At 48.0% G+C, this 121,896-nt stretch overlaps 2 protein-coding genes across 3 annotated transcripts; both read right to left on the bottom strand.

Moving 5' to 3' along the window:
• Positions 1 to 772: 772 nt before the first annotated feature.
• On the bottom strand, positions 773 to 15,627 carry NEIL2 (nei like DNA glycosylase 2). Its single transcript, XM_067745335.1, has 5 exons — positions 15,470 to 15,627; positions 13,486 to 13,625; positions 7,918 to 8,252; positions 3,525 to 3,724; positions 773 to 1,822 (listed from the first exon to the last, which is right to left on the bottom strand). The coding sequence occupies exons 2-5, from the start codon at positions 13,621 to 13,623 to the stop codon at positions 1,461 to 1,463; spliced, it is 1,035 nt and encodes a 344-aa protein (XP_067601436.1). The 5' UTR covers positions 13,624 to 13,625; positions 15,470 to 15,627; the 3' UTR covers positions 773 to 1,460.
• Positions 15,628 to 23,914: 8,287 nt separating this feature from the next.
• On the bottom strand, positions 23,915 to 73,400 carry GATA4 (GATA binding protein 4). 2 transcript variants are annotated; one of them, XM_067745327.1, is made up of 6 exons: positions 72,785 to 73,400; positions 37,369 to 37,538; positions 36,219 to 36,344; positions 28,411 to 28,498; positions 26,717 to 26,844; positions 23,915 to 25,639 (listed from the first exon to the last, which is right to left on the bottom strand). In XM_067745327.1, the coding sequence occupies exons 1-6, from the start codon at positions 73,398 to 73,400 to the stop codon at positions 25,457 to 25,459; spliced, it is 1,311 nt and encodes a 436-aa protein (XP_067601428.1). In that variant the 3' UTR covers positions 23,915 to 25,456. The 2 variants fall into 2 exon arrangements, with proteins under 2 accessions (XP_067601428.1, XP_067601429.1); XM_067745328.1 differs by having other exon boundaries at positions 37,369 to 37,535.
• Between the last annotated feature and the right edge of the window lie 48,496 nt (positions 73,401 to 121,896).

The raw sequence follows: 121,896 nt of genomic DNA, 5'->3' as shown, positions 1-121,896 counted from the left end.
CCCCTGTGACCTCCATCCTTCTCATGCCGCATGATCGCCTTGTTAACCTTCTCGAACCGACCCTCAGCTGTGAGGAAAGCTCCCAAATCCATACCTGCAAGCCTGCACTTGTGGGGAGCCAGGCCCATTTCCTGGGTGTGTTGTCCCCCCACTTAGGTGCAGGTGCCTCAAGCTCAGCACACAGGGTCTGACTGTCTCCTCACGGAACCTGCTCAGCTCCCGTGACTGTCTCAGTGGCGAGGTGGGGGCAGCTTCCTCCAGCTCTCAGCCCCCTCCCTCCCTCGTTTTCACATCCAGCCAGCTGACGCGTAAGAGCCCATCACCGTGGTGACCCTCCCATCTCTTCTTCTTTCCACACCCACGGCTGTTTCTAGTTGTGTTGCTGCTTTTCTCAGCAACTGCAACAGCATTTCCCCTTTTCTACCAATCGCAGTGGGTGCCCACCCGCATGCAGGCTGTGATGCCTGTCCAGCCCACCCCCCTCTTGTACTCCAGACCCTGACAGATGTTGACTTACGGGAAATGGCCTGTCTGGGTACCATCTTGGCCCTGAGCTAATGCCTGCCATAAGGTGGCTTTCCCCGCTGTGGACAACTCCTAGTGACTTAAGACAGACAAGTATAAGGGTGCATGTTCACCTTTCTCCCTGCCTTGCTCCTTCTAAATGGATCCATCCGACCAACCCAACAAGTCCTAAACAGCATCTTCACAAAGAGCTCAGTTATGTACAGTGAAAGAACCTTTACTGCCAAATAAAGGTGACAACACAAAGTAACAAAGAGCTTTATTTTCATGTCCTGGTTTCTTCTAGGTTTTGCTAACGACCTGGATTCCTGCACTGTTGAGCATGTCAACTGTCACAAACACGTCACCTTGGGGAGGAAACAAGTCGCTTTTTTCTAAAGCCCATGGACACACCGGGAAGGGGGCCAGCTCCCTGGTCCCCCCGTTTCCCCTCCTTCTCCTGGCATCTCTGTCCCATGGGAAGGGTCCAGGCAGGAGGCTGAACCTGAGCAACACTCTCCTGTTACTCCCTCCCTCATCCCTGGATCCCTCTTGGGGAACCAAGAAGGATAATTCCCTTTTCCTGGTTCTCAAATGGAGGGACTTAACACCAGCCAATGTTTCAAAACCAAAACCAAACCAAACCAAACCAAACCCCTGCAAAGCGATGCTGGCTCAGCTGTCTTCCACTGGCTCTCATTTTCGCCGCCCCACTGTCACTCCGGGAGGTTTCCCCTTAACTGCCATCGCGATTTGCCTCATCTGTCAACAGTGGTGGGATTAGATAGGAAGAATTAACTAGAACTAGAAAAGAACAAAATCGGACCCTGTGGAAACTGCCTCAGCCTGAACTCCGGTGAGATGAACACCAACAGCACTGGCATCCCGACCCCACTCCCCCAATTCCTGTCCCCAGTCCCAAACCTGCCCACCACTGCTGTGGCGACACTCAGACATCACGGTCCCTCAAGGGCAAGGCTCTGCGTAGAAGGGGCCCGAGCACCCGAGGAGGGCGGCACCTGCTCTGGCTCGTCCAGCGACAACCTGGGCTGGCACTGGGGGCACCACCACGTGAGCCTCTGGAAGCCCCCTGGAGGTCCCAGTGCCTCCTTCACAACCTGGTGCCCAGCAGGGCACCACTCCTTCTGGTAGATCTGCGTGTGCTGCTGTCTGCCCTGGAACTTGCCCCGCAGCCAGCCTGCACTGAAGGCCACCACGTGGTCCACCAGGGCCTCGAGGCGCGGAAGACCCAGGAGTGAGCCGGGAGAAAGCGGGTGGATCCCAGCTCTGAACAGGACCTCGTTCTTAATGATGTTCCCTGGAAGGAGGCAGGGAGGGGACAAGGGAAGGAAAAAGGACACATCCATAAGGAAAGCTGGCCACATAATTAACAAAACAGAGTGCAGCTGATACGATGGCAGCGGAGAGCATCTCAGGAAGATCCAGTGTGGCCGAGAAGCTCTCGGGCAAGCCTCACACTGAATCATCCGGCCCGTCTGCGAAGTAGTTGCTAACACTTACCCTTTAGGTTGTTGTGAAGACAAAATGACATAAAACTCACGCGTGGCCCATGTTACAGCAAAGAGATTAACAAAATGGGCTCCGGACCTGAGTGCCTGGCTGTGAATCCCGGCCCAACCAGATCCCGGCTACCTGACCCTGGTGAATTCCCTGCCTTCTTGAGGCTTCCGTTTCCTGGTCTGTAAAGCGGGGGTAGGTTCCCCGGTTTTCGTGGGCAGTAAATGAGAATTCTCACACACACATACAAATGCTGAGCACTGTGCTGGTACGTAGAGAGGAATCAATAAATACTAGCTGTTATTATTATTTAAAATGTCAAGCATGATGCCTGAAATATAGAAAGTGTTTAGGAGGTACTATTATATTATTTTCCTACTCCTGCCTCATTTGCTGTGAAGTCAACCTCGACCTCTCCTTCCTGAATCAGTAAGTTTCTTCAAAATGTCCCAACAGTGCACTTTCTTTAACCTCTACTAGGCATTTATCATAGTCTATCTTTAGCTCCAGGGGGCTGAGTCCATGCTTGCTGGGTCACTAAACAACCCTCTCCTTCAGGAGAGAAGGTGAGCTCGGTGGAGGCCAGGCGTTTGGCATGTGTGGAGCAGATGGACAGGTGAAAAGGCTGCTCTTTCCAAGAGCTTCACAGTCACACAAAATTTCTCTCTAAAATTCGCCAGCAGACTACCTGCTTCATATCTCAGCTGTGCCCTTAGAGCAATGTGTCTTTTGCTTTAGTTTCTTCATCTGAATGAAGGGAAAACTAGTAAGTGGCCATCTTGAGGAAGAGCAGTAAGGATGAACCCACGTACCTAGCACAGTGGAGTCACCTGAAAAATGTCGGGTGTTCTGATTATCGTTTGTAACAACAGCCGGTTACACAGCATTTCTCTTGCTAATTTACCCCAAAGGCTGCTCCTGGAAGCCTGTGCTCCTCTGGGTGCAGGGTCTGCGTTTGTTCTACTATACTTCAATTAAAAAATAAATTAGGGCTTCCCTGGTGGCGCAGTGGTTGAGAGTCCACCTGCTGATGCAGGGGACGTGGGTTCGTGCCCCGGTCTGGGAAGATCCCACATGCCGTGGAGCAGCTAGACCTGTGAGCCATGGCCGCTGAGCCTGCATGTCCGGAGCCTGTGCTCCACAATGGGAGAGGCCACAGCAGTGAGAGGCCCGTGTACCGCAAAAAACAAACAAAAAAAAAATAAATAAATAAATTAAAAAAAAAAAAAGGATGGAGGGGATGTGATCCCTGCCCTCTAGAAGGTCATGCTCCAATGTGGCTATCAGGCAGACTACGACTGATAATATAATTAGGGTAGGAGAGAAGTTAGAAATGGCCTGATCTACTCCCTCATTTTAAAAACGAGGGACGTGGAGCTAAGGAGCCCAGGTGATCGTCCAGCATCACTGACACCAGTGGCGGGTGCCAGTTTCCTGCCTCCTGGACGAGGGACTTTTTCATTAGGTCGGTCAGCAGGACCACCCTCTGCCATCAGCCATACCTAAGCCTGAGAAGTATCTCTGGTCCAACAGCGTATAGCAGACGGGCTGCTCCCGGCCCAGAGCTTCCAGGGCCTGTCCTCGATGGAACTTTTCCGACAAGATGTCAGAGGTGGGTCTGACCACCGGGCAAGAGGAGCTCCACACCATCCGACAGTTATAGAAGGCCAAGAAGCCGCCCCCGCCGAAGTGCAGGACCAGCCTGGGAAGAGAGGAGAGGTCACAGTGCACAGGGCTGTGACAGCAGCATCAGGTCACACGTGCACACACAGCTCCCACTCCGCTCAGGATAATCTGGGGAAGCTAAGGTCCCAGAGGAGAAAAGGGATGGCTCTGCCAGAATTGTTAAACTCTCACGGCCAAATGGAGTAATTAAAAGAAAATGTCTACTCTCCCCTTTTTTCTGATAATAACAATACGTGTTGGCAGAAGACAACTTGGGACGTACAGAAAAGTCTCAAGTCCAGGAGGTGTGGCTATGGCACAAAGCAGGGCTTGTTAAGGAAGGAGGACAGAGAAACTGATGCCAGGTAGGCACCTCTCCCAGTCCCGGGCAAGATCTACCAAGAAAGACACATACACACACCGCCCCCACCAGGGACACAGGAGAAACCTCATGAACCCTGATAAGCAATAACGGGCTACTCTGTGAGGGGAGAGACTCGGGCTGCAGCTGGACTCCAAGACTCACGTATCTGACCTGGGTGGTATCTTATGTGAAAGTAAAGGGACAGCTTGAGAGGAACAGGACTCAGAAAAACACCTACGCATAGTACCTGCGGTAATTACTCAAGGAAAAGTACATCCCAACAGAAATTAAATCAGCAAGGATCTCAAGAGGAGGGGAGATGGAAAGGATGGATGGAAAGATTAGCACTGGACTCTGTCACGTCTACTGTGAGATCCGAGTGGCCTGCAATCATAACAGTGCACCTGTAATCCAAGTGTGAGGAAAGGATTCTCTGAACAAAAAGACACCTATATTAGTGTGTTTTTAATATTAATTAATTTAATTATACATAACTAACAGTGTAGTTAATTAACAATACGGAACTAAAATTCTAAACTATCTCAGCAGACACAAGAGATGGGGTAGAAATGGCAGGAAAGTACAGAAGTAGAAATATTTTAAAGGTCTCATCTCAGATGGAGGGGGGAAAGAGAGTGAGCAAAATACCATTGTTAATAATAGGGAAGAGATTATTAATTTAATACTATTAAAAATTTGATAGTTATTAACTCAGGGAAAAAAACAGATATCATTTAAAGATAATATTATTACCAAAAGAATAAAGATGAATAGCAGTACTTCCAAATTAACAGAGGTTTAAAAAAAAAAGGAAGAAAAGAGACTTCCCTGGTGGCGCAGTGGTTAAGAATCCGCCTGCCAACGCAGGGGACACAGGTCCGAGCCCTGGTCCGGGAAGATCCCACATGCCGCGGAGCAACTAAGCCCATGCGCCACAACTACTGAGCCTGTGCTCTAGAGCCCATGAGCCACAACAAGAGAAGGCACCACAATGAGAAGCCCACGCATCGCAACAAAGAGTAGTAGCCCCCGCTCACTGCAACTAGAGAAAGCCCGCACACAGTAACAAAGACCCAATGCAGCCAAAAATAAAATTAATTTTTAAAAAAAGGAAGAAATGTGATAAATCCAACAGAAAAAAGAAAACAAGGGACAATAAAACTACAAATGAAAGAAAATCCAAATAGCACAGTTACCCCATTTCAAAACAAGGAGTTTGCATCTGAGTTTAAAGAGATACAAAAGCCTGCTATTTACTGTTTATAGCAAGCATACCTAAAATAAGTGAAAAAACAGACCTACAACTAAGTGGAAAAAAGACCAGGGGGTGAGCCAACCAAACATGGAGTGGCACTGTTAACATCAAAGAGAAGCAGAATTAGGGCTAAAGGCAGAGACAGGGTCCAGGATTGTTTAATAATGAAGCTGCAAAGAACCTTTGAGAGTCAGGGACCCTGATGCCTGGGACCAAGGGCAGCAAAACACAGAAACAAAAACGAAAGACAAGGAGAAACTCTATAAAACCACAACTAGCCTGGGGGACTTCAATGATCCTCTTCCCAAGTTTTGCATATTAAACAAAAAAAAATAAGCAAAGGGCTTCCCTGGTGGCGCAGTGGTTGAGAGTCCGCCTGCCGATGCAGTGGACACGGGTTCGTGCCCCGGTCCGGGAAGATCCCACATGCCGCGGAGCGGCTGGGTCCGTGAGCCATGGCCGCTGAGCCTGCGCGTCCGGAGCCTGTGCTCCGCAACAGGAGAGGCCACAACAGTGAGAGGACCGCGTACCGCAAAAAACAAAAACAGAGAAAAGCTGAGCTATCAAAACAATAACCTGTTCTTAACATTTACAGAATGTTTTTCTTTTTTTGTTTGTTTGGTTTTTGTCAGAATGTTTTACTTTTAATGAACATTCTATCTTCATTTATGTACACAAAACGTAAGCAAAGATCAATTATGTGTTTGGCTGCAAATCTTGATGCCAAAAGTAGAAAATTTACAGGCTGCCACCCTGATCGTAATCCAATAAAAAAAATTAAAACAAAAAAACCCCAAAAAAGATGACCACAAACACTCAAAGATTTGAAAAATTAGGAAATAATCTTCCATGTGGTTAGTATACAAAACTATTAATTATTTGAAAGACCCACAAAGTAGATAAAACTCAGGCAAGCCTAATAAAGAAAAAAAGGGGGTAGGGCAGGCAAAGCAAAATATGCAACATGGAAGGAGTTATAACGTGACAGGAAGAGATTCAAAAATAAGTGAATGACATGAGTTCACTGTGTGGCAATAAATCTGAAGGCCTGCAGGACCAGCCTTGTTAGTGGAAGAGCGTTCCAATCGCCCCGGCTGGTGACCGGGTCCGGAATCAGCCAACGAGGCCAGCTTCGGGGCCATGAGAGGTTTCCTGGGGGTTTCGGGGAAAGCTCTCCTTGCTCATCTGAACTTTAGAAATGACCCTCTCTCCTCTCTTCCTCTTTTCTTGTGTGGATATAAGGCCTGGAACTGCAGGAGTCTCCTGCTGCTGGTCTAAGGACAAAAGCAACATGTGGCAAAGTGCAAAGTCAGGAGAATCACAAGAATGTGAAGCCAGAGGCTTGGACCTGCGTCAACGCCACAGCCCGCACTCCCTCTGAGCTTCTAACGTGGTTGACCCCTGAACAACTTGGGGGTTGGGACACTGACCCTCTGAATAGTTGAAAATCCGCGCACGTAACTTGCAGCCGGCCTCTGTATCCACGGTTCCGTACCCACGGATTCAACCAACCTCAGAGTGAGTCATGCAGCAATGTAATATTACTATTGAAAAAATCCCCGTGTAAGTGGCCCCGTGCGGTTCAAACCTGTGTTGTTCAAGGGTCAACTGTCTGTGAGTCAAAAGAATCTCACCATTCAAGCCAGTCTGAGGTTTTCTTTTTTTCTCTCTCTCTCTCTTTGTTTTTGGCCTCACCATGCGGCTTGCGGGATCTTAGCTCCCCGACCCGGGATCAAACCCAGGCCCTCGGCAGTGGAAGCGCCAAGTCCTAACCATTGGACGGCCAGGGAACTCCCGATCTGAGTTATTTTTATTGTCCCAAGCATCTTACTGGCCTTACATAATACCATAAACAAAGACTGTAGTTCTGGACATGAAAAAATATATAATTATGAAACTAGAAAAGTATTTTGATTTGGAGATAGAAGGAGCCTTTTTTAGCAAGAGGATAAAACTTAAGAGCTATCAAGGAAAATACTGACCACTCACTACCTACAAACTAAAAATCCTGAATGCCTAAAGGCACAAACACCATCAAAGGACACAGACAGGCTGGAAACACTAGCACCACACATCACAGAGGTTAACACACAAGGTCCGAAAGCCCCTACAAGTTGATAAAAAGTACACAAAAAACTCAGTGCTACCAATAAGAACGTTCATTCTCTCTGACCAGCAATGATTCCTCTGGGAATCTACACTAAGGAAAGAATCCTGAACATGGATAGAGTTTTCTGCACCGATATTCTCCTCAACATGAACAGACTGAAAACTGGGGCAATTCTGTCCCTAAATTCAGAGAGCACTAGTCAAGCCATAAAATGTTGTTCAGAGGCCTCCCAGCCTCAAGGGCTGTGCTTGTTGGGAAAGTACTCCCCGCTCTCTAAGCTGCCAGGTGGTCCCCATCCCTCTCTGGGTGCAGACCACAGTCGACCTGCCATCTCAGTGGGCAGAGGAGTGGGTTCTCTCTCCTAGGCGGCAGGCTGCTGGAGACCACCCAGCTTGCCCGCAGAGCCCGGCCCAGGCCCGCACAGCGGAGCCCTGGCGAACCCCACAGACCCCGCACAGCTGCCGACAGTCACAGCCCACGGCCTGCTCAACCACGCCTTACCTTGGAACAGGGTCCCTCCAGTCACCCCTCTTGTTTGCTTTCTTCGCTCTGGAGAACTCGTTCCCCCAAACGCTGCCAAACAAGCCAAAGCTGACCTGCAGCCACCTCTCGGCACCTCCTGCAGGGGTGTCTCCCCACAAACACCGCAGACCATCACCTCCACTGGGGACAGCATCGTCTCCTCCTGGGAACCGGGAGGACTGCTCAGAGACTTCCTGGTGGTGCCCGGCCTCTTCCTTCCACTCTTTTTGTAGAGGCTCTGACAGTGGGTTGTTGCCAGGGGACACGATTTCTTCATCTGGATCAAATCTAAGGAATAATTTCTTTCCATGGACCTAGAAAAAGATGAACATGATCTAAGGCTCTGCTATAGACTTATCTGTGTCCTCCCAAAATTCATGTGTTGAAATCAACCCCCAGTGTGATGGTGTCTGGAGGTGGGGCCTCCAGGAGGTGATTAGGTCATGAGGATAGAGCCCTCCTGAATGGGATTAGTGCCCTTATAAAAGAGACTTCAGTGGGCTCCCTCAACCCTTCTTCCACATGAGGACACAGCAAAACGATGGCTGTCTACAAACCAGGAAGTGGGTCCTCACCAGACACTGAATCTGCTGGCACCCTGACCTTGGACTTTCCATGCTCCAGACTGTGAGAAATAAATTTCTGTTGTTAATAAGCCACCTGGTGTGAGGTATTCTGTTACTGCAGTCAAAACAGACTGAGTCTTACCCAGAACGGGGAAGACTGGAAGAGGTGTATACAGACATTTATCCTAACGCAAATGTCTCCCCTCTTGCCTCTTCCATGAAACTTTCCCAACTTGAATATTTGGGACTTGCCTTTTCCTTTTTGCTCCAGCCACGTGGGCACTTAGTACATGGTTTTCAAAGTGATTAGAAGCAAGTGGAAGAATCAGATCAGCAATGAAATAGATGCACGCTAGATGCAGGGCCACCCTAGAATACCTGAGGGGAAATACTCCCAATTTTTTCATGAATTAGCTAATAAGTAAATACTTATTGTCATTCCTGTATTCAATTCATAATACTTTTTCTTTGTTAGAAATAATCAGCATACCTACACACACACACCACACGCAAATTGACAGCAGCTGAAGACGACCCACTGTAAAATTCTGCAGCCCTCACCGTCCCCCCGAAATTGGATTTCATAGAAGGAATGGCCACACGAGACCTCACAATCAAAAATGACGATCAACACGATTGCAGTAGAAGAAAATGAAAACAGAAAATGTGTGTAAAAGAATGTTCCAGCTGCTGAGTATCCTATTTTCATATTGCTAGTCCTGGCAGGTAATGTGTACATGGCCCGATTCCAGGATAAGCGTGTTCTGCAAGACCCGAAATTCAGGCAGTCTTTCCAAGAACTAAACACCAAACATCTGGCATTCATAATGGAACTGCCTGTGATATTTTGACCCCCAAAGGTACGTACTTAAAGATCACAGTTCTGATGAGATCTCCAATTTGTCAATTAGTATAAAAGTTAACCACTGGAGCAGTCTTTTGAAGGCCTCTCCCCCAAAGAGGGCATTATCTTTCTAAACAATTCCAGAATAGCTTAGCTGCAAATCTGAGCACAGTTGTTTGCTGCCACACATCAGAAATGGCTTAACTGAGCTCACATAAAAACCTGGGCAAGGAATTAAGCAGGCATGAGAGAATCTGCTCCAGGCAACACTTTCTCGGTGCAACTCACCCACGCTGGAATAAGGCTGATGAAAATATGTCAGATGACCCTCAAGGTCAAAACATTTACCAGGTCAAAAGGCCTAGGTCAGGAGACCCTTGCACCCTTCCCAACAATGGCAATTTCCGCCGTCCCTCTTTTAAATTCCTCTGACACTATGGATAGTTCAGTTCTAACTGCTAACTGGGTTTATACAACGTGCCAGACAGTGTGCTAGGTGCTGAGGGTCACACAGAGGAGTGAGCCTCTGCTCCTTCCCTCAGGGAATTCAGGATTTAAAAGGAATGAAGTTCTGACACAGGTTGTAACAGGGATGAACCTACGAAACATTATGCTCAGTGAGAGAAGCCAGTCACACATGGCATGATTCCAAGTATGTGAAATACCCCCCCAAAAGGCAAATCTGTAGGATAGAAAAGAGAGTAAAATGGTCGCTTAGGGCTGGGGGTGGAGAGTTGGGGTGAAAGGGAAAGGACTAATGGGCACAAGGCTTCTTTTGGGGGTGACGAAATGTTCTGAAGTTGATGATGGTGATGGTTGCACAACTCTGTGTCAAGAAACTGAATTGTACACTTGAAATGGGTGAACTGGATGTGATGTGAATTACACCTCAACAAAGCTGTACATATTTTTTAATTGGAGGACTGATATGAAGTCTAAGTATACAGTGGGATTTGATCTCCAGATGTCCCACCCACCCAGACTAGGATGGGACAGAAACATTAACAGGCGGAAAGGACTCAGTATTTACCTCCCACCCCTAATGCTTTCTTAGGCAGCTCTGGAGTGTGTGCTCTGCAAAATGAGAGGCTAAAACAAAAGAGAAGATGATATGGGACCAAGTGTGGAGAAACTGCTGGCTGCCTCCCAATATCCCTCTCTCCCCTTCTCCCTACCAACAAATTTACTGATTTACAGGAACATCAACATACTCAGCTAAAAACCTACGTCTCCCAGCCTCCCTTGCAGATGGGGAAGCCAGTGAGATTGTGCAGCAATGGTCAAATGTGGTTTCCGGGAAATCTCTTTAAAATGGATGAACCAGTTTCCAGCTCTCTCCTGCCTTTTCTTCCTGCCTGGAATGTGGATGTAATGGCTGGAATTCCAGCTGCCATGTTATTATCATCATCATCATGAGGATGAGGGCTAGACCCCAGGGAGAGAAGAGCAGGAGCTTGGGCCCCAGTGATCTTGCATCACTCCTACACCACCCTGGACCGCCTCCTCTGGACTTCCCATTATGGGAAGGGGGAAAAAACCTCCTGACTTGTATAAGCCACTCTTCTGAGTCTGTTATGAGCAATTATACATAATTCCTGACACAGAAACTGGAGAGCTCATAAGGAAGGACAGTGAAGGGCCATGCCAGATATACAGCCAGCACAGAGTGGAGCCAATTTTCCTCTGCCTCACGAGCCCACCCTGCTCATTCCACCTCCATGTTTGAATCTGTAACTGATTCTCAAACCTGAAATGCCCTTTCTTCTCCTTTTGACCCACTTAAGTCCTCCATCCTTTAAGGTCCAACTCAAGTCCCATCTCCATCATGAAGGCTTTTTCTCCAGGCCACAGGACCTCTTCTATGTCGAGGCCCCCAGCTGGGCCTTAATCACACACTCCCTTCCTCCATTCATTGTTACCTAACAGCTTCCCATTTAGGGACACAGGTCTAAACTTCCAAATTCAACTCTCAGATCCTGAGAATAGGACCCACGGACAGAGAAACAGAAAGGGAGCCCACTGATGGGGACCCAAATGCCAGGCAGCTCCCCAAGGCCACCTCCCTTAGGCTTCTGGGCTCCCAACACTGACCCCTGCCTTGGTTTACTGGGAAACCAGTGCCCAGATCCATCTCAAGGCTCCCTTGCCTCACATTCTTCTGTCCACTCAGCTATTGAGTAAATATTTTCTGCAAGCCAGCTCTGTGAGGGCAGGTGCTAAGATCCCGGCCACTGGGACCCAGAGGCAAAGGGACATTAATCCTGTCCTGCAAACTCTGCAGGACAGTCTGGACAAAGAGTCCAGGTGCTCTCACGGGAACAGCACAAACCTGGAGGTCAGGGGGCCTGTGCTCCAGTCTCTGTCCCTTGCTAGCTATGTCGGCTTGGGCTAACCGCTCCCCCTCCCTGAGCCCCACCTCCAAATGCAGAAAACACACATGAAGGTGTAGCAGACCTCTTCCAGACCACTTCCAGTTCTAACCAAGAATGGTTTTATAGCCTGTGTGTGTGTGTGTGTGTGTGTGTGTGTGTGTGTGTGTGTGAGTGAGAAGGGCAAGGTGGAAGACAGAGAACTAGTATTTACTGAGCACCTATTATGTGCCAGGTGTGTGTGTGTGTGTGTGTGTGTGTGTGTGTGTGTGTGTGTGTGAGAAGGGCAAGGTGGAAGACAGAGAACTAGTATTTACTGGCCACCTATTATGTGCCAGATGTGTGTGTGTGTGTGTGTGTGTGTGTCTGTGTGTGAGAGAAGGGCAAGGTGGAAGACAGAGAACTAGTATTTACTGACCACCTATTATGTGCCAGGTGTGTGTGTGTGTGTGTGTGTGTGTCTGTGTGTGAGAGAAGGGCAAGGTGGAAGACAGAGACTAGTATTTACTGAGCACCTATTATGTGCCAGGCATAAAGTCGGCTTAATTCAACAATTTTAACTGGTAGGTGTTTATCCCCATTTTACAACTCTAGCAGACACTAGAGCTAAGAAGTTATGTAACTTGCTTAGAAACACACAGCTAAGAAGCAGCAGAAATCCTTGGTTTTTCTACCGCCAATTACCAAATGCCTCCTAAGTGCCGAGCACTCAGTTAGGTGCCAGGAATACAATATTGCGCCCTGTTTACTTGTCTCCTCCACTCAACAGGCAGGACAAATTCAGCAGTGAGCATCCAACAAGAGGTACAGGGTGCCCGGGAAGCACAGCAGAGTCTCTTCTCCAACTCAGAGCAGGCAGGGCAGGCTTCTCAGAGGACGTGATGGCAAGGCTGAATCCAGAAGGAGACTAGGAATTACCATGGTAACATGAAGGGACAGGAATGGGGGTGGAGCTGGGAGAAAAAGGGAGACCTGCCCGCACAGGGGAGCAGCACGTCACCATGAAGGACTGTGAGAGGAGCTCTAGATAGTTCAAAATGATTGGAGAGAGATCTGGGGCAGGGTGAACTGCAGGCCAGAGAGGGAGGCATGAGTCAGACCACAAAGAGCTCTGCAAGCCCCTTAGGGCAGGGGTCCCCTACCGCCGGTACCGGCCGGGCCGCAGCCTGTTAGGAACCGGGCCGCACAGCAGAAGGGGAGTGGCGGGCAGAAGAGCGAGCGAAGCTTCATCTGCAGCTCCCCGTCGCTCACATTACCACCTGAAGCATCCCCCCCCCCCACCGCCCCCGCCATCCGTGGAAAAACTGTCTTCCACGAAACTGGTTCCTGGTGGCAAAAAGGTTGGGGACTGCTGCCTTAGGGAATTCTGACTCATGCTCAGAGCAAAGATGAGTCAGGCTGAAACCCAGATCAGAAGGCTATGCTCTTTCCTCACCTCCTTGCTGGCCCCATAGAATTAAACACGGTTTCCAAACAAGGTGCACATCAGTCTGTCCGAGTCATCACCACCACTCCAGACGCTGAATGTGAATACCCAGCTCATGCGCGTGTATTTTTTATAGTTCCACAGGCTACTGTGCTGCTCATCCGAGGCTGAGAAATGTCAGAAGGGGAGCTGCGTGGGGTCCCAGCGTGGTCGCCTCAGGCTCCAGGAAGTGACAGCATGAAAAGTCTTGAGATAAATTTAGGGGCGGTACAGGGTGTGCTGATGGAGTCGGCCTGCTGGGGTGGGCTGTGGAACGAGCCCATCAGAAGATGACGAACTCACCTGGGTGTCCTGCAGCCACAGGGACTGGAAGCCCACAGGGTTCAGCTTCTTACTGCTGCCCCCTGTCTTGACCACCTGCTGCCCCACGAAGGGGGAGACCAGATGGTGAAACTTCCTCACAGACGGCCCCTCCGGCATCCCTGCAGGCAGAAATGTGGAAAAGAGGCCACTGACTTAGCTGGTTTCTCTAGCATTTCTGATGGGTGCCAAGCTCCACACAGCCGTTTTTTGGGGGGTTTTTTGCCATCAACTTTAAGAGCATATACGGCCAAAAAGGGAATGTGCTGGGAAGCGGGGGTCGGATCAAAGAGAAAGCCCCGGTGCGGCAGGCTGTGAGCCAGCTTCCTGAGGACCGTTGCCCCATCCCAGCCCCTCTCGCCTTTCTTCAGGCAGCACCAACAGTGTGCCAGGCATCACACCACAAGCGCCCTCCGCTTTGATCCTGTGGCAGCCTGGACGGGAGCCCACCCTTGTTACTTGTTTCCTGGACTGTGGTCCTAACTCATCTCCAGGCTTTCTCTGTCCTCCTTCTGCCTCCCCAAACCAATCATTCCAGCCCACTGCTGCTGCTTTATCTCCCCTCTTTCAGAGGAGAGATGGTCGAGGTAGAGAAGGCTATAAGGGACACAGACACAGACGCAGATCCAGCCCTGCCAGGATCACCCTGCTAGTAGCAGCACTGCGTATGTGACAACAATGCAGGGCTCAGAATCATGACAGGTGCAGACACAGGGTCATGTCAGGTCAGATCAGGGAGACGCCACATCCGGCTTACCAAGAGAAGATTATCCCTGGTAACTGAGAAACAGCTGGGGCTCCATTTTAACCGTGATGTAGGATGACCTGTGACCCCCACCTCTTCCTGCCCAAATCATCCAAGTTCACTGCGAGCTTGTATGGGAGCCATTCATATGTTTGGGCCTGAGCGCTCGGCACCCCAGCTTCTAAGACACAGAAGGCATTCCCCCCACCCTTACCCTACTTATCTACCTGTTTCCTCACCTGCACAAGACTGCAAGTTATGATGAAAACCCAAAGAACTAAGCAGTTTCCTGGCACAGTGGTAGCTACTGCATTTCAGTAATTTTAAATAATATTTAAAAATCTCTGAAATGGCGGTGCCTCTCACAGTCCATGCTTTCTCAGAGTTTAATTAGCAGCACGTTCCATAATATGTATTTTTAATTTGATGGTGCTTTAAACTCACTAAAATGTAGTACAATTGCCCCTAATCAGACCTTCAAGTCACTCGAGAGGCTCTCCTGACAAAACTGCGGGGCTGCAGGAAGACCGGCCACAGTGCAGCCGACCTGATCCTCTACCAGCTCTGCGCCCTGGTCTCTCCAACCGTGGAAGCTTCTGGAAAAGCTCCCCTCTGAAATGCCTCTGATGCTTAAAATCTTCCGACACAAGGGCATGTTTCTTTCTCGGTTTTATTTATGGAGATGGAAAGCTGGGCAGCGAGCTGCCTCTACCACAGCCTTAAAAGATAAGAAGCCGAAGGGACACAGGTCCCGAGGGGACACCCCGCGCACCCTCGTTAACCGAGGGTTAACGGCGTAAGGGGCTGGCTAGCGGACCACACTGACAGAGGAGAGGGCGTCACCGCCGCCCCCGGGAGAGTCTAAAATGCCTGCTTTGCCCAGCGCCTTCTCGGGGTGATGCGGGGGAGAAGCGGGCGCAGAGACGGGACTGACGGTCACTGCAGGAGCCTCGGTCGCGGGCGGGGGAATGTTAAAAAGTGGTAAACAGCCAAAAAAGAAAGAAAAATTCAACCCGGGCTGCGGGTTTCCATGAGGGACGCTTCTAAAAGGTTCGGTAACAGTTTTCACGCCGGTAACAAGGTGACGAGGGTAAAGCTGGGGAAAGCCCTGCATTTCCGACGGGGGAGGTGGACCCGCTACAGCCAAGGACGCGCCGCTCCGCCCCCTCCCCACCCGCGCACGTCCCGCGACGCCGCAGCGGGACTCGTGGCGGGACTTACCGGCTCCCCGCCCGCAGACGCCGGGACCCCAGCGCCTGCGAGGCCCGCAGACCGCCTCCGCGCGGGCCGTGGAACACCCGGCGCCCGCTGTGCGCGCGGGTTCCTCCCGGGGTGCGCGCTTGACTCTGTCGTAAGCGGGCGGGGGAAGCAGACCTCTGACTGGAGGTGGGGAGTGGGTAGAGCGAGGCTCCTCCCTCGAGGGGGTGGGGTAGCTCGGGGCTCCGCCCCCCAGTGAGCGTAGGAGGCGGGGCTCGCCCTGCGTGGGTGGGGTTCGGGATTTCGTTGTCCAAACAGGTGCGGGGCTCTGTCCTGGGAGGCGGGAGTGGGGGGCGGGTCTCGCCCTTGGGAGAGCTGGTGAGGGTGCGGAGCTCCTCCCCTAAGGAGGTCGCTGGACGCTGGGCCAATGCCGAGTGTCGCGGCTTAAGGGTGGAGAGAGAGTGAGTCTGAGCAGATGCGGGGGAAGAAGCAAACCGCGTTTGGAACGTTTATTGTCTTACGAAGGTAGAGAAAATTAAGTTGCTGAATAGGAGAACTTTAGGTGGTCAGGCAAAGGCAAGCCTTTGGTTTTGCTGGGCCTCCGAGCCCGGCGAGGTAATTGTGAAAAGGAAACAGGTTGTCAAGAAATCTCATGAAGTTTTTAAAGGGTGGGATTTTTTTTTTTTACTTTATATGATTTGAATATTATTATTTGAATTTTTACCATAAGCAAATTTTGCTTTAAAGGTAATATTAAATTTTTCCAGACAATACAAAAGATAAAATAGTAGACTATTTTAAAATAAGAATGTTCCATTGTTGTTAATTCTCCAAAGAGGATGGGGAGCCAGCACTTTCCAAGAAGTCAGCAGGGAAGTTTGGGGAAACTGATCCGGATGGCAGGCACCAGGGACCATAGCTGAGAGGGCCCTGGGGAGGTCTTGGCCAGCACAGGGAGACAGGCCCAGCCCCTCCCCAGGTTGTGTCCTGCTGATCCAGCCGGAGCAGTACGGGTGGCCCTTCTACTGAACCGGCTAGGGCAGGAAGTGAGGAGAGGAAGGCTGGAAGGTCTGTGTGCTGAGGGTGCTCAGCACAGAGGAGCCCTGGAGGGGGGATGAGGTTTGAGGGGATGGTGTTTCCATCCCCCCCGGGCCTTCTGGTCTCCCTCTTTCTGTACCTGGCGTCTTCTGGGAACAACATACCCACCACAGGATGCCACCTGCTATAGGATCAAGCACACCCTAACAGTAGCTTCTGGAGCCCCTAACTCCCCATTCTGTAGACTCTGGCTGAGCTGGGAAGGAAGCCAGAGACACAGTCCTTGCCTCACCTCTTGGACTGAATGCCTGGTGCCTAAGAGAGCTCTTCTGAGGCCGAAGGGTTGTAGAGTTGAGCAACCACGTGGTTCACAGCTTACCTCTGTCATTTACAGCATAGCTGTTGTTTGCTGAGCACATGCACTGTTCTAAGCTCCTTACATATATTGCCTCAATAGTAGTTATGGGGAGACAAGCAAGTCACAGTACCTCTGAATCTATTCAGCATGAAGTGGGATAGCTATTTCATGGTGTTATTATGGAAATATCACAAAGCAAGGTTTGTAGCAGGGCCCAAGATTTTGCCTTTTTCCCACAAGCTCACGGATGCTGCTGCTGCTGCTGGAGGTCCAGGGACACAAGGTGGAGCAGCGAGGACTCAGCAGCACGGTGGTTGGCAGTTGGTGGGCACTTAGTAAATATTCTTTGAATGAATGGCTAAATGAGGTCTTAGATACGAAACTCATAAACTGTAAAGTGCGGTGCAAATGTATGCAATCACCATTCTAAGACAATAGAGCTGGGGAATCTGCCTGGAGAAGGGCAAGCTTCCAGAAGTGCAACTACAGGATAGCAGTGAAGAACACTGTTGCTGCCTCAGACTACCTGAGTCCAAATCCCACCTCTCAGTGCGCAGAGCTGGGCGAGTAATTTAACCTTTCCATACCTTAGTTTCTTCGTCTGTAAAATGCAGTGAAATGCCTACCTCACTGGCTATGGTGGGATTTACTGAGATGATTCACCTAAATCTCTTAGCACTTAGCCTGACATGTAGCGATAGATCAATATGTTCTTAGTTATTATTAGTTGCGTCCTGGACGGGGACGGGGGGCCACCTCAAAGCCCACAGGAGCCTGGGCCTCAGCACAATGGGGGTCAGCACCCAGTTTTCTAAGGGCCATGGAGCCAATTTCTCCCTCTCCCTTTGTGCCGGTGACATCTTAAACAGGATTAAAGTTACAATGACCATGAAAATCGATTAAAGCAAGAAAGGATGTGATGGAGAAAAGCAGTAGGATGTGGTGAGGAATCAGACTGCCAATGAATGAGCTTGGGGTCCTGAACCACATGGAGGATGTTTCATGTGTCTCTAGGAACACCTGGGGAGCCTGGAGAGCTGAGAATGAGGCTCCCGGGTCCATTCCAGTTGTCCCTCTTTTTTGGATGTGTTACTGTGGACGGTGAGCCCTATTTTCCAGTGGTTCTAGGGCCTTCTTTCATCATGTCTAAATTGGAGAATTCGGAACCAAGGATTCTCCCCAACTTCTAGAAAGACGTTGAAAGACTTCAGCTTGGAGTGGGACCCCAGGTTGTGTGGGGTTTTCAGCTTTTAGGTTTCCACTCTTTGGGAGAGGCAGGGGGGCGGTGTAAAAACTCAGATTCTGCAGTCAGGTTTGAATCCTGGTTCTGCATGTACTAGTTCTGTGGCCTAAGGGAGCTACTTAAAATCCATGGGCTGTATCTCCTTCGTGTGCAAAACGTGGTTGTGAGGATACAGGAAAGTTTTAATGGATGTATAAGGCTACTTACTAGCGCAGCTGATTTGCAGGAGTGCTCGGTAAGTGGCAGGTACTTTTTTTAGCACAGTTTCCGGGGTGGTCTCAGATTGAATGTTTGAAAATCAGGCTGTTGCATTGTGGAGGCCACAAGGAAGAGAACGCCGGCGCCCCCAAATGGTGAGCGCATTAACTGCAAGGGAGGTATCTTTATGCCAGTCTCGGCCTCCTTAGTGAGGGTAGGTGCTCAGTAAGTGCCCCTCTTCCTCATACCGGCTCTGTGGCCTTGGGCAATTTCCCTCGACGATGGTGGGACAAGAGGGTTTGGACCCGATGATCTCTGAAACCCCTCATGATCTGTAAATGAGTCAGGCATGGCCTCCCAATCCAGGCATCCTTTTTCCTAGTGGGGTTATTTCCCTTCAATTCGACTTGCTCTGGTCAGCTGAGGAAGGAAACCTCAGCAATACTACCCCCAGTCCTTAGCAGCTCGTGTCCTGTAACCCCCCCTGTACTCCCACAGACTCCAGGCCCAAACCCTCCTGTAAGGAAGGGGCTACCAGGAATTCCTCAGCCCTGTCCCTGTGCAAACTGCTAGATTTTAGGCTGCAGGACCTCCAGGGGGGCCTAGGGCCTTGACAACTGCCCTGGGACTGTCCCACTGCTTTACTTCATAGCTAAATGGCAAGGTTTGCTCTGGGTCCCAAGTACCAGGACACCCTGGTCAGATGGAGCTGACCTGGTCAGTTCGACCACCACAGCCTTGCAGCCCTGGACTAAACTGGAGCCTGAGTGTAGGTGTTCTTAACCTGGGGAATATGGAGAAGTTTCCAGAGTTCATAGAACCCCTGAAATTGTGAATGGTGTATGTGTACCACTCATATATGTGTACCTTTCTAGGAAAGTGGTCATGGATTTTGTTACATTTTCAGAGAGGTCTGGGACTCCAAAAATTTAAAAAAAAAAAAACATTGCCCCAAATTGCAGAAAAGACTTTCTTCAAGCATTCTCCAAGCAGGACCCTGTTCCGGTCCCATAACCTGCAGCGCCTCTCAAACCTCATCAACGCAGCTGGGTAGTGAGGTCATTTGATGGACGTAAGAAAACACAGCACAGCTACAGCATGGCATGCTGTCCCCATCAGTGTGACAGTGGTGAAAGACCTGAAAATGTTTCCCATCGATCTGCTTCCTCCACTGAAATCAGCTTTCAGTGCCTACAGTCCTTTCTTCAATAGCTCTTCATGATGGCAAATTTCTATTCTTTGAAGGGGGCGTTTAGGATCAGGACAGGTGACAAAAATTGGTCAAGTGATGTAATTCTATTTGGGACCCCCAAATTCTGTTTGTGGCTGAGAAGCAATAAGCTTGGTTCTTTTAGGCTGATCTGAGCAGGTCTGGAGAGCCTCTAAAGGGAGTTCCAACCTGTGTTTTCACCGTGGCTGAAACAGTGGAATTAGTAGTTTCCAAGGCAGCAACTTTGAGAAGCAATGCTCATTTGGATGAAAAGCTTCTGAAACATTTTTAAACCTCATTACTTGGGTCAGAGTAAAGGTACTATTTTCCGCTTGGAGAACATCCATCCGGAGTCTCCAGAGGGAGTATTTTCAAATCTTGGGGCCCTGAGATTTCATCTGTACCAACAAGAGTATGTAAGACTCAGAGAGATGAGCCACTTTGCTCAACTTGTGGTTTCAGAGCTGCTGGTCCAAAGTCCTGGATGCTGTATCAGTGTGACCCCAGGGATGAATTTCTTCATGTCTTTTCCTGACCATCCTCACAGCATGACACCAACCAGCATGGGACTTGTGCTCCCTGCGTGATACCAGATATGGCAAGGATAATTTCGGATTATTTCTGCTCTCACAACTGCTTAGAGCTTAAAGAGAACTTAAAGATTCCCTCCTCCAAAACATTTGCAGATGAAGCTGCTGAGGTGAAGAGCAGTTTGGTGAAATGCCCAGAGTCACACAGCTAGACACTGGCCAAACCTGGGCTAGAATTCTGAAACCTCAGAATCCCGTGTCTAGTGGTGGGCTCCTCCCTTACTTTTCTTTTCTTTTTTTTTTTTTGGTCGTGCCACACAGCTTGTGGGATCTTAGCTCCCCGACCAGGGATTGAACCCGCGTCCTTGGCAGTGAAAGTGTGGAGTCCTAACCACTGGACCGCCAGGGAAGTCCCTCCCTTACTTTTCAAGGAAGCAGAAGCACAGGGGGAAATGGGTACAGAATCTGTTCCAGGAAGTGATTGTATGGTAGTGTTCCCCTCCGAGAGCCCCCGGGACCCAGAGATTCACCCAATAGGACCCCATGAGCCATTTTCAAATAGTCAAAAAAGCCCCAAGGTAACCAGCTATCCGATAGCCATACCAAGAGTGCAGAGCAACCTAAATCGAGCATCTCTGCCTAAGACGGGAATTCAATCAGCTTAGTGTTACGGACTATCTGGTAGTACTTGTCAGCAGAGATGAGCAGTTATGCTTTCTGTTCTTTAAAAAACTGAAGTGTAATTTATATGCAGTTTGGGTTTTGATCTATAAAAAGTGAGAAAAGCCCAAGTAATTATGTAGACAAAATAATTTCAAAACGTAGGGTGGGGTAAAGGGGGAACTTTGGCTATGGTAAGGCTGGAGGCCACATTAAGGAAACCTGCAAGGATGTTAAGGGGTGGGGGGACAGGAAGACTTCCTGAAAGTGTGTCCAGCCCATACCACTCCAGAGAAGTCTGGGGGATTCTCTGACTAAGTACAAAGCGATGGCTTTACACTGTAAAGCACATTAGCTGGTATCACTCATTGCTTTGTTCAGCAGAGTCCTGGTCAAAGGTCTGTTTAGGATTCTGTTATTTCAGTCTTACCTCTTTTGTTTCCCAGCCCAGCCCCAAAGTCTTAAGAGAATCAAGAACCCTAGAAATAACGGATCTTTTCAATTTTTTATTTTCATGAGTTCTAAAGGAAAAGGACAGAGGAGGAATGATAGAGCTAAATGTTTCACATGTCTAATTACAACCCAATTCATCTGAGTAAATCTATCTTAAAGAAGCAGTGGCACAAGAGACTACAATATCTTGGTTGTAACAGGGGTCTACTGGTAGTGTTCACTAGTATCATTTACTAGTAGTGAACTTCATCTGAATTAAGTCCTGCAATCAGAGATTCACTGATTTGGAACTTCCAGACTGCCCAGTGATTTGAACTTCAAGTACATCTGGTTAAAAACCTATGCAGTCACATGTTTATTTCTCAGGTGAAGCAAGGCCACCACAGCTGTAGGACAGAAGGCAGTCACCGCAGAGCAGGGAGGGGATGGAGTGTGTGCGTGACGGGGTGTGGGGATCTCACGTATCACCCTTCACTCAAGAGAAGCTCCCTCTTTGGGTCTGTCTGAAAACCCCCTCGCACAGGGCCTGCCACCGCTGCTAAGCTGGGGCTCAAGAGTACCACCCGGTACCTTGCAGGCTTTTCCTGGTTCCACTGCTCCTGTTAGCCCAGAGCACGGCTGTGTATGATTGCCTCTTTCTGTAAAACTAAACCCACAATCCCCCAGGCTTCAACCAGTGATCTAGTCATGCACAGACCTAAAGAAAACTGGACTTTGAGAAACTAGGTCTGTTTTAATGCCATTCTTGCTTGGATTATTTAGTTCTCCTTGTTATTGAAGTCTTTTTGCAAATGTTACAGCTGCAGCTATTGGAGGGAAGATAAAAATTGCACAGGAGCCAGGGTGAAGTAGAGCAGCAGTGCTCCCAGGAGGCTAAGGAACTGAACGGAAAGCAACAGTGTCCAGGGCAGGGAGCCCTCAGGAGCATGGATTCCACTTCCCAGGCTAAACCTGGAAGCTTAGAGGCTGGTCCTTGGTTCTGGGAAGATACATATCTGTGTTGGTAAGGATGGTGGCGTGTTTGTGTTCCAGCTTCAAGCAAGGCAAGGATGCAATCTGAAGAGTAGTTTCCAATGTCAGAAAATGATTTAAAAAACTGAAAACCCGTCACCTCCACTCCAAAAGCAGCTTTCCAAGTGGCTGTTTCTCATGCGCTAGTATCCAAGTCAGTAAGTTCTGCGGGCTCGGAAAGGGGGGCACATCAAATAAACTCCAGCCCAGCTCCCTCTGATGCATGTTCAGTGAATATAAACTTATTTTCACTACTGTCAACCCAAGCCAAACATAATCATGGCTAAATCTGCTACTACTCACCCCCTAAAGGCATCCAAAAGTCAAATATTAAGGATTAATGCTCTCGACTGTTAAAATGATTTGACTTGTGCTTCAGAATCTTTGTCGTAGTGAGAGGTGAGCCCGAAAGGGAATGTGAGGGATGTCTGAGCCCGAACACATGCCACTGGCTGCTGCACTCACCGTATTAGGCCAGACATTTCTTGTTGCTGGCCCCCTACCCCCCCCACCTCCAGCCACTTCCCAACCATCTGGGAATTGCATCCTTTTGAGTATCCTGATTGGTAGCAACTTGACTTACTCTGAGGATGCATCGATTTGGGAAAGCAACCAAGTGTGGTGAGCAAGGAGGCTGAATCAAGCTGGATTTCACCATCTGGAGTGAAGCATAAGTTATGATTATATAAGGAGTGAGGTCAATCTTCTGGTAGTGTGTGTGTGTGTGTGTGTGTGTGTGTGTGTGTGTGTATTTCTGAAAACCATTCCTGAAGGGAAGTGGCAAAAATGTTCTCAGCAAAGACTTCATCATCAGAAAACACGTCCTCCCCAAGGCCAACATAAATCCTGGTAGGTTTTATTTTTGGTTTTGAATCTCTTGTTATTCTTTGCTAGAGTTACCGGTTACTCATCCCTTTGGATGGTAGCTGTGTTTAGTAGCTTTGGCTATTTCTCAGCCAATTAAAAAGCTTTTCCGATTTTACATAGAAGAATGGTTGTTAAGAGTTTTTTTTTTCCCTTACCTGCTCAAAAATAACAAGGGTGTTGTGAAAGGTCAAAGGCCGCCAGTTGCCCACTGGGTTTGGCATAAGCCAGCTGAGCGGCAGGAAGCTACTGCCAACAATTCTCAGTGGGGGTGGATTTGCCTGTCCGGGTTCCGTTCCCCAGGGCTTAGGGCCGCTCCCCTCAACCCTACCTCACTTTTAAGATGAAGCAATTAAGCAATTCTGTAGACTAAGAAAGTGAAGACAAAATGGACAAAGGAGAAATTTTCACCTTCTGTGCCACTGGCGTGGAGCACCACTGACCTCCTCCAGGGGCTTGTTTGGATCAAACCAGAAAGTAGGAGATGACAGAGCACGTCTAGTGCATGTCTCAAACCAGGAGGGCTGGAGAGACCACTGCCCTGCAGCTCTGCCTCATGCTCCAGCCACTGGTGTACCCGAGGGGAGGTCTAAAAATGCCCCCTTCGTTGGGAGGCAACTTCTGGGCCACAGGATATTTAGTTAAGGGCTGGTCCAACCCTCTCCTAGGAAAGCAAGCCTAGAGGTTACCTGTCAAGGTCACAAGCTAGTCCTTGTCACTAGCCCCCGACACACACAGAGGAAGCCTCGGCCAACTGCCGAAAGGAATGAAGGGAGAAGCGATTCAGACGCAGCCTGTGAGCGGATCAGCAAAGGGGCCTCAGTGGCTCAGGGCTGCCTTGCAAAGGGCAGCAGCGAACCTCCCAGCAAAGACCTCAGAGGGAGGAGGAGAAGGGGAAGAGGAATACAGATAAATTTATTAGTTAAATACTGATTTTACAGCCATTTCACCTTAAGACAACGTTAGCAGGTTTGTGGATTAAGGAAGGTATATGAAGGCGGCTTTCTTAGAAGAAAGCGATGTAAATGATTAAAACAGAACCTGGGTTTAAAGATACTCTCTGCTACCGCCAGGAGGATTTGGGCTGGGGGCTGGGTGTTTGGAGCACAGAGGAAGGCCAGTCAGCTACATTCTGTTGGCAGCCAGGACACGGAAGGAAGCGTCTTCGTGAGCCCAGGGCCACGGGCAGCGACAGCAACGTGGAGAGGCGGCCGATTCCCAGCCCGTGAGAGTGGGAGGGCACCCCGCCCCCGGCCGCCCGCCCGGTGTCTTCTCATCACTCGTCGTCTTTCTTCCATGAGTTGTGTAGTGTTGGTTTGAAATTATGTTGAGAAGCCCCTAGCATTCGGCCTCCTGGACAAAAGACTGCTGCTGGAGAAAGGACGTGGGTGCAGGAGCTGCGCCCCTCGGATGCCCTCGGTTGTCAGTCCCGGCAACAGACGCGTCTCCGCGGAACCACGGCGCATGCGCAAATTCCAGGCTGACAACCCCGCCCCGCGCAGCGCAGCTCCAGGCCCGGCGATGGTGTCCACTAGACATCCTCTCCAGAAAGATCTCAAGTCTTGGATGAATGCTAGTCAAACTTGCTTCAGCACCAGAACCGTTTTTGTTCTTACTCAGGACCCCCCTGAGCGTGATGGGGTGGAAGAAGGATTTGGGGACGTGTTCAGGCTGCGGGCAGAGCTGAATCACCGAGAGCAGTGGAGGGGCGCTTATTTTCAGAGGCCTCGGGGATGAAGAGAAGGAGCGATTTTAGCCGCGGAAGGAACTTGCGTGGGAGGCAAAGTTGCCAGATTGCGAGTTTGCCGAAGCCACTCTGCGGTGGGAGAAGCGGCCCCTCCTCCATCTCCCCACGGAGCATCCGGTAACACTGGCCCTACCCCGTGTTTCTGGAGTCAAGATTCGGTATGAGGGATGCAGGTGTGCCGAGCCGGAAGGGGAGTGTTGGGCGAGGGCAGGACCCGCCGAGGGGCCAAGGCGTCCAAACACACGTCCATCAGATACCCTGATTCAGGCTGGAGCAGGGGCCCCGGCACCCTGCCCTCGGATCCCCCGTGCCGGGAACACCGTGCAAAAACCACCATTTCGGGCCACAGCGGTGGAAAGACAAGGGAGAAGGACATCTCGTCTCTTGTCAGGGGTGGTGAGGCAGAAAATGAGAAAGAGTCTGCAACTCCGTGGAAGGGGCTTAAGTGTGATCTGGCGAAGGGTGGGGGCTCTTCCAGATCAGAGTCTGCGCTCTCTCCAGTCCCCCACCTGCAAAGCTATCCAATAAAATCCAGCGCCCGCTCCCCTAACCAAATCATTGACTTCAAGTTTCTTCCCAGTTGTTGTCTGGAGTCATTCCCAGACAGAGCAGGCCGGCCCCCGGGAGCCCAGAGCCTCATCTCTGCTGTCCTCCGAGTCCCAAGTCCATGAAGGAATCCAAGGAGGGAAGGAGGTGACATTATGCAGTGATTATGTCCCCGTGACTGTCAGCCAAGGCCAGGCTGTTCCAAGGGTCCTGCTTGGAGCTGGCCTGCGGTGACTGGTTGACAGAAGACGCATAACCTTGCGGAGAGAGCTTCAGGGCCGAGAGGACTGGGTGGATGGAGGACCCGTGGCCGGACATCGCGCTGACCGAGAACGTCTGAAAGCGAGAAGTAGTAAGATGCGGTCAATGGGATCCCTCCTGGGGCTCAGGAGGGGGTCTGGGCTGGAGAGGGGAGCCCCATTCCACAGCTGTGCCCAGGCTGGCTCCCACCCCAGGAAGGGGACGAGAGGACAGGGCCAAAGGAGAAGGGCAGGAGAGGCAGCGGGCAGCACTCTGTTCCCCTGACCCCTGTGTGCTATGGGATTCAGGGGGTCTGCGTGACTCGTCAGCTGCTTCTGAGCACTGACCCAGTAGCTTCGTGACTATTCTGGTTTCTCAGAAGCCTCTGACGGTCACACGAGGCATTTTCTACAGTCTTTTCACCATCAATCTCCATTTTCAGAAGGAAGCCATCCCCCCGCCCCCCCTCCCTGCCCAGAAGGGGCTCCTGGCTCTCCTGGCCCCAGGGCACCAGCTTCTCTTCACCCTGACGGCAGAAGGCTCCTTAGGACTCGCCCGCCTCAAGTACAGGCGGAGAAGAGATCAGAGTTACTGGGAGACCGTGACCAAGCTTGGGGGCATCCTGATCCCGGATGGGGGAACCACACAGGGAAGGGGCTAGAGGAGCAGGATTGCCATTGTATCTGACAGAGGGAAACGAGGGTCCTGCTGGCCCGTCTTCTGGACACACATGTGAAGCTGGACCCGCAGCCAACCCTTGTGACAACGGCATCCTGCCTGTGACCTCCTCACCAACCCCAGCCCGCCTACCCTGCCCTCTGCAGCTTCTACACCTTTGCCCACGCCAGGAGGGGCCTCCTCCTCCCCTTCCTCCTGTTAAGATCTACCCACCCTCAAGGCCAAGGTCAAGCCACCCTTACTTAGGAGACAGACTGGCCTAGAAAGCCCCGCTCCGCCTCCCACACAGTGGCCGCACTCTGATTCCGGTTGTAGCAATGCTGTGTGCCAGCACACGGGTCCTGGCACAGAGGAACTGCTAAACGCGTGCATCACGGTCGTGTGTCCAAATCGCTGTAGCTTGATCAGATGTGCTGAAACATATCCTCGTGCAGACAGCCCCTCGCCTCGGGCGGGAGCCTGGCCGCCTGGAGTCTACCCCCCAACGAGCAATACCTGCGACAGGGAGCTGCCGTGCCCATAATGGGATGAGAGCCCAGGCTCTGTCTTGATGGGACGCATCTCTTCCGCGCTGCTGCTGGAAGCGCTGGTGGTGGGAGGGAGGCTCTCACTGCCCGAGGGACCTGGAACAAGGCAGAGTCAGGACACCCAGCCCAGGGGCAGGGACAAACGGATGGCGGCCCTTGGAGACAGCCAGGGCAGATCCGCACTAACGGCTTGTCTACATTTGCTGGGGAGAGAAGCAGGGTCCTTCCATCAGTGCAGGGCAACGGTTCTCACAATGAAGCAGAAGTAGCAGAATTTCAAGGGAACTTTTTCAGATGACAGGCTCACCACCGCTTATCCCAAACGCTTGGGGCTACGTGTGTCTCAGGATTCAAACTTTTGGATTTTAAAAAGGACAAAGACTGAGTATTAACAGAATACCTGCAGCGGGGTCTGGGACAACACCCCGTAATTAAATACATTAATAGTTCTACAGCAAAACATGGGAATATTCGCACATGGGATAACTGAAGACTGTAACTAGCCTGTGTCAGTTCAGATAACATTTTACTGCCAAATCTAGCTCCCTGGATTTGGAATTTCGGATAGGGGATTGTACACCTGAACCGACGCCTGCTCCCGCTGGGACCCCACCATGTAAAGAGATGAAGTTCCCCAGGGGAAGGTGCTGTTTGTATAAACAATGTGGAAGCAGGGAGAAAGGCCGAGGACCTGGTGTGAGCCAGTGAACGCTCTGCTAAGACGTGACTGCCAGAAGGAGCGAGCCACTGTCGAATCTGGAAAAGGAGAACTTTGGTCATGTTCTCAGCAGTGGAACAGGGAAACTTATCTGACTTTGTCAGGCCTTAGATTAGAAGATAAACTTTCCATCATATCAGCCGACTTAATTTCTCCACAACTGCCACATTTTCCAGTGAAATCTTTAATTTGACAGCGGTACTGAGGAGGGAGTGCTCTTGGTAGGGGACCCGAGTAGTCCTCATTCTGAAATCTAGAAATTGAGAAGGCAGAGTATATATTGAACAGAATATGGGCCCTGAAGTGAAAACTCTTGGGTTTAAATTCCAGCTCTACCCATTCACAGCTGTGTGACCCTTGTGATGTCACTGCCCTCTCTGAGCCTCAGCTTGCTCATTAGTAAAATGGAGATCATAAATGGGGTCTCATGGGGGTCTGTAAAGATCAATGAGATAATATTTGTGAAGGAGCTTGGCAAGGTACAGAGTACTACATGATGTTAATTATACACTGGCTTACAAATTAATGTTACAAATCAATCTGAACATGACTCACAGGACCCTGTCTTCCTGCACCCCACTTAGCCCAAAGCAAATTGAAAGAACTTGAGTTCCTGAGTGGCTGGAGCACCAAAGATGGAGGGACCGACTCATGTTCCTTTTTCCTCCAGGCCCTCAACCGGTCCAGCTGGACCTCTGCAGTCTTTGCAGCTGGCAAAAACCAGGCCACAACATGAGTTGAGCCTGCTTTAAAACCTCCCAATATGTTCCACGGTGATGTTACTTTTGCACTGGGTTATGCATTCTGTCCTGAACGGCCGGGGATGGACGATGCTATCATTACACCCTGGTAGCCTGGGCTGGCCCACCTGAGCATACACGATGCTCACACACTCTGAGAGCTACTGAGTTATTCATATAATTACACATCGATCTTTTTCTCACCTGCTGGTGTCTTCGATTTGTTAAGGTTCTTGGGCTTCCGTTTTCTGGTTTGAATCCCCTCTTTCCGCATCGCAAGAGGCCTGGGGACCTAGGGGGTCACAAGTCAATATACGTGGTTTTCCATTTGTACCTGACCCGTGACATTATTTACACACACACACACACACACACACACACACACAAATACACAACAAGAAGGCCAGATCTATGCAATTCCTCTACAAACCTTGGGGCTGAGGCTGAGTGAATCAGGCCTGGAACTCCTGCTGAGCAAGAAATCAATTCTACCAAAAAAAAAAACGTGTTGAGCATGTCTATTCCATGCTGGGTATTATACTAAACTCTAGAGAAACAAAGACCTAAAGACACAGTCCCTTCTCTCCAGAGGTTCACAGTTGGGAAAGACAGACAGATAGAAGATAACCAGATTCATAGGTGATGAGGGAAAATAGAAAAGAAACACTGAACTGTGTCCCGGGCTGGGGGAGGGAAAGTGGCACATGGGCACATCAAGGCAGGCCTCCCTGAGGAGGTGATGCCTGGGTTGTAGGAGACTGTCAAGTCGATGAGGGGCAGACATTTCAAGCAGCAAGAACAGTACGTGCCAAAGCCGCTAACTGATCAGCCACACTGGGACACTGTGCAAGTGAAGAGGGGGTGCTATTAATAGCTATGCCGAGATCATGGGCATGCCCTGAGGCGGCCTGGAGAGTGGGGATGTAAAGTCACTCTACACGGAGCAGCTCTGCACCGTGCTGAGCCTGGCTGGGGCAAGTGGTGGTTTCCATGGGTGTCGGGAGCAGCGGGGACAATGGTGGAGAGACTGCCCTGTGGCCAGTGCCTGAGTCCTTTATGACAGCACTTTAGGGCGTCTGAATTCTCCTAAAGAAGCAGTGACTGTCGGGCATCACACTCCTGAGCCATTCAAGATGCCTAAACAAGTGTCAGGGGCAGGCCTGCAGGGTCATCTTTCTACTATTTTAAAATAGTGTGCCTGCCCCACATCTGGCTTCTTTCAGGCCTGGCCAACCAAATTGTTTAGCCCCTGGTCTGTGCTAGTGTCCCATATGGAACTAACAGAGGCCACACCCGCAAATACAGAAGGACAAGTGATGACCACGTCGGAGATGTGAACATGGAATTGTTAAGAAAGAAGTGCAGGGAATTCCCTGGTGGTCCAGTGGTTAGAACTCTGCACTCTCACTGCTGAGGGCCCGGGTTCAATCCCTGGTCAGGGAACTAAGATCCCACAAGCCGCGCATGGTGCGGCCAAAAAAAAAGAGAAGTGCAGTAGCATACGTGAACTCGAACTGCCTTCTAGTCAACTGCGAGTCAGATGAGACAGCACTCCCACTCGTGGAGGAAAGTATCCTCCCCTCCCCGCCCTGCCTCCCCCTACCACCCCTGCCCCCGCGCCCACCTCTTGAAGACCATCCTGACTTCAGAAGAATCCTGTCCTCATGTTTATCCCCACCCACCTCAGTACTTTTTTAAAAAAATTGTCATAAAATGCACATCACATAAAATTTACCATCTTAAGCATTATCAAGTGTGCAGTTCAGTAGTGTCAAGTATACTCGCATTAATGGATAAAGTCACCTGTGACAGTATAGTGTAAAGAAAGGGAATGCTTTCTAAAAAGACTTCGCAGATTTTCATTTTGAATTTTAAGTGGCAATTTTGAATTTCGGCTGCCAGTGCCAACCTCAAACCTGTAATTCTTAACATAGACGTTAAGATCGTACTCGTAATTATGATCAGATATATGTTAATTGATTTTCCTAACTTGGTGTCAGTTTCTAAGGATAAGTCTCCTCTTAGATGCCATAATTAAATGTGTTTAGAGGGCTTCCCTGGTGGCGCAGTGGTTGCGAGTCCGCCTGCTGATGCAGGGGACACAGGCTCGTGCCCCAGTCCGGGAAGATCTCACATGCCGCGGAGCGGCTGGGCCTGTGAGCCATGGCCGCTGAGCCTGTGCGTCTGGAGCCTGTGCTCTGCGGTGGGAGGGGCCACAGCAGTGAGAGGCCCGCGTACCACAAAAAAAAAAAAAAAAAAAAAATGTGTTTAGAGCTGATGATAAATTTCTTAATCTTAATTATTCTGGGAGTATTGTCCTAGAGACATTATGTTCTTATGAAAATTCCAAATACCAAAAATGCCACAGGGTATTTTGACATAGCGTAGTGATGGTGGGGAGAAGAAATGCATGTGACTGAGAGAGTCACTAATTCAGTGTTTCTTAAAACTTTTTTTTGTTTGTTTGTGGTACGTGGGCCTCTCACTTGTGGCCTCTCCCGTTGCGGAGCACAGGCTCCGGACGCGCAGGCTCAGCGGCCATGGCTCACGGGCCCAGCCGCTCCGCGGCATGTGGGATCTTCCCGGACCAGGGCACGAACCCGTGTCCCCTGCACCGGCTGGCGGACTCTCAACTACTGCGCCATCAGGGAAGCCCCCTTAAAACTTTTTTTCATCAAGCCCACCCCCAAAGCCTTTTAAACTTTTTTTTTTTAAATAGTGCCCCAGTGAATTTTTTTTGGCCGTGCCACATGGCTTGTGGGATCTTAGTTCCCCAACCAGGGACTGAACCCGAGCCCTCGCCAGTGAAAGCATGGAGTCCTAACCACTGGACCGCCAGGGAATTCCCCCAATGAATTTTAATATCATAGATATGCTGTATATGTATTATATCTGCTTTATACATGAAAAGACTAGGGGCTTTTTTTGGTCCTACTTGGGGGTGACACCACGTGACACCATCCCCATTTGAGAATGCGCATGCTAATATATCTTTTTTAAAAGGAGAGGGGACCTAGTGATAGACATTTGCACTGGCAGATGTATCTCTATGTGTGTCCAAATCTTGAAGCAGTATTTTTTTCTGCCAGCGTCACTAGAAAATAGAAGAACTTTGTTTTCTGCCAGTCACCATCTTTTAACAGCTGTGCTTTATACCCTTCCCACCATAGGCATCAGACAGATCATTTCCCACTGGCTTTGGAGGTCTTGCTAGATTCTTACTTGATTTATAAATGTACCATAAATAGAATCATTCAGGTTCCTTCTCATTTATAAAAATCAATTAAAATCCTAGGTGAATGAATTTATTTTAATTAAAGTTTTTCATCATAACACGTTGATAAATGGCACTGAAATTTTACTGATGAGTCGACTGTCATATTCAAGTAGGCTGCTTGCAGGAACTGATAGAACTATTGGTTGATTTAAAATGTAACACAGATGCCAAAGTTTTAGTGTACGTTATTACCTAGACTACTGCATTATCTTTGTAAAAATTTCCTCAGATGCTATGTACAGGTGCCATGTAAAATAGGCTAATGTGCATTTCTATGAGAATTCTGGTAAACTGCCTTGCTATGATTTTTCATGTAAAGTATGTCCTCTAGTATTGATACAGAGTATGTCTATTCACCAGTCTACTGAAACCTAGTGGTTTAAAATATGATTATTAAGAAATAAGTTTTTGGGCTTCCCTGGTGGCGCAGTGGTTGAGAGTCCGCCTGCCGATGCAGGGGACACGGGTTCGTGCCCCGGTCCGGGAAGATCCCACATGCCGTGGAGCAGCTAGACCTGTGAGCCATGGCCGCTGAGCCTGCGCGTCCGGTGCCTGTGCTCCGCAACGGGAGAGGCCACAACAGTGACAGGCCCGTGTACCGCAAAAAAAAAAGCAATAAGTTTTTAAGAAGACTTTATTTAAGTGGGATCTAGAAGATGTGATAAGTACTTTTGACTTCAAAATAATGAATTTATAATTGGCCTCTGTCTAAAAACTTGAATTGCAGTGGATTTGTACCTAAACACAATCTTATGCGTAATTGTATGAAATTTGGTGTGGATCAGAAAGGCTTTCCCTCCCCACTTTTTTTCCTTCTATTTAACTGTGGGCTATTAGCAGCCATATCAAATCCAATCATTTTAATTTTCCAATGCACCTATAATCCTTTCATCCTTATTCTAAGATTATCATTTCACCTCTTAATGAATTGAAAAAATGGTGAGGATACTTTACAAATTCACTCAATCACTGTCAATTTAGTAACTCTTTATTTTTTTAAAATAAATTTATTTATTTATTTATTTTTGGCTGCTTTGTGTCTTTGTTGCTGCGCACGGGCTTTCTCTAGTTGCGGCGAGCGGGGGCTACTCTGTTGCGGTGTGCGGGCTTCTCATTGCAGTGGCTTCTCTTGTTGCGGAGCACGGGCTCTAGGCACACGGGCTTCAGTAGTTGTGGCACGCGGGCTGTAGAGCATACGCTCAGTAGTTGTGGCACACAGGCTTAATTGCTCCGCGGCATGTGGGATCTTCCCGGACCAGGGCTCGAACCCATGTCCCCTGCATTGGCAGGCAGATTCTTAACCACTGTGCCACCAGGGAAGTGCCCCAATTTAGTAACTCTTAATAACCTGAGTTAAAGTAAAAGCTCAACTGCTCGTGCCTACCATAGAGCCGTTGAGGACACGTGGCAACAGATCTGCTCAGTCCTTTGCTTTGTAGACTTTATCTAGAGGGACCAGTCAATATCTTATTAAACTATGATATGATTAGAATGGTTATGGCTGTATTATTGCAGGTCTGGGAACTATGCATTAAATGTGTCTAATGAATTTGGGGTGCTACAAAGTTATCAAATATAACTGAGCTGTTTCATTTCAGGGAATTTCCAGTCAGTGTAACCATTTTTAAATATTTTAGGATGAAAATAGTTTAAACCATTTTTTTAAGCTTGAAATCCTGAAGGCTGTGCTTCAAGTTGACTTAGAGGTAAACCTATTGGGGAAATAAGTGACCCACTTACAGACTGAAGGCCTCTATTACTTCAGAAAGATGTTCTACATTTTCTGGCATCCTAAGAATAAGATTTTATCTCTGTAAGTACACCTCATTTCCATTCTAGTTAGGACTAATGGATCCTCGTGTGGCAAAGAGCTGAAGAATGGAGAAGACTGGATAGCTGATAATCCAGATAGTTCTTAGCACTCTGAACAATCCCAAGTACAGCCATCCAAGCCAGTAACTACACTGCTGCATTATTTCTTTGTGAAATTTGCTTCTTGTCTGTACTCTTGAAATTGAATAACATTTCATGAGACTCCTTAAAAAAAAAGTATACTTGCATTGCTATGAACCATCACCACCATCCACCTCCAGAACACTTTTCATTTTGCAGAACTGAACTCTGCTCATTAACTGGTCGCTCCTCATTTCCCTGTCCCCTCAGCCCTTGGCAACCACTATTCTACTTTCTGTCTTTAAGAATTTGACTCCTCTGGGACCTCATGTAAGTGGAATCACACTGTGTTTGTCCTTTTGTGACTGGCTTCTTTCATTTAGCACCATGTCCTCAAGGTCTATGCATGTTGTAGCCTGTGTCAGAACTTCCTTCCTTTTTTTTTTTTTTTTTTTTTTTTGCGGTACGCGGGCCTCTCACTGTTGTGGCCTCTCCCGTTGGGACGCGCAGGCTCAGCGGCCATGGCTCACGGGCCCAGCCGCTCCGCGGCATGTGGGATCTTCCCGGACCGGGGCACGAACCTGTGTCCCCTGCATCGGGAGGTGGACTCTCAACCACTGCGCCACCAGGGAAGCCCAGAACTTCCTTCCTTTTGAAGGCTGAATAATATCCCATCGTATGTGTAGACCACATTTTGCTTATCCATCCATCCATCAATGGACACATGGGTTGCTTCCACCTTTTGGCTATTGCGAATAATGCTGCTGTGAACATGAGCATACAGATGTTTGTTCGAGATTCTGCTTTCAATTCTTTTTGGATCTATACCAGAAATAGATTGCTGTATCATATAGTAATTCTATTTCTAATTTTTTACAGACACAATCCTTTTAATACCTGCATAATATTCCTCTATCAGTTCCTTTTATCGTTCCCCTATTGAAGAACAATAGTTTCTTTAACCATTTTCCTCCCAAAGGTTTTTTTCCTCCATTTTCATTATTACAATGATTCAACAAGTATCCTTGTATACACGTCTTACAAAAGTTGACCCTTGAACAACATGGGTTTGAACTGCATGGGTCCACTTAAATGTGGATATTTTTTCAATAGTAAATACTACAGCACTACATGATCCGTGGTTGGTTGACTCTGCACATGTGGAACCACAGGTAAGGAGAAATCATGTACACGTAGGGCAGACTATAGGTTAGAAATGGATTTTTGAGTGCAGAAGGTTGGCACCCCCACCCCCTGCATTGTTCAAGGGTCCATATGTTTTCTTATGAGTATTCTTAACTATATTTTTAGACTTTTTTTTTTTTGGCTGTGTTGGCTCTTTGCTGCTGTGCGTGGGCTTTCTCTATTTTTAGACATTTTTAAGCTCATTATAACAAGAAAACATGAAAAGATGCATGAGATTAAGTTAATAACAACCCCTCCCATCTTACTACTATCAATCCTCTGCCCATGAGGCAACTGGAATAACAGCCTGTTTCTTACATTTTAAAAAGTTCTCAAACATGTGTGCACATGTACATATCTATATACATATGTATGTGTATTCATCCGTCCAAAAGTGTTCAATGTATATATAAGCAACTACATATAAATTATGTTCTCCCTCTTTCTTTATAAAACTGGAACCATGCTATGTACAGTGTTCTGCGCGGACTTCGTTTTTAAGCACTATGTAATGGAGATTGTTCCAAATTAGAACATAAAGAGCTTTGGTAATTCCCTGGCGGTCCAGTGGTTAAGACTCTGCACTTTCACTGCCAATGGCCCGAGTTCGATCCCTGGTTGGGGAACTAAGACCCACAAGCCGTGTGGCCAGAAAAAAAAGAGGCTTGTAGAAGCTCTCTGTGTTCTGGAAATATTAATCCTTTTTCTCATGTATGTGTATATTGGTTTTACTTTCTTGGGGTATCTTTTTCCATACACTAATATGAATGTTATACAATCAAATATATCTAATTTTTCTTTTATGGCTTAAGAGTTTTGAAAACTTGCTGAAGAAAACGTCTCCTCCCACCCTTAAGGTTATATAAATACTCCCCCTCTACATTTTCTTCTAGCATTTTTATTGTCTCTATTTAAAGATGTTTTACGTTTCATATGTTTAATACATCCAAGTTTGTTTTTGCTTTTGGTAGGAGGTAGAGGTCAAGTTTTCTTTTTGTTTTCCAGATTATGTCAATACAGTCATTCTTAAAAAGCTATCCCTTATCCATTGAATTGTTACCTTTGTTATATATCAAACTACCACACATATAGACTATTTTTTAGTCTCTTCAACTGTGAAATGGGAATTAGACTTATGTAATGTTAAAGATGGAAATGATGTTCCATAGCAATGTCTCTGTTATGGTCTGAATGTCTGTGTCCCTCTCAAATTCATATGTGCACAAACCTAACATGCAAGGTGATGGTATTAGGAAGTGGGGCCTTTGGGAGGTGATGAGGTCATGAGGGTGGAGCCTTCATGAATGGGATTAGTGCCCTTATAATAGAGACCCCACAGTGCTCCTTTGCCCCTTCCACCAAGCGAGGACACAGTGAGAGAAGTCTGCCACTGGACAGGGGTCCTCCCTCAACCCTGCTGGCCTCTGATCTCGGAGCTCCAGCCTCTAGAACCATGGAGGTTAATTGCTATTGTTTAAGCCGCCCAGTCTATGGTATTGCTATAGCAACCCTAACGCACTACGACAGTCTCTAAGGTCCCTTCCAGATCTACATTTCTTTGTTAAGAAGGAGAAAATGAATTATGATCTGCAGGGAGAAAGAGGGGTGAGACCCGAGCGGTGGAGGAAAGCGCGGGACACGGTCGGGGGACGCTTACGCCGTGGAGCTTCATGTAGAGGCCGCAGGCGTTGCACACGGGCTCGCCCTCGGCGTTGCGGCGCCACAGAGTGGTGGTGGTAGTCTGGCAGTTCGCGCAGGAAAGGCCCACTCGGCGGGAGGCGGACTGCAACACAGGAGACAGACCCTTCAGGTCCAAGGACAAGGACACGGCAGGTGCCGCAGCATCTCGCTTCACCGGCAGCAAGTGTGGGGCGTGGCTGTGTGAGAGTCTCAGACCAGCCACTGCACCGGATGCTCGGATGCCGCGTCCCTAAGCCTCTCCTGGGGGCGTGGGAGCAAAAGGGCTGTGCTGCAGGGGATGGCAGATCCTGGTCATAACTGCGGCGTCAGCAACATTATCAGTCACTCGCGTCAGGGAAAAGCCCAGCAAGCCCTGCACGCTGTAGGCAGAAAAGCTTCTCCCCAAAGTAGAACGAATCCGGGCCTCAGGGGCCGGGAGTGAGTGGGGGTGAGGAATTACTGTGTCCGAGTGTCTTCAAAGACTGACCTCAAGAAAGGGAAGCACCAGGGTTTATCCCCTCTGTTCTTCTTTCCCTAATATCTGTGGAAAGCTAGTTCAAATTGGTCAAAATCAAAGTTTAGTAGAAAAGACCAGGAAACTAGGAGACAAAAACTTGGTTCCAACTCTTCCCCAGCCACAGGGCCCAGCATGCCCCACATAATCTCCCTGGTCTTTGGGTTTATCAACGGATCAACTGAAAACAGGGTAAGTCACAACACAGAAAGGATGAATTAGCCTTCCTTGTGGAGTTGATGTGAACATAGGCGATACACCAGACCACGCTGGGTCGGGGAGCAGGAAGTCTGGACTCTGGTCCCTGAGGGGAGACTCAGTGTCTAAGTGGCCATGGGCAAGGCCATTAGTTTTTCTGAGCCTCACTGTTCATTTCTGCATAATTAAGGGGTTGAACTATATGGCCTGGACCATCCTCGTAGCTCAAGCCAACTCTGAAGGCGTAAGAAATTACTATTTGCCACTCATCCAGCCCTTAAACCTGCACCTTCTCTGAAACATGACTTGAAGCCCCAAACTCAAAACCAGGAATTTCCCACCAAGGCCGAGCCCTGAAGCCAGGAGCTGACAGAAGGAGAGAAGCCTGGCTGCTGGGCGCGCGGCACTGGCTTACCAGGCGGCGCTGGGGCTTGATGAGGGGCCGGTTGATGCCGTTCATCTTGTGGTAGAGGCCGCAGGCGTTGCACAGGTAGTGTCCCGTCCCATCCCGCCGCCACAGCGGGGTGGACATGGCCCCGCAGTTGACACACTCTCTGCCTTCCGAGAAGTCATCAAACATATCTACTGGGTGGGAAACAATACAGAGGATTAGTTCTCTGTTTATGCCAGAAATCTCACAGTGGAGAATCTAGACACCAAGGAAATAATGCCCTCTCCTTGCAAGGAGTGGAAGACGGATCGCTTTGGGCTGCCTGGCTTTTCCTCGCTTGGCCCTAAGCCTTGGGAACCGGCTCAGAGGGCTGTCCTAGCAAGCGGACCTTACCCCCCGGCATCCCAGACACAGCAGGCTCTCCCTGGTCACGAGAAAGGGAACAGAGTGTGGCAGAGACCACGAGCGCCTGGATTTCTCTCTTCAGAGCCTGGCGGGGGCGGGGTTTCACCTAACACTGAGTTCCACTCAAGACCTTCTTTCTCTCTTTTTTCCCTTTCAAAATTGAGATTCCATTTCCTTTTCAATAAAAATATAATAAATATTTACTTCGGGAAAATTAAATGCTGGGATGTGTAAAAAAATATAGGAATCATACATAATCCTGTAACTCAAAGATCACCATGTTATTAACATCTTGTTCTGTTAGATCCTTTGCAACATTTTATATATTGACATATTTTTGTCTACTTGAGGTCAAGCTGTATCATTTTGAGCCCGTTTTTTCACTTCGTAACAAAGCGTTTTCCCACATTAGAAATTCTTTAAAAACGTATTTTAGTGTATATTATCCCATGCTAGTACTGCACCATCCTTTATTCTCATTGGACTTCTACTTAGCCAGTTTCTGACTTTTGTAGACACCGCTCATTTTGAAAACTAATCTTAGCATTTCTGCTTATTCCTTAGGATACTCCCCCTAGACGCAGAATTACTGAGCCAGAGGGACTATCTTTTTCTGAAAGTTCTTGAAATTTTCAAACTTTCCTGCAGAAAAAGGCTGTAACTCATTTTTCTCATTTCAATGTATCTGTATGATATGCTGTGTCATAGCTTGACATTTTTCTTGCTTATTGGAACATAAAATAAAGGTGCATATTATGAGCAATGGTGTTTTAGAGTGGAACCCGTCCACAGGAACGTGGCCATCCCTGCCATTTCCCTGCACTCACTCACAGGCCCCTCCCTCCCCATCCCCTTTGTCTTCCATGTCTATAGAATTTAACAATTGACTCATCTCACTCGTGGCCATTTCAGTCATCCTGCTGAGACAGGCTGGGCCAGTTTCCTTATTCCTTGTGATCTACATAAAGTCTGGCTCAAAACTTCCAGAAGTCTCTCTGACTCCATGTATACAAAATGCTTCCTATTTTGAACATTTTTATATCCTTTCTAAATTTTCTGTCCCTAAATACAGCCACCCTGGTGTTCAGATTGTACTTGTCCTACTACCAGAGGCAAAAGTGGATTTTTCTCTAGTTCAGGGGGCAGACTTGGGGAGGAGGGTAAGAGCTCTCCCTCCATCAGCCTAGCCCCTTACCCTGGGGTTTAAGGCCGCACATTCTGCTAGTTCTGTGGCCTCGCTACCTGCTCTGAGGGAACTCGGGCTGGAGAAGAGGATGGTGGAGGCCCTCTCCTCAACTCTGGGTACACAAACAGTCATTTGCACCTGCAAACAAGTAACTATGAGTAAACAGTGTGCAGGTGTGAGGGGCTGTTTGCTCAGGCCGGGGAGCTGAGCACACATCGGTCACAAGAGAGGCTATTTTTGCACCTGGGTCACACTGAGAACCCTCCAGCAAGGTCACCTGCCTTGAGAGCCGCACATGACACGATGACTCCTGTTCCCGGCTTGCTTCCCCAAACCCGGGGGGAGGCGTGGAGTGAACAACCTGCATGTCACCCTCCACCTGCCCTTGCCCGGCGGCCCTGCTCCCTCGGCTCAGCCTTCCAGTGAGGGGACTGGAAAGGCCAGGGGAGCTCACACAAGGCCCTCAGACCAAGGAGGGGCGCTGGCAATGTCCTCATTTTGTAGAGTGTTTGCAATCAACACTAGATGGCGCTGCAGCCCCTAAATTGATCCTCTGCATTCCTGTCTAAATCACGATGGAGGGCTTTTTACATCACCTTTCCAGTCCAAACAGAGCACAACCCAATTAGTCTATTTTTTTTTTAACAATGAAAAAATTTAAACATATTAAAAAGTGGCCCAAATAGGAAAATGAGCGCTTATTTAATCACCATCCAGCTTCCAACAATTTGTGGCCAATCTTGTCTCAGGTACACCTCCTCCACCCACTTTCCCCCATCCTGATTTCTTTTGAGGAAAATCCCAGACATTCTGTCATTTCACTCATAGATATTTCAGAACGTGCCTCTCACCGATGAAGATTCACACTCTTTTCCTTTTAAAGATAAGCAAACCAACCTCTTTCCTATGTTCCAGTTCATCTAAAGAAGGCTGCACAGGGAGAGGGTCTTTCTCCATCCATTCCGCTTTTCTGGAGGGGAGATTCCCTTTTCTCTTCATATTTATTGTTTTACACCCAGGACAGGATCTCAGCCCAGGAGCCTCCCTAGCAGTCCTGGTCTCTCTACTGGTTACTGGCCTGACTACCTTGAGAACCCAGCACCGAGGCTCGCCTTAGAAATGCCTTCTTGCCACACAGAATGGGTTACACAGTCAAGCAACCATTTTACAGGCTGGGGGAAGGCACTGGAGGTTGGCAAGTGTGTATTTGTCACCGACAAATACTTACTGAGCATCTGCTCTTTCAGCACTCTGATAGATGTCACAGGAGCTCAGAATGCTAATGACCTGGTTGGGCAGATCGGGTCAGAGTATCAATAAGGAGTAAATATTACTGAATTCATTTGGGCCACATATCTTAAACAAGGTGGGCATTACGGGGGCAGAGACTTCTTGCCTAGGGTAGGAAGTGCAGTCCCAGATTGAAGAGTCAGGTGTTACAACAGCAGCCAAAGGAAGGATGGGGAGGTGAAGGCCGTGCTTCCTAAAAGCATCCCTCAGGTGCACCACGTCTCCTTACAACCCACCACACCTCCAAATGGGCAAAGTTTCCATATCTTCTACCAGAAAATCTTGCCATCCAACCCACTCAATGGAACGTTACATAATTGTAAATGATGATGACAAAGACAACCTAACAATAAAGAAAAATGCCTACCTCCCATGTTAAATGAAAAATGCATCACGCGAAACACCAAATACACTGTGATGGCAGCTGAGACTACCAGGAAGGGGCTTCTATTAGGCTAATCAAATTGTACAGACTTTTCATTTTTTTAAAATTTTTTTTATTTTTTAAATTTACTCAATTATTTTTGGCTGCGTTGGGTCTTCGTTGCAGTGCACGGGTTTCTCATTGCGGTGGCTTCTCTTGTTGCGGAGCACAGGCTCTAGGCACGTGGGCTTCAGTAGTTGTGGCATGTGGGCTCAGTAGTTGTGGCGCATGGGCTTAGTTGCTCCGCAGCATGTGGGATCTTCCCGGACCAGGGCTCGAACCCGTATCCCCTGCTTTGGCAGGTGGATTCTTAACCACTGTGCCACCAGGGAAGTCCCTGGACTTTCATTTTTTAAAACACCGTTCTGTAATGTTATAATTGCTTACTTTTTAAAATGTGAAAAAAAAAATAAGAATGAAACAAACAAAAAATTTTGATCACCTCAAGCAGCTCCCAGTACACTCTGGGGGAAGGGACTGTTTTGCTCTCTTACATCTGACACATACATATATTTCCCCCCTTGAACTGAAGAAGGGAGAGAAAGAGGTTCAAACCCTGCTGTTTAGCACCCACTCTGGGGGAAGTGGGAGGTGACAGGCTGGGAGCCCCAAACCAGCACCATCATCTGACGGTGTGAACCTTGCTAATAACCACTTCATCAGACATGCACTGGGTGGAACTTCCCGAGGGCAAGTGGGCAGCAGCCTGATTTCTAATAAGGAAGGGCACAGCCATGGCCTTGAATTACGAAAGCCCCACCCACCCAGTGCTGGGCATCACGGGAACTGGACCAACCACTTAGAAGGCAGTGGGAATCCAGCTCTCGGAAGTGGGTCAGATTTACCCCACATTCAGAGGAAAGACTCGTAATAATAGTTGTAAAGTACTTTGTAAATAAGAGGAAAAACTCACAACAATGGTTGTTAAGTGCTTTGCAAACACCAAATGAGATAACAATGATAGGTTATTGTCAGGGTTGGAGGGTTTGGGACGGAGTAGGGACAACCAGGGAGAACCTTGGTGCCTGGATATTGGGGGAGGGACAGATAAAAGAGCCAGGAGATTTGGGAATCTGACCTTTTCTCAGAATTGTAAATTGTCTATCACTCTCAGACTTGGTCCAGTTTGAGACTTGTGGGCAGGGAATGAACTTGCAGGCAGGTTGACTGGTCTCGGGGCTCTGCTCATGGGAAATATTAATTCATGATCATTTTAGCAACCAAAAGGAGAAAATGAATTGTGCCCTCACCCCAAGAATGGGGGTCTAACTCCTCACTTCCATCCATGCCCCACTTAAAAAAACTCTTTTTAAAGAGGGGAACAAACCCAGCCTGATTTCTTCGGCATCTAATTTAGTACCGATAGTCCTAGGAACTAAGGCAGACTACTCCCATCCAAGTGCCTGAAAGAAAAATGGGGGCCAGGAGGTTGAAGGATCCCACCCTGACTTCCCCACGGAGAGCTGACGCAATCACGGGTAGGGACCTGACCTCTCATGCCCGGCTTCATCCATCTCGGGGAACCCACCCACAGGCCAGCAGGCGAGTCAGGGCTGGGAGGAAGAACGCCAGGAGAGGAAAGAGGGGAGGTGGAGGGGAGGAGGGAGAGGACTCAGAGGCCGGGGTAGCGGTTGGCAACACCCACTGGGCGCGGCCCCAAAGCTGGTTTGTCTCCCGACTGCTGGAGAGAGAGCTCAGGCTGAGGGATGGGGCCATGCGTGTGCCAGCCGCTGGGTCAGAGCCACAGAGCCTGGCTCTGCGCTGAGCTCCACCACAGGGGTGTCCGTCACACCCTCCCTTTTTGGAGGGGCTTCCACTTGCTAGGGGAGCTGGGTCTTGAGCCCAAGCCCGGGTGGGAGAGACCCTCCTCTCCCTCACCCCTCAGGTGCTGAGTCCATCTGGTTTCTGGTGGGGAGCCCAAACATTTGCCGTGTGTGTCTGCTCTACCTGCCTCTGTAGCACGTGCTGGACATAGAGGTATACTAGGTAAAGTTGGGGCAAAAATCTCTGCCCAAAGTTGTTTCCGTCTAGCTGGGGATGCACAACTCAAAGCAAATAATTACATAAAATGTGACAAACTGCAATGACGCCTGGACTGCATCACTACCCGGCCCCCCCTCCCCCCAGCAGCACATCCTCAGCCATCCTAGATCTCTCTGCGATCTGCGGAGGGAAGACACACAAACACAACGGAAATTACCCATGCCCAGGGTAGCGACTCAGTGCTGCAAATTAAGGCCGGCAAAGAGAGGGGAGGGGCCGCCCCGGAGACCTCACGGAGCCAAAGGGGCTTCAGGAACAAAGTCCCCAGCCCCACCCAGACGTCCCATGCTGAACCCCAGCCCCGAGTCCCATCCAAAGTTCAGCAGAGATTGTGCCTGGATTTCCTGACAGGCCCGGCTCTGTCCCAGGGGCTGGCGCCTGGTGAGAAGCAAACAAACCCGGAGGTTTTGGGGCAGCTCCTGAGGCTTCAGAATTCTGGGCTTCGTCAGGCCCAGCCTGTGACAGGCTGCTGCGGCGGGGAGGGCGGACACAGCTCAGGCAACGTCCGGCTGGCGGGATTAGAGCACCTACTTTGGAAGCTCCTGCCGAATAGAAGCGGTTCCTGCTGGGCTGGGCTGGAGCTGCCCTGCGGAGCCGGAGCCGGAGCCGGGGGCCCTGCCTCTGAGCGCCCAGAACAAAACGCTGGGGTTCACAGAAAGCATCCACTACATCCCAACCCGATCCACGAGGGGCAGACAGCTTTAGAAACTTACAAACAAGGAAGCTGAGTATAATCTATATGAAACATTTAGCACACTACATTTCTGGATAGCCACGGAATAATATGAGAGACCTTTAAACTTTTCTCCGGGTGAATACTGTAATTGTACTGGAAATAGATTTCCACCACAACCTCCAACACACACACACAGAAACACACACACACAAACACCTCCAGCATTTACCTAGGACCCTGGCTTCAGGCTTGAGGTGAGAGTTAAAGAATGAGTCAGGTTAAAAAAAAAAAAATCACAAAGAAGCAAGGACATTCTGAAAGGAAGGAACAAAAGCACCAAAAACAGGGAGGGATGGAGAGAGAGAGAGAGAAAGAGGGGGAGAGAAAGAGATAGAGAGGGAGGGAGGGAGGGAGAGAGAGAGAGGAAGGAAGGAAGGAAGGAAGGAAGGAAGGAAGGATGGAAGGAGGAAAGAAAGAAAGAAAGAGAAAGAAAGGGAGAGAGAGGAAGGGAGGGAGGAAGGAAGGGAGAAAGAGAGAAAGAGAAAGAGAAAAGGGGAGGGAGGGAAAGAAAGAAGAGGTTGAAGAACAACTCTTGCTATGACAGACTGGAGGAAAATATTTACAGCACATTCCCAAGAGTTAATACCCCCTAATAAGCTAAGAAAAATTACACATCACACAGAGAAACATGAGGAGAAGACTTCACTGGGCAGCCAATGCCTGTCACTGAAGGAGCTGTGGGAAGAGCCAAGCCTCTATCTTTCCATTCTGTGGACCACCTGCTCCTCCCTTGAAGATCTACAGGCTCCCAAGTATCTACCTTCACTCCTACCTGGTCTGTGTGCACAGCAGGGGCAGAGTGGGAGGGAGGCCCGGAAAGAGGAATGTCACTGGGGTTCAGAGAAGTTAGGTCTTGCCCAGGAAATAGAGCAGCTGGGATTTCAACCCAGACTGACTGGGCAGCCTCTTAACCGTGGGCCCAGAGTCCCACCAGCTCCTGCCGGCAGATAGATGGCTTGACCATCCTGTCAGGGACTCAATTCTCTTCCCAGCAGCAGACAGTATCAACGCGAACAGTTCGAAAATCAGTAAGTGAAAGACAGTCTAGGGTCGCAACATGGCATGTTAGTGGCGAGGACCACAGGAAGTCCAGGACGCAGGTATGCCCTGTTTACCCAGCTCACCTGATAACAGAAGCGTCTCAGGGCACGTGTGTTTCAGTGCTCTCCAGCGCACCAGCTCGGGAAATGCCTCCTAGCCTGCATCTTTGTGGCCTTCAAGAATCCCCACATGGGCTTCCCTGGTGGCGCAGTGGCTGAGAATCCGCCTGCCAATGCAGGGGACACGGGTTCGAGCCCTGGTCTGGGAGGGTCCCACATGCCGCGGAGCAACTAGGCCCGTGAGCCACAACTGCTGAGCCTGCGCGTCTGGAGCCTGTGCTCCGCAACAAGAGAGGCTGCAACAGTGAGGCCCGCATACCGCGATGAAGAGCGGCCCCCACTCACCGCAACTAGAGAAAGCCCTCGCACAGAAACGAAGACCCAACACAGCAAAAATAAATAAATAAATAAACAAATTCCTACCCCCAACAACAACAACAAAAAGAATCCCCACATGTAGGGATATAATTACAGTGTAAAAATTTCCCCATGACAGATGGGTCAGTCACCGGCCCAGGAGAAATTTCTCGGTGCTTTAGAATTCCCAGTTGACCCTCAGTGACCATGACGCCCTGAGCCTCCTGCATTGTGCAAAGTTAAGCCCATGATGGATACAGACTGCCACGCGGCTATTTAGAATTCTGTGGTGTTAGGTTCTGAGAATGTGACTTCGTTTGCCAGATCTGGAAGTTAAACACCCGAAGACTCCCAGGAGAGGGTCACTGTGGCCCTTCCCACCTGTGATCCACGGGCTGGGAGACCGTCTTCAAAGTAGGCAAATGAACTGAGCAGGAAACACTCAAAGATTGTGTTGTGTTGTAATTTCTATTGTAAAACTCTTGCTAACGTCGATAGTTTGTCCTTCTAACAATAAGTGTTTTTACGAACACTGTTTTGCCCAGTGGTCTCCTCGTCCTCTGTGGGCTCCCTCCTGTCCATTTCTACCCAGTGGATGAGCTGCCTGGAGTCTTCCCCGAGGGGCCTGGGGAAGAACCCTGCGGGACGTTGAGTGAAGACTAGCCAGGGTCTCTCTATAGGCTGCTGCGTTCAGCAGACACCCTGTCCTGTAGCCTCCACCCTCTTAAACCCGGGACCACCGGCTCTCCTCCTTTCTAACACCCCTCGGGCTGGCTTGGATGCCACACACCTCATCATCCAGAATGGCACGCTTCTGAGGGAAAGGTGCTTAATACCAATTATTCTGGGACAAGAGGCTTAAAATCAGACGTATGGCCACTTGCGGCCGAACTCCAGGTATGAGACCTACCACCCTGACACGCTTACTCCCCCGTGGTCCCCTGCACACTCGTTTCTCCCCAGTGCCACCACCTCCCAGGCAGGGTGCATGCAGAGTGCAAGGAAAGGGGTGCCGAAAACCGCTCTAAATGCTGGGTTCTCTGGTTGGTCACTGACATCTCCCAGCTCCCTGGGTTCAGGCTGGGTTCAGCCTTCGGCTCGGCTACAGCCACGGGATCCCTGAGTGGCCACCAGTCATTGAAAATGTTTGCTACTTCCCGGACTCTGGGTACCGAGCCCAAACCCTACCCTTCCTTTTCTGGGCCTGGTAAGTTCTGAACAGCCCCTCATCCTGGTCGCCCTGTGATGGCTCTAAGGCTTCTGGGAGGGCAAGCACGCAGTCTCGAAAAACTAGAAGAGGTGTTTGGGTGACTCCGTGGACGTGCAGTGGAAGAAACCAAGGTCCAGAGATGGTGAGTCACTCACTTAAGCTTCTAGAACATTTCGTGACCTGATCTTTGCCCTGCGAGCACCACGCTGCTCTCAGGCTGGGTCACTCCATCTGCAGTGCTCAGCACACAGCAGAAACTCAGTGCATTTTGACCGATCGGATTTCAACAAATCAGCATCCTAAAGCCTCTAACGAGGCAGCAGCAGGATGGTGTCAATCTGAAGGCTCTGCCCCTGGCCTGCCTGCCTGGCCACTAAGATGCATGTTCCTGGACAAACATCATAATTCGGCTGACAGAATATGTGTACATATAATTATATATACAGATGGATGGATGTGGAAGAGTGCTCCGTGATGCATTAAAAACCAGCCCACACTTGCTAGTGATAAAACTGCTCTAATAATTCATTAGTATACATCAAAAGGACCCCATCACCACCACACAGAGAGACAGAGGAAGAGAGAAATATTTATTTTTAAGATGTTCATGGCAGGGCTTCCCTGGTGGCACAGTGGTTAAGAATCCTCCTGCCAATGCAGGGGACACAGGTTCGAGCCCTGGTCCGGGAAGATCCCACATGCCATGGAGCAACTAAGCCCATGCGCCACAACTACGGAGCCTGTGCTCTAGAGCCCGCGAGCCACAACTACTGAGCCTGCGTGCCACAACTACTGAAGCCCACGTGCCTAGAGCCTGTGCTCCCCAACAAGAGAAGCCACTGCAATGAGAAGCCCGCGCACCGCAATGAAGAGTGGCCCCCGCTCGCCTGCACGCAGCAACGAAGAGCCAATGCAGCCAAAAAATAAAATGTAAATAAAATAAATAACTTTATTTAAAAAAAAAAAAGATGTTCATGGCAAAACACTGGAAACAACCCAAATCTCCACTGATAGGGGAATGAGTAAGAAAACTAAGCTGCAGTAAAAAAAAATATGAAAATTTGAGTTGATTTTTAAAATGACAATTACATGGACTATGTTTAGATTTTCTCTTCCTATAACACAGCTCAAATTCATTAAATCAGCAGCTAATTAAATAAGCATCTCTGTATTTGGGGAACAGGGCTAGAGGCAGAGGGAACAGCAATGCAAAAGCCCTGAGCTCGGGGGAAATGGATGGTTAAAAATAATATCATGTACCGTGAAAGAAGCTGGTCACAAAAGACCACTGAATGTGTGGTTCCATTCATACGAAATGCCCAGAATGGGCAAATACACAGGGACAGAAAGTCGGTTAGCGGTTGCCAGGGGCTGGGGGAGAGGGAATGGGAGTGACTGTTAATAGGTTCAGGGTTCTTCTTGGAGCGATGAAAATGTTCTCAAGTTGATTGTGAGACGGATGCACAACTCTGTGAATATACTAAAATCCACCGAATTGCACACTTTAAATGAGTGAACTTTACAGAATGTAAATTACATATTACTTGCATGATGCATATTAATAAGGCTGTTACAAAATAACTAATACCATTTTTTTCCACATATACCAGTGTGTATCTGTGAATCCCAAACACTAATACAATTTTTAATTTACTTTTCAAAAGCATCTCTGCCTAGGAGTCGAGGGATTAGAGAGATGTCTACTTCATTTCTTCAGTTTCCCATGATCCTCTCATTCCAGTGACAAAGTGTCTTCTCCACTGTGGGCCCAGGTGCCTCCCCTCCCACAAAGGTGGCCCTCTCTGGGCTCAGGTATCCACTATGGCACAGACTGTTCTTCCCACCCCACAGAGGGAAAGACGAGGGTCCTTTCCACAGGGGGCACGACCAGAAAGTGTGGGGACGTATGACAAGCTAATGAGAAGCTGCCTGCCCATCTTGCTGTGGACAAAGTCCGGCACTGCTTCTGGCTCCTTGGAGTCCAGGCCTCCTGCCAGCCTGCCTCAGTTACCTAATTGTGCCCTGGGAGGGGGGTGTGGGGAAACAAGCAGGCAGATATTGATGGAGAGCAGGACATGGTACTGCCTGGGGCTAGGGAGATGGGCAACATGACAATATCTCAGGAAGAGTATAAACACTTGCACACTTGATCTAGAAATTCCACTTCCAGGAATTTATGCTGCAGATGCACTGGCGCTTGCGTAAAATGGCTGACGTATGGGGATACTCAATGTGGCATTCGTTTCCGCAGCGGCAGAGGACTGGGAAAACAACTTATATGTTCATCAATATGGAACTACTGTCAACTCAGGGTGCACTGTGTAGCCATAAAGAATGAAAATCTTTTACACACTGATATGGAATTCTTTCCAAAATATACTGTGAAATATTAGAAGGTACAGAACAGGGCATATGACACTCTCTTAAAAAAGAAGAGGTAGGCATCTATACACAGATTTATTTGTATGCACAGTAAAAATACCTCTAGGACGATAGACAAGAAACTGATAATAATGACTTGCTTCCAGGGAGACTGTAACCTGGTAGCTCAGGGATACTGTTCACTGTATGTTCTTGTGAACATTTTGAATACTGAACTATGCTAATTTACTTCCTAATTACAATAAATAATTCTTTTATAGGTTAAATAAAGTAATGAAGTAAATGAACATGCCCTGACTAGCATCGTCACTGTTTCATGCAGTAATAGGTTTCATTTAGAGCAGGGAAGTTTCCCTTTTTTGATTTCCCACAAGAGCATCTTATCTCCCACCATTTTCCAAGCGGGTTCTCAGTCTAACCGACCCGCTGTCATCTCTCAGAGCACCCTGGTTCCTGTCCCAAGGGCCCCCCGGCCTTGCCTTCTCGGCAGGCTTAGGCCCCAGACCCCGGAGGATCTGGCTTGGCTTCTAACGCTCAGTTACACCCATGCACACTGCTTGTTTAGACCTTGTTCCTTTTATTAATTAGGAAGACTGAGAGGGAGCTATCGCCAGGCCCTTTATCAGGGCCATAGGCGGAGACTTATACCGAGGCAGTCTGGGCCCGTTTGACTCTGCAACCCCTCTTTAAGCTTGTGACAAGCTGGCAGGAGGGAAAGGAAATACTGAACAAATTGGCAGACCAGCTCCCTCAGGGATCAAGACAATGGGTCTGGAGGGAAAAGGCTTTTCCTTCCAGCCCAGTGGCCGTCAAAAGGAAACAACTTTCCTTTCACCTCCTGGAATGGCAGCAGCCAGCCAGCCAGCCGGGGAGATTTATGGAGATATAATGTGACCTCTTTATTGCTCTGAATGCTAGGGAGGCATTTCAGGGGAGATTTACGCCTTCTAGAAGGGGAGCAGCGCTACGGTGTAGAACTGTGTACACAGGACTATTTCCCCCTCTGGGGCTTTCTTGAGGATTATTTAATCAAACTAAGGTTAAACTCAATCACCAGCACTTTATATCTTCTTCTCCTGCTAATCCACCTAGTTACCCTGCAAGCTTTTCGCATGAAATGTGATTCTAAGGAGAGTCAGGAGGGCTCTGTTTAGCTTTGAGTTCACTTGACGTAAAACAAAACAAAAAATAAGGATGAAGATCGCTTACAGCAGGGCCAGGCGACGGTGTCCCTCCCTAGCGATGGACCCAGGCAGCATTCGCTGTACCTGCCTATGACCAGGATCTTCTTTGTAAAATGGGGGTGTCAGACCACCTATCGAGGCCCTTCCTAGTTCTAAAATTATCCAGATTAGTATCAGATCAAATGTATAAATGACTCTGCACCAGTGATTTTGATGTCACTTGTTTTTTTTAAGCTGCAGATCCATTTCTTCAAAGAGAATCTTATTTAGGAAGCTTGACATAAAAAGACAGCGAAGAGCAGCTAATTGGGTGAAAGGATGAACCAGACTCTTCCCAAATCCCCCTGGACATATCTATATCTACTCACGGTGGCCTTGAGGAAAGTCCTCCAACCACTAGAGGGCGCAGAAGTATAGCTGCAGGAGTGTTTCTCAGGACTCTCTGCCTATGATGTCAATGGGGTCCAGTCTTTGCTTCAATATCACAAACTACATTTACCAGATTTAAAGGCTGGGAGTAATGAGAAAAAATTCCAGAAGCAACTGGAGGCCAAAATGTTCAGCAACACTAATGTTACCTCTCTTGTGCTGGTCTCCGCAACTCAAAAATAAAATATTTGGAAAAGATGATTTCTAGCTCCCTACTTTTTGAATCATCTAACTTGGCACTACATTGTAACTCTTCTCATATATATATTTATTTATTTCCCCCAATTTATGTTTAAATTGTATACATCATAACTGCTATAAGAATTTAAATACTCCAATAAAGATGTTAAAAAAAAAAGAATTCAAACAGTACAGAAAGATGTCACATGAAAAATAAAAGTCTCCACGATTACCATTATCCCACTCCTCAGAGGCAACGGTGGCTAACAAATTTTCTATTTCTAGACATTTTCTGTTATTAATTATAATTTTCATTTTTAGAAATTTAGAATTACAGAAAAGTACCAAAACTAACAATCCCTTTTATTCCCTATCAGCATCTCTTAACCAACCACTATTTTGAATTTAGTGTATATTCTTCCAATTCATTTTTATACTCTTACACACATATATACGTACCTCTGAACATTATAAGTATGGCTTTGTATAAATTTAAATTTACATGAATGCCCTCACACTGTACATTATGTTTACAAATTTACTTTTTAAAAAACATGGAATATTTCAGTAATTGAGAAGAAAAGAATATTAAAAGACTCCTGAAGCCAGCACCTAGCTTTGTTAAATCTTAACATTTTACCATATTTTCTTCTGATTTTTCAAAGAAATAAAGCACTGCAGATAGTTGACTTCTGTGTATCCATCCCATGATCCCTGTCTCCTCCTTCCCTCAGTAGGAAAAAACCTCTATCTTGAATAGGTTTATCATTCACGTGAATGTTTTTACTCTGGTAATATATGTGCATACTTTTTTAAAAGCAATATATAATTTTTTTGCATGTTTTAAACTTCATAGAAATAACATGATTTGTATCCTTAAGTTTTATTTTTCATATTAATATGCTTCTGCGTTTTAATTATGTTGATACATGTGGAGCTACTTTATTTGAGTTGCTTTATCGTTTTCCATTATATTCACATATCATGTTTAGTTTGTCAATTTCATTATTGATGTATATTCAGGTAGTTTTCAATTTTTGCTGTAACAAATGCTGCAACAGGCATCCTTGTACATATCTCTACGATATACTAGGCACGTTATAGACATGTTCAAAACCTTCCATCCCCTGTAGTTATTGACTGCATGTGCCAGGCTTCTAGAAATTAGTACGTTAAACTGAACCAACTTGATGGGAGTAACTATCCACTGGACTTGTTTTCCAAAGAAAAGTACTGTTTAGAGCAGCAAAATTATAAGCTTACCTAGACATGTTGTAAAGTCCTTGAAAAGTAACTCAGAGCCAAGTTTTGTGAATTGGAATGCAGTGCTCAAGTCACATTCTGCTTTAAAACTTGTAACAGATAAAGATGAATTAAAGAGAAAAAATATATATATTCAGAAAACACTTATGTTTGGTTTTGGTGCTGTTTAACAATGTATCAGACAGCTTTTGCTAGGTTATGCTGTAACAAACAATCCCAGAATCTCAGTGGCTTACTATATTAAAGATTTATTTTCTGCTGTTCACATTACATGTCAGTTGCAAGTTGGCTGCAGTTCTGTTATATGTGTGTGCTTCACTCCAAGACCCAGGCTGAAGGTGCAACCTCTGTCTGGGTCATACAAGCCTCATGGCAGAGGCAAAAAGTCATGTCAGAACTACATAATGACTCTTACAGCTGTGTTTGGAATCTGCACAAGTGACTTCTAGTTACATGTCACTGATCAAAGCAAGTCTCATAGGCAAGCCTATGTTATCAGGGTTGGGGGATATAATTCTGCCCCGGGAAGGGACACCTGGAAGAACAGTACCATCTGCCCTGAATGCAAATGGGATCATACCACACAGACTCTTCTGCAGTTTAGTTTCTTCATGGAAACTCATGTAGTTGGATATTTTCCCATATCAGTACAGATCTATCTCACTCTTTTAAAAGGATTTATTAGTTTTACACTGTAAAGGTATAAAACATTTATGTTCTAATCCATAATTCCCACAGTTGTTTAGTTGTACTTTGATATCGGAAAGGGTACATCATTTAATGACAGTCTTTTTGTACCATAGCTTCCCCTTTCCTAATGCCTTGGCTGTATTTCAGCAAGTAATTTTTCACTACTACATACAGCAGGGCTGTAATGAAGATCATTGCCTTAATTTCTGCCAGTACCTGTTTATTTTCACTTGTTTTGATTTCTGATAGCAAAAGTTCTCCCTTCTTACGTTTTCTTTATAAAAACGATCTTGGCTATTCTTGCACAATAACTCTTCCACATAAATTTTATAATCAGCTTGACAAGTTGTATTTAAGAAAGCCTGTTGGGATGTTTGCTGGGACTGCATTAAATTTATAGATTTTGTTTTGGTGGGGGGGAATTTGGAAGAAAGAATACTGCTAAGTTTTCCAATCCGAGAACATAGTATCTTTTCCCACTTATCCATGTCTTTTTAAAATATGTCTTTTAAATTTTATAGCTTTCTCCATAGTGATCTTACATATTTGTTTACCAAAGTTGACTATTTCATCTGCAGATAATGAAAACATTGGCTCTTCCTTTCCCATCTCATCTATTTTCTCACCAGGTAGGTTTACATGGGCTGGAAATCTGAGAGGTACGGATCAGCTTTCCAAGTCTTCCCCTTGATGTGGTTTGAATTTCCATTATATTTGAGAGTATTTCTGTAGTTGAGGGAATTTTCCTAGTTTCACTGGAGATGAACTTCTTACTGTATTCTGAGGGTTCTTTTCATCTGATTTATCAGTATTCAGGGAGGAAGGGGAGAAGGCATACTTTACTCTGCTATCTTCCCCAGAAAGTCTCTACCCGCTTCTTCACTGTTTTTTGCAGTACGCAGGCCTCTCTCCGTTGTGGCCTCTCCTGTTGCAGACCACAGGCTCCGGACACGCAGGCTCAGCGGCCATGGCTCACGGGCCCAGCCGCTCTGCGGCATGTGGGATCTTCCCGGACCAGGGCACGAACCCACGTCCCCTGCATCGGCAGGTGGACTCTCAACCACTGCACCACCAGGGAAGCCCCTGCTTCTTCACTGTACAAGCATCCTTCTCACATCCTAGCACCTGCTCTTCCTCTTCCTGTCGCGAGCCTTCCTAGACTAACCCGATGCTTCCATGGGTTTATTCGGCAATTTATCACATTGATCTTCAATTGCCTGTTCGTATCCTTGTCTTGGAGTGTCATTTACATCTCTTGGTATGACTTCATTCTTTTCTTCCAAACTATATTTTGTTCCTAAACCAAGTTACAAACACATGGAGATCAGGGTATAATTTATACCTTGTTTATGGGGTTAGTTTTATTTTCTTTCCCCTTTTTTCACTCTAGTCTCAGAACTCTGAGGCCAAGCAGACATTTACAAATTACATATAAAGATGTGGAGTTTCTCCACACTGGGGGCCACACAGCGCCCAGCTCTCAGCCCTTCTTTCTCCCACCTGAAGCGCAGCAGCTGAATCCTGGCGCTCCTGGACCGTTTTTGATGACAAAGGTCTAGTAGTTCAACCTGTCCTTTTACAACTTTCACAAACTTGGCAGACATCTCAGGAAAAGTGTGAAGCTGCTACAGAAAAGCAATCTTAGAGAACAAGTTCAGAAGAGATAGTACCACCAACTCTTAGATTAATACTGCTTACACCTTTGTGGAGGCAAATAGTATGCAGTGTTGGGGACTTGCTAAGCTTTTACACGGTCTCTCTTTCTGTTTTTTATTTTTAATCGAGGTAAAATACACAAAACATAAAATTACCATTTAACTGTTTTAAGTGTACAATTCAGTAGTGATAAGTATTTTCATATTGTTGTACAACCCATCTCCAGAACTCTTTTCATCTTGCTAAACTGAAACTCTGTGCCCATTAAATAACTACTCCCCTCTCCCCTCAGCCCCTGGCAACCACCATTCTGTCTCTATGACTCTGACCACTCTAGGTCCCTCATGTAAGTGGAATCATGCACAGTTTTTTGGCTTATTTCACTCAGCATAATGTTCTCAAGATTCATCCGTGCTGTAGCCTGTGTCAGAATCCCCACATTGTACATATACACACCATGTTCTGTGTATCCACTCATCTGTCTATGGACACTTGGGTTGCTTCCACCTTTTGGCCACTGTGTCTCTCCCTTTTAAATCAATTATTTATTCATCTTTACAAAACAAACAAACAAACAAAAGCTAAAAATCAGGAACAAATGCAGAGCTGTGCACTGAACAGCCGAATAAATCAGTGAGATCTCGACCACTACGGCTCCGGTTTGCTGGCCCAGCTGGGGAGATTCCTCATGGCAGGGTCTTCCTACGGCTCTGTCTTCCAGAAAGAAACTCAGAGGTAGCAGCAACTTCAGAAGAGCAAAGACAAAAGGAAAATCCTGTGGCGGCAAGATCCCGAGGGAAGGAAGACTGCCCAAGTAGCCCAGCCTCAACAGAGCTGTTCAGGCACATGTGCGGTGGCCTCAGCACACACAATTCCCTGAATCCTCCATGATGATGTTAACCAAGTGGTGCTGGACTTGGACCCCAGGGAAGACCCCACCGAAGCAGCTCAAGGCGGAAGGGGTTCTCATTTACTGTCAGACTCCCAGCGACAGACCCCAGCCGGGCCTCCTCAGGACACATACCCCCCACAGACACACCACACAACCCTTCTTCCTTTCTAAGTGGTTTCTTCATTTTTTCCCTTTTGTTCAGCTCTCGCTGGAGGCAGACAACTGGCTCCACCTTCCTTGGAAGGATTTAAAAAAACATTCCAAAGCTATGACAAAAGTCACTCTTCAGGTGTCTTATAAGCCCCATTAGCCTTATGGCCATGTGTCCCCCCCCCCCCCGTATATAGAAGAAATTACAGACATTAAGTTGGATATGGGGTCTATGTCCCTAAATGTAGACTAATACTGAGAAAGAAGGCCACTTCGAACAAATACAAAACCCTCATTTAATTCCACCTGGCAACCTAACCTTTCATTAGTGGAGCCAAAAAATCCTGTTTGAAATAATATCTGTTTAATGATAACAGTGAACATTTACTAACAGGTGACCCGTGACTAACACTTAAGGATGCTTACCGCGTGTCAGGTACCAGGCATTATGAACATTATTCCAGTTACTCACCATGACCCTATGAAGTGGCTTCTATTCAATTTTACGGACGTGAAAAGTGGGGAACACTGCAATGGGTAATAAAGCTGGAGTTTTAAATCGGATGTCTGACTCCAGACTCGCTCCCTCCACCACAAGCCTCTTCCGTCGCCCCGTCATCAGCTACCAAACAGTAAAAAGATGTACGTCCCAACAAGATATATAAGCAAGAGTTGTGACTATGACGAAAACCAGCCCAGCTAACGGGCTCTGCCTTCACCGAGAACAGCTGGTCAGATGGTGCGCTCGGCCAGCTCTCCCCGGCCAGGCAGATCCGTCCTCCTGGTCCTTCTCCACCGCGCCCCCCACCGCCCCTTCTGCTTTGTCTTGGGAAAAGGGTCCCCTTTATTAATGCTATTCCTGGAGATGTGTTTACACAGGGCAGGAAACTTAATATCAACATTCCCTGAAGGAGAGTGTCTTGTCACTTCTGTGAAGCACTTCAGGCAGGCAGAGACCAGCCTCCCAAATCAACAGGCACTTATGCCCTTTAAACAGAGTCTGACGGGAGAGTTTGTTTCTACAGAGAATCTTTGAGTTCCTGAGCCCGTTTGTTATGATGAGTTTGAGAGGCGGTTACCCGTATACACAAAACTCTCCCTGGTGCCTTAAGAGGCTCTCTAAGAAGGATCTCAAGGAATCTATTCACAGCGAGGAGGAGGGAAAAGAGTGGATTCGGGCACTCAACGGGTTGGAAAGGACAAACTTGATGAGTGAAATTCTGCAAGTCTCCATACACTGGCAGGGGGAGACGGGCTCCAGGGCCAGAATTCTGATAGGATGTGAAGGCTTGGTGGCAGGGGGAGGGGGCCTTAGGAAGCCCAAGGGGGCACCATGAGGGCTCAGCAGAGCATCACAGGATCAAAGAATGAGCTCAGGTGGGTTTTGCGAGGTGAAAATGGAGGGCACGTAACTGTCGATTTTTTCAGCTTCCTTTCTTAGCTCCTCTTGTCAGCCATCTCTTACCTGTTACCCCTCCCACCTCTGCTGGAGGCCAGCACTGCCCCCCCAGCCCCCCGTCACTGTCCCCACGACCCTGGGGGATCTCTCCTGGTCTCATGGCTTCAAACAGAGTGATGATCCCAGACTCCAGCCCCGGCTACCTGCCTCCTGGACATCCCACCTGCCTGTCCCTCCCCCATGCCTCTGGCCCACCATGTCCAATACGTTGTCCCACCCCTAGGTGCCCTGTTTCCTTGCTGTTACCTTTGAGGACATATCACTAGAGTCTTCTCTGCTCTCCCCTCTCCCGCCACCTCCTAGGTTTGGGCTGCCTGAGCATGATTCTAACAGCTCTTCAACATCCTCCCCTCCCCACCCCCCAGTCCCACCAGATCCCTCTCCCTGTAAAACTGATCATGATGGGGCCATGCTCGTCCCTGGACCCCTCCCCCTCAGGTTCCTTTTACAAGGATGGTTCCCTCCTCCCAGCCAGTCTCAGTGGACCCGGACTGCAGGTATGAATATATGAGCCGGAGGGGCCATATACTTTGTGATGAATTCCTGATTTTATCTTTTCAGATAATGAACGTTTACTTAGTATCCTGGACTCCAAACTGAGTGAGGTATAATTCTTGCCCTGGAAACACTTTCAATCTAGAAGAACTATAATCCAAATAAAAGGACAGCACCATGGAAACGGTGAGAACGCTGGCTGTGTACGATTCTCGGGGATTCTGCCTGTAGGTGAGTCAAAGGCTGCCTGGAGAGACGAGTCCACCCCAGCTCTCTTGCATTCACGACAAGAGCCACCTCTGCTCCCTCTTGGCTACCAAGAGGCAGTGTGAACCTGATCTCTTTGATTCTTCCTTGTTTGCTTCTGGTTCTTCCACAGGCAGGTGAGTGAGAAGAAGAGACCAAAGTTGTGTGCATGAAAAAGCCACTGTGGAATGACTAGGGTAGAAGGAGAAATGAGACCATCAGATCCCAGGTGGCTTGCCAAGGCGTTTCCTCCCCAGGACAGACAGCAGGCAGCCTGGCCTCTGGAGTTCAGAGCTGAGCTCAGAAGCTCCCACCATCTTGGCCTTGGCATCAAAGGCCAGGACTCTCCAAGCTAAGCAGTAAAACCCAGGGATTCTCTGGAATACAGCAGAATTTGCCCTGCTCTCCACAGGAAAGCAGTCAAATAAGAGCCTGCCAGCTCTCCTTGGTGGCCTCGCTGAGAGAGGCCAGGTATTTTCCGGGCTGTCCCAGCAGTCGGAGGCTACCAGGCAAAGGGGGAAGTGATGCCTCTGATTCCCCAGGCCTTAAATGGGGACGTGCGGGTGAGAAATTCTACCTAACAGTTTACTCAACTCCCTATTCACAAGTTCCTCCAGACTTTTTCAGTGCAGCAAATCAAGGTACTGGGGGTAAGGGGGGTGTGTTCCTGATGGGGAAGTGGAATCCCAGACAAGGGAAGAAGTGACATTGGCCTGGTCCACACAACAGGTCAGGGATGTGAGGCCTCAAATCCAGGATTCCTACCTCGATCCAGTATCCCCTTTGCTACCGTGTATCCCCTCTTTCTCACCCCCACTCCCACCGGGAGATTATCAGCTAAGTGGAAGGGCGGCGTGGTGGAAGAACAGTTCAGATTCCCAGAGAAGGGAAGCAAACTCAGATGCCACCTCCGGGCCAGCGACTGGGGGATGACCACCCCCAGCCCATGTAAACTGGGGGATGAGGGGCGCATGGAAGCTGACATACCACTGTCTTCACCCATGCCTTTCCTGCAACAGTCTGGCCTGGTAACGTCTCAGGCCTTTCCTTCCAAGTCCTCTGCCATCACTCACTCATTATCCAGGCTAGAGAAAGCCTCTGACAGCCTCTAACTGAACCAGAGGCCTTCTGTCTCCATGCCAGCCTCCCTCCCTCCCTCTCTCTCTCTCTCTCCCACACACACACACACACACACACACCTCTGTGTGTATGTATTCCCAATTTATTGCTTCAATTACGTTTGCCTCTATTCATAAAGTCCTAAACTCCTCCACAACCGGCCCCACTGTGTCAACCCTGCCGCTCCCTAAAGGACAACCAGGCCGCTGGAGCACTGGGAAAAGGTCTAAGATGTGGCGGATGACGTGCCAGATGCCCAAGGTGGTCCTCTGGGGTGCAGCACTGCATCAAGAAGCAGGAGGTAGGGCGAGTTGCCGTAAGCAACCAGCTCGTGTAGTTGCAGAGGAGCCCAAAGCCAAGAGCTGGAAACACTGGAGGTAAATCCGGAGCCAAAAGGCAAGGAAGGACCAAACAGACAGAACAGGTTTCAGTAACCGAGTGTCAAGGTTAGCGTCGGTACTGGTCTCCTCAGACTCTTACGGATGTTACGGCATAAAGCAAACGAGGAATTATGTTGGGGTTTTTGAGGATGAAGATTCTTGGTGTGGATGAGAAGATTTAAAGATGTAAAATGGTGCAGTCGCCATGGAAAACGGCATGGTGGTACCTCCAAACCACACACAATTACCACACGATCCAGCAACTCCACTTCTGGGTATATTCCCAAAAGAAATGAAAGCAGGGACTCGAACAGATATTGGGACACAGGTGTCCAAACAGCACAATTCACAATAGCCAAAAGGCAGAAGCCACCTAAGTGTCCGTGAACAGATGACTGAATAAACAAAATGTGTTCTATCCGTACAACGGAATAGTATTCAGTCTTTAAAAGGAAGGAGATTCTGACACAGGCCACAACATGGATGAACCCTGTGGACAGATGCTAAGTGAAATAATCCAGACACAAAAGGACAAACACTGTATGATTCCACTTACATGAGGTAACTGGAATAGTCAAATTCCTAGAGACAGAAAAGAGAATGGTGGCTGCCAGAGGCTGAGAGGAGGAAATGGATACAGAGTTTCACTGGGTGGGGGGCGGGGGAGACGAAAACGTTCTGGAGACAGATGGTGGTGACGGAGGCACAAAAATGTACATGCACTTAATGCCAACTGAAGTGACACTGAAAAACTTGTTAAAATGGTCAATTTTATGTTGTGTATATTTTACGACAGTTAAAAAAAAAGGATGCATGAAGGGAAGTGAAAGTCTTTCAGTCCTAAATTTGAATTGGAAGTATTAGCATCCACACATGATGTATTTTATCTTATCTTCAGGTGGACGGGGGAAGTATTTCCTAACTCTCTATACGGAATGACTAACCCAACAGCAAAAAGCACAACTAGCGGAGCCAACTCTAAGAGTGGTGTCCAAATGCCATTTCTCACTAAAAGGAGTCAGGCTTTCCTGGAGAGATAGCCAAACCCAGGTCTGGGAGGAGAAAATGTATAAGAGCTTGGAACATTTTGTAGTATGGAAAGCAGGAAAGGATCAAACCAAGATTTTGTCAAAAGAACTCAGGAGCCAATTTGGACAAGTTTCCACTGGCAAAAGATGGGACAATGTGAACATCAATCAGGATAATAAGGACATGGGATAAAACACATCATATCTGTTTAAATCCATGAGTTCTTAAGGATACTAAAAAGTTTTTATTTCACTGGTAATCTTGGAAGGATGCTAGGGAACTAATTCACGATTTTGAACACTGAAGAGTAAAGTGAAAGAAGCCAGCATTTATCCTGCCTTTCCTATACAAACTGTATCTCAGGGTAAACAAATATTTGATAAACTAAAAAAAAAATTTTTTTTACTGTTATGGACGTGTATCAGCTAATAAATGAAGGAGTGAGAACGTTAGAATGCGACTGTTTGCAACCCCTGATGAAATAACAGATCTAGGTAATGACCGTCCATGGCTGCTGAACATTACCTAGCCTATTTTTCCAATCACAGATTTACACGAAAAACAGGGGACAGAGGAACATGTTAAATGAGGGAAACGCAATCAACAAAATCCAGGCTGTGGGAAACCTACAGGAAATGCCTAGTTTCTTTAGCAAACATACTGCTGGAAAAAGAAGAGAGAGTAAAAGGGGAACTATAGGTTAAAAGAAACTTAAGAGACATCAACAGAGGCAACGTATGGACCTTATTTAGATCCCAATTTGAACAAATTGTTAAAGAAAATTAGACAAATGGGAAATTTGAACACTGATTGGATATTTAATGATATTAAGGAGTGGTGGTTAACTGTATCAGAGTGATACTGGTCCTGTATTTTTTTTTAAAGTGTCCTTATATCTTTTAGAGATACAGACAAGTATTTAGAGATAAAATGATAAGTTGTCTGGAACTTCCTTCAAAATAACCTAGTGTAGGGGAATGCGGGGGGGGGGGGGGGCGGATACAGATGAAATACAGCTGGCCGAGAGTTGACATTTGTTGAAGCTGGGGGATGAGTAGACACTCTCTACTTTTGCATATGATTGAAATTTAACATATTCTTAAAAACTTGTTTAAAAGGCAGGAATTGAACTTAAAGTCTTAATCTTCACCTCTAACCCTCCTGGGAGGGAGGTGCTGTGGCATCCGGCTTTGCACACCTGCATAAACAGTATTTTCCCCTGTAATTATCTGTATTCCTATTCAGGCCACTCCTGGCCCTTTACACCTCACCTTTACGGGCAGAATCACTGAGAAGAAGAGGGTGGGACCCCACCTCTGAGGTCAGATCAGCCATGGCCCCATCCTTTCCAGGGCAGGGATCTGGTTTGGGAACTAGAATCAGCCCGGATTTCTGCCCCTTCTTCTACCTCAGCCTGGACACAAGCCGCCCAGCCTCACTGTGCCCTACTGCTAAAGCACCCACAGACACACAGCTCCTCCACAGCATCTTCACAGCGCGCCTCTTCCTTTCCATCAGACACCTTTCTCTAAGTGGGAACGGGTGCAGAAACGCAGAGGGAAGGCGGTCATCACCTTGCAGGAGCGAGGCAAAAGCAAAACAAACAAGAGCCACTATTTTTAGCCTTTCTACACGATAACCAAAATGACATATCCAAAATGCTACTTGAATCCTGCCCCTCCACTGTCTAAGTCTTCTCTTCCCCAGGCCAAGTCCGAACTCTCCAGATGCCTCTGCCTGCTGCGTGGCCCCCTCACCCCACCCCCCGACACTGCAGAAGAGCCAACTCAAGAGATGTCCTCAGCTTACCATGTCCTTCCTCCCATGCAGCAAACTCCTAATCATCGTTTCAGACTCCCTATAGGAGTCCACTCCTCCAGGAAGCCTGGTGTCTGTCGGTTTGGCAACCTGGACTCTCGTGGAACCCAGATTTACCCCTCTATAGCCCTCCATATACTCAGACTCTCACAATTTTTTTACCTCCCCTGCCAGACTGTAGGCTCCTGGGATGCAGAGACCACCTTGTTCGTTTTCGATCTCTAAAGCCTAACAAGTGCTCAGCTCACAGGAAGCAGGAAAAAAATATTTGTTGGCTGGTTGGCTGATGAGGCAAATGATGTGTCTGGTACTGGTGTTTGTAACAGAGCTCTACCCTCTGTGGATCTCCACGGCCTGCGGGGACCTTAGGCACTGAATGGGTTTAGTTAATAACAGAAAAACAAAACCAAAGGAACCACAAACTGAGACCAACTCTGAGGTCACTTAACCCATGGTTTCCCACCATTGTTTTTACATTTTAGTAGTTAAGTATTTTATAAGAAAAAATAAAATTAGCCCATCAAACTTGAAATTTCACAGATACTATTGCTTAAAATGAGGCAGGTAGCCATGGAAACCTGCTCTACACAGACTGCATGAAGGCAAGTGGATGCCAGGTAAGCTCAGGAAGGTGACATGTTACTATGGTAGCTTTGCTGTAACAGCCAGCATGAACTACTGTCATGGGCACTGCCATCAGACCCTGGATTGATTTGATTTTCTTTCTCCTTCCTTCCTTCCTTCCTTCCCTCCTTCCTTCCTTCCTTCCTTCCTTCCTCCCTCCCTCTCTCCCTCCCTCTCTCTCTCTCTTTCTCTCTTTCTCTCTTTCTTTCCTTCCTTCCTTCCTTCCACTGTGGGCCTTAAGGAATCTTAGTTCCCCGACCAGGGATTGAACCTGGGCCCACGGCAGTGAAAGCGTGGAGTCCTAAACACTGGACTGCCAGGGAATTCCCAGACCCTGGATTTTAAATACCCCTTCTCACTATTTCTGTGCCTGGCCTGATTTCTTAACCTTACCAGTGCAGATACTCAAGCTCAGAGGGGCTTCATAAGTTGTCCAAAGTCACACAGCAGGAAGATCAGAGCAGGGGACAGGATCTTGGCGCTGGACTGATACACTTTCACCTCACTGACCTCCCCTTCTACAAAGTGGGTTGAAAGCTACTTGCTCACATTTCTCAACAAAGCAGAGCCTCAGAAATCAACACATCCTGCAGCTGGTCACCTCACTTCAAGGGGGCGACCACTTAAAACTTATAAATATGCTGCAGCCTTAACATGGCTAAATATAACACGCTGTGAGATTGAAAAGCTATGCTTTCACACAACGCTCCCATTTGATCGGCTATTTATTATTGGCAGTTCTTTCGGTCAATTGCCCAGTTTTGCTCTATTTAAGAGACCAGTCTTTAGGAGCCAGTCTGGGTCACCAATCTTATGAAAACTTTCTTCAGTGCTGAAATAACTAAACAGTAACTTTTATGACTGTTTAAATATATAGATATACACATGCCTGTATATGTATGGTAACTAAGAAGTCAAGGATTAATGTCTAACAGTGGTTATCTTTGGATGGTAAGATTACAAATTCTGTGCGTTGGTTTATATGAGTTTTTCATTTCTCCATAGTAAATATACCTGAGTTTAATAAAAGAAAAATAATTAAGTTTTACTGATACTATTTGGAAAAAAAAACTTTGTTTTTCTGAAGCCATCTTTGACGTGGAAAACATTCTCTTTTTTCAAATAAGCAGTATTTTCCTATTAAGTGTACACTGTGAGAACCACGGGTCAAGTTAAGTTCTCCCTATATGCTAGCGAAAGGTTTTATTTGTTGTTTGTTTTCCCCCGCCTACTCAATTTTGATGAGTAACCTGTATTATTGCCTCTCTTTGCCTAGTTTGATTTATGATCCTGGAAGTCAGGTCATTCTCTGCTAGGTCAAAGAAAGAAAGAGAAAAAAAAAAAAAGGTTTCCCCACCTAATACCTGATAAAATATCTGAAAAGGTCATTGCAGACCTTGACAGAAACACATACAATTTCAACCCAATCTGATAAAACAGCAACTAGAAAACTTTTATCAGGAGAAAATGTAACTTGCCATTTCCCAGCTCAGTTGACTGAACTTTTTTTTATCTGAAATGACAGACATCATAAGATAGGAAAAGCTGCAGATAAGAAGAGTTGTCTTGAATCAGATCCGATTGTCTGCCTGGGTTCAAACTCCCACACCTGCTCTGAATGTGTCAATGAGAGTCTCTTGGCATGGTCCCGGAGGGGTTTGGAAACATTGCAAAAGTGGTGAACTTTGAGACTCCAGCGTTTATTCTGCGATTATAATTAACCTGCTCACCAGTTGCTATCGATCAATACTGAATGGAGCTGATAAAGTTTGACTGGATTTCTAGAAGTAGAAATGGGGACTTAAACTAGGAAGAAAAAAAGGAAGATTAAAAAAATACTTTAAGGATTTAATTCCACTTTAAGCAGCAAAACTGAATCTGTGACTGACGAATCCCAAAGCCTGCGGCTTAATAATCCTCAAAATTTCCCACCATATTCTGGTGGTAACTCCTTGATGTCTCATCCTCCGAAATAAAGTTCATCTATGATGATTCAACACAGAGTGAAAGACATCCTCACGTTCATTCCATTTGCAGAAGGTGAACCACATGGCATGGCTTACCTGTCTGGATTATATTCCTCCCTTGGCAAAAAAAAAAAAAATATATATATATATATATATATATATATATATATATATATTTAAAGACATGAAGGCAATTTGGGGGCTCCTGCAAAGTACTGAAGCCCAGAAAACCAAATTCCCTTCATTCAGATAAGAGGCTTAAATATCCTGGCTCAGTTCTGATTACAGAGTAGCAATAGATAAAACCCTAGGCCCCCTGCCAGAAACGAGAAAGCTTCCACTCATGGCTTCTGTGATCAGCTCAGACCAATTCCATGGGCTCTTCCAGCCTGGGGTTTTATCCACTGTCTTGATCCATGCCCCTATTCTCATCTTCATTAAAAAATATAATCACTGTGATTCCTCTCCTCCTTTCTCAGCTCCGACCTTCGGAGAAAAGGGAATACGGAGAAGACGGTTCTAGTTTCCTTAAGAAAAGGGACGTTTGAGAGAGTCAGACGGCTTTGCTCTTCTTATGCAGCCAGCAGTCCCCCCCAGAGTAAGAAGAATCTTCTAGTTTGGAGGGTCTGAATTCTGGGCAATCTCTCTTTAATTCTCCGCACACCCAAATCAGGATGCTGAAAGGAAGCTTGTGTGAGGCAGGGATTCCTGGCATTGCAAGTTCTGCAGTATCAGAATGAGATGCAGAGACATTGGTGGGAAACAGGAAAATAGAGAAGAGAAACTACACTGGGGAGAGGGAGCAGGTAGTGAGCAGAGTAACAGAAACTCCTGAAGCTTACTTGAGTCCTTCAAACACCACGTACCTTCTGGATCTGAAGAGTGGAGCGCCCTTAAGCTTGGCAAATGCAAAGTGTGGCAAACAGGGAAAAAGCATGGTCCTAGAAGTGGGACTTACCTGGGTTCTAAGCCAGGGCTGTTTACTACCAGCAGGAATTGGGGCAGATTAATCATTCTGACCATCAGCTTCCTCTTCTGCAAAATGGAGATCACAATATCTAATTCTCAAGAAGGACTTAAAAGTTCCTGTTACCTGACAACTTCCTCATTGACCCTCGAGAAAGGATCCAACTTACTTGCATATATGCACAGTACACAATACATGTATATATATATATATATATATATATATATATATACACACACATAGATATATGTATATATGTGTGTGTGTGTGTGTGTGTATATATATATATATATATATTCATATATGGTACAAGATATAGGTTCCTATCCCTAAAAAGTTGAAAGTTGTTAGCTGGTTTCCAAACATGAATGTACCCAAACTTGTAAACTTATTTTGTATAAATTAAAACAGGTCAGAGGTTATTCCTAGTATAACCCCACTCACATTATTTTCCCTTACCTTCTTGAGAAGGAGACAAAAGAGTAGCTCTATAGTAGCCAATAAAACGTTTAAATAATCCTCCCTGGAGTGTGTTACATGAGACCATGTCATGGGCCATAGAAGGTCAATATAACAGAGTGATACTCATTCCCAAGCCATGAAAGAGCCTTATCAACTGCACCTTATGCAGGACTGGAGGTCAAAGAAGTCACCAGCAGACAAATACTTTCCGATGTCAAAAAGGCCCCTTCAAGATCTTAAAACAGCAGCATCCCTGGACCTGCAAGAATTGCTCACTTCTAGAGCAAGGCAATGGGAAAACCTGCGGTCCTTCCTCTTTCTTATGCAAACAGAAGCAGCAACGTTTGCAGCTCTACATTCAGTACAACTCAAAGGTCTTAAAACGACAGGTTGAAAAGAATTGGCTAAAAGACTTACCTTGCCTCGGAAGAAGGTAATGTGGTTTTCTAACACAATCCCATCACTGTCCTAGGTTAGTGGTTTTCCATTCTGGCCCCAAAATAACCTGAGGGAGAAGTACCCACACCAGGAAAGGTCACCAGTGTATGTGCCCACGAGGGGATCTTAGGAAGTCACGTCAGTGGGGTTGGGTTCGGGGAAGGGGGCGACATCTGACAACTGTGGACGGAGATCTTGCTCCCAGAAGGCATTACTGAGAGTAGGATAAGGGTTTTTTGACCCCTAGGTAAAGGACTCTCCTGTTGGATAAGCAAAAATCAAAAGCCGAATTCAGTAAATAACAATTTATGTTTTAAAGTACTCTTCCTGTACATCCATAAACTCTAAATATAGAACTCTATTTTTTTTAAAAAAGGCGGGAGACTTTCAGGAAGTTAATTCATGAATACTATGTCTTTTTAAAAATTTAATTGGTCTAATGTTTTTTTAATTGGTAATATAGTCACATGGCTCAAAATTAAAAAGGTTCCATTTGTACACCCACGTCCACAGCAGCACTATTCACAAGTCAAGAGGAGGAAACCACTCAAGTGTCCATGACGGATGAATAAACAAAATGTAGTACACACATACAATGGAACATTATTCAGCATTAAAAAGGAAGAAGTCATATCACAGGCTACAACATGGATGAACCTGGAGGACATTATGCTAAGTGAAATTAGGCAGTCACAAAGAGATGAGTGCGGTATGATTTCCACTTACATGAGGGATCTAAAGTAGTCACATTCATAGAGACAGATCTGAAGTAGTCAGATTGGGCTTCCCTGGTGGTGCAGCGGTTAAGAATCCACCTGCCAGTGCAGGGGACACAGGCTCGAGCCCTGGTCTGGGAAGATCCCACATGCCGCAGAGCAACTAAGCCCGTGCGCCACAACTACTGAGCCTGCACTCTAGAGCCCGTGAGCCACAGCTACTGAGTCCACGCACCACAACTACTGAAGCCCGCACGCCTAGAGCCCGTGCTCCGCTACAAGAGAAGCCACCGCAATGAGAAGCCCGCTCACCACAATGAAGAGTATCCCCCGCTCACCACAACTAGAGAAAAGCCCGCGCGCAGCAACGAAGACCCAACGCAGCCAAAAATAAATGAATAAATAAATTTATTTAAAAAAATAATAGAGTAGTCAGATTCATAGAGACAGAACGGCGGTTACTAAGGGCTGGGGGAGGGTGAAGTTCGGAGTGTTGTTTAATGGGTATAGACTTTCAGTTTTGCAAGACAAAAAAATTCTGAAAATCTGTTTCACAAGAATGTAAACAACAACTTAACACTACTGAACTGTACACTTAAAAATTGTTAAGGCAGTAAAAACAAAACAAAGTAAATCTTAACTTTAACCTCCCTGTATTTTAAATGTATTTTCTTGTTATTTAATGGATTAATAAAGAAGCACAGAAAGGACAATGAAAGCTGGTTAAGGTGGTTAAAAATTCAAAAAGCTCCAAGGCACAGATGGTGAAAGTCCTTTTCTCACCCTTTCCCCTCACCTCTCCAGTTATTCCCGACGGGCAATCAATGCTACAGGTTCCTTGTGAATATTTCCAGAGAGAAATTAAATATTTCCAAATGCATATAATCTTTTCTTCTCTTTTTTTACACAAATACAGTGCTACACACACATCCTGCACTTATAAATGTCTTGAAGAGGATAGCATACCATTACATAATGAACTTCCTAATTTTTTATGCTGGCAAGATATCATATTGTTTGTACCATGTGAACACAAACACTCCCCTAATAATGCGGATATAGATTATTCACAATTTTGGTTGGAATAATTAGTTCCAACGACACAACAGTGCTGCAACTAACATATGCCCATAGAATATATTCTATATTTGTAGAATAAATTCCTAGAAGTTAAATTTCTAGGTCAAGGGTATCAGCTCTGTAATTTGTCAGATATCACAAAGGGCTCTCCATAAAGGTTGTACCAATCTACACTCCCATCCACAGGTATCAGAGTTCCTGTTTCCCCACACCTCGGAGTATGTTTGTTTTCTTAGCTCTTTTAAGTAAAAAAAAAAAAAAAAAAAAAATAGGGAGGGATACTGAAGAAAGTGTTATCTAAAGCTGTCTCCTGTGCATCATTTCACCTGAGTGCTTAGAAAGTACCTAACAAATGTGGCTTGACCTTTCAATGGGACACCCCTGGGCAGGTGACAGATCTCACTAGAAGCAGTGACATATCCCTGGCTACGCCCCCCTCCCCAGCCACACACACACCTTCCCCATTTAAATGGTTCTCAGGGCAACACCACAGACCAGCCCCAGCTCTGACTGACCTGCTCAGGGTGGTAACGGAAGTTAAACAACTTTGGTTTCTCAAAGACTGACGAATGATTCTCTAGCCAAACAAGATACCTACGACGAGTTGATCTCACAAAGTTCCCTACATAAATGCACTGGCTCTGAAAGCAAGTGGCTTAATTGATAAGCAGTCCCCAAAAGATCCAGAAAACACTTCAGAGTCTTCCACCAACCTATACCATAAACAAACTCTTAGAACACCGTGAATGAGACAAAGCTTTCAAAGAAACCATTTGGCTAACACTGAGTGATATACATGCATTTCTTTGTGTTGTTATTTTTTTTTAATCAACCCTTAAAATGATTCAAAACTGTTGCACTCCTTTGAAATTATAACTGCTTGTTCTTCTATTACACAAAAGAATTGTTATTCCATCATAAACTATATTTTCGTAGCTTTTCCAGTAACATCTACCACAATGTTATTTTCTTTAAGGCATAGTCTCATATAATTTCCAGTTTCCTTTTCAGCCTTAAGTATTTACAAGCATTAATTGGTACAAAAATCAACGTTATTGTGGTGTAATGTACACACAATAAAACACTCCTATTTTAATAGTATACATCCATGAATTCTGACAAATGGATATGCCTACGTTAACAACCGTGATCGGGATCTCTAAAAGGAGACAGCTATATCATCCCGCCACAGCTAACTCAGAGGCACACCAAGGCAGACCCGAGCCCTTGAAATGCAAGAGTCCCCAGCACAGCTCCACTGGCAGATGGCCACACGGTGTCTCCTTAAGCACTTTCAATGCCCAGGGGTGCATGAATAAGACATAGCCATTCCATTTCAACAGCTACAATCCTGTGTGCAAAAGTGTTCTTCTCAAAACTAATGTCTGCTCACCTAGAGCAACACAAAGTTAAAAGGACATAGACTTTTGCCTTTTAGATATTTATACAGAGACACTCTCTCCCTCTCTTAACCACCCTGGGACTTCTCCAACGGAAACTGCTCCAGTGGTTTCCCAAGGCTTCAGGAACCCTCTCCCATCTGGCTCACGCCTCCCCAGAGCCCTCCGGTGGGTCTCTTCAGCAGCCGTGGTGTGTGGTTTGACCTGGGCAGAGGACTGCAGCAACTCCCTCCTGCATCTCCACTGAAATATTTGCTCAGTGCCCAGCGTGTGCCAGGCACTTACACATGGGTGAGACTCTGTACCTGGTCTCAGTAAGGTCACATAATTCCATCAGTGCAGCCTAATTCATGAATTCAATGGTTGTGTCAGGGCTCATATTGAACTTGGAATGAATTAAAGTTTATATACATGGCAGTCAAGGCAGAGTCATTCCTTCCACCCTAAGTCCAGAGCTCTACAGAGGCCCCTGTTTGCTTTTATTACTTTGCTTTTTGCCTTATTCCAATAACCAACAAAAGAACTCTGGCAAGATATGAACTATTGTTAATACTAACGTTTAATACTTCATAGAGAAATGAAGGTGGTCTCTTTTTTCTCCTCTTTGAAATTAAAAACAGTTTCTGTGTGAAGAATGAGTTAATCTGTGTGGTTTCACCTATGGTGATAAATACATCATTTAAACAAAGCCAAGCTGGGTTCTATTATTTCATGGTACCAGACAGTGTGACAGTAAATGAGGGCATGCATTTTCTTTCTTTCTTTTTTTTTTTTCTTTCCAAATTGCAGGTACTTTTCCTGACAAACTTCTATTTACCCTTCAGCACCAACTGCAGACAGCACCACTCAGGTGAAGACTTCCAGATTCCTAGACAGAGGGAGGTACACCTCTGTCTTCTCTCCTCTGCTCTCAGCTCATGGCCATAGCCCATTGCTGGGTCACTCACCTGTCTTCACGCCTGTTTAGGGGGACCAATTATCTCCGTTTGTTGGGGGCCTGTCCTAGGTTTAGCACTAAAAATCCCCAATCCTAAAAAGCCCTCAGTCTTGAGAAAATCAGAAAAATTGGTCACTCTGCCATGATAGTGACTATTTACTCAAATAGCCAACATTTATGTGCCCAAGCCAAGAACTTCACAAACGTTACCTTATTTTTCTAATTTAAAACAACAGTAAAAGTAGTTACAACCATCCCATTATACAGGAAAAGAGAGGAGACTGAGAGAGGTAAGTACCTTGCCCGAGATCACAGGGGCACCCGAAATTGAATCTAGGTTTGCCTTTGTCATACCACACCCTGTACTGCCATCTTAGGACCCAGTGGCAACTCCCCACAGCAAGCTCTCAATAAACACCACGGACTCAGTAATCACTTGTCATCATCCTTCGATCACTCAGCATCAGTTAACATGTCAGTGATGGTCCTCGATAAAGCTACCAGGCATTAACAGGAGGGTCCATGTGATAGGAGGAACATATAAAAAGCACATGTACATATGCTGCTTTTAACTGGCTTTTATGCAAGTACCACCCGCAGAACATGCTGGAGATCTGAATGCCAACAAACTCAACGTGCCTCCTGTCCCCTCACACAGGTAACGTGGAACCATTCACCACTTGACCACTTAAAACACCTGGCTGTGTACAGAAGAGAAAATCCCACTGCTTGGCCAGACCCCAGGACTGTCTTCAGGTGGGACTTCCTGAAGTAGTGGGACAGAGCACTGCGTGCCAGGAAGACAGGCCACACTTGTCAGCAAGGGGGCCCTCCTTAAAGGTCGGCTTGCCATCTGTTGACACTGGAGTGTGGGAAACACTGCTTACTCCAACACCCTCCGGCCTGGTATGGGTTACATTTGAGAATCTAAATACTCACTGTGTGCACTCCTCACACCGTATTATTTTTTTTTTTACATTGTTGTGGCTGTAACTCTCATGACCACAAAGAATCCCCCCCCATCTTTGGATGTCAGACTTCTCTTTTTGCCCTAACCAAGCACCAAATTCTCAGTCCAGGATCACAAGGGTTAGGAAGCAACCTCCCCACCCCTCCCCCAAGTTCGAAGAAGTGAAACTGTGTGGACCATTCCTCCCTATTTTAAAATAGGAGTTCTAGAGGGAGCTCTAGAGAGAACTCAAGAGGGTTCTAAGAACGTGGGGCCTGAGGGGCCCACGCCCAGCATGCTCACCTCGAGCTGCCATTGTATGGAGATGCTGCCGAGCTATCTCTCAAGGTCCTCCCGAGGGTCTCCGGAGCCTGGGGAGGGGCGGGCCCTCCTCTCTGGGGGTGCCGTCTGGCTCCCCCGTGACGGGGAGGGGGAAACTGGGAGCCACAGCTCCAAGCCCCGGCGCCACATCCACGGTTATCAGATTACCTGAGATGTGTATTTGGGCGGACACCCCTGGGGATCTTCCCCAGGCCACCCAGGGTCTGAGGATAAATTAAAAGCTCTTCAAAGCCTGGACCCTTCTCGGAGCCAGCCCAAGACTGGAAACCTGGGAGGAACAGACTTTACTCTTCAAAGTGAGAACAAATGCGAAAGGATTTAGCACTTAGTAGGTAGTCAATAAATGTTAACTTTGTTGCTCAAGTCTGGGCTTCCCCTCCCCTACAAGAGTAGTCTCCATCCAAGCCCGATCCCGTCCCTTCTTGAAATTCCACAGGACCAGAGGTCATTTGCATTTTGAACTAGCGTTGCCACTTCCTTTCTCTCTCAGCCTGAAGCGCCGAAGCCCTTCCTCGGACTTCATTTTGTTCATCTGTAAATGGGAGCAAGGGGCACACGTTTGATGTCCTTCCCAAGTCTGACATTCAAAGAAGCTATTAAAATTGTGCCCATTACGATTGTAATTTCTAACCCCAGCCCTCGGGACCGGACGAGGCTGAACACTTGGACCTGCGGCAAAGTCTCCACTTCAGTCGGGCATTATAAAGATGCACCTCTGGGCTTCCCGCGTTCCCGGACACCGACCTGGAGTGCGCTTCCAACGCAGCCCTGGGCACCTATGCCCCGCCGACCAGCACATGGTCACAGCACGCTCTGGCCCCGAGGCACCCACCTGGCACTGATCCCAGTTCAACCCATCTCCATTGTTAGGGTCCCTCATTTGTTCCCGGTGTGAACTCCCCGACAGCAAAATCTTCTGCCACCCCGAGGGATCCTCCAACTGGCCCGCCAAATGGCCCAGAAGATGTTGGGCCCAAGCCATGTAATCAGTTCCCTGCGGAGGACGCTGAGCAACGGCCGAGAGGAGGCGGGAGCAGAAACCCGGTGCTCCCAGCACTGTGCAGCCGGGTCGCCCGGCGGCCTCCGCAGTCACCTACAGACGGGCGCTGCCCGGGCGCACGTAGACCCAGACACACCCGACGCCCGGGGCCACCCTGCAGTCGTCTCTCCCTTTCAGAAAAGGATCTAGAGGGCAGGCCCGCCCTCACTAAACAGAATCTGGGTTCCGTGGGGCTGTGACCTTCACCGCCGCTACCGCCCGCCCCGGCCGCCAGGTTCTGTCTCCCAGTTTGCTTTCCTTGGAAAAACTCACGTATCCCCTCTATCCCCTGCCCCCGCCCCCGCATACCTGTGAAAAATTAAATGTCCCAAACAAGGCTCAGGACTACCTCTGTTCCGGCCCCGGACCGCCCGGGGACGCGCGCTCAGCACTCACCGAGATTGGGGTGTCGGGTTGCAGGGTTGGCCCGGCCGGGCAGGCTGTGCAGAACCGGGCTGTCGAAGGGACCGGCGGAGGCCGCGGCGGCCGCGGCCCAGGACGCGCCCACGTCGGCCATGTAGGCGGGGTAGGGGCTGGAGTAGGAGCCCGCGAAGCCGGCTCGCCCGTACTGCTCGCGGCCCGCCAGGCCGGCGCCCGCCGCCCCGCCGCCACTGCTGTAGGCCGCGGCTTCCCGGGCCGCAGCGGCGGCGGCGGCAGCGGCCAGGGACCCGGTGGTGCCCGGGAAGGAGAAGCGCGGCGACACTGGCGGCGGGGTGTAGGCGGCTCCCTCGGCTCCCGCCTGGCTCCAGCCCGGGCTGCCCTGCTGGGTCCCGGGCCCTGCGCCCGACGGCGCGGCCCCTGAGCTGCCGCCCGAGGCGGCCCCGGACACGGTGCCCCCGCCTCCGCCCTGGAGGTAGGACAGGCCGAGCACGGAGGAGGGCACCCGCGGCGTGGGCACGTAGACCGGCGAGGACGCGGCGCCTGCGCCGTGCATGAAGGCGCCCGGGCCGCCCGCCTCGTAGGGGCCCGGAGGGGGGCCGTGGTTGGCGGCCATGGCCAGGCTCTGGTACATCGCCCCGCGCGCTCGCAGCGTCCGAGTCCTCAGGACAAGGAGCAGTGCGGGGAGAGAAAATAATAATACAAAAATAAAAAGACGAATAATGTACAAGTCAGGGGCTGTCACAAAAATGAAGATCAAAAATCAAAGGTTAAAAAAAAAAACACGAATCCTTCAAAAATATATGCGTATTAAATCCAGCATTGAGCCAAAGACAATAGGCTCTGGTTTACTCAGGAAAATCCCAAACTGAATTTGCGGTTGTTCCCGGAGGTGGTGGAGGAGAGGCCGAATCCACTGCAGGGACTAGAGGTCGCGAAGACGCGGGGTAGCGCCCGGGCGCGGGCACGGGGCTCCAGCCGGGGGCACGCGGCCTGGCCTGTCGCTGCGCGGCACCGCCGTCTTCAGGACACCCCGGCCTGCGGTGCAGGGTGCGGGAGGCTGCCTCCAAGGCCGAGGGCCGGGCTGGCTCCTTTCCTCCGAGATGCAGCCGCGTCTAAAGAGGGAATGACAAAGAGGGAAATAAGTTCATCCAGAGATTCCAGAGCCCATTTCCCCTAAACTTGGTTGCTTCTCCCGCCCTGCAAACAAAATCGCCACTCTCGGGGGCCCAGCTTCGGAGGCCACCCGGCTCCGCGGGAAGCTATTCTGCAGAGGCCGTGGGGTCCGGCTGCCTGAGGGAAGCCTCGGGGAGGGGCGATTTAGAGACCCGGGACTTCCCAGTTATTGGACATGAAATTACTGGTTATGATCACGCTCATTTTTTTTTGTATTGCTTGTCAAGAAGGACTTTAATTTTACCCTATTTCTAGCATATTCTTGTCACAGTATTTTAAAAGTCCAAGGGTTTCCGGTTTCCGCACAGAACCTAAACCTAAGAAATCTCGCCCCATCTCCTCTGTCCCCCCACCTATCCCCAACTGATCCTGGCCATGAAAGAACTTTAGATTGCCCATGGAAGACAAGGACAAACTTTATAAAAACCAGCAGCCTAAGAAATTTTTGTTTGCAATCTTTTTTTTTTTTTAACTAGAGGCAGAGTCTAAATATTTATAAGTGAGCACAGTGTCTGCTAAATCTCGGTGAAAAAGTTTGTGGAACCTCTTATCCATACGCTATATCACGTGGACATCAAATCAGACAAGATACACGTTGCTCGCAAATAGTTTTATTTTGGAGATTTTGCAGACTGGATATTAAGAAAAGTAAGAGGAATGTACAAAGTCACTTTACAGAACTACAGTACTCACTGAACCATTCCAATTCATCGAACGGGTTTTTCATATGGAATCACTGATCCACCCACATATGGAATCAGAACACCAATGAGACTGCTTGGGGGAAAGAACAGTTTGTAGGACTTGATTATATCCTTGTATCCTGTGTTTTTATTTCACCAGGCAATTTTTCTGATAAAACTAAGCACTACGCGTTCTGAAGCACCTGCTTAGCTCCAGGTCATTTTCTCCACAATTCCACTAAGTAAAAGTGTCTCTCCTCATTTTACAAAAGAGGGGACTGAAGCATCGAAAAGTTTTGAAACTCCTTTAAGATCAAAGTACAATTAAAGGGGGTAGGGGACAGGATCTGTAGAACTCCAAGGGTTTAAGGCTGTCCAGTCCATGCCCACTTTTCTCCTTAGGAGAGGCAGCTACCCTTAACATTTTTTTTTTAATTGCAATAGTAGACTTACAGATATATTAACTGAACTATGTACTAAATCCAGGCTCTGCCACTTACTGAATGAATGACTGTAGACACACTTACTTAACCTTTCTGTGTCTCAGTTTCCTCATTTGCAAAAATTCAAATATTAAAGGTAACTATCTTGTATGGTCATTGCGAGGATTATAAATTAATATATGGAGAGCACTTATAATAGGGCCTTATAAAACTTTTATAACAGGCACAAAGAAAATTCTATACAATTGACTATTACTTTTACTACAATGTATCATGAGAAAATGCTTCAGACGTATTATGTACTATAATAAATGGTCATCTTTATTCTTGTAAAAAATTCTGGAAAAGGAATGTCTAATACATACTATATAATGCTTTTAACCGCTTTTGCAACATCACTAATAATAATAATGTTATAGCACAGTATTATACAGTCATATGTTAACTCCTAAGTGGTTTATTATTTGCTTTCAAAACTATACAATAAGTTATTGGTTTTGGGAACATTTCCTTCCAATAAGAAGTTTAGTTAGAGGATAGATATTTAAAAATTTGACCTGAGATCACCAACTTTCCCCTTTGAAAATGAAGGCAAAAAATTAATACCTATAGGAATCTCTGGGCTTCAGTAAGTAAATACATAGGTTTACCTTAATAAAATATTCGGTATTTGATTTAAAAATCAAATAGTTGACCTATTTCATTGTATTTTCTGGAATACTCCTGCAGTTCTAAAACAAATGTCATAAGTTTCTTTTCTCAGATAGCTGCAGGAAAGGAAGATTTATAATTTTGTAATCCAACTTCCAATATACATACAGATGCTAACTTAAGCTTTAAAATGGAAACGCTGAAAACGCCATAAGTCTAACATCTGTCTTTATTACATTCTCTGCCTTTTTAAATGGCTGATACATTACCTCAGAGTTGGATTACTGAACAATAGAGGGGGAAAAAATACCCCTCTATACCTTTCTGTTAAGACAAGAAATGAACTACTCCCTTTAAAAGACTCTTGCTTGTTTCTGTAATTGACCCTCCTCGCAGGCCATCCCGGGAGGGAGCGGAACGAGCTCCTGAGAATGGCAGAAGAGGTCTGGCCTTGCTGTGGGGATCCGGGCTTATGCCCCAGTTTTCCGTATCCTGCTCATCACCCATCCCAGTTCACCCAAAATTCACAAGCCAGAGAGGAAAGCTTTCTTCCTTTTGCTGAGTGAGCTCAGAGCCCTCTTCTGATCTACTTCTGAGAGCGGAGAGGATCGAGAGCGTCCTAACGTTCCCGTGCATTTACAGGTCGCTCCTGCTGCTTCGGTTCAGCTGGCGCCTTCGCCCTCGGCCTACTGCGCAGAAAACTGTCACACCCGAACGCACAGCCAAGCCGGCAATAACGGACCTGGTCGCTGCGGGGGACGTGGAGATCCAGAAGTGGAGGGGGGAGTATCACCCCGTCACCCCAATAAAACCTTTCTCTCTTTAAAAGCCTGAAACCTGCTCTTGGCTGCAGTTCCTTTTCTGAGAAACACAGGAAATCCTTCCCCGAGGCGCTTTCCCAACCTTCCCGGCAGCGCTGGCCGCGACTCCCACCGGCCCTGGGACTCTCACCACCCTGTGTCCCCAATCGCAAGGCCCCTCATTCTTTCAACCTGGCGGCAGTCTACCACCTGGGCATCCTCCTCTCCCCTGGGTGACCCCCGCCCCCAGCCCAAAGCCAAGAGACATAATTTCGTGGACCGGGGTAGCTAGCCATGGCCAGCTGAGGGACATCACTGCTCTCCGCCGGGTTCCCGCCCTCAGCCAATCCCACCCAGAAGCAGTGTGGGTTTAGTCCCCTGGACCCCAGATAGGAAGACGGGGAGGCATAAAAAGTGCGGGCGCTCAGCAGTATTCCCGACTTCGGAGCGCCTCCCCGGGGCCCGAGGCCCAGTTGCGCCGCCTCCCACCGCCTCTCTGTCACCCACGGGCGACACTCCTCCGTCTGACTCCCTCCGTGTTCGAGCCACCGTGCAGCCTGTGCAGGGTAGTCGGTCAGGGGGATTTCTCGCGGCCACCATCGCCACCCAGGCCCAGGCCTGCGAGATGCAAACAAGGTCTGGGAAATCTGCACGCGGGGGCGGAGATTAAACACGTTCAAGTTGACACAAAAAGAATCCAGAAGCACTTCGAGTATCCCTGTCCGCTTTCCCCCAAAATCTTACTCTGCTTTGAAGAAGCTGCTAAGCCAAAGCAGAGCCGGCTTTGGGCAAGGTTAGGGAGAGGGGGATGATCAACGTCTCCCTTCCATCCTCTGGTTACCTCTCTACTCCCAAGCAAACAAGCGCGGAGGAGACGGCAAAGAGCAAGGAGAGGCTCGGGAGAAGCCGTACCTGCAGCGGCTCGAGCTTCCTGGAGGCCGGCGCGCGCTTCCCTGGGCGCCGCGGGAGCTTCGGCGGTGGCGGAGCTCTCGCAGCCTCGCTGCCGGCCGCCTCGGAGTCCCCCAGCTCGCGGCGCGGATCCCCTCGTCCCTGCGCTCCCGCTCGCCGGCGCTGACTGGCCCGCGGGAGTCACGTGCAAGGACAGGGGGCGGGGGTGCGCCGCGGCGGTCTGCACCTCCGCTGGGCGCCTAGCTGCGGAGCTGTTCATAAAACTCCCCTAGCAGGCAAAGTCCAGGCGCAGGGATCTCCTCGGAAGACGCCGAAGTGCGACCGCCGGGGCGCGCGGGCTTCACCCACCGCCCTGTCTGAGGTCGATTCGGTTTGCGGTTTTGCCCAGGGTCAGCTTTATTAACGAGTCGTCTCTCTCCCACCTCCTCCCCTGCCTTCCACCTCCTCCCTCCTCCCCACGCTTCCTGGTGGTCCGGTTCCAGCCGCGGCCCCGGACGCGGGGGGCGAGGGGCGGGGCTGATAACGGGGAAGGTGACCTCTTGGGCGCGACCTCGGCTCGGGTGTGGGGCCCTGGGTCACCGGGGGTGCCCGGCTGGTTGCAGGGCTCCGGGTGATAGTGGGTAGTGGGATTCTCCTAGCCCCAGACTCTGGGGAGGAGGAAAAGACACCAAACTTGAGATTGCCCCCCTCAATCAAAGCGCGGACACCTAAGCCTCCCTTTCACCTTCGCAGTAGCCCGGGGAGTCGGCCAGGCTCCTGCGCTCAGTTTTATGTTCATGCAGATAAAAGTGCACGCTTTCAGGGCGAAGCTTCCCAGCCCCCGCGGCCTCCTCCCTTCAGATCTTTGCGTTTTCTCTGCTGCCTGCGGCGCCGCAGCTCCAGTCCAAGGGACTTAGGGACTTGGGGAGCTCGGCAGTCCAGCGGAGTTTCTCCGCCGAGAGGACTCTTCCAGCGGCCTCAGCCCCCCTGCCTAGAGCGGGGGCGGGGAGGGTGGCAGGCCTGAGTTTGGAGTCGGCGTCAGTGCCTAGAGGCCCCAGCTCAGCGAGGCTGCGAGCCGGAGAGTCCCTCAGACAGGTCTAAAGGTTAATAGAGCAATCACAGGGCCCTATTACCGCGTAAAAATAACCCATCGATTACCGCAGCCTTCAGCTCCAGATAACAGCCGGCCGGTGGCTCTCAAGCTTTCGGTTAAACTTCCCCCCCATCCCCCATAAGGTCGCGTTTCTCTCCCTTGCGCAGGTTTCTCATACCAGATTGGAGGGGTCGGGAGGGGGCCGGGGATACCACCCTGAAAGAAACCTGTGCGCCTCCGAAGTAAGGGTACGGGCGAGACCCGCTTCCGCAGTCTGTAATCGGTCGTGGATTCCCGGCCTGCGCGAGGGCAATCCGGGCGCTGAGGCCGAGGCTAGGACGCGGGGCTGATTGGAAGGAAACCCCCCAAAGGGATCGTGGCCAACTCGTGGGGATTCTCAGGAAAATCCCGGAGGAAGGACTGAGCGCGGCTGCGCGGGGAATTCTCTTCCCCGAGCTGAAGGTGCGGAGGTCCAGAGGGGCTCAGGCCGAAGAGAGAAAACTGAGGCGCCCGGCAGAGCGGCGGAAGGGCTGAGCGCCCGCTGGACTCACCGACGCCGCTCCCTGGGCCGCTGCCCGCCTGGGCCCCTTCGCGCCCGGGAAGCTGAGGGTGGCGTGCTAGGGGTCCCTTCTCCAGCTTCCTCCAGCTCCTCGCCAGCGCCTTGCAGAATTTGGGGCTGCAGATCCCAGGCCTGGGAACTTAAGAGGGAGGTGGTCCTGGGGATCCCGGAAGCTGGACCTGGGTAAAGGCGGTTTCGCGGGGACACTCCGACCGGCGCACTTTCTGATGCAGCCGAGAAGGGCACGCGACCCCTGTGCTCTTTGAAACGGGTCCTCCTTCCCCCTGGGGTGAGCGAGAGAGCCACGAAGCCAAAGGCCTGCGCCAGGGGCCTACGAGGGCTTTCTGAGGAGTTGCAAGGCTGAGCTCGGAGGAGCAGGAAGCTGACCCGGCATCTCTCTTCTCCCTGGGAATTTGTGGCTCCAGCGATGCCCCATGTCTCAGAGCTGCCTCCCGCGCGCGACCCCCAGAGGGCGAAAGGGTCTGAACCTGGAGACTGGGCCTTGGGACTTAGCATCTGGCGGAGCGGCCATCTGAGCGTCCTCCCCAAAGCCAAGGACGCGGGCCGCTCCCACGCGGGCTGCTACCTTCGTAGTGCCGGGTCGGCCGCGGCGCCAGAGCGCGTGTGCTGAGGGTCGCAGTAGCTGGGTGACCAGCGCCCCCCCCCCACAGCCTCCCGTACAGTGGTGGGGGCAATAGCAGGCCCTGCTCTGTGTGGCTGTTGTGAGACCCCTGATGGAAGAGACTGCTCTTTCTAAGCGCTTCCTTTCGAGGAACCCCGGATGCACCAGGGGGGCGCTCCTGGCCAGCCCTGCGACAGAGCTCCTTTACAATACCACCGACACACCCCAGCCCCCCAGCCCTGTCCGCGCTCTCCTGGTGGGCTGAAGCCTGGGAGTCCGTCAAAAATTCCTTGCTTCTAGGAAGATGCCTGGAACCGAGAATTTTGTGTCTGTGTTCTGCGTTTTCCCCTCCCTTTGGGCCCAGCGCCCCAACTTTCTCCCCAGAGGGCTCAGCTCAAGGACGGTCCCGAGAGTGGCTGGCGAGCGGCCCGCTCTTTTAGGGTGTTTCGTTTTCCTTCGCTCCCTCCCTCCTTCCTTCGCTCACCCCCTCCCTCCTTCTTTCGCTCACCCCCTCCCTCCCTTGGGCGAGGCGGGAGCAGCCGCGGCCGCCGCGCCGTTGCCAGGAGCGGAGAGCATTTCAAGGCCTCGCTGGCCCGCCGGCTGGAGGAGGTTTATCGGCTGCCGCTAAGTTCCCAGGCTTCTCCCTCGCTCAGGAGGCCGCTGGGAATGGAGTTGGGGGTGTGTGTGCGTGTGGTGTGCTCTGAGGTTCGGACTCCTGGCTATTTTTAAGGAGATGTCTCTGGGCTGGCCTGGGATATGGCCCAACCCCATTCATGCCCTCTTTCCACTTTTCTTTCCCATAATCTACAAGGAAAATGTAATACTGTAAAGTCTTTGACCTCTTTTTTACTAAGGGCCTGGGTCTAATGAGTCAAGTCGTGAAATTTAGACAAATAAGAATTACTAAGATGTACTATTCGATTTAAAAAAAAAAATCTCTCCAGGACACAAGACTAAGTTGCCGGAAATTTTTGCTCCATTAGGGCCTCTGGGACTTGAGCCGGTCCATACCTTAGAGACGTATTTGTAGGGCAGGACATGGAGTACAGAGGAATCGGAACTCTAGTTCCCTGAAAAAAAGTTAATAAACAGTGGACGATGGGATTCACAGCGACAACAGCGATGGTCTCCCCGGGCGGGGTTCTCCGGAGTCCCTGGCGGGACCCAAGCGGGCTTGCTTTAAGCAGAGCGCAACGCCGGGGCCACAGTCTCAGTTCTGGCTGGTGCGGCCGCCGGGCACCCTGCGGAAATCAGCCTCGGCGGCCGCCAGCCCTGAAAACCAACGACGCCTGAAAGAACAGCAGGCCCCCAAAGTCTTCTAATCGGGAGCAAGAAACCCGCAGAGAGACAGGACCGGGGAGGGCACTGGAAAAGTCACCCCTCGTCCTGTGTAACGAATTCCTCCGGCATGTAGACGCATCTCTGCGAGCTTGTACCTAAGGGCTCCGGGACAGACAGGCAAAGGGACCCGCGCTGAACGTTTGCCGGCTCCTGTCCCCACGCAGCCCTCCAATTCCCCCGCCGGGCCTGGCGCCGCCGGCACGATTCCTTCTCCCTCTGCGACAGTCGGTCCTCACTCGCGGGGCCCGCACTACGCCCAGCGTCACCCCACACCCCACCTCGCGGGTGGAGCACAGAGGATCCGGGTGCGGAGCAGGGCCGTCGCCCGCGGACGGAAAAATGGAGAACGAATTAAGCTGCGAGGCTAGTAGACCTTCTTTCCCTCCCGAGCCCCTGTGCCTTGGCAGCGGGAATTCTTGGGGGGGGCTAGAGACCCCCTCCCCGGGAACCGAGCTCTGCCCACCAGGAAGCGCTCATCAGCCTCCTGCTGGTGGACGTGAGGAGAGAAGTCAGCCACGCTTCTTAATTCTGTTTTGCTAGTAAAAATACTACTCGGTGCTGCAAGGCGAAGCCATGCTCTGTCTCGGAGATCGCAAACGCTTCCTGCTGCTTCCGGCCCTGAGGACTAGAGTTTCTGGCACACCCTACCATATTTCCAGATTACAGAACACTTTCAAATTCCATTTTTTTTTCGAGGAAACAACAACATCGCCGCGCTAGAGGGAGGGAGAGAAGATGTTCCCATCCTCATACAAACGGGAACTAGGAGACCCAGAGAGGTTAAGACACTTGTTGGAGGCAGCAAAGCCAGGGCGCTCTGCAATAGGTCTCGAATCTAGATTTCTGAGTCTTAGTTCTTTCATCCATTCTACTTATTATCGAGTTTCTATAACGAAACGCTTTTTAAAGCCCTCGTTTTGCTTTTCAAATCTTTCTAAATTTCATTTAATGAGGACGTCTGACATTTAAACATTAAAATCAAGTTTAAATAAAACAGTTCGTGTCTCATAATCTAAGAACCCGTGGGAAGGGAATGAAAAGGAGTCTCCACGTTTTCACCAAGTTCGGGAAGGATGCCAAAAGCTTTCTGAATGGGGAGGGCATTCCTCAGGTCCCGGGGCAGCGGAGGCGAGAACTGAAACCCAGTCCAGGCGCCCGCAAGTCCGGGCTCTGCCGCCAGCGGGTCGCCGAGCACCGGGCGCCCTGCGGCCAGGCTGACGCCCTAGCATTCGCCCCTCTACCCTCGCCCAGCCTGGCTCCCTCTCCCCTCCAAATCCGGGGACTTCGGATGGGGGTGGGGGAACAGCAGCAGGCGGAAGCTTCCGGTACCCACTGCCCAGGCTGCACCGAGACCCGCTCTGGGTCTGCAGAATCTCCGAGCTCTCGGGAGGGGCCCTACTCTTGGGGACCGAAGCTGTCACCTCCAGGATCTCTCTTGGTGATGTGGACCCCATTCTTTCCCTTGTGGGTTCTCCCTCCCTCCTACCCTGTTAGGGACTTTTGAAGCTGCAGCACTGGCTGCACCCATTACAGAGCAAGAGCACGATAAATGTTCTTGGAATACATAAAATGTGACTTTGCTTAATTCCTAGGTCTTCTGTTCCCTGGAGTTACAAATTCGTTTATCTGTGGTTGCTTATACACACCCCTTCCTCCCACACACACCCCAGAATGTAGGCTCTATGAGGACAGCAGCCGGGGCTGGCACATAGTAGATGCTCAATAAATGTTTGTTAAATGATTACAATTACAAAAGGAGTTGCTAATAGCATCTCTCAGGGTTGCTGGGAGTTGGAGAAACAACACTCCCTTCAAAGGCGAATGCATCCCCTGGCACACAGTAGGTGCTTAGAGTCACCACCATTTCTCAGAGCAGGACACTGAGGCCCAGGTCAGACACGGAGAGGCCCAGTCTGAGTCGCTGCAGAGTGTTTATCTGCACCGCCACCTACAAATCTCTCGCCCAAATCTAGGCTGCCTCTAAGGAAACCGGGGGTCCCAGGACTCTGGGGTCTGCAGGAAGAAGGGATTTCCAGGTGCACAGTCAGGATTTTGGAGGTCGAGTTCAGCTAGGGACCTGGTTAGGCGCTTAGGCTGCGACGACTGGACAGGGAGGCTGCCCAGATCCCTAGGACAAAGGCCGACAAGAGACGCCAGGTGTACCATCTCCCGGTGTGGAGACGGCCCAAACCCGTACCTTTTGGAAAGCTGGAGGGATGCTGTCCAACAGCAAGACCCAGAAAAAAAGTGAGGGAGGGATGGCGAGAGGCAGAAACAAGAGAAAGCAGAGAAAAGGAGGAGAGACAGAAGAAGGCAGGCAGAAAAGACAGAGAAAAGACTGGCTTGAGAACCCAGAGGGACAGGATTTGTTCATTCACCGATTAACTCATTCATCCAGTCATTCATCCTATTTTTACTGAGCACCTACTCAGTGCCAGGGACTGTCCGAGGTGCTGGGATTCAGTATAGAACAAAACAGAGAAAAATTCTGCCTGGGGAGCTTACATTCTATAAGAGGAAGACGGAGAATGAATAAGTCAGTATAGGCTTTTAGGTGGTGTGAAGTGTTATGGAAAAAAACAGAGCAGGGGAAGGACAGGCAGAGAGCAGAGAGGAACAGAGACCAGGGAAAAGGGGTGGGGGGGACGTCGGAGACGGAAACACAGACCCAGAGAAAGAAGAAGAGATAGGAGTCAAGGGACCAGGCGACAGAAATAGAGACCGAGACCCCCAGGGAGAGGGAAGGCCAGCGAGAGAACTGGGAAGGAAAGGCCTGGGCCGGATGGAGGCGAGGGGACCAGACGGGGCGAGGTCAATCCCGAATCGCGCCCCGCTCCCGGGAGGGCTGCGGTGTTGACGGGGACCCAGCGGCTGGAGCGCTGCCAATCCAAGACCCCGGCGCTCATGTCGGGACTTGTGGAGCCACCGGAGACGCGGTGTTCCTAGCGCCAGCTTGGGCCGGTTTCCGCACAGGCCGCCCCCGGCACCCTTCCCCGGGCCACCGAGCCCGAGGTGACCCGGAGTTGGGGAAGACGCCCAGGCAGGCGCCGCGACCTGGCGGCGGAGCGAGAGACAGGAAAGTGTCAAGGAAGCGCGAAGCCCAAGTGCGAGAACAGCTTCTCCTCCCTCGCCTCCACCCCCAGCCCTGGAAGCAGAGCCCGCCCGGGGCATCTCCCAAAGCCGCGGCTGCGGGGCTGAGGGCTCTAGGCCCTGCGGTCCTGCACGTGGGGGAGGACCCTCTCTCCACAGGCCTGGGCTTCCCTGTAATGGACAGTAAGGTCGCTTACAGGCCACCACCGCTCAGTGGCAGCAGGTGCCCAAAGAGAGTAGGCTGCCTTCTCTCACACACCCCTGGGCGCATGGAGGTATTTATTACTTATTTGTAAATGATCAGTTTCTTGCAACAGCAGAAGTAAATGCGAGGCATGGAGCTTCCAACAGCTTGACCTACCTATTTCTGTCAAAAGGATATTTGCTGTATTTTGACCTGAGTGAAGAAAAAGACAGCAAGATCCCTGACATTCCATTTCTCTTCCCTAGTTTCAACTTTCCCATACATGCTCCTGTATCTGCGTGTTTGACTGAAAGACAAGGGTGTTCTGCCTTTAAAGTCTGCTTTCTTCCACAGCCCCAGGCCCGCTTTAGCAGAGGTGATAATCCACAGCAAATTGCCAAAGGGCAAGGGACTAAAGGGAGAAAAACCAAGAGGCAAGAGTCTGAGTGAAATGGAATAGTCAGCACCTAGATGGGAAGAGCTGGCAGGGTTCCACTCTCAGAGGTGCAGAGCTGACCCCAGGAGCCTCAGCTCGCTGCGCCTGCCCCGTTCTCCCTCTCCCATCTCATACCACCTCTCACTGGGGCTGGAACCTTTCCCCTGTGAGGGGAAGAGTCCTTGCGCCCCCAGCCCAGGAAGTCTCTGGAGATGTCCCGTTCCCATAGCCCACACTCTGCTTGGGGATGGGGTAGGGGTGGGGTGGAGGGCTCGGAGGAGATAGAATAAGACACAGCCTTATCTGTCAAGAGTGATCAATTTCATAATCACTAGGTGAGAAATTGGTCTTTATTCCACTCCAAAAGCCCTGGCTTCTCATTCTCTCTCCTCGCCTCTTCCTCCCCGCCCCCACACCTCTACATAAGATTGTCAGAGACTGTGACATTCCCATCCCAAACTCTCTGAACATGGCTACTCAGCATACGAATTATTTGCGATTTGCCTCAGGATAAGAAAAGCTAAATGTAAGTTGTGTTTTAATCTATAGAAGAGGATTGCTGGTATCTTCACACTTAGCCCCAAACTGGAAGCCACACAAATGATCCTCAACTGGGAAATGGATAAACAAATGGAGGGGAGGCCACGCAAGGGAATACTACTCAGGAACAAAAAAGAATGAACTACAAATACACCCAGCGACGTGAGTGAATGTCAAGTGCACTAGGGCTGCATGAAAGAGGTTGGACTCAAAAGACTAAATGAACCCATTTGTATGACATTTTCCCAAAGGCGAAACCATAGGGATAGAAAACAGAGGTTGCCAGGGGCAGGGGTTTGGGGGGAGAGGTGACTGCAGAGGGGGAGGAGGAAGTTTGGCGGGGGGTGTTGGAGCTAGCCTATAGCTTTTTTTTTTTTTTTTTGGCAAATGTTCATAGCAGCTTTATTTGTAAAATCCCAAACTGAAAACCCAAATACCCTCCACCAAATGAATAGACAAACAAACTGTGGCACATCCATGCCATGGATTCAGCAATACACACAACATCTTGGATGAATCTCCAGGCATTATGCTTAGTGAAAAGAGCCAGTTCCCAAAGGTTAGATGTTGTATTATTGCTCCACGTATATAACATTTTTGAAATGCAATACATTGTAATTACTTGTCTTTTTCAGGTTGATTCTCCTTCTCAGGCTCTTTGGCAAAACCATCTTTATAAATCAATAGTTCAAATGACTTTGGCAGTTTCCATCATAAGGAGTGTGTCATATTTGGTTATCAAATCCACCTTGCTGTGATCTACACCCAGTACCATTATATCATAGATTTTCAAGGGGCAGAGAGAATTCTAAACACCAACCATAACTATCTCCAACATACAGATGAAAAAACTGAGGTTCAGAGAGGGTAAATGTTTTGCCCGAGATTGCACAGCAAGCTCCTAGTATCAGGACCACAGAGATATCCTCACTCTCGGCAAGAGCTCTCCGCTGCTTCACTCCAACACTTCTACTTGGGTGCAGTGCCACTGTTTTCACGGTTTTCCTCCTACTGCCCAAGGCACTTCCTTACCTTGTGAAGAAGCCTCTGCTGCTGTCAGTCAGGAGCCTTGCTGGAGATGCCAAGTGAAAAACTATGGAACTAGTCTATATCTTGATTGTGGTGGTGGTTATACCATTTGTGTGTTTGGCAAAACACATAGAACTGTACCCTAAAAAGAGTGAATTTACTGTATGTAAATTTCACCTCAATAAATCAGACTTTTAAAAAAGCAGGGGGTTAAGAGTATTTCTGGGACAGGAGAAAATTCTTCAGCCCCTATTCTCTCTCTCTCTCCACACACACACACTCCCGTCTCCAGTCTTTAGTGAGACTTCACATCCCTGGTACATGATTCACTCCCCCCTAAAATACTTCAGAAAAGTGATTTCTATATAAAAGAAAACCTTGCATCTCTTCTAAAAGGATCCAGTGCCCAAGGTTGGTCCTCCCTATTGCAGGAAGGGTGACTTCCCAGGGAGGGTGACTGTTGTCTCATCCTGAGAGTCCTAGAACCAGGTAGCACAAGCTCAGAAATTGCTAAGTCACTTCAACCACACGGTTGCTCCCCCAGGCAACTGGCTGGCAGCAGATGGAGAGCGGGGAGACCCAGCTGGCCAGAAGCTAGTCAGTCAGAGGAGACTGGGTTTTGTCCAGCTGGTCCCATGAGGCAAAGGAGACTGGGTTTTGTCCAGCTGGTCCCATGAGGCAGGAATAAGCCAAGGCCTGGCCTTGAGAGAATGAGCTTGCCCCTGAGAGTAGAACTATACTTCCTTTAGTCCATTTGGTGAAACGTGGCCTTTCCTGCACATGATCATATTCAGCCCTGCAACAGTTCTGCAGGATAAGTTGTTTTGACTCTGATTCTTACATCAATATTCATCACACTCAGCTGCAGTTAGTGACCAGCACGCGGAAGGGCTACCATGCAGATAGATGGTAACCGGAAAAAAAGTGTGTTTTATGCCAGATAAAACTACACTTTGTACCTGTATTTACAGAAGTCATGGTCTAGTAGACATCGCAAGCGAGCCCAAAGCCACTGACTACCAGGTCCATAGGATGGCTCTGCTACCTTTCCTGCTCAATAAAAGTGGTGTGTGTGTGTGTGTGTGTGTGTGTGTGTGTGTGTTTGTGTGTGCTCATTTCTACCCCTTCCAAGAGTTGTCGATAATATCATTGTTTTTAACTCTCCTCAAACCACTGTGGTCATGGAGGAAAAATGACAGTTAATGTTAACAGACACCCATTGGTCTTTGGCTTTAATCTCATCCTGTTCACTTGAATGAAAAAACCAACAGCACTAACAAACACAAAACACCACCATCAACGAAAACAGAACAAAACCCCACAAAATACTGTTTCCTGTTAGAAATAAAGCAAACAGATTGGCTTTGTCTATTTCCCTCTTACTCTCCTCCCCATCCTTCCAAAGCTTGCTAATGAAGCACTGGAAGAACCAAAAGGTGGGAAGGGAAGGGAAGAAGTAAAAAGCATGCAGGAAGCCACAACTAGGAGACCTTGTGGCAGGTAGCGTTCTGGGAAAAAAAGAGGGAACTCTGGGGGCCAGAGGTAAATCAAGGGCCAGTCTCTCTCTCACAAAATGAGACTAAACACCATGATCTGAGAGTTCCTTCGGCCTCGATGTCCTCTGAACCTTAATCATTTGGATTCCCTTACAAGTATTGCAATTCACCATAGCAAACACGTATTGAATGCTCGCTGTGTGCCAGGCACCATGCAAACTTTGGAGATCTAGGGATGAACATAAGTCGCTACCTCCAAACTGGTTCAGACCAGTGAGAAAAAGAGCCCTGCCAACAGGCAACGGGAGAAAGTGCTGCAACAGATAAGTTAGAAGAGAAACCATGTTAATTCCTTGAGGTGGGGGGAGGGAAGAGTACATGGGAAGAGGAAGTAAATGAACTCAAGGAACTATATTATTTTTATATGTAGGTGTCTCCCCCCCATACTTTTGCCTCATTTACTGTTCCCTTTCTAGACCTCAGCGTGCGCGCGCACACGCGTGTACACACACGCAGGCGGCGACCTGGCTTGACTGTTAGGCACACTGAGAACCTACAACACGCACGACTTCGTCCATTTCACACATCTGATGCCAAACACGCATATGCGTCGTGGGTCCTACCCAGTGCCCATGTGGTCGGCGCGTGGGCTGGGAATCGGGGGGTCAGGAGACCTGGCCTCTCGTTTGCATCGCCACCAGGTTGCGTGACCTCAGGCATGCCCGGTCCCCACTCTGTCTCAGTTTCCTCATCTGTGAAATGTGCGGATTGTGCTAGATCATTTCTAAGCTCCCTTGCGGCTCTTTAAAAACAAATGAACACGTTCTTAAAAGACACTGGGATTAAGAGGTGGAATAAAGTCAAATATTTGTTGATGGATAGAAAACGCTGCCTCCGAGTCGCGCGGGTCTGTTTTCGGGCTTACGTGGAGTCCACCCGGCTCCCTGGTGACCGCTGGCGTCTCCCGGGTCCCGCTCACCCGAGGGGCCGCCGGCTTCCGTGGCCCGCGCCCGTCCCCCGCGAGGGGTGCCCTGCGCCTCTGGCCGCGCGGGCCGGGTGATGGATGGCAGCGGAGCCGGCGGCCTGTCAGGCCTTATTGATGAGGTGCGCGCCGACGGCCGCCGCGTAACCCGAGGCGGCGGGCGGCGAGCGCCGGGCGGCGGGCGGACGCAGACTCGGCGGCGCTCGGGGTCAGCCCCCGGCCGGCCGCCCCCGCCCCCCGGCGCGCCCCGACCCGGCTCCGCGGAGGGGGCGGCGGGTGCGGAAGGGCCTCCCTGGCCCGGCGCCCGGTGCGCGGCCCCACTCCCTCCCCGCCGCCGCCGCCGCCCGGCTTCCCGCCCCCGCTCGCCCCCGCCGGTTCCCCGGGGGGCCGCGGCCGTAGCCTCCCCGGCGCAGCCCCCGCGCTCGCTCGGCCCGCGCCCAGACCTCCGCTCTTACCCGGCGGCCGCGGTCCGAGCCGGCGTCCGACCTCCGCGCCCGCCCTCCGGCCGCGCGCCCGGGAGAGGAGCGCCTGCTCCAGCCGAGGGGCCGCGCCCCGCGAGGCGGGACTACGCCGCCGCCAGGAGTGTCTCGTGCAACACAGCTTAGCAGGGGAATAGTCAGTTTTCCGGGCATCACTCACGCCCGCGTGAGGGGAGCAAAATCAGGACCCCGGCGAACATTCCATTTGGGTTCGTTCGAATTTTTATATAGTGATAGAAAACAAGACAGGTAGATGAATAAAAGTCAATGCACCTACATGTAAAGATGGTAAGGTTCCAGCGTGGAATTCCCCCCCTCCTCCATTTTTGTACATTTCTGAGGTTTCAACTTCGCTTTTATAATAGCGAAAAACACTTCACTTGCTCGGCTTGAAAAGATAGGATCCAGCTTAGTTCACGCTCAACCTCCCGCTCACTTTCTCCCAGTTCCACGCTCCTCCATCTTGTCTTTGCCCCGTTTTAGAAGAGCAGCTATCTGAGCGCCAGACGGACTGCAGAACTAGGGCAGGTGGCCTTACCCCTCTGCCTTTCTAATGAAAGCCCCCAGGGCCACCTTCTCTGTGGGGGACACTCATGTGGGGATCGTGAACATAGTACCTGTAAAGCACTTTCGCTTAGTGAGAATTAAAGAAGTCAGCCCTGGAGACAACTTAACACGAAGTGCTAAAGGGCTCAGATTTTTCCTTTCTCCATTCTCCCCACCCCCGCCCCAGTCTGAGTCAAGGGCTAGTTCTGACAGATAAAGGGCCCTCATTCTTAGATGTGACCTAAGAACTGGGAAACAGGTAGTCTTTTCTCTGGGGCACTGGATGGAGGGCCGAGGGAGGGATCCCAGGTGGCCCAAGAGACTCCCTGCAGAAAGCAGCTCAGGCCAGGGGGTCGGGATCTAGGGAGCAGGTGACTGGTGGAAGCTCATTGATCTGCAGTCAGGAGTCTTGGGTTCTAATCCTGAATCTGCCACCAGGTGAGTGGCAGGACCACAGGCAAATTGCTTAATGTCTCTCTGCGCTTTAGTTTCCTGTCTGTAAGTGGCAGAGGCTGGGTGCTTTCCTACACCAACATTTTGTGACATTAATCCCCAGGTGGATATCTCCAAACTGTGCCATTCTGTTCCTCAAAAGGTTCTATAACAAGGGGCTCACTGCTGGTCCCACACAGTGGAAGGGTGGGAACACCAGACCTCTAAGTCTGAACTCAGTCTTAGCCACAGATAATGAGCATGTTCAGTGAGAAGCACAAAATGTGAGGCCCATCTGCATGTCTATGATAAAAGGCTTGGACTGCAGATAAAACTTCAGTCCATTCACTAGGCAAACGTTTACTGAGTAACAGCTACCACGGGGCACTTACTATATGCAGGCACAGTGCCAAGTACATTGCATGGATTGACTATTTCATTTATCTACACAATCACTCTATTCCCCCATTTTACAGATGAAGAAACTGAGGCACAGCGCTATTAAGTAACTTGCTGAGCTTAATATGTGGCAGAGCCAAGATGTACAGGCAAGTAGTTTGATTCCAGAACCCAAATACTGCCACTATGAGCAAAGCATTGGTACTATGAGGGATAGAAAAGGGAAAAAGCAAGGGCTTTCTTCTCACAAGTCCTCCTTTCAATTAAAACACATTTTTAAAAAAGACTTCAATTCCCAGAATCAATCCCTTCCCCTCCCCCCCCACCACATCTTTTCCACAGGCTTTAACACATTGTATTTCATTTTAATCTCTCCACGTGTCTGCCTGTCTCCATAACTCTCTTCCAAATTTCAGTCTTCTCAAGGGCAGAAATCTTACTTGATAGCTTTGTATTTTCCATAGTTTCTAACATGTAGTAGATGTTTCTAAAAGTTTGTTGAATTGAGTTCAGAAAATTGGACTTTCCGGCTCGTCCTTACACAGTGTAAATCTCTGTCCTTTATGACTGAAGATGTAGTACCAGGGATGTGGCGGAAACACATGTGCCATGGTCCCTTCCACTGTGCAAACATAGAGAAGCTCATGTGCAGAAGGTGCCACGGGATGCCTCACCAGCACCTCAGCCCGAGTGCCCCTGTTGGGGGGGTGACCATGGGCCCAGGTACCTTTGGCCTCTTTTTGACACTGACACTGATACGGAGAGCTGGAGTTGCAAGGGGGCTTGGGATTCTGGTCCAAGCCACTCATTTAATAGATGAGGTGATTAGGACCCAGAAAGGGCTACAGGCTTATCCAGAGTCACACAGCCATTTAATGGCAGAGCCAGTAGTAGGTGCCTTGAGACCTGGTCATACCCCATTTTTCCATTTCAGTATGCTGCCTTAGGAACTGATAGCTCCCCTCTATAAATCTGAATCCCAAGGCCAAGCTTTCCTCACCCTGGTGCAACCACCAGGGTGAGAGGATTAGCGATAAGGCACACTGAGCTCTGGGGTAGCCAGAGTACGTGGTGCGCGCTGCCACCTCCATCTTTGCAGGAAGGTGGAAACGGTGATCAGGGCTCAGCCCCGATGGGGGTGGGTGGGGGAAAGAGGCTACAGTAAAGGGTCTCAGTGAGTCATAGACATTTAAAACTAGTCATTTCAAGCCCCTCCTAGACGGAGGACAAACCAAGCCAAAAGGGGCATTTGGTACATAATATATTTCTGGACAATAGCTTTCAACTATCCTCATAAATATTCCAGCCTTCAAAATAAACAAAATAAGGCAGCAAAGTTGTGGATGGGGTTGGGCGGGAGGCATAATGGACAAGGTTCTGGACTTGGTCCTTGTCATGACCCTCATTGTTTCATGGGGTGACCCTACGTCCCAGTTTATGCCCAATGTCCTGCGTAATTATTCGTAGTACACAATTCACTCACGATTTCACATACATTTAATGGTCACCCTTCATCACTTGGACTCGCTAAGCTTTGGTTTCCCCATCTACAAATTAAAGGGTTTTGAGTTAATATCTTGGAAAATGCTTCCATTTTATGAAGGTGGGGCTACAAGAGGAGCCTCACAGCGTCTTTTGTCTGGGCAGCTGAGAGCCAAGTCACTTTGGATTTGTGACTGCCCTGTTATTGACAATGACCTTTGGGCCTCAGGTGCACCACTGGGGAGCAGATATTGATTTTTTTTAAATAATAAAATAAACCAGTCCTTCTGAATAACAACATGAGAATTCATGAGCGCTCACCTCCCAAATCTGCAAATCAACTGTTAATTTTATTCATTTTCAACATATGTTACAAATATTTTAACTGCTGTTCCCACCCTAGCAGATCCCCTCCATCTCTTCACCAGTTTGTTTGTATTTAACATGTAGCTGAGTGGAGGAAACGAGGTTTTTGGATTGGGTTCTTAATTGGGGCAGTCAATTCACTGTCTTTTTTTTTTTTTTTTCTGCCTGTGATGGTTCCCAGCCCTATTCTCATGATAAAGAAATGTTGTTGGGGGACAAGGTCGTGGCAAGGACACCCTCTCCGTGTGCTCCTTGTTGTGGCTACCCCAGCCGTCAGGCAGTCTCCCTTTCCTCCTATTCCCACCCACACATCCCTTTATACACGCTGACTCCTAGGTTCAAGTGTGTGTGTGTGTGTGTGTGTGTGTGTGTGCGCGCGCGCGCGCGCGCGCACGTGCAGCGCTTTATTTTGTCACTTCATTAAGCTTAAACAGTCCTTGATGGTTGGAGTAGTATTTAATCATTCTCCATACCTCCCACTGTGCCCTGCATACAGTAGGTGCTCAATACACACCCAAAATAATGAATTAATGATTGAATGCCTCTGGAGGCCAAATATGGAGTTCTGTATAATAAAAGTGCCTATTTGTGAAATACACAAATTTCTTTCTTTCTTTGTTTTTTCCTTCTTTCCTCCCTCCCTCCCTCCCTCCCTCCCTCTCTCTCTCTCTCTCTCCCTCTCTTTCTTTCTTTCACATTTCAGGAGACCTGGGGTCCCAGCCACATTGTAAATGTATGGCTTTGCAAACCACTTTATTTTCACTGTTTTGATCTCACATGTGTGGAGGCTCTCAAACTGCTATTTGTTTCACTTTATAACTCGCACCTTGGAGAGGCTGGATGATAAATGAGAGATGAATAATTCCTTATTGCTACTTATCCGCTGAATCTATAAACTAGTGTCAGCATTTATTCAGTTAGGTTTAAAGCTGTGCCTGGTATACTTATTAACCTGCTTAAAATAAGCCATAAAAATGGGCTTGGTATACAATTGTTTTACCTAATTTTTAAAAATGACATTGGTCATATCCCACTAACTCGTGGGGTGACCTTTGGCAAGTCACTTAACCTCCCCGGGCCTCACCTGTAAAATGAAAGGTGTGTGTGTGTGTGTGTGTGTGTGTGTGTGTGTGTGTGTGAAATCAGCTTTAAGAGCCTTGCAGCTCTGTCATTCCTTGATTTCAAGATTTGCAGATGAGTGAATTAAGGGATCCAGATAACACCTATTACAGCAATTACAAATCAGTTCATATAGATCATCTCAGGAATCCTCAGCATATTCCTGGAGGGTGGGGAAGGCAGCACTTACTAGGCAGAGTAGGGCATTTTGAGTTTTATTCTGTTACTTATTAGTCGTGTGACCTTTGGCAAAGCAACATCTCTGAGTCTCAGTTTCCTCATCTATAAAACGGGCATAATACTCTAATAATATCCACACTGATTACCCCAAAGAACAATCAAATGTGAGGATCCAATGTGATATGTATGTGAAAGGACTCTGATACATGCTATTCCTTGTCCGCAACTTACAGACGAGGCCATCGACCAAGGTACTGTTTGTGTAATCAGTTCGTAGTAGGGTCAAGGGAAGGATAGTTTGATCTCTCTATTTTGATTACACGTGGAAATTATTTTAAAATTATATAAAGGCTGAGCACTTAGGATACTTCCCTGGGGTCAGCGTGTGTTCAAGAAAACCCCGTGCCTGATGAGGCATTTCTGAGAATGCTAAATGGCACAGTGATAAGAAAATCAGCCAATATCTACTGGCCCACAGACTGAGGAACTCCTAGGTGGTGGAAAATAAAGCATTCTGTGAAGGCTTTGGAAATATGCACCCTTCCCAGCTCTGGTTGTCCTAACTTCTCATACCCCTTGCTTCAGGATATATCCTGGCCAGATGCAGGGCACATATGGTTGGCTCAAGGCTTTGGGTTTGTTCCCTTCAGAGACAAGTATAGAGAAATCAGTTGTTGCTGAGGATTTTTGTCGTAGAGAATTCAGTCAGCAAAGATGTCTAGAATGTGCTCCTGTGAGATTCTTCTTCAAAACATTACCTACCACCATGCCTGTACGGTGCAGGGGGCTGGCAAGTGTGGCATGAAGATAAATATGGTGCCTGACTGGGCCCTGCTTGCCTCGTAGGTGGAGAAGGGCAGAGAGAAACTCACTCCAGTCTACAAAAAACTAAAATTTTGTGGTTCTACCAAACTTCTATTCATATTCCTTTATTACCAAGCAACCAACCAACCAACTATACAAAGGCTGACCTCAGAGTTAAAAAAAAAAGTATAGAGCTTAGAGAGAGAGGATAGGAGTTGTATTTTAAGTCGATATCCCCTATTGTACTCAGACTACAATTTTTTTATTTGCTCAATGTTTATATGATCATTAACATCAATGAAATTGACCTTCGACTCAATGCTACTTTTATCTTCTGTTTTATCTTCTGTTGCCCGAATGTGTTACATTAAATTAAAAATCTCAGTACAAGATTTTTTGAAGGCTCCCTAAGTTTATGGTGGGATTTTGTTTCTATTTCTTTGTGTTACCACCCTCCCCTCAACCCCATCGCACACTCCACATATGAAGTGGGAGGAAGACACCCTTCATCTTTATAAACTGCTACTTATTCCTCTACAAATAAAAACTATTTCAGTTTTGAAAATGGCAGCTGACATTCACTAATACTTGTAATTTATATGGTCCTCGGTCGCGTTCTCAGTGCTTAACTTTCTTGCTTTCACAAAGGTCTTCCCTTCTGAACACCCTCTCCAGCTTTTTGGCCACCACTAAAGGTCTGCTTCCCCTGCCCAAGTTCCCCTCTTCTTCTCCTGGGGTCTGAATAATCAGCTTTTATTAGCAGCTGGACGAGAGCACCTGGCCTTACATTCCACCACATCCTTCTCCCAGCAAAGGGAGTTTTGAGAAGAGGAAAAATTTACAAGAACTTAGACTATTGTTTTCAATTTCAGCAACACTCAAGGTTGCAAGTGAAATTCTGAGGCAATCTGGATGACTGTGAAAACATTTTCTAAAGGGGGAGGGAGAACCCCATTGTGGAAAAATCACTCCCACCAAATGTAAGTGTCTCTAGAGTCCAGGAGTGTTTTTGGAGTTTGAGTCCATTGAGTTTTGGGGACTTTAAAGCTAAATTCTCTAAAATAAATGTTTGTCATAAGCACCATAGTCATGAAATCTTAAGAAGCAAGACATGTATTGGATCTGATCAATCATCCCCACCCCTCTCAAAATTTTTTTTTCTAATTTCAAAGAAACAGGAGCTCATTGTAGTTCATTTGGAAAATACAGGTGAATATAACAAGGAAAACACAATCTGTCCTTAACCACATCACCCAGAAAGAACCATGGAGAACATTAGTGTTTTCTGTCTGTCTGTCTGTCTCTCTTCCTCCCCACCCCACCCAGCCAGTTTCACACAGTATTTCATAATCTACTTTTTATTTAAAAAAATATTTTATGAGATATTCCCATGTCATTAAATATTTTAAGGAAAACAGTTTGATGACTACATTATGGACTTTGCAGTTTATGTAAGTAAACTATTATGTTCAGAGTTTATGTTATTTTCTATTTTTCCTTAAAATAAATAAATGTTTGAAGTGCCCTTGTCAAATCCACATAAATTTTGGTAAGTAAAGCATCTTGTAAACCCCTGATTATTTCCTTGGGGTAAATTGCTATTACTGGAGAAAGTGGGTCAAAAAAATATGAACACTTGTAGTGTTTTGGATACATATTGCTAAATTGCCTTCCAGAAGGGTTGCATCCAGAATTCCCACCAGCAACACTCAATTTTGGGTGAGATAATTTTTAAACATATTTATGAATTTTGGGGTAAATTTACACCTCTTGTTAGACAAATTTAACTACTGCGGTGTTTTGAAGTTACAGGTTAAGAACAAAACAAACAAAGCCAAACAAACCCGTGAGGGACATTGATGCCCGGCTAATGAATTACACTCCGGAGATTATTTTAGGGACTGGGAGAAGTCTTGTCTGCCCTCTAAGGTTTGTGAAGATTTCAAAATACAAGAAACCAAAGCATAAAAATGTTAAGTAATTTGCCCAAGATAACATAGCCAGTAAGTAGTGGACATGGGATTCAAATCACATTATTCTAACACTACAGTCTAAACTCTCACATTCACCCAGGGACAATGTGCCCTTAGTATCTCATCAGAACTAAAGTTTCCAGAATGTTCTTTGTGATGAGGTCATTATCCAGAAGTTGCCTTTTGTAGCTTTTAAGTTTTTAAACAGCAAATGAGAATAATCTCAGATTATAGAGGGGGAATTTTATCTTTGAATAAGGTGACATCCTCCGCTATTGAGAAGCACATTCACACATCTTATTTCAAGAATACACCAGAAATAGACGTGGAATAACTTGGTCACCACTGGCATGACTGGGTCCAGGTCACCCAGCTTTTAGGTGATTGTGTTGAGACAAGAATCCAGGCTCTGGCCATTCTTTGACTACTGCCTATACTCTGACTGGCAGCACATAATCCCTATGGACAAGTGAGGCAGGCCAGCTTGACTAAGGCCAATGGCATCTTAACATTTCTTTGGGGGTTAGTATCCTGCACCTGGAGACTCCATTCCCAGGGGAAGTCTGAAGGGAAGGTGGCCCAGCCGGGTTAGTGGGACACCTTGGGGGTCACAGTGGCACGAGGGGCTTAGCAACCTGAGTTTAGGTGTGGGCAAGCGGAGACCGACTTCTTCTAGGGAAAGACTTTGCAGTCCACGGAGCTTCGTTCAAGCCCACGCGAGCCTCGTTGTGGCCTTCTGGGGCGGGGATTCCTGCATTGAATGGAAGGCTGGACCAGATAACCTCTGAGGCCATTCTAACTCCCAACGTCTCTGATTTGTATGTCTTGGGGGAAAGAAGTGAGCAGTCACGGGGCTGGAATAGTTGATTTAGGGTTCCGCCCACGTTGCCAACCTAGTCCTCATCTTGGGCAAATAATTTAACATGTCAGTACAAGGCACAATGCCTGCCGGAGGAAAGCTTTGTAAATGTTTGCCGAATGAATGAACGAAAGAATGGGTGGATGGATTTAAGTCTCCCAAGTCCCAGGGAATACTGGTGAAAATTGGAATCTTACAGTGCCCCTTGATTGGCGTGGAGTTTGAAAAAGACATTGTTAAGTATCTACTGAAATTCTTAAAAGAAAATGTGATATTCCAAACCCAAAGGGATCCTAATTCGTCCTTACACTGACAATGGGTAGAATTATAGTTTACCAGCAACGGAAGCATACCACGTAGGGGCGCCTTGTGAGTCCACACGAACTCAGCTTCATTAATTCCCCCGCCATTCGCCCCTCCCCCCCCGCCCCCCGTCCCCCCCCTTCCCCCGCCCCCGCCGCCTCCAATGGGCCAGCTCAGCGCCTCCTAGGCCCCGGTGGGGCACGCCAGCGCCCGTGCCTCCCTTCTCCCCCGCCCCGGATAAATGCCGAGGTCTAATGGATTGTTCATGCTGCTGTCCAGATTAGATAGCGAGCCCCTCCGTTATCGCGGCTGGAGCAAACCCGAGCGGCCACCAAGCTGAGAGTTTTCGAAGGCAGCCCTGCGCCAAGCCTGGGGAAAGTACAAGGCCCGGGAGAGCTGACAAATTCTGGGGCCCTCAGGCGGTTTCCTCCCAGAGCCTCCTCACAGGACTTGCCCTGAACCCTAAATCCTGCCCCTACTCCCATAGTATTTAAGGAAGCAGGTATCCGATGTGGTCGGTAGCGACTATCTGCTGAATTCTAGGGAGTAGTTCTATGACTCGTAGATTCTGCTTGTCAACTTTCCAGAAGCTAGGAACACTTTGAACAACCCTCCCCCCCCCCCATTAATACCAGAGAGTTGCTTTTGCACAAACAGGGGCTATGACATGCGACCAGTACGGTACTGCCTTTCCTAATTTTTGTTCTTGAATCATCGCAGAGGAAGCATAGCTAACTTTCTGACCTCCGTTCTGAATTTCCCATGGTCAAGTTTTTATCTGTTAATGATCTTGTTTCTCTAGAGTTTCTTTTTTAAAGTTTCTTAAAGAAATAAACCTTGAGGGACTTCCCTGGCGGTCTAGTGCTTAAGACTGCCTTCCCATGCAAGAGGCATGGGTTCGATCCCTGGTCAGGGAGCTAAGATCCCACATGCCGTGGGGTGTGGCCAAAAACTTAAAAAACAAACAAACAAAAAAACACCTTGACACTTCTCCCCCCCACCATGAGCTACTTTTATTGCGTCTCCAGTTATTTTCTGAAAAAGAAAAGGATATACTATCTATCAGCACTATTATAGGAAACAAAATTTTCACATAGGCTCTAACAACAAATTCCACAGAAAACAAATAATAGATGCTCAAAATTATGACTTATCTACAAGGAGAGACTCATTGTTCTATCATTATTACGCTAGAACTACTCTGATATAACAAAAAGCAAACAAAATCTTAGCTGATGAACAACTGCAAGTTCTCTATTTATGCCATATCAGTTTCCTGCTAAACCTTTGGAGTTAGTGGAAAGCCATAATAAATGGTGTGGCAGGACAAATCATCTGGCTCAGTATTATATGTTTCCACAACATTAAACAACAACAACACTGCATCATGACTTTGAGAGAATCAATCTTGTTAGACATCCACCTAGAAGCTGGAAAATAATTTTGTAGGGCGCTACTTCTTCAGAGGTGGAGATTTAAGAAATTCCTTAAGGGCAAGCAAAACCGCCACTGTGTAGTTTAACATTCAGAAATTAAAATACCTCGCCAACAGGAAGGCTTCTGATTCATCCAATAAGACATCCGAATTAGTTAAAACGAATTTATTATAAGGGGGTAAGGGTGTTGGGTTGGGATGAGAAAATATCAGGCCAGACGCAGAGGAAAATTTAAAGGCAGAGCGTGTGTAAGTTAAGAAGACAATACTAAACGAATAAAGAAAATCCCTAAGAACGACGAGTGGGGTGGATGACGGAGAAACTACATCTCTCAATATCTAAAAAAAAAGCAGCAGCCATTCCAACCCCCGCCCAACGTTGACCTTCGCTAACGCTGCAACGGCGCCTGGACCCCGGCCCCCCAGTGCGGGCATCTGCGGGGGGCATTGCAGGCACTGTCCCCGGGTTTAGCGACGTGCTGTATTGGAAGGATCTGCGGGGAGTTTTTCCAAGACCAGGAGGAGGCTTGCTGGGGAATTGTCGAGTTTGGGGCGCGGGCCGAGAAGTGAATAAAAGACTGCCCCAGAACCTCAGCGTGCCCAGGCCCGGGAACCCGTTGATCCCCCCATAAGCCCCCAGTCCAGAAGCTGCGCAAAATCTCTACTTCCAGCCCCCGCGTGGAGCCGTGCCTGAAAGGCTCTTTGAGCCGAGGCCGAGGGAGACTCCCTGAACCCGGTGTCCGTGGCCACTAAGCCTGCGAGCCCCGGGGGCTTCCCATTCATTCCCCCCCACCCCGCAAACCCGGTCCAAGAAATGACTGATCCAGTGCCTTTGGGTTTGGAGTCTGCGGAGGTTCGCTGCGACCCTCGACTCTGGGGATGGGGAGGTGCCTCCACGGGGATGTTGAGATGCAGAACAGCCTAACTGGGGGATGGAGTGTGTGTGTGTGTGTGTGTGTGTGTGTGTGTATGTGTGTGTGTGTATGTGTAAGAATAACCGTTTTGATGAAACTCCTACTGTGATCTGTGATTCTTGGCCAGTGTAGGGACTTCATAGGGGCGGTCGCGACCGGAAGGACACCGGGGACGGGGTTTCGATACAAGCCTCGCTGCCCCGACCGTGGAGGCAGAGGCCTCGGGGCGAGCGGGTCCAGGGGCCGCTAGTGCCCTGCACACGGAGAGGGGCCCGCGGGCGGCGGGCAAAGCCAGCCCCCCTTCTATTCCCCGGCACCCAACACACCCCCCGCCATCAGTGCGTCCTGCGTCCAGCATCCCGCCACCTCTGAGCTCCGTAAATAGGTCTCCCGTGCAGAGGGCAACCCGGGCAGCGTTCTGATCAGCGCCAGGCCCAGGCCCGAGGTCACACCCGGGCCCGGAGCGCGACCGGACCCCACCGCCTGCGGTCTGGGCTTTCTCGCCCACCAACCCTGCTCTCAGGACATTCGCTTGGGCGGGGAACCCGGGGCCTGAGACCCGACCCTGGAGATCGCGGGCGCGACACCCTTCCGAGGTGGCCTGGCCTACAGGGCGCCACAATAATTGAAATGCGTTCAAACCAAAACAGCGACGGCCCCGCCAGGAATAGGACTAAGAGGGAGCTCCGCGGCCTTGTGGGCCGAGCGCAGGAGAGTGGAAAGAGCTCAAGGGCGCTGGTGTACACTTGCAGAGGCCCGCCGGCTCTAGGGCGCGGTGTCAGCGGGGACCCTGCAAGTCTCCAGGGGAGCCCCCTCCACCACCACCACCTCGGCCCCTACCCGCACTCGGGGCTTCGCACTAGACGGCTCGGCCGGAGGGGCCCGATCCGGGAGGTTAGCAGCCCCGAAGCGCTTTTTCAGGCTTCCATCCACCAGGTTTCCGCAGAGCTGCGTACTTCTCATCCGGGCTCTCTCCTGGGAAGATCTTCTCGAATGAGGACGAGTCATTCAGCAACCGGTTCGAGCCCCTTTGCGGGGGACCCTGGCGATGTGCTGTAACTTTGGGCAGAATATCTTCTTGCGGTCTCTTTTGTCGCCATGCGAACGGTGGGAGAAACAAGAACTCTATGTAACAGGAATTTGTAAACTTTGAAGCGCCATACAAAAGGGATGAAAATTGATGACTAATGATTAATACTGTCATCCTTTTCCTAATTTTTCTTATTTTGGGACAATTCTCTGGCTCTTTGAGGGTTCCCAGAAGTGTTTGAGTGTTCTCATTATTTGGGAGTCTCCATCTCACCCCTCCTCCGTTCCTTAATTTTTTTCCCCCAAACTTTTCGTTCCCTTCTTCACACTCTCGGCGGAGTTAGGTCTGTTCGCCCAGGGCCCGGGACACTTCCAGGGTCGCCGTCACCGCCGCAGGGACCCCACCCAGTCCGCCCGTCCTACTCCCCTCCCGCGGGCTGCGCGCCCAGCACGGCGGCCCAGGCTCGGCCCCGAGCGCCCCCACGCCGGCGCCCGGACTGGGACCTCCTCGGTTCTCGGCTCCTTTTCATTCCGCCGACAGCCTCGAGATTGCTCTCTTTCCCTCCCGCCCCTGTCCTTTCCGACCCTCCGCCGGAGCCTGACGCCGCCTGGTTTATTGACCTTAGATCGGCTTTGGGACTTTATCAGACCCAGCGGGGCGTCCCGCGGCGTAGGCCCCCCTCTCCCAGTGGCGCGGCGGGAGCCCCTTTAAGCTTTTCTAGAAACCTCTCCTTCCTTTCCCATGCCCAACTCTAATCGGAAAACCTAGAGAAAAATCTCCCGAATTCGCGTGGTCATGGAGACAGCCGAGGCAGAGCCCTCAGGGTCACGCACATTTTCCCGTGTTGCTCCTTTATCTAGATAGTTCAGGTGAAAGTACCTCCCCGCCCCCAATTATTCGGATAATTGTCTCGAATCTCCACTTGGTGCTGTGTTTAGACAGTTGGAGATTGATCGCTTGAATTGCTTCAGTCTCTGTGCTGTCCCAGCCCTAAACCATCTCTGGACTTACACATGCCGAACTAGAATTTTCCGTCCCATAAATCACTTGGCAAATATAACAAGGCATTAGAAAGTCATTTGAAATGGATATTTTATTGGGTTTGAGAACTAGAACTGGGATAAAGAGCAACTTAACATTTCCTCAGTACCAAGCACACAAAACTAAGATTTCCCCCCTCCCTGCCAATCGAATTCACAAATGCAGTCACTTTCAGAGACAAATTCTTTAGAAGAAACAGGAAATGTCTAGTTTGCTAAACATGAACTCTAATGAATTCTGTAAAAAAAAAAAAAGGTTCATAAAGTGGGACTTTTAAATATCCTTTTACGCTAGGCTGATTTAATCAAATAAGACTAACAGAAACAAACAAACAAAATCCAGCACATTACTACTATTAATAAAAAAGCCAAATCAATTTTGTGATGGGATTCTAGTAGCCTTTCACAGTAAGGTTTGCCCTCAATTCAGAGGGGCGCTTCCCTGATTTTGCCCTGCTAAAAACCTCTCAAATTCCCTTAATTTTGGAGATCACACAGAAGAATGAGAATATCAGCCCTGGGGGGAAATGGGGAGGGTTAAGGGAACCAGAGTTGGGCAGGGGAAAGATAAGTAAGGCAGATCAGGATGAGTTTTTTGTTTTGTTTTGTTGTTGTTTTTTTTTTTGGTACGCGGGCCTCTCACTGTCGTGGCCTCTCCCATTGCAGAGCACAGGCTCCGGACGCGCAGGCTCAGCGGCCATAGCTCACGGACCCAGCCGCTCCGCGGCATGTGGGATCCTCCCAGACCAGGGCACGAACCCGTGTCCCCTGCATCGGCAGGCGGACTCTCAACCACTGTGCCACCAGGGAAGCCCCAGGGTGAGTTTTGAGACAGCTTTTGAATCACCCCGCTGGAAGCCGGCGTGAGGGAAACATAGCAGAAGGAACACGTTTCCACTCTCTGCTTTGCAGAGTTAATATTTGTAGTAACTATTCAGACACCAAGAGACTGCGCTAAATCCTTCCCAATTCCAGATGAGCGCTTGTTTAGTCCTCCTAAGGCTACAGAGTTAAAATACCCCATTGTGTGTTTTCAACCTTTGGGCAAGTGGACAAAGCTCAGATAACCTACGTGGTTTCAAACTCTCCCAGAGCCTTCGTTTTTAAGCAATGGTTGGCCATTCTCTACCCGTGTGCTTTCAAAGCTGCCCCTCTGTCTTTACCACTGTATCTCCTTTTCTTTCTGACTGAAACTGAGCCCTTTTCTCAGCTACAAATAAGATGCAAAGCTCATTTGCCCAAACAGTGGGTTTATAGGTAGCAGAGGTAATTTCGATTTGTTTGCAAAAAGCATATGCAACCAAGCTCTTGAAAGCGCAAAGTGGGCTCGGGGAAGAGAAATACAATCATTGAGGTCCACCTGTTAAGACCCACCTTCACCCCCTCCTTCCCATCACATGTCTGGCTCCAGAATTAAGGAAAAATGAAACCCAACACCAAGCCTGACTGACCCTTGACCTGTGAATAGGTGAAGAAAATTATCAGATCCTGAAGGCCACGAGGCCTATTTACTAACTCACCAGTGAAACCAACAAAAAACGCCAGTGAGATTTTCTGCCCTGAAAGCATCCCAGGAAGGTCTGACCTGGGTCAGGAAGGGTTCTCCTAAACTTTCTAACCAGTTCTCAAGACAGAGCATCCACAGCAGGGACCCCAGAGGAAAGCCATGTGATCTGGGAGGGACGAGGAAGCAAAGGCAAGAGGACCCAGGGGCACCTGGTCAGATTGTTTGATTTTTCGTGTGGCGTGTATTTATTTGTTTTTTTTTTCTTGAGAGACTGCCCATCCCCATCAATTTCTGATTGTTCAAGTGGGAAGCCGAACCAGAAAATGGCGAAACTAAAATGACACCCAATTGTAAGAAAGAGAAACCAAGAAAATAAACTAGAGAGCGAGAGTGGGAAAGCAAGCCTTGGGCTCTGTGGCTTGGCCTGCAAAGAATCTCATCCTTCCTGTCCCCAAGGCCTGAGAGCCTCTGCGTACCCTCAGTCCACACTGGCTGGTCCTCTCCCTGCCCTCCTTCCCCCACCGACCTTCTATCCTCCAGCCCCCCCGGCTCCGGGCCCTCCGGGCTCCCTGGGTGCATCTCCCTCTCTGCCCTGATGAAGGGGTCACCACGGGGGCCAGGAGGGGACTCACCCGCGGTGGGAGCGGTGTCCCTGCGGCTCCTCACAGCGTCCCTCAGTCCCGGGGACTCCAGGCTGTTCTCAGCGTGTGGGAGGGAGGCGTTGTGAGCTGTCTCCCAGCGCCCTCGGAGCTCCCAGCTTTCCCCTCGGAATTAGATAACAGGAAAAATAGATAAGGGAAGTGGTTCATTAATTCAGCAAGGCTTTTTTTCTTTTTTGGTATGTGTACAAGTAGAAGGAAACCCTGCTAGGGATTGAAGCCCTGGTTGGACATTAAAAAAAAAAAGTCAATGTTCACAAGGTTCCAGGGATGCTTCTGAAAGGTCACTCGGAAGGACCGGAGATCAACAGGAAAGAAACGGAAGGAATCACTGTTCTTGGGGAGAAATGCTGATTCAGAGTGCGGCTTCTCCAGCCCAAGTCCCTCTCAGGCTCTAGTCCTTCCCTTCTGAGCAGGGAGGGCCGCTTTGTGGTCTTTGCCTGGGTCACGCAGTCATCCTCGGAGGGCAGGAATAATAATAACAGCAGTACTATTCTTCCTAGCATGGCAATAAAAAATAACAGATTTTCAGAGCCCTTGCTCGGGTAGGATTTCCTGGGCTCCTCAGGACAGGAGCAGTTGGGCAGATTACATAATAAGAGATAATTGAGGCAACTGAGCTCAGAGAGGTTAGGAACATGGCTAGTCACACAGCAAGGAAGGGGATGGAGCCCACACTGGATTCAGATCAATTGATTCCTAATCCAGTAATAAAGAAATCAATGGATTCTTAGCATTGGAAGAGAACACAGAATTTCAACCTCCTGCCCAAAGCAGGAATTCCCTGCGATGTGATTATCTGCACTCTATTTGAATACTCCTGGTGATGGGGAGTTCATCCTTTTACACTGCAGGGATGTACAGTGCTACTGGCTACCACGTTTCCCTGCCCCACAAATGACCCAGGATTGCGGGGCTGTGCTAGGCACACAGAAAGAAACAGGGAGCAGCAGCTGTGGCATGATGTGAGGGACCAGGTGGACCAGATCTCTCTTGAGAGGCCTGCTGTGTAATTCTCTTGGGTCATGTCTGGCATCATTGAGGGTAAGTCTCACCTGAGGAGTCAGTATCTCCCAAAGGCAGTTCTTAATAATAGTGAGAATAAACACAATGGCTTTATATTTTTACATATTTCCCTCTTCCCCGTCTCCAGGATTCTTACAACAATCTCTGCAAGGAAAGGAGAGAACATAAAAGTTATTACTGATTTCCAAATGTAGACTAGGAACCTGAAACAGAAAAGGTAAATGAATTGCCAGAAGTCAAAGAACAAATGTTTGGTGGAAAAGGAACTAGAGAGATGAAGGCCTGGGAAAAAAGGGAAAGCATAAGGGAAAATGAATATTTTTCCCTTCCGAGAATTTTTAGTTATGAATATTTTTGGAAGTGATAAATAAGGTGTCTATTATTGTTATCTGTCTTTACACTCTTCTCCTGCCAAATAACTTGTAGGAACTATGCCACAGGAAGATTTTAGTGTACAACTCCCTGTGGTGTCAGATCATTAAAATTCCTAAAGTGTGGGCTGAGCAGGACAAAACGGAGGTGCAGAAGCAGAGCCATGCCTGCTTTCTTCAGGGGGGGTCTCTTATATTTACCAGAGGACTGTTCCCATGTAGCCTCCCTTCATGTAGTTTAAAAAATTATTATGGTAATTCAAAAAGACACATGCACCCCAATGTTCTTTGCAGCACTATTTACAATAGCCAAGATATGGAAGCAACCTAAATGCCCATCGACAGACAAATGGATAAAGAAGATGTGGCACATATATACAATGGAATATTACTCAGCCATAAAAAAGAAATGAAATTGAGTTATTTGTAGTGAGGTGGATGGACCTAGAGTCTGTCACACAGAGTGAAGTAAGTCAGAAAGAGAAAAACAAATACCGTATGCTAACACATATATATGGAATACAAAAAAAAAAAAAAAGTGGTTCTGAAGAACCTAGGGGCAGGACAGGAATAAAGACGCAGACGTAGAGAATGGACGTGAGGACATGGGGAGGGGGAAGGGTAAGCTGGGACGAAGTGAGAGAGTGGCATGGACATATATACACTACCAAATGTAAAATAGATAGCTAGTGGGAAGCAGCTGCATAGCACAGGGAGATGAGCTCGGTGCTTTGTGACCACCTAGAGGGGTGGGATAGGGAGGGTGGGAGGGAGACGCAAGAGGGAGGAGATATGGGGATATATGTATATGTATAGCTGATTCACTTTGTTATAAAGCAGAAACTAACACAACATTGTAAAGCAATTATACTCCAATGAAGATGTTAAAAATTATTATGGTAATAAATAAATAAATAAATAAATAAATAAATAAATAAATATATAACATGAAATTTACCATCTTAACCATTTTTAAGTTCAGTTCAGTGACACTAAGTGCATTCAGGTTGCTGTACAACCGTCACCACCATCCACCTCCAAAACTTTTTCATCTTCCCAACCTAAACTCTGTCCCCATTAGATAACAGCTCCCCACCCCCTCCTCCCTGCAGCCCCCAGCACCCGCCATTCCACTTCCTGTCTCTATGAATTTGACTACTCTGGGTACCGCATGTAAGTGGAATCAGACAGTGTTTGTCCTTTTGTGACTGGCTTCTTTCACTCAGCACAATGTCTTCATGGTTCATCCATGTTGTAGCCTGTGTCAGAATTTCCTTCCTTTTGAAGGCTGAATAATATTCCATTCTATGTATCTAACACTTTTGTTTGCCCCTTATCCGTGGACGGTCATTCTGGCTATTGCAAAGAATGCTGCTATGAATAGGGGTGTCCAAGCATCTCTTCTAGTTGTGCTTTCACTTCCTTTGGGGTCTATCCCCAGAAGTGGAATTGCTGGATCATATGGACCAGAGTAGGTTAAATTTTTTGAGAAGCCACCATACTGTTTTTTCTATGCCTTGTGGAGTTCTGATCTAAAGTGGGGAGAGGAGGTCTCCCTCCCCCTAAGAAGTGAAGAGCTGGGACAGCAACACCCACTTACCTCATGTGGGGCTCTATCCGGGCAGGTCTCCCTGCCTGCTCAGAAGTTCCCAACTTCAGCTCTGCCGTCTTTTGCCTCTGTCTTCTATATGCGACCACAAGTCGGGGGCCTCACGGCATCCCTGTCCAGACAGCGACGTCAAGGAAAGAAACGCAAGTCGTAGACGGCACATTTTCATGTTCAGAAATTTTAAAAGTAAAAATAATCATGGGAGCATTAATGAAACTTCACGTATTTTTGTTTCTCCTTTACATTACTGAACTTTTTTGTGAGGTGGAGGGAAGCCCATTTTTGTCCCCTGTGGTTTCAAACTTTCCAGAGGTTTTGTATATTTTGGGGAACCTGAAACTCTATCGTCCTGAGGCCTAGCTTGGGGCTTTAGTGATCCAGCCCAGGCCACTGCCAGCCTTTCCTGGGAGGGATGGGAGCCCCCAGGCCCTCACTGCCCAGGGGGTGGGGTGGTGAGACGTGCCCAGGAGCCCAGGTCAGGGAAGGGGTAAGGAAGCCCCCTGCCAGCTGCTCCTTACCGTGCTGGCCTGGCTTATTGTCATATACACTCCCCTGCTTGTCCTATTCTGTCAGAGGGTAAACCCCAGGGATGATGAAGATGATGTAACTACTGACAAAACCAGCCAGAACTCTCTAAAAACCACTCAAAACCCACCCCAGGGAGAGGTCCAGAGAGAGACTTCCTGAGGATCACCTGTTTTAGGTCTGCTGTCCCTGGTCTTGAAACACATACACGCACACACACACACACATTTTTTATTAGTTTTTATTGTTGAACTGTTACCTATTCACTGCTAAAATTAAAAGTACTGAACAAGGTAGAAAGCGACAGTCTTTGTCACCATCAGCCCCTCCCCCTTCACCAGATCACTCTAAAATTCTGACTTTTCTTCTGAAGACTCCTTTTTCTGGGCTGTTTGATATTGAACATGTAATTAAAAGACAGTCTCCAGAAATTACATTTCTTACTCTTGTGTGAGCAAACTAATGAACATCTTTAGGCCTCAATTTTCAAATCTGTTAAATGGGTATAATAATAATTTTTACCTCAGAGGGTTCCTGTGAAGGTTAAATGAGATGGGAATCACTTAGTGTGATGCCTGGCACATGAATGAATAAACAAACAAACAAATAAATATTATTAATGTTATTAGCTGTGGGCGGAAGAGGAGGCTTGCATTCAGCCCAGTGATCCTGTTCTGGCTACCTATGCTGACCTGTGTCCAGGCAGGAGATCTGTGGACAGCCATCTGACAAGTTCCAGCTGTCTGTCCGGGAACCCTCCTACAGGCCCAGGAGCTCATGGCTATGCTGTGCCTGGTGGTGACTGCCCCCACTGTGGTGACATTACTGCTGGTAAGAGTGTCCCCTGGGGACCAGGAGGTCGCAAGGTGACTAAATGCTGGTCAGGGTGGGCACTCTATTTGGGCCTGGGTCTCCAGAAAACCTCCTTGCCTGAAGAATTACCTGAAGTCCCTGCGACGCGGGGAGAGGTAGTGACAGTTTGAAGACAGGTGGCCTCTGGGCCAGGCTCTGACTTGACTCTGCATGTCCGCCTCTGTTCTGACCTTTGCTCTCTGCTCCAGCCTGTCAGGCTTTGGTTTTTAAAAAAATTGAGATATGTTTCCCATATCATAAAATTCCTTATTTTAAAATGTAGAGTCTGGTGGTTTTTAGTATACTCACAGGGCTGTGCCGCCATCACCACTATCTAAATCCAGAGCGTTCCCATCACCCGGGCTGTAATTTGGTTGGATCTAATCAATGTTTACTGAGAGCTTCTTAGAGAAAATCCCAGGCTCTCTAGTTGGAGTGGTCCTCAGGGTTTTGTTGGTCTGACCCCATTCTGGCTTCGTCTTCTGGGTCGGCCTCCTATTTCTGACCACATCCGCTCCCTCCTGTCCCCCACGTTGACTTGTGGAACCAGCACCATGGCTGTGAACGGTGGCAGTACTCTGGGTTCTCACCGTGCACCACGCACCACCCTGAGCTCTTCATGTGCACGTTCTCTTATCCTTTTATTTTACCTCGTTTCACAGAAGGCCCTTGAACCCTGACATGTTTCTCACTGTGCCCGCTGACTCTGAACCCCTCACTGTGTCCTCCTCAGGTTGGGGATGTCCTCCTTCTAACGCTCTCTGCTAAATCACACCAACAACAAATTGGGTTGCAGGTGACAGTGACCAAGCGATCACATCTGTTTTCTCATTGGACCCTCCCATTAATCTTGTGTGTTCAAGAGGCAAAACACTTTCCCTCCTTTGAAACTGCTCCTGGGCGTCTCTCCGCATGAGAGCCATCTGAGTGCAGACCCTCCAGGCACTTCAGAGACCAGTTCAGCATTTCCTTATTCACACTTCACTGGCATCCTCTCAGATCAATGCCTTCATAAAGCTGAGGTTCTATGTGTGCATATTTGCCGTCTCCGACCTCTCATGTTTATATGTAAATTGTGCATTTGGGTTCATCTTGTTTCTTCTTTGGGGCACCAGGCCTGCAGGGGTGGGGACCACCTGATAATTTCCTTTTCAAGGGCAGAGAGGACTCCTTTGGAGGGCTGGTCCCAGGTCTTGGCCTCTCTCATACCTTCTTCAAGTGGCAGAATCCTCTTTTCTATGGGACACTTAGGCTTAGTTGGAGCAAATGTCCAAAGTTGGCCACTTTGAAGATGTACTCAGAATTTTCCCGAGACTTTCTAGCTGGAGACAATGGTGAGAAAGCCATCTGTCTACCCCAGCTGGGTTCCAAAGTTGGTGGGATGTGCATCTTCAGGTTTCACTCATGGAAGAGAGCCTGCTGGGTCATGAGGGCCCTTATGATACATTTTAATCCCTAGATTCAACTCTGCCTTTATTAAACTAATCTGAATTGTTTTAGGCACTTGGAGATGAAAAAGTCCTAACACAGGACTGCACACACAGAATAACCCATAATCTTGTTGACTGATGGGTCCTTATGAAGGAGGGGACTGTGGAATCAAATAAACGAAATCTCCTTTCTTCTTACGGTGTGACAAGCAATTTATATCACATTCTAAAGGATCAAGCCTTCCTTTGACATTCCATGTTTTCAAAGGAAGAAGGTGCAGTCATTGTTTTCATCCCAGACCGGCACCCATGTTTAATTAAAAGAGATACGTGCTACTAACGTGTGAGGAGAAGACTCTTTACCAATGCTCTTCCCTTTACGGGCTTTTCTCATAGGAAAGTCCCTTGACTGCTGATACACCACTGATTTGCATACACATATAAAATCACAGAATACATGTGCTCTTTACCCAGTTTCCCTCAGTGATTACATCTGACATAAGAGTACAATATCAAAACCGGGAAATTGACATGGTGCAGTGTGTATAGTGCTGTGTCATTTTCTCACATGTAGATTCATGTAACCACTGCTGGAATCAAGATACAGAACTCTTCCATCTCCACAAAGACCCCCCTCATGCTACTCCTTCATAGTCACGCTCACTCCCCTCCCTCCCAGCCTCCCAAATCCCTGGCAACCACCAATTTTCTCCATCTCTGTAACTTAGTTATTTTGAGCATGTTATACAAATGAAGTCATACAGTATGTGACCTTGTGAGTTTCGCTTTTTTAATCAGCATAATGTCCTTGAGATCCATCCAAGTTTTTGCCTGTATCATTAATTCATTCCTTCTCATTGCTGAGTGGAACCCCATGCTACGGATGCACCACTGTTTATTTAACCATTAACCTACTGAGGGACATTTTGGTTGTTTCCAGCTCTTGGCTATTACAAATGAAGCAGCTAAAAGTAATTGCAGATAGGTTTTGATGTGGACATGGTTCTCATTGTTCTGGGACAAATGCCCAGGAGTGTTTCCACTGAGAAGTTTGCTGTCATTCTAGTAGTTTTCCCCATAGGTAGGATATCATTCTCCTCTCACTGCTTTCAAGACTTTGCCTTTATTTTTTCAAAGTTTGACGGTGATGAGTTTTGGCATGGATTTCTTTAGATTCCTCCCACTTTATTCTACTTTTTCAAAATTATTTTAGCCATTCTAATTCTTTTGTATTTCTACATAAATTTTTCTTTCTATTTATTACATAAATAATCTTGTTTGTAGCTACAGAAAGTCTTACTGATATTTTCACAAGAATTGCATTAAAACTATATATGAATTTTGGGAGAATTGACGTCTTTACTCTGTTGAGTCTTCCAATCCACAATCATGGTATGTCTCTTCATTTATTTAGGTCTTCTTTGATTTCTTCTACCAGTGTTTTATAATTTTTCATACACAGTTCTATGTAACAAAACAACATGTTTCGTTAGACTTACTCTTAATTAATTTTTTCAGCAATTTGTAAATAGTATTGTACTTTTAATTTCAATTTCCACCTGTTCATTGCTAGTATGTAGAAATGTAATTAATTGTTGATCTTGTATCCTGCAACCTTACTGAACTTATTTATTCATTCTAGAGGTATGTTTTTGGTAGATTCTTTAGGGTTTTCTCTTTAGATGATCATCTGCAAATAGGAACGCTTTTATTTCTTCCTTTCTGATCTGTATTCCTTTTATTTCCTTTACTTGCCTTATTGTTCTGGCTAGAACTTCTAGTACCATGTTGAACAGAAGTGGTGAGAGTGGAAACCCTTGTCTTAGTCTCAGTCTTAGGGAGAAAACATTCAGCCTTTCACCGTCAAGTATAGTGTTAGCAGTAGGTCTTTTGTAAATGATATCAAGTCGAGAAAAATTTCCTCTATTTCTGCTTTTCAGAGAGTTTTTGTCATGAATGGATGTCAAATTTTGTCAAAAGCTTTTTTCTGTACCAATCGATATGATCCCATGACTTACCTTCTTTAGCCTATTAATGCGGTGGATTACACTGATTAATTTTCAAATATTGAACCAACTTTGCATCCCTGGAACAAATCTCACTAGTGGTGGTATATAATTCTTTTTATACGTTGCTGCATTCTATTCGCTAACATTATGTTAAGGTTTTTGCATCTATATAAATGAGAGATATTGGTCTGTTGTGTTCTTTTTTATTTCTTAGTCTTGATTTGGTAACACTAGCCTCATAAAATGCATTGGGAAATGTTTCTTCCATTTGTATTTTCTGGAGGTGATAGTGTAGAACTGGTGAGATTTCTTCATATTCATAACATTTGGTAGAATTCTCCAGTAAAATCATCTGGGTCTGGATATTTCTTTTGGGGGGAATTAAATTATAAATTCAATTTTCTTAAGAGTTATAGGGCTATTCAAATGGTCTATTTCATATTAAGTAAGTTGTGGTAGTTTGTAGTTTTTGAGGAATTGGTCCATTTTATCTAAGTTATCAGACGTATGTGTGTAGAGTTAATCACATTATTCCCTTATTATTCTTTGATGTCTGCAGGGTCTGAAATGATGTCCCTCATTTCATTCCTGATCTTGGTAGTTTGCATCTTCTCTCTCTTTTTAAAATTTTCAGTTTTTCTAGAGTTTTGCCAATTTTACTGATCTTTTCAAAGAGCCAGATTTTCGTTTCATTGATTTTTCTCTATTTTTTTCCTGTTTTCAATTTCATTGATATTTAACCTTGCCTTTATTATTTTCTTCCTCCTACTTGCTTTGGATTTGTTTTGCTCTTATTTTTCTAGCTTCTAGAGGTGGGAGCTTAGATGACTGATTTGAGACTTTTCCTCTTTTTCTAATGTAAGCATTTAGTGTTATAAATATCCTTCTCAGCAATGCTTTAGCTATGTCCCTCAAATTTTTTAATGTTGTGTTTTCATTTTCATTCAGTTCAACGTGTTCTGTGATTTTCTTTGAGATGCCTTCTTCGAACGATGGATTATTTAGAAGTGTCTTGTTTAGTTTCTAAATGTACAGAGATTTCCCATTATTTTTCTGCTACCGATTTCTTGTTTGATTTCATTGTGGGAGAGAACACACACTGTATGATTTCAATTCTTTTATTTTTAAATTTTTATTCATTTATTTATTTTGGCTGTGCCCAGTCTTCATTGTGGCATGTGGGATATAAAAAGCTCTTACAAATCAATAAGAACAAGACAAGGCTTCAACAGAAAATTAGATGAAGGACACGAGTAGACATTTCACACAAAAAAGAAATGAAAATTTCTGATTAACCTGTGAAAAAAGTTAAGCTTCACTAATAATTTATATAAATGCATATTAAAACATAAGTGAGATAGCATTTTTGTGAATTGGATTAACAAAGATGAAAGATGGTCAGTGTGGCTGGAGAGTAGAGTAAGGTGGGAGAAGATTGAATCAAGATGAGCCTGGAGAGATAGACTTGGACCAGTTCATGGCTGTGTAAACCATGGTAAGGATTCTGCGTTTTATCTCTAGAAAAAAGGGATGTCTTTGAAGAGTTTTAATCAAGAGAATTACATGATCAGGTAGATATTTTGAAAAGCTCACTTTAGTAAGGTGTGGTGAATAGAGAGTATGCAGAAAGACCAGTTACATATCTATCTATATCTATATCTATATATCTACATACTTAGATGATCTGTTTGTGTTGGAAAATGTCTGGAAGGAGATACAGTTAATTTTAACATTTTAACAGTGGTTGTTTTGGGTGATGACACATCTAGTGATTTACATTTTTTCTTTTTCCATATTTTCCAATTTTTCTGCAAAGATTATGTACTACTAACCTTTTTATTTTTACATCAGGGATGTGTGGAGATGAAAAAGAATAGGATTTAGAATCAGAAGACCCTGGCTTAAGACCTAGTTTTCTCATTTACCCTTTGTGTTGCTGTCGAACAAGATACCCAGTTCCTCTGAACCCCCCCTCTTTGATAAAAAGTCCCTGTGAGTAAAAGTAAAAATAAAATAAGGTTTTCCCACTTGAAAATGGTGATGATAATAAATGCTTACCTTACAGAGTTTTCATATAGATTGTATTCAATTGAACAACATAATTAGAAAGTATTGTATGTACAAACTACATAAATGTGAGCTGAGATGATGATTAGTTTTGTCCACAGTTATATAACACATGGTTGAGATATCTAAACAGAGATATATGTTAAGATATCTGTGTAATTTATTTCAAGCACTAAATGAGGTACCACTGCACCTTTCTGACTAAATGTGCAAAGGAATTATTTTGAGTGTGTACATTTTGACCAGGATTTATTGGATGCTCGGGGAGAAGTAGGTAATGTCAAGATTATAACAAATTTTTGGAGGTTTCAAAAACGATTATTTGTCATTGTAGCAAATAGTCCTAAGGAAGCTTCCATTTCTGAGAGGGTACTACTCGGTCTTTAGAATACGCTTTTTGAACAAATAAAATTATCAGATAAAATTATTAAGTAGTCTGGACAGTGGAGAATATAGAATTTGGATAGAGTCGCCAGATATAATTCAGGATACCCAGTTAAATTTTAATTTCAGATAAACAACCAATCCTGTTTTAGTCTAAGTATATTCCAGATATTGTATGGGACGTACTTACACTAAAACAGGATTGGTTGTTTATCTGAAATTAAAATTTAACTGGGTGTCTTGTGTTTTTTTTGGCTAAATGTGGCAACTCTAAATATGGAGAACCCGCAACAATTGTTTTGGGGTCAGTGGATGGGGGGGTGTGTGTTGATGGGGATGGTGCGTGAATGAGGGGGGGTCCCTATACTTGGGGGTGCTGGGGCAGCACATCCTGAAAGTCCCTTATTCCAACGTTTGGATGAGTAATTATGAGCACCCAGAGTTGAGAATAAATGAATATTTTATGAAGATGGTGTTTGAATTGGGTCCTGGAGGATGGTGGATTTCCCAGGAATATTATCCACACGCAGAACACACTATGTTGCACATAACGCCTTCCCACTCCACCTGCTGTCCCCACAGTTCTTGTTTAATGGTTTTTCTCAAGTCACTCACGCACACTGACTCACTGCTGCCTCAGAGCCTCCCTCCTTCAAGCTGGCGTCTGACTCAGCAGTGGTGGCTGAGTCCACAGGCCAACAACTTGGGTGCTTTCGGGCCGAAGGGGAAGGAGCTGGGCTGGGAGGAGCCAGGCTGAGTCAGTGTTTTCTGGGAGTAAAGTCTCCCCTTAGAAAGGTGAATGAACTGTCCTCACCCTGGTCCACAGTCACATTTTCCTGGTCTATGGGTGGAGAGTGCATCTTCCACACCACCCACCTCCGCTGTTGTCCCAGGACAGGTTGTTCCTGGTTGTTGAGTAGCAAGACCAAGACCAGAGAGGCTCACCTGCTTTTCAATGAAAAAGCACATCGATACAAACATTTAGAGCTAGGTTTGTATCTAAGAAATGTCTGGAAAGACAATGACAACTTAAAGCTAGTTACCCCAGGGGAGAACAGGATTGGGGAGTCAGAGTGGGGGCACTTTTGTACTTTTTACACTTCTGTATAAAAACACTTTGGCAGGGGCTTCCCTGGTGGCTAATTGGTTAAGAATCCGCCTGCCAATGCAGGGGACACGGGTTCGAGCCCTGGTCCGGGAAGATTCCACATGCTGTGGAGCAACTAAGCCCGTGTGCCACAACTACTGAGCCCGAGTGCCACAACTACTGAAGTCCACTCGCCTAGAGCCCGTGCTCTGCAACAAGAGAAGCCACCGCAATGAGAAGCCTGCGCACCCCAATGAAGAGCAGCCCCTGCTCGCCGCAGCTAGAGAAAGCCTGTGTGTAGCAATGAAGACCCAGCACAGCCAAAAATAAAATAAATAAAACAAAAAAACACTTTGGCAAAGAGAGTGTCCCAACTTGTTAAGAGACCAGTACGAAAGCAGTAACATTGGAGACGAAGTTTTAAACTAAAACCCACTCTCAGACACAAGTATTTTCTTTCATTTTGAAATACTGCTTCTCCCAGGCACACACACAGCACAGTTGCAGTCACTGGACGTGTCCTGGTTTGTATTCTGCTATGTTGCTTAACATCGTGTCACAGCTGTTTCTCTGCCTTGCTAAAAATTCTAAGTATCACTCTTCAGGGTAGAAGGATGGACTTTGAGCTACCAGTGACTTGCTGCTTGAACTTATCTTCCCTGGGTACTGACCTGACCAGCAGAGGAAAAGCGGGGGTGGAGGTGGTGTGTTTTTTTCTTCATCTAGAAAATGAGACACTGGAAGTAGGTTCTCTCTGGGGTCCCCTCTAGGCATCGTTTATCAGCGTCATGAAGCACATCATACATAATGATCATTTAGACATAGTTCTTTGTAAATCTTTATTTAATCCACCAGCCTTCCTGCTTTAAGATCACTTGGTGTAACGCAGCTCATTTATCCTCATGATAGCTACATGGTGGTAGATACAATTTTCCCTTTCATAGATGGAGAAACTGAGTCCAGAGGTGTGGGGTGATTTACCACAGCCTTGGCCTCTTATCAGGGCAGCCCTGGGGTTGGCTTCCCCGTGTTACGGGTGATGGATTGCAGATATCTCTGTGGAGCAGACAATATGGGAAGGCTTAGGTATGATTATTAAATAGATCCATCATCTTCCTGCCACCTCCCTTTTTTTCCCTCGTTGGATTCTAAGTCACTAATTCTCTGTGGCATTTCTTTGGGACATATTCATGAATGGGCCCTTGGAACACACACACACACATGATGATTTGGTCGCACCTACAAGGCAGATAAAGCTGAAGGGAACCTGCAAAAGAATCTGTAGATAAAAAGTCTGGTATCTGGGCAGGTAACACCCAATTACAACAGAGCTGTGTTGACTTACACTTTTCCTTATCAGGGGAATCAGGGATTCGTGTAAATCAGAAAAGGATTTGATGGATGCTACTTCATTGGGGTTTCCAGCCAAAGGACAGGTCTGGTTAAACAAAATATATATTCTCCTTATCTACAGTGGCAACTCTCATGCAACTCCCGGCCTCCCTTCCACTCCTCCAAGCCTTATAAAGACCAGGTCCTTATCTAGAGTTTGTAAGAGCCTAATGTCTAGCAGGGTCTGTACTACAATCACTCTGACAATGCCGCAACTCTGGCCCAGCCCAAGCCATTTGGACAGACAGATGATCTTTCCTTATCTCCAATTGTCTAGGCAATAAAGTCTTTTTCTTGAGATGTGTGTTTAGACTACCCCAGGAGAGAGGACAGGTACCATCTCGCTTGATGGGAGAAGTCTTGTAGATTTGAGGGACTTAAAAACTGGTCCCAAATAGATAGCTAGTGGGAAGCAGCCGCATAGCACAGGGAGATCAGCTCGGTGCTTTGTGACCACCTAGAGAGGTGGGCTAGGGAGGGTGGGAGGGACACGCAAGAGGGAGGAGATATGGGGATATATGTATATGTATAGCTGATTCACTTTGTTATACAGCAGAAACTAACCCACCATTGTAAAGCAATTATACTCCAATAAAGATGTTAAAAAAAAAAAGCAAAAAACCGGCCCCCTTGCTCCGTGAGGTTCGAGGGCCCTGGTGGGAAAGAACAGACTGGAAGGGGGAAGCGGCTGGGTCATGTGGGCAGCAAACTTGTGCAGAAAAGAGAACACCCGTGACAGCCACGGGAGATGGAGCCTCGGGTGAGCAGGGAGTCTGATTTTGATAACAAAGAAATAGGAATGAGGACTGAGGCAGAGAGGCGAAGAGGATCGGAGGAGGGAGAGTGGCTGCAATTAGACATGAAGACGTGTCTGAGATTTTGGTGGCCTCTCAAGACGGTTGGTGTCAGGCAGGTGGCAGCTGGCGGTGCTGAGTGGACGGCGGGAGGTGGGGTCAGAGACCTGGGCGGGGCTCCGCCTCTTACCTCCTGCGAGGTCCCTCCCTGGCTTCACAGCTGGTCCTTGGAGAGCGTGCCCAGGGGTGCAGGAGGGCAGCAACAGCGCATGCTCTGCCGGATTTCGAGTTCACGGCCCCGGAACTCACGCCGGGTGAGCAGGGAGTCTAATCTCACGCTTCAAGCACTCCAATGAAACAGACGCCTCACTCTTCCAGGATAGACCGTTTCAGAATTGCACAGGCCTGCCCGCATCTTCCCTCCAGCTATTTAACCTAAATTTATTTTCCTTCCTTAGTTCTGATTTGCATTTCCCTAATGATGAGTGATGTGCAGCTACTTTCATATACTCATTGGCCCTTTGTGTGTCTTCTTTGGAGAAATGTGTACTCAAGTCCTTTGCTCATTTTTCATGGGGTTGTTTGGTTTCGTTGTTGTTGTTGAGTTGTAGGAGTTCTTGGTAGAGTCTGGGTGTTAACCCCTAATCAGAAATAGAATTTGCAAATATTTCCTGCCATTCTGCAGCAGGCCCTTTTCTCTCTGTTGATTGCGTCTTTTTTTCTTTTTGGCTGCGCTGTGTGGCTTGCGGGATCTCAGTTCCCCGAACAGGGATTGAACGCACCACATGGAAGTGAAAGCCTGGAATCCCAGTCTTTAGACGCACCTAGGTTTGCTGCCATCCAACTGATTTGTTTTTCTTTTGCTGCCTGTACTTTAGTGTCACGCTGTCTTAGTTTTAACCCATTCTTGTTGGTCTGTAAGGCAACCAGGGCTTGGAACATTAGCCCAGCTTGGAGAGAGGCCTTCTGTCACGTATCTTTGTGACATTTACTGCCGTGTACACTCAGGGTCCAGATGGTGACAACCTCAAAGGCCCAGGACCGCGTCCTCTCTCAGCAGTCATGGGCAAAATTCGAGGCTCATTCTTGGTGTTTGTTTCTTCCGGAAGCTCAGCCAGCCCAGCCTTATTTCAATGGTGTGCTGTCATCTTTCTTCCCCAGGTTGCAATTTGCTACACAGTGTGCCCTGCTGCCTTCCTGAGAGGTACACGTGCAGAGACCACTCGTGTGGACAGCTTCAGGGTCCTTACGGCGTCAACTGGACAGACTGTGAAACTTGGGCTGGTCTTGGAGAGCCGGGGACATGGGATTTCCATGAATGCGGGGCTCCAGACAGAGGGACAAGCCCAGCATTTTAGCCCTGTCCTTTCCCCAGCCCCACATCTCCTGGTGTGTATGCGCGTGCATGCGCGTGCGCGTGTAGAGAGAGATTGTGATTATGACTACTTAGCCTCTTCCCCCGTGGAGGAAGCAGACCCCTCTCTGTTCATATTTGGGTTAGAATCTGCCTTTTCCCTTCAAGGCTGACTCTGGTTTAAGATTCTCCTAACTTGCTCTCTAAGGTGACCATTTTGTTCTACTTCAGATACCAACTTGTAACTAATTTTATTTTTATTCTGAAAAGTTCCATTTTAACCATGAAATTAATTCACACTCACTGGATAAATTCTGGAAAATATAAACATATGCAAAGAAGGAAACAGGAGCCCCACCCCCATAAAACAGATGCAGCCTCCCATTACCTTCTGATGTATATTTCTCCAGGCTTGATAGGGGGAGAGGGGGCTGGTATGTAGACAGATAGTTAAGTAGACAGAGAAAGAGAGCTACTCATATGTAAGATGTATGTTTTCATAGTTGATCTCATCCTGTATTTCGTTCCTACTGTCACCCTAGACCTCCAACACCCCTACCCACCCACTCTGTCTCAGCTTCTTATGTCGCTGAGAAAACAGAAGCCCCCATGTGCTCCCAGCCCTGCATCTGTCCCTTCCTTCCTGCCTGGGCATGGCCACGCTGTCCTTGCTCTTATATGAGGCCACTCCCTCCTCACCTTGTGGCCTGGACCCCATTCCTTCCTGATGCTCAAGGACGTGGCTTTAGCAAACCTCCCCTCTCCCTTTAGACTCACCAGTTCTTTCTCTCCTGGATCATTCCCACCACCATCAGACACAATATGATAGCTCCCTTCTTTAAATTCTCCCTTGCTTAAGTGCACATTTCCCTGAAAGGAGGGAAGACCATACCCATTCTTAGAAGGATGAGTAGGTACTCTCGGCTGTAGGGTGAGATACGTATACTGAGGTCATGGAGGCAGTTCTGGAAAGGGCAGCTGGGGTCAGAGTGCTCAGGGCTTCGAGTGCTTCATTCTGTGTGAGACAGGGAATCATTTAGGGTTTCTGGCTCCCGGTGCTGCCTGGCTGAGGTTACTCTGGCAACACTGAGGAGGCGTGGGGTGAGCTGCTGGGGGTAGGGGGGGTCAGCGTCCCAGCCCAGATGGGAGGGGACGACAGCAGTGCGTCTGAGTGTCTATGAAAAGGGGGTTCCGTCACTTTTTACAAATGAGCCAGAGAGTAAGATGAAAAGGCAGGTGGCTTCTACAATGCAGTAGTGGGAAGTTGTTCTGCAAGTGAGGCTTCTGCCGCAGAGAGAGGTGATGAGGTTTGTCACCTAGGTCTTCCAGAGAGTCGATCAGGATAACTGACGGGGGCACGAGGAGTCCAAGGCTCCCTGGGAACCAGGGCAGGCTGGCCCTGCCTCTCCCCCTGCACCCCCCTGGGGCGGGTGGTCCACACTGCCCCTATGCTTGGGACAAGATAAGGAAGATGCTTGGGGGAAGATCCCTTGGTTTTATTCTCCATCAGTTACTAATAAGGTGAGAGAGGCCCAGTAGAGCAGGTTTCTTGGGAAAGCAGGAAAAGGGGAGAACTTCATCAGTCTGGGATCTGGGAAGGAAAATGGGGTGGTGGTGAAGCCTACGGTGTGGGGGGGAAGGGAGCAGCTCTGGACAGTTACGGGTATCAAGGCAGTGGGGAGTCGGAAGTTGGGAGATGGGATGAGACGAGAGATGTAGAGGGGTCCTGCGGGCGACTTCCCTTGGGGCAGAAGGCTTTTTGGAGGGAGACGGGTCCAGGCTCGGAGGGAAGCCTGGCGAGCTCCACAAGGTCTCCTAGACTCCTCTCCTTATGGAGGTGAAAGATGACATTTTTACTTCTGAACTTGGAAAGGAGGGCCCTCCCAACCTCTCCCCTGTAAAGGGAGCGCCAACGGCCAATTGGTTATTTCTCTCTATCCTGTCGTTTTATGGGGCCTTAAACGAGGGCAGCAGGGAATTAATGAAAAAGGTGTAGCCAAGACAAATAGCAGAGTCCTTGCCCATGTGGCACTGGCGGTCTAAAGGTGTGGGTGATGCAATCCTGGGTCTGTGCTCCCGGGAGTGTGGGGTGGAGCTGCCTGGGTAGTCTGGGCAGCCGGGGTGGGGCGGTAGGTGGGAGGGATGAGTGACCTTGACCCCCAAGGAATGAGTGATGGAGAGTCTGTCCTCGGAGCAGTGAGGTGGGCACAGGCAGGCAGCCGGATGGTGGGGCAGCTGGAGTGAGGCAGGGTGGGGAGGGTCCCAGGGGTCGTCTTCAGTTTGGAGAATTCCAGGAAGGGGTTTGTAGTTGAGTGGATGGCGCAAGTGGGCAGAAGACTAGAATAAGGTGGGCAAGTGCCCGGCTCTACAGGAAGCAACCAAGAGCCTCCAGCTCCAGGAGGCGGTTGCTGATTCAGGATGCCTGCCCCAGGGAACACCCCCTCCCCCGTGTGGCTGGGGATGCATTTAATCCTGATGAGATTGAGGGGCCTGTGCAGCTCTCACTGGGAAGAATCCTCTAAAACCAGTTAGTGAAAAGTAATCTGGACACCTGGGGGCTTCTGCGAGGTCTGGAAGTGTGCAGAAGTGAAGAGGAGAGCTGCTCTCGTGACAGGCTCTGCTGAAGGTGGGGTCCGCGGGGAGAGGCCAGCGTGGGTTTCTGGGTATTTATCTAGTGCAGGCCGAAGGGC

The sequence above is a fragment of the Pseudorca crassidens genome, chromosome 7, assembly GCF_039906515.1.
Source record: "Pseudorca crassidens isolate mPseCra1 chromosome 7, mPseCra1.hap1, whole genome shotgun sequence".
In the NCBI taxonomy this organism is placed as follows: Eukaryota; Metazoa; Chordata; class Mammalia; order Artiodactyla; family Delphinidae; genus Pseudorca; species Pseudorca crassidens.
Note: the sequence above shows the minus strand (reverse complement) of the source record. Positions and strands in the feature narration are given on the sequence as shown.

Bases quoted from the DNA above. Each gene is read 5' to 3' on its own strand.
- NEIL2 (XM_067745335.1), bottom strand. From the start codon at position 13,623: ATGCCGGAGGGGCCGTCTGTGAGGAAGTTTCACCATCTGGTCTCCCCC. The intron at 8,253-13,485 runs GTGAGTTCGTCA...ATCTTTTTCTAG, and splicing joins TGTGGCTGCAGGACACCCAG to GTCCATGGAAAGAAATTATT. The intron at 1,823-3,524 runs GTATGGCTGATG...GCCTCCTTCCAG, and splicing joins GAGATACTTCTCAGGCTTAG to GGAACATCATTAAGAACGAG.
- GATA4 (XM_067745327.1), bottom strand. From the start codon at position 73,400: ATGTACCAGAGCCTGGCCATGGCCGCCAACCACGGCCCCCCTCCGGGC. The intron at 37,539-72,784 runs GTGAGTGCTGAG...TTTCCCACCCAG, and splicing joins AACCCGACACCCCAATCTCG to TAGATATGTTTGATGACTTC. The intron at 28,499-36,218 runs GTAAGCGTCCCC...GTGACCCCCTAG, and splicing joins TCTACATGAAGCTCCACGGC to GTCCCCAGGCCTCTTGCGAT.